The 144,179-nt window shown below is 39.4% G+C and overlaps 6 protein-coding genes and 16 non-coding genes across 22 annotated transcripts; 9 read left to right on the top strand and 13 right to left on the bottom strand.

The window, feature by feature from the left end:
* Positions 1–22,291: 22,291 nt before the first annotated feature.
* Trnap-ugg (transfer RNA proline (anticodon UGG)) lies at positions 22,292–22,363 on the bottom strand. The gene has a single exon. It is a non-coding gene; the product is annotated as a tRNA-Pro (tRNA).
* Positions 22,364–30,686: 8,323 nt separating this feature from the next.
* Trnaa-agc (transfer RNA alanine (anticodon AGC)) lies at positions 30,687–30,759 on the top strand. The gene has a single exon. It is a non-coding gene; the product is annotated as a tRNA-Ala (tRNA).
* A 6,603-nt stretch (positions 30,760–37,362) lies between these two features.
* Trnav-aac (transfer RNA valine (anticodon AAC)) lies at positions 37,363–37,435 on the bottom strand. The gene has a single exon. It is a non-coding gene; the product is annotated as a tRNA-Val (tRNA).
* Positions 37,436–43,582: 6,147 nt separating this feature from the next.
* On the top strand, positions 43,583–44,297 carry LOC106082495 (attacin-A). The gene is made up of 2 exons (XM_013245044.2): positions 43,583–43,764; positions 43,824–44,297. Exons 1-2 carry the CDS (start codon positions 43,583–43,585, stop codon positions 44,221–44,223), a joined length of 582 nt encoding a protein of 193 aa, XP_013100498.2. The 3' UTR covers positions 44,224–44,297.
* A 3,447-nt stretch (positions 44,298–47,744) lies between these two features.
* On the top strand, positions 47,745–53,419 carry LOC106082492 (uncharacterized). The gene is made up of 6 exons (XM_013245040.2): positions 47,745–47,970; positions 48,086–48,505; positions 48,653–48,830; positions 52,653–52,849; positions 52,928–53,178; positions 53,240–53,419. Exons 1-6 carry the CDS (start codon positions 47,775–47,777, stop codon positions 53,372–53,374), a joined length of 1,377 nt encoding a protein of 458 aa, XP_013100494.2. The 5' UTR covers positions 47,745–47,774; the 3' UTR covers positions 53,375–53,419.
* Positions 53,420–63,554: 10,135 nt separating this feature from the next.
* LOC106082496 (attacin-A-like) lies at positions 63,555–64,352 on the bottom strand. Its single transcript, XM_013245045.2, has 2 exons — positions 64,138–64,352; positions 63,555–64,077 (listed from the first exon to the last, which is right to left on the bottom strand). The coding sequence occupies exons 1-2, from the start codon at positions 64,299–64,301 to the stop codon at positions 63,678–63,680; spliced, it is 564 nt and encodes a 187-aa protein (XP_013100499.2). The 5' UTR covers positions 64,302–64,352; the 3' UTR covers positions 63,555–63,677.
* Positions 64,353–68,540: 4,188 nt separating this feature from the next.
* Positions 68,541–68,614, bottom strand: Trnat-agu (transfer RNA threonine (anticodon AGU)). Its single transcript has one exon. It is a non-coding gene; the product is annotated as a tRNA-Thr (tRNA).
* A 560-nt stretch (positions 68,615–69,174) lies between these two features.
* LOC131995401 (U6 spliceosomal RNA) lies at positions 69,175–69,281 on the bottom strand. The gene has a single exon (XR_009397465.1). It is a non-coding gene; the product is annotated as a U6 spliceosomal RNA (small nuclear RNA).
* A 3,456-nt stretch (positions 69,282–72,737) lies between these two features.
* Positions 72,738–72,844, bottom strand: LOC131995400 (U6 spliceosomal RNA). Its single transcript, XR_009397464.1, has one exon. It is a non-coding gene; the product is annotated as a U6 spliceosomal RNA (small nuclear RNA).
* An 8,823-nt stretch (positions 72,845–81,667) lies between these two features.
* Trnaa-agc (transfer RNA alanine (anticodon AGC)) lies at positions 81,668–81,740 on the bottom strand. The gene has a single exon. It is a non-coding gene; the product is annotated as a tRNA-Ala (tRNA).
* Positions 81,741–81,953: 213 nt separating this feature from the next.
* Trnap-ugg (transfer RNA proline (anticodon UGG)) lies at positions 81,954–82,025 on the top strand. The gene has a single exon. It is a non-coding gene; the product is annotated as a tRNA-Pro (tRNA).
* Positions 82,026–82,392: 367 nt separating this feature from the next.
* On the bottom strand, positions 82,393–82,465 carry Trnaa-agc (transfer RNA alanine (anticodon AGC)). Its single transcript has one exon. It is a non-coding gene; the product is annotated as a tRNA-Ala (tRNA).
* Positions 82,466–85,487: 3,022 nt separating this feature from the next.
* On the bottom strand, positions 85,488–85,560 carry Trnaa-agc (transfer RNA alanine (anticodon AGC)). The gene has a single exon. It is a non-coding gene; the product is annotated as a tRNA-Ala (tRNA).
* A 434-nt stretch (positions 85,561–85,994) lies between these two features.
* Trnap-ugg (transfer RNA proline (anticodon UGG)) lies at positions 85,995–86,066 on the top strand. The gene has a single exon. It is a non-coding gene; the product is annotated as a tRNA-Pro (tRNA).
* Positions 86,067–86,245: 179 nt separating this feature from the next.
* Positions 86,246–86,317, top strand: Trnap-ugg (transfer RNA proline (anticodon UGG)). Its single transcript has one exon. It is a non-coding gene; the product is annotated as a tRNA-Pro (tRNA).
* Positions 86,318–96,395: 10,078 nt separating this feature from the next.
* Positions 96,396–96,467, bottom strand: Trnap-ugg (transfer RNA proline (anticodon UGG)). The gene has a single exon. It is a non-coding gene; the product is annotated as a tRNA-Pro (tRNA).
* Positions 96,468–99,182: 2,715 nt separating this feature from the next.
* Trnap-ugg (transfer RNA proline (anticodon UGG)) lies at positions 99,183–99,254 on the top strand. The gene has a single exon. It is a non-coding gene; the product is annotated as a tRNA-Pro (tRNA).
* A 132-nt stretch (positions 99,255–99,386) lies between these two features.
* Positions 99,387–99,459, bottom strand: Trnaa-agc (transfer RNA alanine (anticodon AGC)). Its single transcript has one exon. It is a non-coding gene; the product is annotated as a tRNA-Ala (tRNA).
* Positions 99,460–99,728: 269 nt separating this feature from the next.
* LOC131995399 (U6 spliceosomal RNA) lies at positions 99,729–99,835 on the top strand. The gene has a single exon (XR_009397463.1). It is a non-coding gene; the product is annotated as a U6 spliceosomal RNA (small nuclear RNA).
* A 23,564-nt stretch (positions 99,836–123,399) lies between these two features.
* On the top strand, positions 123,400–124,119 carry LOC106082478 (holotricin-3). Its single transcript, XM_013245021.2, has 2 exons — positions 123,400–123,489; positions 123,546–124,119. Exons 1-2 carry the CDS (start codon positions 123,478–123,480, stop codon positions 124,032–124,034), a joined length of 501 nt encoding a protein of 166 aa, XP_013100475.2. The 5' UTR covers positions 123,400–123,477; the 3' UTR covers positions 124,035–124,119.
* A 6,191-nt stretch (positions 124,120–130,310) lies between these two features.
* Positions 130,311–136,792, bottom strand: LOC106082475 (RNA-binding protein FUS). The gene is made up of 2 exons (XM_013245017.2): positions 135,650–136,792; positions 130,311–130,433 (listed from the first exon to the last, which is right to left on the bottom strand). The coding sequence occupies exons 1-2, from the start codon at positions 136,790–136,792 to the stop codon at positions 130,311–130,313; spliced, it is 1,266 nt and encodes a 421-aa protein (XP_013100471.2).
* Positions 136,793–141,086: 4,294 nt separating this feature from the next.
* Positions 141,087–142,376, bottom strand: LOC106082476 (ATP synthase subunit O, mitochondrial). The gene is made up of 3 exons (XM_013245018.2): positions 142,266–142,376; positions 141,572–142,009; positions 141,087–141,493 (listed from the first exon to the last, which is right to left on the bottom strand). The coding sequence occupies exons 1-3, from the start codon at positions 142,293–142,295 to the stop codon at positions 141,338–141,340; spliced, it is 624 nt and encodes a 207-aa protein (XP_013100472.1). The 5' UTR covers positions 142,296–142,376; the 3' UTR covers positions 141,087–141,337.
* Between the last annotated feature and the right edge of the window lie 1,803 nt (positions 142,377–144,179).

The following is a 144,179-nucleotide window of genomic DNA, read 5'->3' as shown; positions in this document are numbered from 1 at the left end:
AAAACAAAAAAAAAAACAAGAAAAAGCACAGAGATAAAAACGAACAAATCGTTAACACCATGTTTTTCCAAAGAGACTAAAATCACCAGTCACATTATAGAGGCTTGGGAAGGAAGAGACTATTTGGGCTATAACTAAATATGTATGGCAGGTACATAATAGGGTGGCCATAAACAAATTGGGGTTTCAAGAGAAGATTTTCCCGGCAGATCTAGAGTCCGGAAGTAGGCTTTGAATGTACTCCAAAGACCCAACAGCTGCGGTGATGGTATCAGGCCGTGTTGTCTGCTACTGAAACCTCGACTGGTGGACCGGTAGCTCCATTAGCCGACAGACGAATGGTCAGCAGGGGCTTTTGACGAAGACACCTGGTTCTAGTCTTAAGGACAAGACCGAACCTATTCTATCTTCGCAAGCATATATTGGTTGCCCAAAAAGTAATTGCGGATTTTTCATATATTCGGCGTTGACAAATTTTTTCACAGATTGTGCCTCTGTAATTGCATTCTTTCTTCTGTCAGTTATCAGCTGTTAGTTTTAGCTTGCTTTAGAAAAAAAGTGTAAAAAAGGTATATTTGATTGAAGTTCATTCTAAGTTTTATTAAAAATGCATTTACTTTCTTTTAAAAAATCCGCAATTACTTTTTGGGCAACCCAATAATTTGCCTAGGCCATCGGCCTTCCCCGGCAAACCAACACGCCCTTTAAGAGGTTGGAATAATAGAAGGGGCATCGCTCTCAGGTTTATTGAGAGGCTTGCTGCAAATGATACTAAGACTCTCACTAATAGAGAGAGAGAGACTCCTTAAATTGGGCTCGAGGATTCGCTGCACAGGCTACCCCAAAGATTACACGTCTAAGAAACTGCCACGCAATCAGCCAAAAGGCTGCGATCACCTGGAGGGCATCCCATGCCTAAAAGAACTAGGGCAAACCATAGCAAGTTGAGTCCAAGAACCTTTGCTCATGTCGCTAGGAACAGTTTGGTGATGACAGTTGTCAAGGGAAAAGAGCAAGGCTGCATACCCAGGAATAATTGGAGTGGGGTATTCAATAGACTGTCATTAGTATACTCCGATGTTCTTGCGGAATTTCCCAGGTCTGCTCCGGTTTGTGACGATGCTGGCTGGTATCGGTACCGATCCAGACTAATTGCCTTCGGGGATCAACGCTGTATTGAAATGTATGTACCGGCAAACCAACAAGCTCTTTAAGAGGTTGTAATAATAGAAGACGCATCGCTCTTAGCTTCATTGAGAGGCTTGGTGCAAATGATCTTAAGCCTCTCACTAAATTGGGCTCGGGGATTCGCTGCACAGGCTACCCTAAAGACTACACGCCTAGAAAGCTGCACCGTAGTCAGCCAAAAGGCAGTGGTCACCTGGAGGGCATTCCATGCCTAAAAGAACTAGGGCAAACCATAGTAAGATGAGTCCAAGAACCTTTGCTAATGTCTCTAGGGACAGTTTGGTGATGGCAGTTGTCCACAACCTTTGCTAATGTCTCCAGAGACAGTTTGGTGATGGCATTTGTCGACAAGGGAGAAGAACAGGGCTGCATACCCAGAAATAATTGGAGTGGGATATTCAATAGACTGTCATCAGTATACTGCGATGTTCTTGCGGAATTTCCCGGGTCTCCTCCGGTTTGTGGCGATGCTGGCTGGTATCGGGACCGATACAGACTGATTGCCTTCGGGGATTAACGCTCAATTGAAATGTATTGTGTGCACTAAAAAAGATTGGTGAGATCTGGCCGGATGCAGCACTAGATTTAGTCAAGAAGGATGATGTTCCTTCTTGACCAATGGCGCATGCTTGGATATCAAGGAATCCCTCAGATTTTGAATCCACATTTGGAAGACTAAGGGAATGTAATCCCAATCATTCATCCACCGACTGGAAGGTTGGTAGATTGGATGTGGCTGAAGGTGACCAAAGACATGCAGTACTCGTACTAAACTCCGCAGACTTCAACAAGTCTCGTCTCGCAGACCTCAACAAGTCTGAAGGAGTTGTATCCTACAGATTCAACAAGTTGAGACTGAAGGTCTATAGAAGCGGTGGGGTTGGGAAATCAGGGGCGAGGTAGCAGTTGTTGCTGAACACTTTGCATTCTTTCTTCTGTCAGTTATCAGCTGTTAGTTTTAGCTTGCTTTAGAAAAAAAGTGTAAAAAAGGTATATTTGATTGAAGTTCATTCTAAGTTTTATTAAAAATGCATTTACTTTCTTTTAAAAAATCCGCAATTACTTTTTGGGCAACCCAATAATTTGCCTAGGCCATCGGCCTTCCCCGGCAAACCAACACGCCCTTTAAGAGGTTGGAATAATAGAAGGGGCATCGCTCCCAGGTTTATTGAGAGGCTTGCTGCAAATAATGCTAAGACTCTCACTAATAGAGAGAGAGAGAGAGAATCCCTAAATTGGGATTAGGAATTCGCTCCACAGGCTACCCCAAAGATTACACGTCTAAGAAACTGCCACGCAATCAGCCAAAAGGCTGCGATCACCTGGAGGGCATCCCATGCCTAAAAGAACTAGGGCAAACCATAGCAAGTTGAGTCCAAGAACCTGTGCTCATGTCGCTAGGAACAGTTTGGTGATGACAGTTGTCGTCAAGGGAAAAGAGCAAGGCTGCATACCCAGGAATAATTGGAGTGGGGTATTCAATCGACTGTCATTAGTATACTCCGATGTTCTTGCGGAATTTCCCAGGTCTGCTCCGGTTTGTGACGATGCTGGCTGGTATCGGTACCGATCCAGACTAATTGCCTTCGGGGATCAACGCTGTATTGAAATGTATGTACCGGCAAACCAACAAGCTCTTTAAGAGGTTGTAATAATAGAAGACGCATCGCTCTTAGCTTCATTGAGAGGCTTGGTGCAAATGATCTTAAGCCTCTCACTAAATTGGGCTCGGGGATTCGCTGCACAGGCTACCCCAAAGACTACACGCCTAGAAAGCTGCACCGCAGTCAGCCAAAAGGCAGTGGTCACCTGAAGGGCATTCCATGCCTAAAAGAACTAGACCAAACCATAGGAAGATGAGTCCAAGAACCTTTGGTAATGTCTCTAGGGACAGTTTGGTGATGGCAGTTGTCGACAACCTTTGCTAATGTCTCTAGGGACAGTGTGGTGATGGCAGTTGTCGACAAGGGAGAAGAGCAGGGCTGCATACCCAGGAATAATTGAAGTGGGATATTCAATAGACTGTCATCAGTATACTGCGATGTTCCTGCGGTATTTCCTGGGTGTCCTCCAGTTTGTGACGATGCAGGCTGGTATCGAGGCCGATACAGACTAATTGCCTTCGGGGATCAACGCTCAATTGAAATGTATCGTTCTGCACTAAAAAAGATTGGTGAGATCTGGCCGGATGCAGCAATGACCAGCAATGACCAATGGCGCATGCTTGGATACCAAGGATTCCATCAGATCCTGAATCCATACTTAGAAGACTAAGTCAATATAATATTTATATTTTAACCACCGACTGGTACATATGTAGATTGGATAAAGCTGATGGTGACTAGAGACATGGAGTATTCCTACTAAACTCCAGATCTCTCGCAGACCTCAACAAGTATGAAGGGGTTGTATCCTACGGATTTTACAAGTTGAAACTGAAGGGCTATAGAAGCGGTGGGGTTCAATCAGGAAATCAGGAGACGAGTCAGCAGTTGTTGCTGAACACTTGCCGGAAGAACTATCGACCATATCGCTAAGGTCTGGCGGATTGCAGGAGACTGTAAATCCCCCTGCCATAATCGAGACAGGAGGGTAAGGCATTCGAACGGAACCCAAGCCCTGTGTGGATTGGTGGGTTGGACTGGGCTTAAGGTGAGCGCCAGCGGGGAAGGACGAAACTCAAAAAGTATTTCGACAGCAGCAGCTAGTAAAGCATCTAAGAAGGAATCGTCCACACCGCAAGTGGCCAATGTCTTGAGGAAGAGTGGTTCCACTGCTTTCTCACCTGCCCCAGGTTGCGTACGAAAGCTCATAATGACAAGATCTAACCAATCTTGTGACAATGAACACCTAGCAGAATCAGAAGACGAGGCTAAGGCAAAAGTGGTGGAAGTTCTGAATCCTGATTATTGTCCTGGTTCTGCAGATAAATCTCCACCATTGTAAGGCCGCTTCGACGGCACTAAAGGTCCTTCTGATGGCATGGGAATTTGACCGAATTCTTATCCATGAACCATGGGTGTGTGGAGGAATGGTTTGTGAACTAAGAATTCCGGGATTTAAACTACTCAAGGGTATGGGGAGTGGGAGACACAGAGCCTGTATTCTTGCAAAGGGTAGTCTAAATGTTTTTCTTCTTCCGTCGCTAAGCGTTGAAGATTCAGTTGTAGCCAGCCTTGAAATAACTAAGTCTCATTACTGACTGGCTTCCCTTTATATGACACTCGATTCAGAGATGCCGCCATCAAACCTTAAGTTCAGCCAAATCAGATAAAATATGCGACTTGTAAGGGCTTAAGAAGTCAAATCGGGAGTTCGGTTTATATGGGAGTTACATTTTAATCTGAACCAATATGGCCCATTTGCAAACTCCAACGACCTACATCAATATTAATTACATGTGCAAAATTTCAAGCGGCTAGCTTTACGCGTTCGACCGCTATCTTGATTTCGACATACGGACGGATATGGCTAGATTGACTCAAAACGTCGTGACGATTAAGAATATATATACTTTATAGGGCCTTAGACAAGGTGTTACAAACGGAATGACTGAATTAGTGTACCCCCATCCTATGGTGGTGGGTTTTAAAATGTTGTCAACCTGCGGGGATAGTTTTGTAAACTCACGTTGTTGATATCATGCACCGACCGTTTAACATCATCTCTGCACAGTGTGTATGTACACCAACCTTTAGTTGCAATGTAGTGCTATGTAGTAAGTCGTTTGTAAACACATAATTATGGCATAGATAGAACACAGGTTTGATTTTCAGCATCATACAAAGATTTTGCAATCTTAAAAAAAAAAATTGTACACTAGAAGTTGTCAGAATGTGAATGGATGTGGACAGTTTAGAGTGTTTCGTTCACACATTGTCGTTGTTGATATATGAACATTTGTAGTTGATTTAATAACGTCTGTGTTGATTCACTTTTATGAACCAACGTGGTCAATTTGACAATGTCATTATTGATATTTTTATACCTACCACTATAGGAAGGAGGTATACTAATCTAGTCATTCCGTTTGTAACACCTCGAAATATGCGTCCAAGAAACCATAAAATATATATATTCTTGATCGTCTCGTCGTTCTGAACTGATCTAGCCTTGTCCGTCCGTCGACCGTCCGCCCGTCTGCCGAATTCACGATAGAGGCCGAACGAGTAAAAATACTTAATATCGATGTACTTAGATCGTTGGGGATTGCAAATAGGCCATATTGGTTCAGATTTAGATATATCTCCCATGTAAACCGATCTCCAGATTTGATTTCTTGAGCCACTGGAAGCCGCAATTTTTGTGCGATTTGGCTGAAATTTTGCATGTAGCGTTCCGTTATGAACTCCAACAACTATGTAGACTACCGTCCAAATCGTTATATAACCTGATAAAGCTTCCATATAAACCAATCTCACGATTTGACTTATTGAGCCCCGGGAAGCCGCAATATTTGTCCGATTTGGCTGAAATATTGCATGTGGTGTTCGGTTGTGACTTCTAATAACTGTGTCAAGTACGGTCCAAATCAGTTTATAACATGATATGCTCCCATATAAACCGATGTCCCGATTTGATTCTTGAGAACACATAGTATTCTGCTATGACTTTCAACAACTGTGCCAAGTACGGCCAAAATCAGTCTATAACCTGATATAGCTCCCATGTAAACCAGTCTCTCGAATATCCTTGTTCGGTTCCTAGAAGCTTAGATTTTTGCTGGTTTGACAGAAGTTTGGTATGTAGAATAAAATTATGCCCTACAATTTAATTTATTTTATTCCCAATATTCGGCCCGGCCGAACTTAGCACCCTTTTACTTGTTTTTTTTTTTTTTTTTTTTGGGTCTGGATGGGAAAATGCTTTACGCATGTGATGAGTACGTCTCTCGCCTTATGCCGGACTACGTTATCAACGGTACCGGCTTAAAACCCACACTGTGTCACAACTGGGGATTAATTCCACTTTGGAACCGCTTTCGCATTACTTCGAGGTGGACCCCATATCTGGTGATTATCCATATCATCGTCATTGTGGCCAGACCACCGCATTCATACTCTATGTCGCTGCGTCTACTTTCTTCTTGCGCAGCATTTGTTCGGCGTATTTCATCACCACTTCTCACTCCCTCACGTCTTCCAGCATCCTCTGGACTGTCTCAGGCAAAAAGCTGTTTCCAATTCCCTGCGTCTTTCAACAACCCAACGTTCGCAGTGGAAGAATGTGTATTCCACATGGTCTGCAATTTCTAGCTCCTCATAAATGCACCTGCTTGAGTAGCATTTGTCCATACTATGCAGGTATATCCGGAAATAACCATGGCCTGTCAACAGCTTGCTGACGTAATAGTCGATTTCGCCGTGCTTACTATCTCTCCACATCCGTATATCGAGTATTAATCGTCGCGTCCACCTGGCCTGATTCTCATTTGTCTCCTTTTGTTGCCATTTCTCGATATTCTCCTCTCGTATGACCCATATATTATCCATTTGAATCTCACCCTTTTCTCTCTGGGTGTTGCACTTCGCGATGTAGAGCCTGGCTCACTCCATTGCGTATAGGTCTATCGAAACCATTCCGGCTATTACAAGAGCTGCGGGCTTCGCCACTGTCCGGTGGGATGATAAGACCCTAAGAGCGGCCTTCCTCTGAACCGAGAGCAGGAATTTGGCTCGGCATGCTGTCTACAGTGTCTGGCCCCATATTTCACTTCTCTAATGGAGACATGCAATAGTATCCTTCTTTATGAGAGAGGCCTACCTATATTTGCCATCAGTCAGCTGAGTTGCGCCGTTATCCTCGCGGCCTTTGTTGAAGAGAGTGCAGAATTTGCTCTGCATAGGTCAGCTTTGTAATTGGTCGGATCCCTAAATATTTGACCAATCTCTTGGTCTTCACCAATATATCGTCTATGTGCATATTCACATCCACTGGGTAATTTTTCTCGTTAGGAGTAAGTACTCCATCTTCTGCATGGCCAGTTGCAAGCCGTGGGAGTCCAGCCAGTCTGTTGCGCTCTGCAACTTCAGTGTCTCTTGATGACTGCAGCGATGTCGTCAGCATATCCTACTATTGGGTTGCCCAAAAAGTAATTGCGGATTTGTCATATAGTCGGCGTTGACAAATTTTTTCACAGCTTGTGACTCTGTAATTGCATTCTTTCTTCTATCAGTTATCAGCTGTTACTTTTAGCTTGCTATAGAAAAAAAGTGTAAACAAAGTATATTTGATTAAAGTTCATTCTAAGTTTTATTAAAAATGCATTTACTTTCTCTTAATAAATCCGCAATTACTTTTTGGGCAACCCAATAGAAAGGTTCAGTCTGGCATTTCTGTTCGATGTATTCTGGTATTCCAAAGATCCGGTCCAAGTACGTGTCATTGCTCCGCTCCTCATGTAACCTCATATTCACTCGTTCCATCCTGAGAGTTATAGATAAGTACCCTGTCACGCAAGTATTTTCTCATTATTCTCATATAAAAGTCATCTCTGAGCGTTTGGAGCATCGTGTTTAATATAACCTTTGCCAACAATCGCCTTTATATCGAATTAGAAATAGGATGGTATTATAAGATTATCACTCCACCCCAATATCGCTCCAACTGACCAGCATTTATAAGTGAAAACAAGTGAAAATGTTTGAAATTCCATCGTTCCCCAAAGACGGGTTAAGGCTAATAAAATGGTTAGCTTGGTTGGTTGCTCTGCGGGTATCCCTCTCTTTACTTAATTTTTTTTTTGGTCATTCTTGGCCCAAGAATGTGTTGTGTATCATTATCAGCGTAATCATCGTTTTATTTTTCATTTAACTGCTTTCGGTTTTGTCCTTTTCCTCTGGCTCATGTGGCATATCAACGCTGCGAAATTGCCCCTCGGCAAATAAGCGAAAACCCAAAGTGTCTGTTTATCCACATGGTAGCGTATCATACATACGCGATGTTGTGGGTGGCTGAGGGTATTTTATGTGGTGAAAGGATATGCCTGCTGCATGTGTTTTTGGTGGGCCAAAGAACAGCGCGTGTGGGTTTATTGTGTTAACGCAGTTTATTATTTGCGTTTATGTTTGTATTATTGGATTTCTTGTTACTTTTGTTTTTGGGCTCGGCCGTCGGAGAGGTCCTGAGGGGTTGAGTGGAGCTTTTGGTTCGGTTCTTTAGGTATTTTTATTGCAATGAAATGAAATATTCAAAGATTTGGGTGATTTGTTGTGTGCACTGCGGCTTGGAATCTGTGGGCTATCGGTCAGCGTTACTTTATCCTGTAGCTTTAGCCAGAGCTAATCATTTTACATGCTTGAATTAAACACAAAGATAATGGTGGATGAGAGGTCATGTACATACATTAGCTTCGCATTAATGTATGGTTAGAGATTTATACATAATTTGAAAATATTAAAATGGTTAATTTTGCTTAAATGGTTGGATAAAACATTGAAAATGGGTTTAAAGCTCTTCGGAATATTAAAAATATCAAGAAATTATGAGTTAAAAATTTTAAAAACACACACTTTGGAACAAGTATCCCAAGAATAATAAGATATCCAGCTCTGATTTCTCGTTACAGCAAAACGGATTAAACAGTGCCCTTCGTTAACCATCGTCAAGCAAACCAGTACTGGTTCTAGCCTCCATGTACCAACCGTATGGTGCAACACCAAGGTGCACTACCTTATGTTTGGTAGGCGATACTAACGCAACTACAGTCTATCGGATGGTACTGATACAAACAACAGAGGTGAGTCACTTTTTCATTTCATTTTGTCCGCTTTTTTACTTACTTACTTACTTTACTTTAACTGGCTATGACAGAATATTTCTTCCACTAGCCGAACGTAGAATAGCGTTCCAAGCGCCTCGATCTTCTGCGGTCATTCTAAAATCTCTGACACCAAGTTTCGAGGTGTCTCCCACAACTTGATCTTTCCATCGGGCTTTTGGTCTTCCCGGTTTGCTTGTACCACAGTGTTTGCCTTCAAAAGACTTCTTTGCTGGAGCTTCTTCATCCATTCTGACAACATGACCTAGCCAACGCAGCCGTTGTATATTGATGCGTGTAACTATGATATCGTCGTCATACAGCTCATACAGCTCGTGGTTCATACGTCGCCTATATTCTCCGTCAACGCAAACTGGTCCATATATTTTACGAAGAATCTTTCTCTTAAATACTCCAAGTACTGCCTCATCTGCTTCCACAAGTACCCATGCTTCAGAACCATATAACAGCACGGGTAATATCAGCGTCTTGTAAAGTGTAGTCTTCGTCTGTCGAGAGGTGGCCTTGTTTCTAAACTGCGTACTTAGTCCAAAGTAGCATCTGTTTGCCAGTATTATTCTTCGCTTTATCTCAAAACTGGTGTCATTCGTTTCGGTTACGGCGGTGCCGAGGTAGATAAAGTTACTGACGTTGTTGTGGTTCCCAACTTTCTCCATGTTCTTGATCTGCTCGGTTGTACAAGGCTTTTTGGGAGTGCAGACCATCCATTTCGTCTTATCTCCATTTACTGCCAGATCCATTTTCACTGACTCTCTGTCGATTCTTTCAAAGGCTGCAGTTACTACTTCGGGTGACCGACCTATGATATCGATATCGTCGTCATAGGCAAGTAGTATGTGCTCTCTTGTGATTAGTGTGCCATATCTATTCACTTCTGCATCTCGTATAATCTTCTCCAGCAGGATATTAAAGAGATCACACGATAGGCTGTCTCCTTGTCTGAAACCTCGTTTGGTATTAAATGGTTCGGAGAGATTCTTTGCTATTCTTACTGAGGAACGCGTATCAGCAAGTGTCATCCTGCAGAGTCCTATCAATTTTGCAGGGATACCAAACTCAGGCATGGCTTGAAATACCTTTGAACGTAAAGGAGTATCGAAGGCGGCTTTGTAGTCAACAAAGAGGTGGTAGGTGTTGATTTGTCCTTCTCGGGTCTTTTCCAGGATTTGGCGCAGTGTGAATATCTGGTCTAGGGTGGATTTACCAGGTCTAAAGCCGCATTGATAGGGCCCAATTATCTCATTGGCTCTAGGTTTAAATCTTTCACACAGTACGCTCGAGAGTATCTTGTATGCGATGGGGAGGAGACTTATTCCTCTGTAGTTGGCACATTCCGTCTTGTCTCCTTTCTTGTGTACGGGACATAGTATGCTGAGGTTCCAATCATCGGGTATGCGTTCTTCTAGCCAGATTGCGCAGATAAGCTGATGCATAAGCCTTATCAGCGTGTCGCCTCCGGTCTTAAATAGTTCAGCGGGTAACCCGTCGGCTCCTGCTGCCTAGTTGTTCTTTAGTCGGGTTACTGCTATTTGGACCTCATTCTGACTAGGGACCTCATTCTCTCTATATGCCGCATTCTTGGCTTCAGTAGCATCTTGATATTTTGTCCACTTACTTGGTTATATGCAAAAGGGGATGCCCGAACGCCAACTTTCTACAACCGGTTTAGGGAACAATTTATAGATATAACGCTAGTGATGAACAGTGCTATAAATTATGTATAAAATTTACTACACACATAAAAGTAGAAAGTTTGGGAAATTTTTAAGGCAAACAAAATACTGTTATTACGAAGTTTTATCTTTTACTATAACCGTGTTATGTTTCGCATGAGCATATCAAACGTTAGTCATAAACGTATTATTATTGCATATAACTTACTTTGTTTATTGTACATCCTTAAGCAGCTTCATCTACGATAAAAGGACCTTCTGTTTGTTGTTAAACCAAAAATTCTTAAATTGCAAAAGTGCTTTGAAAGCCACAAACGATTATTCATGTACTGGACCAATAATTATTTTCTTGTGTCTATCCTACAAACGTGAAAGGTTAAGTATTGGGTTGCCCAAAAAGTAATTGCGGATTTTTTAAAAGAAAGTAAATGCATTTTTAAATTAGGATGAACTTTAATCAAATATACTTTTTTACACTTTTTTTTCTAAAGCAAGCTAAAAGTAACAGCTGATAACTGACAGAAGAAAGAATGCAATTACAGAATCACAAGCTGTGAAAAAATTTGTCAACGCCGACTATATGAAAAATCCGCAATTACTTTTTGGGCAACCCAATACTTGAGCGTATATACCAGTGGTTGGCATAAATACTCACTCTATTGCACATTACTTTGTACTTGCACAAGAAAATAATCTCAAGCAGACCCATAGGCTTGCAAATAATTGCAATTGTGTGCTCGTCACTGGTATAGACATATTCTCACACACAAAATTGTTTCCTTTTTTGTTTTGACCGAGCAAAGAGCAGTTAGTATACTAAGCAGCTCGAGCAAGTGCGGAGTGTAAACTCGGAAAGTGAAAATTTTAACGTTTCGGTACAAAAATGCTGGCAAATGCCAAAAATCATTAGAGTAACAAACAAACGGCTGCCAGATACAAGAAAATGCAAAAATTCATCTCGGGACACTCAGCCCACCCCAGAGGCCTTTCTACACTAACATTTAACATTTAATAAATTTTAACACTATAAAGACAGAGTCGATACTCGCCTTCGTGGAATGCACCAAAATATCTCTCGGCGAAAGAATAATTTGCAATGTGGCAGGATTATTAATGCGGACTTTGGAAATAGTGTGATCAGTAGGCGGGTGACACGGGAAACCACTCTCGGAGGATTGTTTCTCACCCGATTTTCTAAAACCTCATTATAAAGAAGTCCTATTCGATCTCCACAGGGATTGCGCGAAATTAATCACAAATGTGGACGATATCCTGCTGCTGCTCCGAGGCAATTTGTTGTCGATGATCCTTGAGATTATGGAAAGATCATTGAAAAGACTATCGAAATGGAGATATAAGAAACAGGACTTTGACTGCCGTCTCCCTCTGCAGATTTCGAAGGAGGTGAAATGCCTAAAACTAGTCCTCGATTCGAAACTGTACTGCAACAGGCATTAAGAGAAAAGAAGCCGAATGGCACTGTGTGCCTTCAACTCCTGCAGGAGGATATCCGCTACAGAGTCATGCAATTCAAATGCAAATTTTGCCCATGAACATTCCACTAAGGAACAGGGGCAAACTACAGAGTCAAAAAAACTTATTACTGCGTGTACACTAAGGTGGGTTCGTTATTATTTCTTACCGAATTTTTATACCCACCACCTTCCGTTTCTAACACTCCGAAAAATTTACCTAAAATCCTACAAAAAAAATATATATATATATTCTTGATCGTCTCGACATTCTGATTCTATCCAGCCATGTCCGTCCGGCTAGATAGACTCTGCCGAAATCACGATAGCGGTCGAACGCGTAAAGCTAGCCGTTTAAAATTTTGCACAGACAGTCAATATTGATGTAGGTCGTTGGGGATTGCAAATATGCCATATCGGTTCAAATTTGGATAGAGCTCCCATCTAAACCGATCTCCCGATTTAACTTCTTGATCCCCTGGAAGTCGTAATTTTAGCTAAAACTTTGCACATAGTATTCTGTAATGACTTCCAACAACTGTACCAAGTACGGTCCAAATCGGATCAAAACCTGATATAGCTCCCATATAAACCCATCTCCCGATTTGATTTCTTGAGCCTCTGGGAGCCGCAATTTTTGTCCGATTTGGCTAAAATTTTGCATATAGTATTCTGTAATGACTTTCAACAACTGTGCCAAGTAAGTTCCAAATCTGTCTATAACCTGAAGTTGCTCCCATATAAACCGATCTCCCGATTTGACTTCTTCAGCCTCTGGAAGCCGGCGTTTTTGTCCGATTTGGCTAAAATTTTGCATGTAGTGTTCTGTTATGACTTCCAAAAACTGTACCAAGTAAGGTCCAAATCTGTATATAACCTGAAGTCGCTCCCATATAAACCAATCCCCCTATTTGACTTCTTCAGCCTCCGGAAGCGGCCTTTTTAGTCCGACATAATTATTCGGGTTCACTTTTTTATGTTTTTCATTCATGAATTTTTGGATTTTTATAAATGCGCTGTAATTAATATTTCATCCCAAAAATAAGCAACTTGGATGTAATTAATTTTCAAAAAAAAGAAAAATAATGTTTGCCTTTACGCCAATTCATACTAACTTTAAAACTTTCTTAATACAAATGCCAAAATGCCATATAGCCATTCTATGGAGTCTTTGCTCTGCGATTGCAACTGAGTAAGTACCATGTTTTGGCCGTACATCATAATTTTTTGATCCCACTTGACGCATGGGGTTTACTTAACTTTTCTGCATTTATTAGGTAAAAGAAAATAAGGGAACGGGGAATAAATTGTCTTATTCAAGGGCGTGGTTATAAAGGGGCATGATGGGGATAATTTTTTATTTATCATTGTTGGGCAAAAGGTAGGAAATTGCTTTACACATCTAAAGATGGCCTTCGCTTCTGGCTGTTTGTCGTGCTCGATCTCTACCGACTCAAACCCCACCTTTACTCTGGGAATATGTAAACCACCTCGTCACAGCTCTTCGCATAACTTCCAGGAAGATCCTCTTGTGGCACTTACGCCTTACGTCTCAGTGTTCCTGTGTCCAGGTATCCTCTCCATAAAGCAGTTGCTATATCATTTATGTCGCGTCAAGGTATATTTTCTTTGACCTGAGCATTTCCTTGATAAAAGTTGTCACAGCTCTCCAGCTATCCTCTCTTGATATTGTTGATGATGTTTGTTCGATCTGCTCTTCTAGTCTAGGCCGGCTGTCGTGCAAGCGGTGACAGCGTAAGACCTCGTGCTCTGCATTACCCACCACCTCTTTTTCTTCTTAGATGCAGAATGGTGAGCTCCATTTTCTCATTTTTGCCATGAACATTCCATTAAGGAACAGGGGCAATCTTCTCACATATCAATGAGTGCTGTCCGATTCAAGTTTAGTCTCAATGAAAAGGGGCCTCCTTTTTATAGTTGAGTCAAAACGGCGTGCCGCAGTGCGACACCTCTTTGGCGAGAAGTTTTTACATGGCATAATAATGCTGAACTGCTGAAAATAGTTTCGTGATGTTCTGGCCAGGATTCGAAACCAGGCATTCAGCATCTTTGCGCTACGGTGGGGTCAGTGTAGGTACTTGCAGAAATATCCGTGTCCAGTAATGCCTGCGTCACATAGAAATTTACTTCGCCTTTCTACCGGTCCGTTGTCGTATATCGGAGATGAACTTAAAGGTCCATTCTCCTGGCGTGTCATTATTCCATCTTGAGTGCCTCAGCGTGTCTTATCGAATATCTTCCAATGCGGACTCCTGATGGGATTCAGTTTGACTTCATATATTTACATCCACTTTAGGGTATGTAGGTCTATTGGCAGCATACCAGCAATGATGCAAACTGCGTTTTCTGACAGTGTTTGGTAAGATGATGTAACTTTTAGATCGGCCGTCCTCTGTGCCGAAAGCAGCGCCTTAGCCCTGCATCTTTTTGTAGAGATTTTACTCCATATCTTGCTTCCATATCAAAATAATGCTATTGCGGGTTTCTAGCATTAGCTTTTGCCTGTGTGGTAGACATCCTCCGATATTCGCCATTAATCGCCCTTATCCTGGGCTATTATCTTCCTCGCTCTTGTTGCCGCGTAACTGTTTCTGAGCTGTAAACGTCAATTTAATGTTGAGTCGTTGCCCTAGGTATTTCACTTGCCTTCTGGTGGGTTTGATGGCGTTCTCGATCCGCACGAGAAGCTCAGTCTTTTGCATTGGCAGTTGGAATCCCTTGGGATTCCAACCAATGTCTAATTCTAATCATGACCTGCTGTAGTCTTCGTTGCGCCTCATCCGTATTTCTTACTATTGTATTATGACAGCCGCAATTTGACTGTTTATGCGACCAGAAATGTTTTTACTGACATCTCCATCCTTAGAATTTCGTCGTAGCTGTTGTTTTAGAGGTCGGGCTCAAGTATGAAACCTATGCAGCGCCCAATGTAGCTTCAAACCTCCTCATACCCTCGTTGGATGTGTAGAAAAGCCCCCCGGGATCTCAGATAGCAGCTCATGATCCTTCATCAGATACTTCGGTATTTTGAAGTCCATCTTGATGGCCTGCAATACATCCACCCACCTGAGGCTGTTAAAGGCGTTCTTGACGTCGAGCGTTGCCAATTGAATGATGGGTATGGTACGAGGGTTCAGCCGTTGGCTTTCTTCCGCAACCTCAACTACATCCTTTAGGGACCCTATTATCGACTTCTCTGGGCGGAATGTTTTTACTGACATCTCCATCCTTAGAATTTCGTCGTAGCTGTTGTTTTAGAGGTCGGACTCAAGTATGGAACCTATGCAGCGCCCTATGTAGCTTCAAACCTCCTCATTCCCTCGGTGGATGTGTAGAAAAGCGCCCCGGGATCTCAGATAGCTGCTCATGATCCTTCATCAGATACCTCGGTATTTTGAAGTCCATCTTCATGGCCCCCAATACATCCACCCACCTGAGGCTGTTAAAGGCGTTCTTGACGTCGACCGTTGCCAATTGAATGATGGGTATGCTACGAGAGTTCAGCCGTTGGCTTTCTTCCGCAACCTCAATCACATCCTTTAGGGCCTCTATTATCGACTTCTCTGGGCGGAAACTATGTTGCCGCCTCGAGAATCCAAAGTCTACATTTTAGTTAATTTTCACAAAAATGCATTATATGAACTAAAACCTTTCAACAATACGAATCAGTGCTCGTGTTCCATAATAAATATTTGAGCCATATGGACTAGCCTAGATAGATGGTCGATGATGATCTGTGATATGTATAAACGGAAGTAGAACAAACACTGAAGAAATGTTTTCCAATTATTTTATAAAACGATTCTTTGGGTAAATGATTTTTTACTTGATTTTAGGAATTTTTACTTAAATGTATAAGTTCCTTAGAGATCATACGCTACATTTTAGTTAATTTTCGCAAAAATGCATCATATGAAGTAAAACCTTTCAACAATACGAATCAGTGATCGTGTTCCATAATAAATATTTGAGACATATGGAGTAGCCTAGATAGATAGTCGATGATGATCTGTGATATGTATAAACGGAAGTAGAACAAACATTGAAGAAATTTTAAATTTTTCAATTCTTTTATGAAACAATTCTTTGGGTAAATGATTTTTTACTTTATATTAAATAAATTGTACTAAATTTTAGTTTAATATATGGTCACCCCGGTAGCTGAGCTGCCACTTACCTAGTTTAATATACCTTACCTAGTTTAATATACCCAAAACTATGCCAATTATTAGCAAAAAACAAAAATCTTTTAATGCGAGTCAAAATATCGTTGAAGATAAGGAAATTGACTTTGGGACAAGGACAACGTTGTATCTTAGTTAAGGGACACTTAAAGGCCCTACAAATAATCGAAATAAAATATCTTGTTTTTATCTCCGATCCTGGACAATATCCTGGCTACGCCCTTTGCACCTGCAAAGATATTTTTCAAGGTTTATAATTTTATATGTTGCGGTATGGTAATTGCGGTTGTTATTTTGAATATTCGCCTATGTCTACACAGACGCATAAATCAAACATTAAGTACTGCTCCCTCGCTTTATTATGACTATGACTATGATTATTATTATTATTTGCACTTTCTTTCGTTGGTTTTTATGTAAACTTTTGCAAAAAGCATTGTGTTTATTGAATAAGAAGTACACACTCGAATGCATACCGCCTGGAGATCGTATGGAATGATGGTCCACCGTTAGGGAAAAGGGAAACTGAAGGTATCTATTCATCAGAGTGGAGTGCTTTGATAGCATATAGAACTTTGAAGTGTATTGAAGCCAGTCATTCAGTGAAGTCAAAAAGAGAACAGTGCTTCAAATTGAAATATAAACTCCAAAAATTAAAAATGCGGCCTTGGCGCATATGTGGGTATTGCGATATTTTGATCGTCGACCTCTCCCTGGACGCCTAGAAAATCCGTCTCCATCTGAAGTTCCATCATATCCTGACCGCTCTAGGTGTAAGCTGTTAGGATCCTTTGAGAGCACTTTGCACAACTTAGATGCCTCACTTGTGCTTTCAAATTCTCCACGGGATTTCGCCCAGGAACTTCTCTTCTCCTTCTTCTTGAACTTGCCAAGGTCCTCACAACATTCGTCCCAGCCCTCTTCCGTGTTCGATCTCTCTCACTCTCTCTTAGCCTTTTTAAATAGCCTTCTATTTCGTTGATATTAGTTTTAAATTTCTGGATGTCATAGTCAGGTGGAAAGACATTGGCAGGAAAACTATTCCACTTTTTTTCACGTAACCAACACGCCGAAAAACACTTACATAGAGCAAGTGCCATTACACCATTCGGGCCCGGGGATTTACTTACATCGAGATTCGCAAGGACCCTTTTGACTCGATACATTCCTGATTACAGGGAGAGGACGAGAGCTAACCAGCGTGGAAGAATTTCCAGCGAACACTTCAGCCAGCAGGTAAGCCTTATCAACCGAGTCAGTGAATATTAGGTAATTTTTAACAAGAGTTGGGTTAGCCCACGAGTAGCCCTTCACTCTTTTAACAAATGACCAGAAGCTCTTGTTTCCCTTGGAGAAGCAATAACTTTGGCACGTAGACGGTGTTCGTTGAGAAACTTTTCGCGCCTAAATACCTTGGCGCACGAAGTTCTTGCCTGTTTACGCAGACGTTGAGAATTGGGGTTTTAGTCTAAATGCTAATTTCCCGAAAGCCTCCTCATTCGATCTGACAGCATCTGTGGTGTGCATTAGCGTCGCCCCCTAGGCCAAGCCCCTTGTCCTCGCACCTGCTGATTTGGACCCGGGCTTTGTCTGTAGGGAGGTTGTTTTCATCGTGTGGTAGGTCCATGGAGGACAGGACCAGTAATGGTTTATGGAGCCTCTCCAAACCTTCCTGAACGAGGGCCACATCCGTGTTATCTCTACCTATAGTTCTCAGCAGCTCGTCTGTGGCCGCCTGCATTAACATCAGGCAACTAACTAACGCCCCCTAGCTCCATTAGTGACGTCGACATCATCGGAAGGCGGGACCATTTGTATCTGGTTTAAGCCGAACTGAACGAGGGCCACATCAGTGCCGTCTCTCCCTATAGTTCTCAGCAGCTCGTCTGTAGCTGCATGCATAAATTTCAGACAACCCCCGTCCCCTAGCTTCTTGGGTGGAGCCGTCATCATCGAAAGGCTTTACCATTTCGACCTGGTTTAAGCCCAACTTGATTTCTCTAAGCGAGAACTTCAGGAGCGTCAAGGAACTGAATCTCTCAAAGCGAGGACTTCAGGAGTAACATGGATTCTGAACGAGGGCCACATCAGTGCCGTCTCTTTCCATAGTTCTCAGGAGCTCGTCTGTAGGTGCCTGCAAAAACTTCAGGCAACCCACGCTTCCTAGCTCCTTGGGTGGCGCCGTCATCATCGAAAGGCTTTACCATTTCGACCTGGTTTAAGCCGAACTTGATTTCTCTAAGCGAGGACTTCAGGAGCGTTAAGGATTTTAAACCAACCCTGAATCAGAGATCTTTGTCATTACCTTTATCCCTCGCTCGTCCCCTTAAAATCGTCCAGTCCTCAGCTGGAAAATGTTTGTTCTGCCCTTTAAGCAACCTAAATATGGCTTCATACTCCAATGCAGTAGGAGGATTCGTACGCGCAACGTTGTCCAGCGGTGGATTTGATCCATCCAGCTCAATATTTATGCCAGGCCAAAGAGGGTCAAAACCGCTGATGCTGATCGAAAGAATATCCAATGCTTTCTCTTTTCCCCATCCAATGACATTGACGCCCTTCTGCCACTTGGCTTTAACGCAAGCCGTGAAGGAGTCGTCCTTTACTTTTCCAATAGCTTTCGATAGAGCCCGAAGAATCTTTTCTTACTGCGGTCCAGGATAGCCACATATAGTTCAGGTGTCGCCTGCGCCTGCCTATCGCCTGATCGCTTCTCCTCATTCTCCGGATTATTTGAGTGAGATACCTTTGCCGGTCACTTTTCTCCCTGGCTTTGGCGGCAGGATCAATGAAAGGCCTTGACTTAATAGTTATGTCCCTTTAAAAGCCTGGTGTTACGCGCGGCCTCGGCTTATGTAGCGTTTGTACCAGTTTTCCTTGTTGTGTTAGCATTGGTGCCTGTACTGGTATCGTCTGATGTACCAGAGGGCTGCATACGTTGCACGACAGTAGTGTTCATAATAGACTCATACTTTCTAACGTGGAATCTATGTTTGCGCATCAAAAGTTTGTCGGGGTGAATAACTCAGGACCCTCCATCTTCTTCAGATACCTTAACGAGCACTTGTAGCCTTTTTCGTGTTTCTGCTCGTTCGTCTTCTGTACTTTCCGCTTATTACCTTGCGAGGTACCCGCCTCTCAACCTAGGTTCAGGTTCCAGCTACTGTGGAGTCTGAGTAGACCGTTTGGATGTCCTCCTCAACCGTTTCGTAATGCTAGATTGCTCAAACTCCGAGATTCCCACACTGGTATCTGCCACAGGGGACAAATCAATATTGTCCTAGCGGACCAGTGTATTGTTTGTAGAGTTCAAACTTCGTATTTGTGGTGTGTAAAATGAGGTTGGTACCCGGAGATATTATGTACTTGCCGACCCGGCACGGGATAGCTGTGGACACCACATAGGCTGGAACTTTAAGGTCCGATCTGAGTGGCGTTTACTGCTATCACGAGAAGCTTAGCTGCGAGCTACCGGGCGCGTCCACAGGTTGCGTATAGTGGGATGCTCCATAGTAGCTGCAACGGCAGTCGCAGACAATCAGCGGTATCGGAGAGTCTCAGTGAGAAGCCGGGCGGCACCGGCTCAAATACTGAGTGTCTATGATGCTCGATACGACAAGGCGAGTTATTGCCACCCTGTTCTTGTGGCGATGGGTCCTTTGGACCGGAACAAGTTTGCTCACCTACAGGAGCTTGACGAGGATCACCACCTCCACATGAAAATGTGGCTACAACAACAACAACGTCCCTGCCGAACCTGATGGTTTGGGTTGATTCACGGTGCTGGACTGTGGAAACCTAGGCGCCCTGAGGCAGAATGATTTCCTATGCTGGCAGATATTACGTCCCTGCCGAAAATGCCGGTTCGGGTGAATTCCTGTGCTGGACCACTGGCCACCTGCAAAGTTACTTTCTGTAATTTTTATACCCACCACCGATGGATGAGGGTATATTCATTTTATCATTCCGTTTACAACACATGGAAATATCCATTTCCGACCCTATGAAGTATATATATTCTTGATGGTCGTAAAAATCTAAGACGATCTAGCCATGTCCGTCCGTCTGTCTGTTGAAATCACGCTAAAGTTTATAAAAATAGAGATATTGCGCTGAAACTTTGCATAGATTCTTTTTTTTTTTGTCCATAGGCTGCTTAAGTTCGAAGATGGGCTATATTGGACAATATCTTGATATAGCCCCCAAATAGACTGATCCGCCAATTTAAGGCCTTAGGTCTATAAAGGCCACATTTATTATCTGATTTGCTTGATTGCTGAAATTTGGGACAGTGGGTTGTGTTAGGCCACTCGATATCCTTCTTCAATTTGGCCCTGATCGGACCAGGTTTTGATATAGCTACCATATAGACTGATCTCTCGATTTAACATTTTAGGCCTATTAAAGTCGCATTTATTGTCCGATTTTGCCAAAATTTGGGGCAGTGAGTTGTGTTAGGCCACTCGACATACTTTTTCAATTTGGCTCAGATTTGCATATAGCTGCCATATAGACCGATCTCTCGATTTAAGGTTTTGGGCCCATAAAAGGCGCATTTATTGTCCGATGTCGCCGAAATTTGGGACAGTGAGTTGTGTTAGGCTCTTCGACATTTTTCTGCAATTTGAGCCAGCTTGGTCTAGATTTGGATATAGCTGCCATATAGACCGATCTCTCGATTTAAGATTTTGGGCCTATAAAGGCGCATTTATTGTCCGATGTTGCCGAAATTTGGGACAGTGAGTTGTGTAAGGCTCCTCGACATTTTTCTGCAATTTGGGCCAGCTTGGTCCAGATTTGGATATAGCTGCCATATAGACGGATCTCTCGATTTAAGATCTTGGGCCCATAAAAGGCGCATTTATTATCCGATGTCGCAGAAATTTTGGACAGTGAGTTGTGTAAGGGCCTTCGACATCCTTTTTCAATTTGGCTCAGATGGGTCCAGACTTGAATATAGCTGTCAAATACTCATTTTTACTCATGTTTTGTATTTCTTGGGATAACTTTTCGTTCAGGTTGGACCCGAAGTCACTGCATTCACATAAAAAACCTAGGCGGATTGATTTACAATGCGCATGCATTGACCCTTTGCTTAAACCTTTAAGCCTGCATATCGCGACCTGATTGTTACCCCTTGAAGATTGAAATAAATAAAAATAAAAAATCAATTCCAAAGTTTAAAGTTTCAGTCATATAGAATTCTGTCATTCAGATGGTCAAAAAGTTTTTAATATGGAACCATTTAGACCATATTTGTCATAATCAAATTAAAACTCATGATTTGACATGCTCTCCACGTGCTTATGACGTAAGATAATTATCGTAGAGAAAAATTCAAATGTTTACTGACGGATTTTTTTTTTTTATTTTTAATAAAAAGATGCTGTCCGAAAAAATACTGTGCTTTGTAGCAAAACTTCCTTGGTATATTTCCAAAAATGCAAGTATTCCAATTTCTGTCTACCTCACACAACGCTTTGGAGCGCTTTGGGTGAATTGAGCAATTTAATTTGCATAAAATTGACGTTAAAGGTTACACATTATGAAATGCCAACATTTATTTTAAACTACATGCCATACTGCTTCAATGGATTTTCTAAAACACGAGTATCTATCATTGAATACATGACGGGTAATATTCGAAATGAATATAAAAATACACAAACATTTTGAAAAAAAAAAATGTTGTACCGGTATTCACAAAACTTGATGTAGATTTGAAAGAGGTTGATTTGACAGATTTTCTTTATAGAAATGTCTAATAAACCCATTTTGAGGCTTCTTTAAGTTTTGTGAATAAGGCCGTTAATGTTTTATGAGAGACAAATTTTTTGTAACAGGCGCAAAACATAATATGTTTTAAGGGATAATGCCGACAATCTCTCATCAATTATTTAATAAAAAAATAAAATACTTACTCTCTCTTTTCAAAAAACTCTAACTATAAATCTCCCAAAAATAAAAAGAAATGGGCTCAACCGGGATTTGAACCCGGGACCTCTCGCACCCAAAGCGAGAATCATACCCCTAGACCATTGAGCCGCTTAGAGACTTCTCTTTGAATACATCTCATTTTCAAAATTGCCTTGTTCAAAATATGATTTTTTATCTTTCTTATCTTTGATCTAAATATTTATCAATATTTGGTTTCAAACATCTTGTGTGCTGAGAATGAGAATGTGGTCAACAATCTTTGAGGAAAACATTTATGTTCAAAAAGATGCATTCACCATTACATCTTGCATTTACATGCTTTGAAGATGAAATACTTTGGAAATACAATATTTAAACTTAAAATGCTTGTATATCCTTAATTCAGTATTAAATTAAACAAGTAAAAGCGTGCTAAGTTCAGCCGGGCCGAATCTTATATACCCTCCACCATGGGTCGCAATTGTCGAATTCTTTTTCCGGCATTTCTTCTTAGGCAAAAAAGGATATAAGAAAAGATTTGCTCTTCTATTAGAGCGATATCAAGATATGGTCCGGTTTGGACCACAACTTAATTATATGAGTAAAATTTCAGCCAATTCGAATAAGAATTGAGCCCTTTGGGGTCTCAAGAAGTAAAATATAGAGATCGATTTATATGGGAGCTGTATCAGACTATAGACCGATTCAGACCATAATAAACACGTATGTTGGTGGTCATGAGAGGAACCGTCGTACAAAATTCCAGGCAAATCAGATAATAATTGCGACCTCTAGAGGCTCAAGAAGTCCAGATCCCAGATCGGTTTACTTGGCAGCTATATCGGGTTATGAACCGATTTAAACCATACTTGGCACAGTTGTTGGATATCATATCAAAACACGTCGTGCGAAATTTCGTTCCAATAGGATAAGAATTGCGCACCTTAGAGGCTCAAGAAGTCAATACCCAGGATCGCTTTATATGGCAGCTATATCAGATTATGGACCGATTTGAACCGTACTTGACACAGTTGTTGGATATCATAAAAAAACACATCGTGCAAAATTTTATTCCAATCGGAAAAGAATTACGCACTCTAGAGGCTCAAGAAGTCAAGACCCAAGATCGGTTTATATGGCAGCTATATCAGGTTATGGACCGATTTGAACCATACTTGGCACAGTTGTTGGATATCATAACCAATTACGTCGTGCAAAATTTCATTCCAATCGGATAAGAATTGCCCACTCTACAGGCTCAAGAAGTCAAGACCCAAGATCGGTTTATATGGCAGCTATATCAAAACATGGACCGATATGGCCCATTTACAATACCAACCGACCTACACTAATAAGAAGTATTTGTGCAAAATTTTAAGCGGCTAGCTTTACTCCTTCAGAAGTTAGCGTGCTTTCGACAGACAGACGGACGGACGGACATGGCTAGATCGACATAAAATGTCACGACGATCAAGAATATATATACTTTATGGGGTCTCAGACGAATATTTCGAGTAGTTACAAACAGAATGACGAAATTAGTATACCCCCCATCCTATGGTGGAGGGTATAAAAACTTTCTTCATGGTAATGTTACAAAAATGTAATCGAAATGGGAATATTAAACCTTCCAAATGGGAATATTAAAACTTTAAATATCTGTATCTGCTTAACTTAGGTTCTCTCAAGATATCTTAACTTAACCTTTTCTTCATAGTAACGTTCTTTCCATACTTAGCAACTCTCATACGAAAAGCAAACGGTCAATTTCAGTTAGGGCTATGTCTGTAATGGTAAACAAATTCTATAGCTAAAAGAATCCGGAATATACATGTAGCTCAAATACCAAAGCTAACATGATGCTGTGACATGTTTTATTGGATTGGGTTAGATTAGGTTGAAAAGATAGTGCAGATATTAATCAACCACATGCCACTCCTGGCCAGACCATCAAAAAAAATTTTCATCGGTGGTTTTCCCCTCCTAATGCTGGCAACATTTGTGAGGTACTATGCCATGTAAAACTTCTCTCCAAAGAGGTGTCGCACTACGGCACGCCGTTCGGACTCGGCTATAAAAAGGAGGCCCCTTATCATTGAGCTTAAATTTAAATCGGACTGCACTCATTGATATGTGTGTTCCTGAGCGGAATGTTCATGGGCAAAATTTGCATTTTGAATGCCACTATGAACATACACCTAAGCCAGTAATCGGCTTGTTGTGCGCCCTAAAAACAAAAAAGTAACCTCGAAAAAGAAAATTTTAAGTTAGGAATTCCGTGCTACTTGCAAAATCCCTAATTGTTTTCCATACCACTCCCCTAAGATGGTTCATGTCTGGTATCGTGTTCCCACCTAAGTACCGGTGTCTGTTAGCCCCGAAGCCGGGCAATGACATAGGAAATGCTCCAACGTCTCATCATCTTCCCCACATGCCCTACACACACTATCGCCGCACCGATTTCGCATAAGTGAGCTCGTAGTCTTATGTGTCCCGTTATGATACCAATAGCTATACTGAGCTCCTTCTTACTTCCTTTCAGTAATAGCCTCGTCCTCTCACGATCCGGGTCACTCCAAAGGATTTTCGCCGCCCTACCGACTGTTTCGCTGTTCCACAGTGTTCGTTGTTCCAAAGCGTTCTTGGTCTATTGCGTCGACCCGAAAGGCTTCGGGAAGTTCTCTGGCCTTCATCGCCAAATCGCCTGCCCTTTCATTGCCCCTTACTCCGTTATGGCCCGGCACCCATACGATGCGGATTTTCCCATCCTCAGAGAAGTCGTTAGTCTCCTTCTTACACTGCAAGATTGTGCGTGACCTTACCCTCCTGGCTGTTATTGCCCTTATGGCCATTTTACTGTCCGTAAAGATGTTCACACTCGACGTCCTCGCGTTAGCACCACACCAACTCACGCATTGCGTGATCGAGCGGATCTCCGCCTGCAGTACCGTATTATGGTCAGGCAGTCTAAAATAGATCCCAATCCCTGGGTTCTCAATGTAGACCCTAGGCCCACTCTGTCCTCTAGCTTTGATCCATCCGTGTAACATGATCTCAAGACGGCATTGCTAGGGTTCCATCAATCCATGACTTTGCCGTTGGCAACAGTGCCTCGCCTCAAGTGTCGTTTCAGGTATCCGATTGGAAACCTCTTCCATTCCCTCCAGGTTTCCTATCGTTGCCTCGATTATACCGCGATGGTATGACCTGCTCCTATCCTCAATCCATTCTCACATCTCCTTAAGTCTCATAGCCGCATTTTCTGACTCTCTATATGTCAATGGGTCGGATGTCTATAATAGTCTCCCTGCCCTAGCGGGCGTGGTCTTCATCGCTCCGCCCATTCCAAGACAACATGTTCTCTGAACTAGTTGTATGGTCCTAACGTTGCACTTTTTCTCCATAGCAGTCCACCAAACTACTGAGGCGTAAGTATAAATAGGTCTTATCACGCTCCTGTAGAACCAGTGGACTCTCCTCGGTTTCAGGCCCCATTTCGAGCCTATGGCCCGTCTACATAGTGCCCAACATCTGTCAGCCTTCTCAGTAAGCTCTTGAATGTGACACTTTCAATTAAGTTTCAAGATCACTTCTAAGTATTTGACCTTGTCAGATATCGAAATCGTTTTATTGAGGAAACGTGGTGTGTCAAATTGACACACCATCTACCTCGTGAACAGGCATATTTCAGTCTTCTGTGGGTTAACATTGAGACCTCTGAGTCTAGCCCAGTCATATGCCATATGCAAAACCCTTTCATCCTTCCCCTAAAAAGTATTATAACATTGTCTGCATGGTAGACGGGTTAAAATCCCTCCTCAGTCAGCATCCTTAATAGGTCCTTATGGTGGTCAGCCAAGTGAGTGGCGATAAAATGCCCCCCTGTGGTGTGCCCTGTGCCACTTTCTCCCTTTTATTTATGTCATGGGACCCGCAATTTATGCACCTGTTCCTTAGCATAAGGTTTATCCAGTCTCTAAGGACCAGGTCCACCCATTACTGGTCTAAGGATTGGATCAATGTGTCGGTCCGCACATTGTTAAACGCCCCCTCGATGTCAATGCAAACCGCCAATGTGTACGTCTTGGCAACGAAGAATTCTTCTATTTTATGGACAATATCGCGCAAGGGCCAGTCTTCGCCGACATTCCCTTGATATAGCAAGCTGTTTGTATTTAAGCAGTTTGCTGGAGGTCCTACCCTTTATCCTGGTATCCACAATACGTTCCATGGTTTTGAGTAGAAAGGACATAAGGCTTATAGGCCTGTAAGCCTTTGTTGTCGCATAACTTGCCTTGTCGGGCTTCGGTATAAACATCACCCTTGCCTTCTGCCAGGCTTTCGGAGTATATCCAAGTCCTAAACACGCTTTAAAAATAGTGGCATGATGAGGTGTCAGATAGTCAGCCCCCTTTTGAAATAACGCCAGAACTATTCTATCAGGTCCGGTTGACTTAAATGGTTTGAAGCTCCTCAAGGCTCCTCCTTGACCATAAATTCCGTTATGATAAACCTTCGATCAACTTTATTATTCCAAGATTCCGATGTCGTCTCCGAGAGTCTCATCGTATCCTGTGGAAAATGCGTTTTCATCAAAAACCTCATCATGTTCGCCGTTTTTTCTGCTCTTACTCCCATGTCGTCTACTAACGTTTCAGTTTGGAAATGGTTTTTTAAGAAAGGCCATTAACGCTATGGATCTGTTCACAGAAAAGCTTACAGGAGGCTCGTTTTACCGCTCTGATAATGTTATTGTATTCCTTGAGCCGTGTGTAGTACACATCCCAATATACCTCCGCCTTTTACGACGTGCTCTGTTAAAAAGTCTGTGGAGCTCTTTCCCAATGTCGCGAATCCCTAGGGTTTTTATTGGGCTGATTTCCTTTTTCGAAGAGGACAACTATCTTCGAAAAACTCTACTAATGCAGTCGTAATCCTGTTTACATTGTCGTCAATGTATGTATGCTTGGACAATCTAAATTATCTTATCTTCTTCTGAGTAGTCTTCCGAATTTGGCCAGCTGGTTTTCAATTTATTACGGAAGCTTATCGGGTACGGCGCTGGCTGTGCTATTTCAAACCTTATGTAGCGATGGTCTGAGAAGGAATGCTCCATGAAGACTCTCCATTCCTGATGTGATTAGATTTTCCGCACATATTGAGACACTTAAAACCTCCTCCCTAATCCTATTAACAAAGGTAGCGGTTTTACCAATATTTAGTGTTAATAGGTCATTAGTATTCAAAAATTCTGCCCGAGCTTGGCCCCGCCAGAATGTGGTGAGAGTTCGTCTCGCACCCTATTAGTGCCTCATTTCCTGTTTTATTTTCCTCATCAACCGTTGCAGCTCCGACGTAGGTGGCGATGTCGAAGAGTCGAAAGGCAGATAAAGTGATGCCAGGTATGCTCCACCGTATCCCTTTCTCATCCGACATTGACAACTCTGGGGAAAATACATAATTTAAATTTTTATGACAAATAACGCAGGTCCTCGACCGATTACCAGTGTTAGCATAGAATAATTGGCAGTTGATATGGTTCAGTTCAGAAACTTTGATGTACACCGTCCATGCCTCCTGAATTAAGGAAAAATATGAATCTTGCAAAAATTCTCAATTTTTTGCCCATGAACATTCCGCTAAGGAACAGGGACAAACTTCTCACATATCAATGAGTGCAGTCCGATTTCAGTTTAAGCTCAATGAGATCCGAAGGGCGTGCCGCAGTGCGACACCTCTTTGGAGAGAAATTTTACATGGCATGTTACCTCACAAATGTTGCCAGCATTAGGAGGGTAAAACCACCGCTGAACATTTTTTTTTCTGATGGTCTCGCCAGTATTCTAACCCAGGCATTCAGCGTCATAGACGGACATGCTAACCTCTGCGCTACAGTGGCCTCCTTGCGCTTGATGATTTTCTTCATCAGAGCGTGAGTAGCTGTCTCGCCCCGCCGGAGGGTTGTCTAGATGACCTCAATTATTGGTTCTCCATTAGATAGGCTTCTTGGGAGTGGGTGTTGGTCTCATGGTCTGCTCCCTGTTCTTTAGACCGCATTGGCTTTCCCGTTACTACACTGCCTGATGTTTTAATATTGGGGTCTTTGCATATCCTAGTCTTCCGAATCTTGAGAAAGTCGGTAATGGTTCCATCATCGGGTCCCTGTTCGTTAGGCTGTATTAAGTCTACCGTCCCTGCACAGCTTGCTGTTCCAATATTAGTATCTCTGCCTATACTAGTCTTCCAAATCTTGAGTAAATGGGCAAGTTTTATTAAACCATCTTATTTTTAAGGCAATTTAATTCACATGTTATGATAAATATACCAATTTCTACAAAAATAGTCATGGCTAAACAATGAAGCCAATTTCATTGTCAGAATAGCCACATGCTTATCAACTCCCTTAACTCATATTTACTTGTAAGAAAACCAGTATGTACAGAAGTAGTTACATATATGAGATTTCATGCTCTTTGTGATGATTTAGTACTTTTCATTTTGACCATGTTTAGTTGGTTTCCTTTCGGTCTACCAGTTTATTTTTTTTATAATAAAATTCCTTTTTGTGTGTAATAAAATAAAGTTATTGTTTCAGTTAGTTAAGCTTATGTGGTTATCAAGAGTTAGCAAACACTTTGCTGTACCCATTCAACGACTCCCATACCCGTATATTATACGACAGGAAAATATGGAATATGAGTCACATATTTTTAAAATGGAAGTTTTTTTAAAATCCGCTTAAATGCCATAGTAACTTTATTTGCCTCGTTATGATTGTCCAGTTTACTTTGGGTCCTTAGAAGCTTTTCGGCAATCATGGGCGAAGGTAAAGGAAAATGTGTGGACAACTGATAAAGTAAACAATGATGATATATTTTTATTAGAAAACCAAATAAAATTTCATTTAAATATATGAGGCAAAGGTTTAAACGGCTTTATTTAAGCATGGTTGGAGCTTAAGAACTGCTTTGTTGTGGTGTAAGTAAAACTAAATTGTTTATGTGCAAATATAACTAAATTGTTATTGTAAACTACAATATTTTGAGTACACTGGCATGGCGTTTAGAAAACTATTGTAAAGGGTGATTTTTTTGAGATTAGGATTTTCATGCATTAGTATTTGACAGATCACGTGGGATTTCAGACATGGTGTCAAAGAGAAAGATGCTCAGTATGCTTTGACATTTCATCATGAATAGACTTACTAACGAGCAACGCTTGCAAATCATTGAATTTTATTACCAAAATCAGTGTTCGGTTCGAAATGTGTTCAAATTTTGACAAATTTTGTTCAGCGATGAGGCTCATTTCTGGTTGAATGGCTACGTAAATAAGCAAAATTGCCGCATTTGGAGTGAAGAGCAACCAGAAGCCGTTCAAGAACTGCCCATGCATCCCGAAAAATGCACTGTTTGGTGTGGTTTGTACGCTGGTGGAATCATTGGACCGTATTTTTTCAAAGATGCTGTTGGACGCAACGTTACGGTGAATGAACACATTTCGAACCGAACACTGATTTTGGTAATAAAATTCAATGATTTGCAAGCGTTGCTCGTTAGTAAGTCTATTCATGATGAAATGTCAAAGCATACTGAGCATCTTTCTCTTTGACACCATGTCTGAAATCCCACGTGATCTGTCAAATACTAATGCATGAAAATCCTAACCTCAAAAAAATCACCCTTTAGAATACAAATTCATTACCGCCCAGCCTAACTTAACACACGTTTAATTCTGTATATTATGGCCCTTCAGCTGCTTGCTTGTAACTCCTGCAAGAAGAGGAATTAAAGACAACAAATACGACCTGTACATTGATTACAAGAATACATGGACTCACAGACGGTAATCAAAAAGTGATTCCGAGTCGATCGGTATACTTATCAATGGGTCTAGCTCTTCTCCTGCACAAACTTATGATACCCTGTACCACAGTGGTGGTGTAGGGTATAAAAATGAACCAAACAAATCATTCCACGGACACGCCATACAGAAATCGTTACGATTTCGTTTTTAAATGTCGGGAAAGATACAATAAATTCCCTCTGACTTTTCGAACCGATTTCTTTCCGGATTCGGTACAAATTGTCATATGTTTCGTCCGACTATGTGGGGACATGTCGGACATCAGACAAAGTCGGATCATATTGTTAGCTGGGTAACCGCTTGTCGTTGATTGTGGTTTTATTAATGTCTTAGATACTATAGACATAGTTCGTACTACTTGGAGAAATCATGTTAATGGGTTTGAATATTTGTTAAAACTATCACAACATACCAAATACTTCAACTGCATTTATTTGAGTACAAAAACAAGTCTTCAACATAATTAATATGCCAAAGGCATATTATTAACTATTGGATTTAAATTGGGAATCATATGTAAGAAATCACTGCACAGCGTACGGCCCGACCCGGTGGATGGCAATATTACCTCCAGCGAAATTTATAAGGGGATGTAGCTCAGATGGTAGAGCGCTCGCTTAGCATGTGAGAGGTACGGGGATCGATGCCCCGCATCTCCAACTCGAATAATTTTTTCATAAAATTTTTTCTTTCACTACCATTGTGATTTATTGATTTTTAATCATTTTAATGGCCTTTGTTTTCCGACAGTTGTTAATTTAATTTTTAAACTTTTTCGACAGTTTTCTTTTAACCCTATGTTTGTACATTCCATAAAATGCCATAGATGAAATTAATATAATAAAGATAATAAACTTTTGAAGATATTTTATAACCTCTAACAGGCGTCATGGTGTCTATGTTCCGTTTTTTTCTGGGTCTCAACCCCTCAAAAGTAAAATGAACAAATTCAACAATTAACAAGGATTTCATTTTCCACAGCTGACCAAAGACCCATTTCAAACTGAGCGGGGTATAATGATAATAAAAACAAGTAAGAGCGTGCTAAGTTCGGCCGGGCCGAATCTTATATACCCTCCACCATGGATCGCATTTGTCGAGTTCTATGCGCGGTATCTCTTTTTAGGCAAACAAAGAATATTGAATAAGAACTGTTATGCTATTGGAGCTATATCAAGTTATAGTCCGATTCGGACCACAAATGTATGCTGAACATTGCAGAAGTCATTGTGTAATATTTCAGTTCATTCGGATAAGAATTGTGCCTTGTAGGGGCTCAAGAAGAAGGTTTATATGGGAGCTGTATCAAGCTATTGATCGATTCAGACCATACTAGACACGTATGTTGAAGGTCATTAGAGAAGCCGTTGTACAAAATTTCAGCCAAATCGGATGAGAATTGCGCCCTCTAGAGGTTCAAGAAGTCAAGATCCCAGATCAGTTTATATGGCAGCTATATCAGGTTCTATACCGATTTACGCCATACTTAGCACAGTTATTGGAAGTCATAACAAAACATCTCATGCAAAATTTCAGCCAAATCGGATGAGAATTGCGCGCTCTATTGGCTTAAGGAGTCAAGATCCAAGATCGGTTTATATGACAGCTATACCAGATTATGAACCGATTTGAATCATACTTAGCACATATGTTGGAAGTACTACCAATAAAATCGGACGAGAATTGCGCCCTCTATAGACTCAAGAAGTCAAGACCCAAGATCGGTTTATACGGCAGCTATATCAAAACATGGACCGATGTAAACCATACTTAGCGTAGTTGTTGGAATTGATACCAAAACACTACGTGAAAATTGCAGCCAAATCGGATAAGAATTGCGCCTTCTAGAGGCTTAAGAAATTAAGACCCAAGATCGGTTTAAATGGCAGCTATATCAAAACATGAACCGATTTGGCCCATTTACAATACCAACCGACCTACACCAATAAAAAGTATTTGTGCAAAATTTCAAGCGGCTAGCTTTACTCCTTCGAAAGTTAGCGTGCTTTCGACAGACAGACAGACGGGCGGACGGACATGCCTAGATCAACTTAAAATGTCATGAAGATCAAAAATATTGGGTTGCCCAAAAAGTAATTGCGGATTTTTCATATAGTCGGCATTGACAAATTTTTTCACAACTTGTGACTCTGTAATTGCATTCTTTCTTCTGTCAGTTATCAGCTGTTACTTTTAGCTTGCTTTAGAAAAAAAGTGTAAAAAAAGTATATTTGATTAAAGTTCATTCTAAGTTTTATTAAAAATGCATTTACTTTCTTTAAAAAAATCCGCAATTACTTTTTGGGCAACCCAATATATACACTTTATGGGGTCTTAGACGCATATTTCGAAGTGTTACAAACAGAATGACGAAATAAGTATACCCCCTTCCTATGGTGGAGGGTATAAAAAGAAAAATCTTAGCCTTTTTCGCTTGCATAGTAAGAAAATGAATGGGGAGGAGCCAACCAAATACAATTATCTTAAATTCATTGAATTAATTGGAGATTTGTTTTGCCTCGTCAGCGAAAAGTCGCACAAACAAATCATAAATAAATGGAAAAGTTTTACGAATTTTGCTGTTCTTTCTTTGGGTTTCAACTTAAACAGCATGAAATATTTTTTACTGTTTTGCTCAAATCGAATTTTGGAGCTTGAAACAATGAAATAAGTACCCCAAAATGTCAATTATTCAAATGAATTATCCCAAGACACACACAGCCAGCGAAGCAGACAGACAAACAGACAGCTCGCCAAGCAGGATATAAAGAATAACAGACAACCGACTAAAGAGAACAAAGGTTGAACAACTTTTATGCGGGAGGGAGAAAACAAAGTTAATTTTTAGCAAAATGTTTGTGAAATATTTAAACGCGCCACCATTATAAATCAAAAGTATTCGTTAAACCATACATGATTTATGTGGTGCTAAATATAAAACTTTTGTCACCCCACCTGCCATTTCTTTTTTGTTAGATGCATGTATCATTCGTGTCTCTTACATCTACTTTAGTGTCCTGGCAGATAAATATTTGGCAAAGGGGAAGGATGGTTAGATTTTTTGTCAAGTGGTTTTTTGTTCAAGTTCGAAAACAACTAAACACATTTTACCAAAATTTTTAAGTGTTAATAGGTAACACAAAAACGACGGTTTTTATTTTTTACTAATTATTCATGTTATAATATAGAAGGAGCGCTTTATTCTTCTTAAACGTCTTAAATTGCACAGCCCTACCTAAGGCACTTCATTTTTGGCTGCTTAATCTTTGATCTGCTGCCTTATATAGGGTTGCCTAAAATGTAATTGCGGATTTTTTAAAAGAAAGTAGCCTCATCATGCCGAAAGTTTTACCATTTAAGGAGTTCTGCAAAGATCGAAATAAATGGTAGTCTGATGGTGCAAGGTCAGGGCTATATGGTGGATGCATCAAAAGTTCCCAGCCAAGCTCACTCAGTTTTTGGCGAGTGACCAAAGATGTGTGCGGTCTAGCGTTGTCCTGGTGGAATATGACACCTTTACGATTGACCAATTCTGGTCGCTTCTCCTTGATGGCTGTATTCAATTTGTCCAATTGTTGACAGTAAACATCCGTATTAATCGTTTGGTTCCTTGGAAGCAGCTCAAAATATACCACACCCTTCCAATCCCACCAAACAGACGGCATAACTTTCTTTTGGTGGATATCAGCCTTTGAAGTGGTATGAGCTGGTTCACCATGCTTGGACCATGATCGTTTTCGACTAACGTTGTTGTAAACAATCCATTGTTCATCTCCAGTTATGATTCGTTTTAAAAACGGATCGAATTCATTGCGTTTAAGGTGCATATCACAAGCGTTGATTCGGTTTGTTAAATGAATTTCTTTCAATACATGTGGTACCCATATTAAAATTGACGCCAAACAAACAAATGTAAACAAAATTTCGCGCACTTTTTTTCTAAAGCAAGCTAAAAGTAACAGCTGATAACTGACAGAAGAAAGAATGCAATTACAGAGTCACAAGCCGTTGAAAAAATTTGTCAACGCCGACTATATTACTACTATATTACCGACAATTACTTTTTGGGCAACCCAATAGAATAAAATAATGGTCTACAACTAAATTTATTTCGTATAAATTTTTCGCAGAATCCATGGTGGTGGGTTCCCAAGATTCCGCCCGGCCGAACTTAGCACGCTTTTACTTGTTATTTATCAGTTTGATTTCTCGTATTTTCCATTTGAATCAATGTACAACTAATTGTTAGAGCATTGGAAGGGAAGAAAATTTCTTCCGGGTGACCACATTGTACCACTTCCCATAAATTAAAATTTTTGGTTATAAGTTCAATTGAAAAAGAAATGGATTTTTTCAAATCCATTTGGATTTTTTTTGTTCTAACCACTTTACTTATCCATTCCACAAACGAAGGTATACCTGATCCTTGCTTCATTCATTTGGTCATCCATTTTCACATATACTTCTCATATTAAATGTAGTGTTGAGTCAAATATCCTCTTGATGGCAGAAAGGCTAACAAAATACTCCAAAAAAAAGTCCTAAATAAACACACGAAAAATACAAAAATAATACACTAACAACAAAAAAATTGTATATGTATTCGTATGCATGTAAGCACATTTGTATGTGTGTTAGCAGACAGAAAAACAATTTGATTTTAATTGAAAAATAGCATAAATATGCGAAATAAGTGAGGAGCAGAACAAAAAAACAACCCAGCAAAACAGCATTCAAGTTATCAAAGCATTTCAGGGAATTTAATGGCCTTCTTAATCATACTACTGAGCATTCGTCGTGTTGTTTATCACAATTTTTTATACCAATATTTCTTTAAAAACAAAAACTTGGTTAAAATCCTAATTTTTTTATCAACATGGCAACCCCTAACTATTGTATATGAGTATTGTTTTTTAATTATTTATTAAAAAAATAAATAAAAATTATATGTTATAATAAAACTAGCTGACCCGGGCCCGCTGCGCTGCGCCTTCTCTTACTTTATATGGAACAAAAGTTTCCTTGTAATATTTATTTTCGACAATTAAAGATCTTTTAGTGAAATACCATGCTACGACAATAGTATATCGCTTGACTAACAGTTTAACAATATAAGGGCCTTTATGTGAATCCCATATGATCTTTATTGGTCTACGAATTTAAGTTTGGATGTAAGGTGATGTCTGATTTAGTGGTGTTTTCGGGGGAGAGGTGGTCCCCCAGATACTTGGCCCTGAAAAAATATCAGAATCATGCTCTTGTCTCAAATACCATTTAATTAAACCCCATATTAGCATTGTCTGAAGAGGAGTTTACAGGATGAGGCTTCCCCCAAACACATGGCCCCAAAATAGGTTATCAAATTCGTTTTCTAATCTCAAAAACCTTTCATTTGAGCCACATATTGGTATGGTCGAAAAAATTTTTTCCCTTTGGGGATGTTTTGGGAAAGGGGTGATGCCCTAAATACATGGTCCTACATTTGGATATCAAATTCGTATTCTACTTCCAAATACCTTTATTTGAGCCCCATATTGCGATGGTCAGTAAAAAATCGCTGATTGTGGGGTATTTTGGGAAAGGGGTAGACCCCCAGAAAATTGGTCCCGAAAGTGGGTATCAATTCTTGCTCTACCCCCCAATACCTTTCATTTAAGCCCCACATTGTCATGGTCGGTAAATAGGCCCGATTTAGGGTTGTTTTGGGGAGTGGGGTGGTCCCCCAAACACTAAGCCCCGAAAATATATTAGCAACGTGCTCTATTCTCATATATCTATATATCATTTATTTGAACCCCATATTGCCATTGCCCTCAAAATTGGATATCAAATTCGTTTTCTAATCTCATTTAAACTCCTTATTGCAAAAGTCAGCAAATATGTCCGGTTTGGGGTATTGGACCTAAAACCTATGAATATTAAGTTCCACTCTCTTTAAGACCCAAATTGTCTTGGTGAGCAAAGACGTCCTATTTGGGTGGTGGTGTTTATGGCGGTGGGACGTCCGCTAGACAGTTGGCCCATAATGTTCATATCAGATACGTGGGCTACTTCCACATATCCTTAATTTGAGCCCCATATTTCCATAGTCGGCAAACATGACCGGCTTGAGGGGGGTGTTTTGAGGGATGGGCGCCCACTCAGTGAGTTGGCCTGTAAAATTTTTTATCGGTTTCGTGTTCTACTCTAAAAACCCTCTTATTTGAGCCTCATATTGCAATAGTCAGCAAATAATTCCTAGTTGAGTGGTGTGGGGGGGGGGGGGGGGGGGTGGCCCCATAAACACTTTTCCCGAGTATTGTTATCAGATTCGTGCTTTACTTCCAAAGACCTTTCATTTGAGCCCCATATTGCTATGATCGTAGATTTGACCCCATTGGGGAATGTTTTTGGGGAGGTCCCTATTTAGATATCAGATTCGAATTCTACACTCAAATACCTTTTATTTAAGCCCCATATTACCATGGTCAGTAAATAAGTCCTGTTTGGGCGGTGTTTTGTGGAGGGGTGGACCCCCAGAAACGTGGTCCCACATTTGGATATCAGATTCGTATTCTACTCGTAAATACCTTCAATTTGAGTCCCATATTGCTATGGTCGGTAAATACGTCCGATTTAGGGGTGTTTTGGGGCTTGGGGTGGTCCCCCTACCACTTGGATATCATATACGTTTTCTTATCCTAAATACCTTTCATTTGAGTCCCATATTGTCGTGATTGGTGTAAATATATGTTTGGTAGATTTTAGGGTGGGGCAGCCCCCCTAGGTACCCCATCCGAAATTTGGATACCAAATTTTTATTTTTAGGATACTTTATGAGAGCACACAAATTTTCGCTTAAGTCGCAACACCCATCTCCGAGATCTGGCGTTTCTGAAAATTAGGATAAGGGGGAGGGTCCGTCCCCCCTTCAGATATCAATATCAATGTAGTACCCTATTTTCACCACGGAGTCAATATGTACCATCTGTGAAAATTTCAAGAAAATTTGTTCAGCCGTTTCTGAGTCTATACACAAACAAACACAAATTGATTTTTATATATTGGGTTGCCCAAAAAGTAATTGCGGATTTTTCATATAGTCGGCATTGACAAATTTTTTCACAGCTTGTGACTCTGTAATTGCATTCTTTCTTCTGTCAGTTATCAGCTGTTACTTTTAGCTTGCTTTAGAAAAAAAGTGTAAAAGTGTACTTTTTGGGCAACCCAATATAAGATAAGAGAGACTAAATTTTGAAAAAAATTAAAGAAAAAATTTAATCTGTTTCCGCCCGGGATCGAACCGGGGGCCTTCCGCGTGTTAGGCGGATGTGATAACCACTACACCACGGAAACACATGTGTTGCCATCTACTCAAAACTAAGCTAAACATTCAAAACAACAATCAATGGCAATCAAATATCATATCTCATAAATAGAGTGTAAAACTAGTTGTGTGTATAAAATGAAAATTAAAACTAAAAATAAATTAAAAAAACTGCATTATTTTTTTGTACGTTGTTGTTTAATTTGATTTTTCTCTGACAAAGATTACCTTTGGATTTGTAGAACAAAAACTCTGTTACTCAGTATGCAAAATGAGAAAAACAATTTGTCTTTTGGTTAGGGCAACGGGTCTTCTAAACAAATTTAATGCTCATATTTTAGTGTAATTAGATTGGTGGCGATTGTTTTGGGCATTTAACCCTCTTAAAACCCATTAGTCCCCGGAGAAAACAACACAAACTGCTGCCGACACACTTCTACTTATATTAGAGTACTTCTTGTTTTTGTTTCAAACCATTCACTTTCCCCTCAAACCCTCACCTTAAATAGGAAGCATCACAAAAAAATCACCACAACCAAATTCATTGGAACAGTGGGGGTAATTGTTTTGTATATGCAATAAAGATAAGGTTCACAAGAAAAATTGTCCAATATTCCAATAAATATTGCTGTAGGGACAGACACTCAAAACAATAATGATCGGTTTATATGGGATCTTTATCAGTGTATGAATTGAATCATAATATTGAATGATATGAATCATAATAGAACTAAACAGGCTACATTTTAACCGAATCGGTTAAGATGCAGTTGCGCTACATCGGATCAACATGCAGTTGCGCTAGATGATAATCGTTGGATCAATTTAGCTATTTAATGTTTTTGACCAATTTTACTTATATAGAACAATTAAGAGCGTGGTAAGTTCGGCCGGGCCGAATCTTGGGAACCCACCTCTATGGATTATGCTAAAAATTCAAAAAAAATAAATTTAGTTGAAGGGCATAATTTTATTCTGCATACCAATCTTCTATCAAACCAGCAAAAATTTGAACTTTTAGGAACCGAATGATGGAGAGACCAGTTTATATGGGAGCAATATCAGGTTAAAGACTAATTTGGACCGTATTTTGCACAGTTATTGGAAGTCGTAACGGAACACCGCATGCAAAATTTCAGCCTAATCGGACATAATTGCCGTTTATAAGTGCTCAAGAAGTCAAAAAGGGGGGAAAAATTGGAGCTATATGAAGTTTTAGACGGATTTGAACCATACTTGCCACAGTAGTTGAATAACAAAACACCACATGACAAATCGGACAAACATGTAGGCTTGTAAGGGCTCAAGGAGTTTAATCGGGAGATCGGTTTATATGGGAGCTATAACAGGTTATAGACCGATTTAGACCGTACTTTAGACAGTTGTTGAAAATCATAACAGAACACCACATGCTAAATTTCAGCCAAATCGGACAAAAATTGGGCTTGTTAGGGCCAAAGAAGTCAAATCGGGAGATCGGTTTATATGGGAGCTATATCAGATACTTGAAAGTGGTAACAGAACACAACATGACAAATTCCAGCCAAATCAGACAAAAATTGCGGCTTCCAGGAGCTCAAGAAATCAAATCGGCATATCGGTTATATGGGAGCTTTACAAGGTTATAGACCGATTTAGACTGTACTTGGCACAGATGTTGGAAGTCGTATCAGAGCGCTACATGCAAAATTTCAGCCAAATCGGACAAAGATTGCTGCTTGTAAGGGCTCAGGAAGTCAAATCGGGAGATCGGTTTATAAGGGAGCTATGTCTAGATCTGCACCGATATGGCCAATTTTAAATCCTCTACTACCTACATCAATATTGAGTATCTGTGTAAAATTGCATTATGCGTTCGACCGCTATCGTGATTTCGACAGACGAATGGACGGACATGGTTAGATCGACTCAGGACGTCGATACGATCAATAATATAAATACTTTATATATTGTCTTAGACGAATATTTCGAGGTGTTGCAAACGGAATGACTAGATAAGTATACCCCCATCCTATGGTGGTGAGTATAAAAAGATCTGAACCGGTGTTATAATAATATTCACAGTTTTGGCCGATTTGACTGAAATTTGGAACAAGGACTTTAGTTATGACTTCCAACATCCATGCCAAGTATGTTCCAAATCGGTATACAAACAGATATAGCCCCCATATAAACCGAGCCCCGGTTTTGTGTTCTTGAACCCTTAGAAGCCTCAATTTTCATATACAAGAGACACATGAGCATAAATATTTACGTCATTTACCCCGGGAGTCGCTTCGTTTGCATGACACATACAAATAACCACCAGAGAACAGCAGCAAACCACATTAAAAATGAGTCCACACCATAGACATGAAGCTGATGGCACGCTCACACCTTATACCAGCAATCGTTGTTGACGCTTACGAATCTCAACGACCAAAACATAAATTATTCCTTTAAATTCGTTAAGCTATTGTAAGTGTATTTGCCGATGACATAAAATGATTGTTAATCATATTTACATTTTAAGCGATGGCTCACTTTGCGCTTAATCTGAATAGAAGACACACACACTCCGCTACCTTTCAAAGTTATGAGATTATTATGAGATAATTAATTTGGGTCCTTAATAATGGCTTGGGTAAAGAAAAAAGTGTCACTGATAAAAGCAATTCTCATCCAAAAATTAAAATGTAAGTGCAAAAAACAACAGAGTATATCTATGCCGCTTAACAAAACTTGATAACCTATTCCTCTGATTGCTTTGGCTTCATATGCCACTCATCTGAGTAGTGTTCCTTTGTTAACAACACACGATGTCCGTCAACCACATCCGCTGAACGATTACTAAAACGTTTGCGCATCTCTCACTCTATGCTATAAGCGCAGGTGTTTCTAACTAACTTTGTTTTTAGGTGGCATGCGATACAGACAATTGCTTTAGCCAAAGTGACTATTAAGTGCCCAATTTTGCACCACCGCTTGTGTTGTTTGTTACATGCCATTTGTGTTAAATATAGCTGAAAGGTTTCGTAAGTTGCGTTGATCCAAAAAGACAAATATTTATGCGGTGCACCTCAAATGTGAGGTGCACCGCTGCAGGTCTTTGGTTGATACCATCCACTTTGTCTTATCTCCATTTAAAGCCAGACCCACTTTCACTGACTTTCTTTAGATCTTTTTAACGACTGCAGTTACTGCTTCCGATGATCGACCCCGTAATATCTATGTCGCCTTTAGTGGAAAAATTTATTTTAATAAATTTCGAATCTTTCTTCCCCAAAATACTCCCCACTGTACCATGGTCCTCAGAAGGCGTTAGAAAAACAAATACAAAATAACAACAATCAACCCAGAGAAGTGTGTTGCCAACAAAAACAAAAAACCGAAAAGCACTAAAAAAGTTTTCTCCAACGAAAGTGCTTAGGCAGCAGATTTTCCCTCTTGACTCTTTCGCACTCGAACACACACACCCACATACGCACTTTAAGGTCTGCTTACACTTCTTAGATTCCCAGGAGTTTTGGCATAGCTCTTGTTGAGTTTATAGATACCATTAAAAAGGATACTTGAGCCAATGTTTTCTCAACATTTTTTTTGATTCTCCTTCGTGTTGGGCTAAGAAGTCTCCTCTGAAAGGATAATGAAAATGATGGCTGTAGGGATTTTAAAGTTTTGCATTTTATTTTTGATTTGTTTGTTTTTGCTTTATTCTAACTTTTCGTGGGCAAGCAGATTTTTTGTTGTTAATTGCAAATACTTTATTGACATATGGTTCAAGAAAATTGTCCTTAGAAATTTTTGTTGGAAGACAATGTAATAATTAATAAGCAAATCCTGGCGCAAGAGGGTTAAATTTTTTTGGGGCTTAGGTTTGATAAACTGCGTTTTTTTTTTTGGTTAAACACTATTTCTTACAACAATGAAACATAGTCTTTGGAACCAAGGGAACTGTGTCATAAGACATATTAATCTTCTTTTATATAAAAAATTTTCGTTCTTTATTTGTTTGTTTGTCTGTTCCGTATTGAATCAAAAACGGTTGAGTTTGAGTCCCCGGTGAAAAAAGGGTACTACATTTTTTAATATCCGAAGGGGGCGGACCCTCCCCCTAACACCCATTTTAAAAAACATTATATCTAGAAGATGGGTACACCGATTTAAGCGAAATTTTTGTATGCCACCGTATCGTACCCCAAAAATACGAAATTGGTATAAAATTTTGGGGGAAAGCCCCATCCCAAAACCCACCCGAACGGACATTAAAATTTCACACTTAGTGTCGGGGGCATTATAAAGTCGGCAACGCCCGACTTTTGTCTTTCCTTACTGGTTAGCTTAGGTAAAAGCCAATCTCTATCAATTTTTAGCTTATGTATGTAATTTTTATACCCACCACCGAAAGATGGGGGTATATTCATTTTGTCATTCCGTTTGCAATACATCGACCCTATAAAGTATATAAATTCTGTCCGTCTGTCTGTTGAAATCACGCTATAGTCTTCAAAAATAGAGATATTGAGCTGAAACTTTGCACAGATTCTTTTTTTGTCTATAAGCAGGTTAAGTTCGAAGATGGGCTAAATAGGACTATATCTTGATATAGTCCCCATGTAGACCGATCCGCCTATTTAGGGTCTTAGGCACATAAAAGCCACATTTATTATCAGATTTTGCTGAAATTTGGGTGTTGTTAGGCCCTCCGATATTCTTCGTCAATTTGGCCCAGATCGGTCAAGATTTGGATATAGCTGCCATGTAGACCGATCTTCCGATTTAGGGTATTAGGCCCAAAAGAGCCACATTTAGTATTCGATTTTGATGAAATTTGGGACAGTAAGTTGTGTTAGGCCCTTCGACATTCTTCGTCAATTTGGTCTAGATCGGTCCTGATTTGGATAAAGCTGCCATATAGACCGATCCTCCGATTTAGGGTCTTTGGCCCATATAAGCCACATTTATTATCCGATTTTGCTGCAATTTGGGACAGTGAGTTGTGTTAGGTCCTCCGACATTCTTCGTCAATTTGGTCCAGATCGGTCCAGATTTGGATATAGCTGCCATATAGAGCGATCCTCCGATTTAGGGTCTTAGGCCCATAAAAGCCACATTTATTATCCGATTTTGCTGAAATTTGGAACGGTGAATTGTGTTAGGCCCTTCGACATTCTTCGTCAATTTGGTCCAGATCGGTCAAGATTTGGATATAGCTGCCATATAGAGCGATCCTCCGATTTAGGGTCTTAGGCCCATAAAAGCCACATTTATTATCCGATTTTGCTGAAATTTGGAACGGTGAATTGTGTTAGGCCCTTCGACACTCTTCGTCAATTTGGCTCAGATCGGTTTAGATTTGAATATAGCTGCCATATAGACCGATCCTCCGGTTTAGTGTCTTAGGCCCATAAAAGCCATATTTATTATCCGATTTTGATGAAATTTGGGACAGTGAGTTGTGTAAAGCCCTTCGACTTCCTTCATAAATTTGGTCCAGATCGGCCGAGATTCAGAATGAAAGGTTGTTTACATATATACCCGAGGTGGTGGGTATCCAAAGTTCGGCCCGGCCGAACTTAACGCCTTTTTACTTGTTGAAGATTACAGTGTGATTTCAACAAACAGATGGACAAATAAACCGACAGACGGACGGACATATCCATATGTTCCGAAAAACTACATGAATGTGCCTCCTCTTCCTATATGCTTGTGTAAAAAAATATATCTATGAAGTTATTTCAAAACATTTATTTGGGATTTTTCTCTAAAATTAGATCATTGTGAGTTCGCCGTGATGTTTCCCTTATAGTATATATGATTTATCTTTAGGTTAGTACGTATGTGTCTTAATATTTTGTCTGCAATTTCATCAAGGGAAATCACCATCAGACAACCTACACATACGATACTAATTTTTATATTCTTGTGAGGGGAAACACACAAACTCACATCAAATGTAAGTGGCACTCTTGCTGATCATAAAATGTCCCCCCTTTATTCAATAAGAACAAAGACTAAATATGAGTGGCCATATATCGTTATGGGGGGATTCACATTTTTAACAAAAAATGATAAGGGTTGCAAGTATAAATGGTTTGAGCAAAGCAACTAGAGACACAGTTTTTCATAGACCTTTGAAGACTTACAAACCAATTTACTTAGACCCAAAAAAAACTTCAAATCCACAATCTTTAAAAATGTCCTTAAACATCGGTGGAACTGCAACAGACAATGCCAAAGGAGGTCATGACATTAATGTCAAGGCCATGGGTCAAGTTGGTGATTGGGAAGAAAAATTGGGAGCAACCGCTGGTGTCTTTGCCCAAGGCAATAATAAAAAGGGTCCCGCTACAACGGGAGCCTTTGCAGAATTGAGTTCGTAAGTTAACAAAACCAGAAATAAAGAAATTTTTTAGTAACCCTTTGTTTTCCCCCCAGCAACGGCCATGGTTTGGGTATACAACACAGCAATACCCATGGCGTTAGTAAATCAATGGGTGAAAATTTGCGCATTAATGCTTTTAAAAACGATCAACACTCGGTGGATCTTAATGCCTTTCATAATCGTACACAAATGCAGAATGGTTTGAAATTTGATTCGGTGGGAGCGAATGCTGGCTGGTCACATGCCCAGGGTCATTCGGCTACGGTGGGTGTAACACAAATTCCCAAATTTGGTGTTACCACCATGGGTGCCACTGGCACCGCCAACTTATGGACTTCTCCCAATCAGGCATCATCCCTTAATATGAATGCCTTTGGCAATCAACATTTGAGTGGACCATTCCAAGGAAAACGTGATTTTGGTGGTGGTTTGGGTTTTACACATAAATTTTAAACATTTCATATCGGATTTCTATATTTTATTATAACTATAAGCGGGTTTCTCTTAGGTAATGTGAATATCGAATAAATTATAAGATATTTAAACAAAAAAATAAATAAAATTAACAAACTGTTATAGTAAACAAACATACAAACAAATGTCATATACTTTGGTTTAGGTGACAAATTGAGAGGCATCAGTGTGCAGGGTAGCTAACACGAAGTGTTGCCAAATTCTCACTGGTATACCAGCCAGCTACATGATTTTTGTTTTGTTAATGAGCTGCATTATGTTGTTTGCAAGCCATCAATAACATTCGTTGATAATGGAGTTCAAGTGTTATAGTGTGACTGCGTTATATTTGGCTAGAATGAGCTAGAATTTTCCAACCAAATGCAACGAAATCACATAATTAGCTATTGTTGGCGAACTCAAACACCTCAAAGTGAACAGAGCGAATATCGTATTCTCTGACAAGAAAAAATATCTCAATGGAGCAATTCTTAAAAGCCCAAAATGATCGAGCGCACGTAAGAGAATTTGCCGAGCCCTAGCAAGCGAACATTTCGGTCGTAGACCACAATGAACGTATCAACAAGACTCGAAAATGTCACATGAAGCACTTGTAAACTAAGAATGATTAAAAAATCATGTTCAGCACACCAATTCGTCTACACTGTGGCTATGCCTTTTCGCCATATGACAATTCGATAGTCATTTTAGACCAATATAGGGACTTAACAAATAAAAACACCTAAGTTGGGACGTGCCGAACTTTGGATACCTTCCGCCATTGTTATATTATAGTTAGCTCAAATTGTTTAAGTATTGAGAGCCTAATACAATCCAATTTTGCCCATGAACATTCCATTTAGGAACGTCAAACTTCTCAAATATTAATGAGTGCAGTCCGATTCAAGTTAAAGCTCAATGATAACGGAACCTCATTTTTATAACCAGGTTCGAACGGCGTGTGGCAGTGGGACTCCTGTTTGTTGAGAAGTTTTTGCATGGCCGCCACACCAGATGTCACCAGCGTAAGAAGGGGATAACCACCACTAAATACTTATATACCCTACACCACTACTGTGGTACAGGGTATTATAACTTAGTATTTGTAACACCCAGAAGGAAGAGTGAGGTAGAGCAATTGATAAGAATCACTTTCTGATTCGATTTAGCTATACTTGTCTGTCTGTTCATATTAATTTGTGAACAAAGTACAGGTCGCAATTTTCATCCAATCATCTTTAAATTTGGCAAGAGATGTACCCAATTGAAATTGGAAAAAATCGGTCTAGATTTCGATATAGCTCCCATATATATGTTCGTCCAATTTGGACTAATATAGATATAATGTGGTCATTTGTTAACCAACTCTCTCGAAATTTAGAAGGAAGGATTCTCTTATGATTCTCAATACTTCTGATAAATTTCATATAAATCGGTTCAGATTTGGATAAAGCTCCCATATATATGTATCGCCCGATTTTCACTTCTAGAGCCACTCAAGCGCATTTATTGACTAATCTTCCCAAAATTGTGCACAACGCTTTTCTAGACAAATCCGAAAATATCTAAGAGGTTTGGTTGAAATCGGTTCAAGTTTAGATATAGCTCTCATATATATGTTCGTCCGATTCGGACTAATATTGCAATAATGTGATCATTTGTTAACCATTTCTCTCGAAATCTGGGAGGAAGAATTTTCTCTTGACTCTCGACATTACTGGTGAATTTCATATAGATCGGTTCAGATTTGGATATAGCTCCCATATATAAAGGGTGATTTTTTTGAGAATAGGATTTTCATGCATTAGTATTTGACAGATCACGTGGGATTTCAGACATGGTGTCAAAGAGAAAGATGCTCAGTATGCTTTGACATTTCATCATGAATAGACTTACTAACGAGCAACGCTTGCAAATCATTGAATTTTATTACCAAAATCAGTGTTCGGTTCGAAATGTGTTCATTCACCGTTCAGCGATGAGGCTCATTTCTGGTTGAATGGCTACGTAAATAAGCAAAATTGCCGCATTTGGAGTGAAGAGCAACCAGAAGCCGTTCAAGAACTGCCCATGCATCCCGAAAAATGCACTGTTTGGTGTGGTTTGTACGCTGGTGGAATCATTGGACCGTATTTTTTCAAAGATGCTGTTGGACGCAACGTTACGGTGAATGAACACATTTCGAACCGAACACTGATTTTGGTAAAAAATTCAATGATTTGCAAGCGTTGCTCGTTAGTAAGTGTATTCATGATGAAATGTCAAAGCATACTGAGCATCTTTCTCTTTGACACCATGTCTGAAATCCCACGTGATCTGTCAAATACTAATGCATGAAAATCCTAACCTCAAAAAAATCACCCTTTACATATCGCCCGATTTTCACTTCTAGAGCCTTTCACTTTCACTTCCCAAAATTTTGTACAACTCTTTCCTCGAAAACTACCACACTATTTAAGAAGTTTTGTCGTAATCGGTTCAGTTTTAGATTTAGCTCTCATATATATGTTGGTCTGATTTTGAGCAAAATTGCAATAATGTGGGCATTTGTTGAACGATTTCCTCAAAATTTGACATGAGGGATGACTGTGGACATTACTGTTGAGTTTCAGATTTGGATGCAGCTCACATAAGTATACATCGCCCAATGTTCAAAATTTTGTCCTTGATCTAAGGAATTTGGTAATGATTGGTAAAGATGCTGTCTTTAAATTTAATTCGCTATGTACTAACGGTTACAATTTTCCTATTCGAATTTCGATCGCTGACTTTTTCATGATCCATCCACGAAAATTCCCGTATTTTATAGCCTCAGTCACGCTGTGAGTACATCATACCTTCTCTGTCTGTCTACACAATCTTCCATATATTTAAGGGCCTCAATCATGTACAACATGCATCACGCCACAGTCAGAGTTTTGTTCGATCTCCCATAAAGCCACTGAAACATTCTTCGCCGTATCTTTCTGTCCGTCTTCACAAACCTCTCGATATACTAGTGCCGCAATCACGCCGTGAATAAATTAGATATTTTTACCAAAAACAACCCGTTTTCCCCGCCATTCAGACACAGTCGTCACAAAGTCATTGTTTGTGCATACTTTCCGTCTACACAAACATTACAGTATCTCAGTGCGTAGAATATAGAAGAAGAGGATTTGTGTACCTCCATGACGTGAATGAGTGTCAAGTCTCCGAATAAAAGCCATCGTTTTGCCCGGCAGATAACGGAAACACCTACTAAGGGACCTTGGCGCCCGCTAAATAATACGTCTCGGCTATCGTCAAGTCACCAGCTTACATATTGTCCAGTGTTAGATATACTCGGAGCCACCGCCTGCTCCAGCCCACGCTACCGAGCGTCTGGCCAACTTACTAAATATATCTTCAATTTGGTTTTATGATAACAGGGTGACATTGTCGAGGGCATAAAGTGTTGTTCTTTGGCAACTATTGCCTTAGCAACTTGTTGTTGATAAACAAATATGTGTTTGCTCCAAAGCCTCGCACCCACCCTACTTCAAACAGTAGTCAATATTCCTTAAACAGTCATGGATTTTACCCAAGTTGAATTTCCCATTTCCGTAGAATTAAATACTCTTAAAACATATTTTGATTTGACACTATGTAAATTGCCCAAAATTCATGGCAAATCATTGCCTATTGGCGATGATGTGGAAACCGAAACAAATCAACCCAAAAGCCTAAGGCATTTGGTATTGGATTGTCTGCTGGAAAATTGGTGTGGTATGTTGTTGGAGGTTTTACATGGAGTGACTGCGACAATAAGACAAATGCCAACAATTATTTATTTCTTGTTTATGTTTATTTTTGCAATGCTCGCTTCATTTCCGGCCCCCAGACAATCCCGTCTTTAAGGAAATACCCCGTCAAAAGGACCGTAACTACATTCTAAGCAACTTGGATGTAAATCTTCCTCTCAAGATTTTAAGCACCCACATTCAGGATGATTTCTTTTGGCGCAAAAGTTATCAGCATCGCTGGAAAACCCTTTACTATATGACATACACATATCCACCCTATCCGCCAGTGGCTTCACCATCGCCCAGCCTTAGTGATCCAGTGCCGCAGAGGGAGAAAAAAGTAACAAAGCCATGGATTAACATTTACATGGAACGTCATCTGCAAGAGTTTATTGAAAATCTAACAACGCTGGACTATGAGGAGGAAGGTATACAGGCGACAATATTGGACATTTGTGCAGCGTATATAAATCAATTGGAGATAAACTACCTTCAGCCTAGCATGGATGGTCTGAATGGTAATGTCAAGAAAAGGGAAAGTGTCTGTCCCTTCTTTGAAATGTCATTCAAACATAGGACAGACACCTTGTTTTTGGGGAAATCTTAGAACTTCTTCTTTTGCCTTTGAGTTACTAACTCTATGTTGTATTCCATTTCTCTTGTAGATCACATTCCACTTGATTTCATTTTGAGTAATCTACCGGAATTGCGTACATTACGTGTGACATATTGTACTAAAACTATTGGGACACAATTCTATTTGGGTTGCAATACCTTATCGCAAAAGGATGCAAATATCCTGGCCAGAGGTTTGGCTCAGTGTCATGAATTGGTGAATTTTTGGTAAATAGCAAAATAAAATTTAATGATAAGTTAATAAGTAGACCATGGAAACTATGGAACGTAGTGTAGATACCATGATAAAGAGTAGGACATCCAGCGAACTGCTCAAATACAAGCTGAATGCCAAGTTAAGGTCGCGGGAGACTTCGCTGCACCAGAGTGTGTATAAAATAGAAGAATCCTTCGGTGCCAAGACATACACATTGACGGTATGCATTGACACCGAGGGGGGCTTTAACAATGTACGAACCGACACACTGATCCATCCTTAGAGCTGTAGTGGGTGGATCGGGTCCTTAGAAACGGGATAAACCATATGCTAAGGAACAGGTGGATAAATTGTGTGTCCCACGGCATAAATATAAGGGAGAAAGTAGCACAAGGCACACCACAGGGGGCATTTTATCGCCACTCCTATAGGTGACCACCATAAATGACCTATTACGGACGCTGACTGAGGAGGGATTTGAACCCTTCTGCTACGCAGACAATGTTATAACACTTCTAAGGGGAAGTATCTGAACCAGCTATGCAGAAGGGCCGAAAGGGTCTTGCATATGGCATATGACTGGTCTACACCCAGTGAGGTCTCAATGTTAACCCAGAGAAGACGGAAATATGCCTGTTCACGAGGAAGACGAAGGTGGGCCAATTTAACGCACCACGTTTCCTCAATTTCGATATCTGACAAGGTCAAATACTTGGGAGTGATCTTGGATAGAAAACTGAATTGGAAGTGTTATATTCAGGAGGGTACCGAAAAAGCTAACAGATGTTGGACAATATACAGATGGGCCGTAGGCTCGAAATAGGGCCTGGTTCGGAGGATAGTCCTCTGGCTCTACAGGAGCGTGACAAGACCAATACTTACTTACGCTTGAGTAGTTTGCTGGACTGCGAAGGAGAAAAAGTTTAACGTGAGGATAATACAATTGGTTTAGAGTACAGATTACCTTGGCATAGGCGGAGCGATGAGAACCACGCTAAGGCATTGTAGATATACTAGATATCCTACCCATAGATAAACAGATTACGTGTGAGACAGCTACTGCGGCTATGAGACTTAAGGCGATGGGAAAATAGATTGAGGATAGGAGCAACTCATACCATAACAGTATAATCGAGGCGACTATAGGAAACCTGGAAAGACTCGAAGAGATTTCTGATCGGACACCTGAGACGACACTTGAGGTCGATTGCGAAGCACTGCTGCCTGCGGCACAGTCTTGGATTGACGATCTCTGGTATTTCCATCTGGCAGATCATGCTACACAGATGGATCAAAGCTAGAGGACAGACTAGGCCTGGGGATCTAATACATTGAGAACTCAGAGACTGAGATCTCTTTTCGACTGTCTTATCATAATACGGTCATGCAGGCGGGAGGGCGATCATGGAATACGTGAGATGGTGTCGTGTTAACGCGAGGACGTCGAGTGTGAACATCTCTGAAGATGCAAATTTACCCACGAACATTCCATTAAAGAACAGGGGCAACTTCTCACATATCAATGAATGCTGTCCAATTCAAATTTAAGTTCAACGATGAAGGAACCTCCTTTTTATAGCCAAGTTCGAGCGGCGTGCCGCAGTGCGAAACCTCTACAAGGAAAAGCTTATACATGGCATACTACCTTACAAATGACGCCAGCATTAGTAGGGACAACCACCGCTGATAACAACCAGGAAGGAGTGTAAAAAGAGATTAATGCCTTCTCTGAGGCATCCTTCGCATCCTTTGGTTGCAAGGGGGAATGAAAGAGCAGACGATTTGGCAGTGAAGGCCAGAGGACTGCCTTCAATGAACTCGGTTAACCCGACATCTTTCGAGTCGACGCAGTCCGAATTAAGGGCTTGGGCGAAAAACGCATATAACACAGTTTGGAGTGCCTCATCGTTTGGGTGCCAGGCCACAGAAGAGTAAGAGGTAATGAAGGAGCAGACGATTTGGTAGTGAAGGCCAGGGGAATGCCGTCAATCAATTTGGTTAACCCGAAGCCTCTCGAGTAGACGCAGTCCGAGTTAAGGGCCTGGGCGACAAACCGCGAAACGGTCGGTAGGACGACGAAAATCCTATGGGACGATCCGGATCGTGAGAAAACGAGGCTTTACTGAAAGGAAGTAAGAAGGAGATCAGTATAGCTTTCGGTAGCATAAGAATAAGGGATTTTGTTAGTAGTACGAAATTCCTGACTTTCTTTTTCGAGGTTTCAAAATGCAAATTTGTCCATTAACATTCCGTTAAGGAATATAACTTCCCATATATCAACGAGTGCTGTCCGATTGAAGTTTAAGCTCAATGATAGGGGCCTCCATTTTATAGCCGAGCCCCAATGGCATGTCGAAGTTTTACACCTCTTTGGGGAGAAGTTTTCACATGACAAAGTATCTCACAAATGTTCACAACATTAGGAGGGGATAACCACAGCAGAAATTTTTCTGATGTTCTTATCAGGAGTCAAACCCAGGCGTTCAGCGTCATAGGTCTTTTTCGAGGTAACTTTTTGACAACAAGCCGATGCCACTATGGCATTAATTTCTCTACTCGTGGTTACAGTAGAACTACTTTTGGTTACACTAAAACTTTTTTGCTTCCACTAGCACTACACGTAGTCACATTAGAACTACTCGTGGTTACGTTGCAGCTAATTGTGGTTAAACTAGAACTAAACGTGGTAGCACTAGAATTTCTTTTGATTGAAGAAGAACTACTCTTGGTGACACTAGAACTAATCGTGGTTACGCTAGAACTACTTGTGGTTACTCTGGAACTAATCGTGGTTACTTTGGAACTACTCGCGGTTACTCTTGAACTACTTGTGGTTAGTCTAGAACTTCTACTGGTTACACTAGAACTACTCTTGGTTACTCTAGAAGTACTCGTGGCTACTCTGGAACTACTCGTGGTTACTCTATAACTATTTGTAGTTACCCTAGAACTACTCGTGGTTACTTTTTAACTACTTGTGGTTAGTCTAGAACTACTAGTGGGTACTTTAGAACTACTGGTTGTTACTCTGGAACTACTCGTGGTTACTCTAGAACTATTCCTGCTTACTCTGGAACTACTCGTGGTTACTTTTTAACTACTTGTAGTTAGTCTGGAACAACTCATGGTTACTCTAGAACTCTCGTAGTTACTCTGGAACTATTCGTAATTACTCTAGAACTACTCGTGGTTACTCTAGAACTATTGGCAGTTACTCTTAAACTACTCGTGGTTAGTCTAGAACTACTTGTGGTTACTCTAGAACTTCTCGCGGTTACACTTAAACTACTCGTGATTACACTAGATTCACTCTAGGTTACTCTATAACTACCTGTAGTTTCTCTAGAACTAATCGTGGTTACACATGGTTTCACCAGAACTATTCGTAATTACTTTAGAACTACTCGTGGTTACCATTCTTGGTTACTCTAGAATCACTCTTGTTTACTCTAGAACTACTTGTGGTTTTTCTATAAGCACTCTTGGTTACTCTAGAACCACTCTTGTTTACTCTAGAACTAATCGTGATTACTCTAGAACTACTTGTGGTTACTCTAGAACCACTGATGGTTACTCTAGAACCACTGGTGGTTACTCTAGAACCACTGGTGGTTACTCTATAACCAGTGGTGTTTACTCTAGAACTACTCGTGGTTTCACAATCGAACAGTGCGTTTTCGGAAGGTTGTCTCGTTCCCGGGAGAATTGTTAGAAAATTGTGTCGGGAGTCAAGAACTCTTTGGGTTATTTTTTTTAATAAAATTAAATGTTTCATCCAATTTAGATTGCCTTTTTTTGCTTTTCTCTGTTTTTGTTTGTTTGTGTATGTAAAGTTTACACAACACCTCCCTGCAGCCATATCAACTAGGATTATTTGCACATAGTTTGGACAAGGGTTGTCATCACCTCACAGCTCTATCTCTGGAGCATTGTAGTTTGGGTGATGAAGGTATCGCCGAGTTTATGGGAGCTTTAAACAAGGAGTCCTTTGGAACATTAAAGTATTTGGACTTGACTAACAATAAAATAAGTAAGAATTTTCAAACCATAACTTCTAGTTACATTGCTATTTGAAATTTTCGATCACATTGCTGCTACTCCACCTCAGCCTCAGAGGGAGCTCACACTTTGGCATGTTTGATAAAAAGCCTTAATCTGGAGAAAATAAGTTTGCGTTTAAATCCCATTGGGGATGAAGGAGCCTCAGCTATTATTGGAGTATTGGACTATATACCCATTAGAAATCTGGACATTTCTGGTTGTTCCCTCACCAGCAATATTACAAATATGTTTATGCAACTTATAACACAAAGCGAGACTTTATGGTACATTGATGTTACCAATAATGATTTGGGAGTGGTAAGAATTCCATCTTAAAAATGTTATATGAGGAATTTGAAAATGATAAACTTTTTATTAGATCTTTGGCAGACACTTATTAGATGTCATTGTTAACAACAAGATTTTGAAAGCTGTGGATCTAAGGAATACAGGATTGTCATTGAATATGTGTAATGAGATAAAGGACATTTTAAAGGAAAATTTTAATAACTAATAAATAGTGGTTCAAAGAACTGCATAATTCTTAGTAAACAATGAACTAATGGATTTCATTAACAATTTCCTGTAATTTTATTTATGTTTAGGATGCATTGAAAGCCTATTATAAAGGTTGTACTGAGGGTGCGGATGTTAATGCGCCCCACCCTGTACTACCCTAGCGATAAAAACTAAGTAGGTGGGAATGCAAAAAGTTGTGAGTAACCATATCAGTTTCAGATGGAAGATAATAAGATAAGATATAAAAGAAGAGAGTACGAAGAGAGCGACCTACCTATGAGCACCGGTTCATGCCCACCTAATTTTCTACTCGGTGAGTGCCAACGCGTCCACGTATAAATGACCCAATATAGATTATCTTCGAATCCCCTTTCGGAACCATCCCGCCTGGTGCACGTGTTTGATTGGTGACCTGGCAAAGATACTTTAACAATATCACAAAGATTGGAAAAAAGGTATCCGAAAAATCAAAGCTTGAGCTCCTTTAGTCTCTAATATGAACAAAGCAAGTGCTCTCTCAATCAATACAGGTCTCTATCAGTACAACTTCTACATAAAGTAATCATTATGTCGGAATTCCATGTGCGCAACTAAGTGCCTATTACCCGTTTAACCCGAAGCCTGTGGAACAGCGAAACGGTCGGTAGAATGGAGAAAATCCTATGGAGAGATCCGGATCGGGAGAAGACGATTCTATTACCAAAAGAAAGTAAGAAGGAGGTCAGTATAGCTTTCGGTATCATAACGGGACACATAGTACTACGAGCGCCCTTATGCAAAATCGGTGCGGCACGTGATAGCATGTGGGGAAGATGAAGAGACATTGGAGTATTTCCTATCCCATTGCCCGGCTTTTGTGGCTAACAGATACCGGTACTACCGGTACTTAGGTGAAGACACAATACCAGACATGAACCAAGAACGTGGTATGAAAAACAATTATGGAATTTTTAAGTAGCACGGAATTCTTTAGATTTTCTTTCTCGATGTTACTTTTTATTTTAATAGAGTAGGTCGGTTGGGTTTGTAAATGGGCCAAATCGGTCCATGTTTTGATACATCTTTCATATAAATCGATCTTGGGTCTTGACTTCTTGAGCCTCGACAGGGCGCAATTCTCGTCCGATATTTTGCATGTGGTGTTTTTCTATGATTTTCAACAACTGTGCCAATTTTGGGTCAAATCGGTTCATAACCTGATATAGCTGCCATATAAACCGATCTTGGATCTTGACTTCTTGACCTTTTAAAGGACGCAATTTTTTCCGATTTGGCTATAATTTTGAACGTGGTGTTTTGGCATCTTTTCCAACAACTGTGCTAAATGTGGTTCAAATCGGTGCATAACCTGGTATAGTTGCCATATAAACCGATCTGGGATCTTGACTTCTTGAGCTTCTAGAGAGCGCAATTCTCATCCGATTGGGCAGAAATTTTGTATAACAGCTTCTTCCACGACCTTCAACATCATATCCAATATGGTCTAAATCGATCTTTAGCTTGATACAGCTCCCATATAAACCGATCTCCAGATTTTGCTTGGGCACAAATTTTAATGACACTCTCTACTCAACAATGTCTATCATTGGATCCCCCATTGTTATGTAATGTGTCAAATAACCTATTGGAGGCGATTTTAGGAGGTAAAGCACCACCTTCCGATAACAACAAATTATAAAGCCTATTCTTACTTCCTGACCATATTCGAAATCTACTCTCGAATACCTATCATTAGAGTCCCATATTGTCCTGATCGTCCAATAAGACAAATTAAGGGAGTTTTGGGTTAAGGCGACGGATGGACGAACATGGCTAGGTCGACTTAGAGCGTCGAGACGATCAAGAATATATATACTTTAAGGGGTTTCAGACGAATATTTCGAGGTGTTACAAATGGAATGGCTAGATAAGTATACCCCTATTCTATGGTGGTGGGTATAAAAATGTAGTACCCTTTTTTTTCATTGAGGGATCAAACTCTAACATCTGTGAAAATTTCATGGAACAGACAAATAAACAAACAAACAAAGCGCAATAATTTCATTTTTATACCCAGCATCATAGGATGGAGGTATACTAATCTAGTCATTCCGTTTGTAACCTCGAAATATTGATCTGGGACCCCATAAAAAACCCCCGGATCGTCTCGACATTCTGTTTATCCGTCTGTCGAACGCGTAAAGCAAGCCGCTTGAAATTTTGCACAGATACTTAACATTGATGTAGATCGTTGGGGATTGCATATGGGCCATATCGGTTCTGATTAAGATATAGCTCCCACATAAACCGATCTCCCCATTTGACTTCTTGCGCCCCTTGAAGCCTCAATTTTCATCTGATTTGGCTGAAATTTTGCATGTGGTATTCCATTATGACTTTCAACAACTGGGCCAAAAATGGTCCAAATCGGTCTATAACCTGATAAAGCTCCCATATAAACCGGTGCCTTGGTTATCCTTGTTCGGTTCCTAGAAGCTTTAATTTTGCTGGTTTTACAGAAGTTTGGTATGTAGAATAATATGATGCCCTTTACGTAAATTTAGTTTGTGTAAATTTTTAACAGGTGAGTTCCTAAGATTCAGCCTTTGAAACTTAGTTCGCTTTAACTTGTAATACAATAGATTTCTTCGAAATTTTTTCTATAGAAAATGTTGTTGATTTAAGAAAAAAATAGGCTTAATATTTTTTTTTTTTTCAAATATTTTAGAACTTCGTAAAATTTTTTTTTGGAAAATTTCGTCAAAATTTTAATTAAATTTTTTCAAAATTTCGTTCTTATTGAAAATTTCCTCGAAATTTAATTTCTATAGAATAATTTGTCGAAGTTTTGCCAATTTTTTCACAAAATTCTCTCAAAATTATATTTTTTAGAATCTCAAGTTGAATTTTAAACTCTTAAATGAAAGAAAAATGGGGAAAAAAGACAAATTCACCCCACAAACAAAGTGTTTCCTTAATTGACATCTAGTACAACATCCTTCCGTTTCCTGTAATAAAAACAACATTCATAATAATTTCCCCCGTTTTGTGAATTTCCCTGTGTTTTGAACAATTTTTAGATCCATAAAAATTGGAAATTGTCAATGTAACCTTTTATGGTTGTATCATTCATTAAAAGTCAAGAAACGAGAATGGTGGCTAAATAGCTGCCAACATAATTCTGGACCAAATGGTTGTGAATATAATAAAAATAATTCAAAATAAATTGCTTTGCATCCACCTACAACATATAAAAGCTTAAAAAATAGATACGCAACCACATTCCTTGAGCTTCCCCCCCCCACAATGAGGTAAAGCATACGAAACATGCTTCAATTGGGAATTGGAAGGAATTGTAGCTGGTGGATGGGCAATGTACTGCAACGTTTTATAAGGTGTATAATTTGGTCATAATAATGCTTGTCATGAAATTTGAGTATGGTTATTAATTTTTCTTAACCAAACAATTTCCCCTTCCTTAGCCAAAGAGTGTTCAGGTCCTTCGCCAAGACAGTAGCAGAAGCCGGGGAGCAGAAACTCAAAATTTAAGCACAATTTTCTATAAAATCTTTGCAAACCCTTACTCCCCGAAACCACCACAGATAAAGGTATCTTCTATCTAAAGTTGAGGGTGACGACGCCTGAAAGTAAAGAAAGAACAACTTAATCATGCTACTCCAACAAAGTCATGTCAGCTGCCATAATCTCAACTTAATCCCAGATAAATTTGCCAATGCCAACAAACACCTTTTCTTTATTCTGAAAAACCATAATCTGACTGACTGACTGCCTGGCTAAGTTGCTGGGTGGCTGTTTAGTTGACTGTATCACATATTAAGGGTAAGGAGAATCAAGGATTCGCCAGAAAAGTTGTTCATTTTAGGTCTTTCATCGAAAAGCGTTGTATAAATATTCACATAAAGTCGTGAATAAATCCAAAGAAAGGTAGAAATTGTAAACAAATTTCCTGTGGTTTGTGTGGCAAAGTCAATATTCTTGTCTTAGCCTTTTTGCCAATGTGAACGAGACGGAATTCTTGATTGGTGGCTGGAAAATGAATTGATTTGAATATCATCAATACTAAGGAGGATATATGTATAGACAAATAAGAGTTACAGAGAGAATTATGTAGGAAATGAAATGTGAGTTTCCAATGATTGTGACAAAAGTTGATGAAAATGAAATTTTTCAAGAATTTTTAAATAAATTAAAAAATCAGATCTTGCAATCTGCCTCTCATCTCTGCAAAGAATCTGCAGAAGGTAGAATTAGAAGCTGTATCGTAGCCAGTAGCGCCTCCATTATCTACCGATAACTAAAAAAACCCTCGACAGACATTACCCGGGCCCTGATCAATGCAAATTTGGCAAAGTTTTCACACATAAATGAGTGTTGTTCAATTCAATTTTAAGCTCAGTGATAATGAGCCTCCTTTTTACAGCCGAGTCCGAATGGCGTTTCCCTGTGCGACACCTCTTTGGAGAGAAATTTTTACATGGCTAGTACCTCAGAAGTGTTGTCATCATTTTCTGATGTTCTCAGCAAGATAGTACCTCAGAAATGTTGTCCGCATTTTCTGATGTTCTCGCCAAGATTCGAACCCAGGCGTTCGGCAACATAGGCGGACATGCTAATTTCTGTGCTACGGTGGCCTGATCAGAAGGTGCGAAAACTAAGGATACAAATTTGCAATTGGGGCGACACTATCACAACCACAGTCTATCGGGGAGCAAATTTAAAATTTTACCCATGAACATTCCACTAAGGAACAGGGGCAAAGTTCTCACATATCAAATGCAAATTTTGCCCATGAACATTTCTCTAGGAAACAGGGGCAAACTTCTCACATATCAATGAGTGCAGTCCGATTCAAGTTTAAACTCAATGATAAGGGACCTTCTTTTTATAGCCGGGTCCGAACGGCGTGCCGCAGTGCGACACCTCTTTGGAGAGAAGTTTTACATGGCATAGTACCTCACAAATGTTGCCAGCACTAGGAGGGGAAAACCATCGCTAAAAATTTTTTCTAATGGTCTCGCCAGGATTCGAACCCAGGCGTTCAGCGCCATAGGCGGACATGCTAACCTCTGCGCTACGGTGGCCTCCCGGTTCTCACATATCAATGAGTGCAATTCGACTCAATAATAAGAGCCCTCCTTTTTAAAGCCGAGGCCGAACGTCGTACCGCAGTGCGACCCTTTTTGGAGCGAAGTTTTTACATGGCACAAATATCGCCAGCATTAGAAAGAGAAAACCAATGCTGAAAATGTTTTTTTTGCTGATGGTCTCGCGAGCATTCGAACTTAGGCGTACAGCGTTATAGGCGGACATGCTAACTTCTGAGGGGTTAGCACTGATACAAACAAAGAAGAAGAGTCACATTTTGATTACATTTTGTCCCCGGCTTGCTTAGCTGAAAATGTTTTTTTTTTCTGATGGTCTCGCGAACATTCGAACCCTGGCGTACAGCGTCATAGGTGCTAACCTCTCAGAGGTTAGAACTGATACAAACAAAGAAGAAGAGTCACATTTTGATTACATTTTGTCCCCGGCTTCAACCGGATCAGGGTACAAGTTATAGATATAACACTTGTGACGAACATTGACTTAAATTGGCAAGTGTAGGGATGATGCAATTTACACTGGGAGCAACCAGGAGAGAGAGTACGGCAGAGGGTTTGAATGAATATCTTATAGCCACGAGCAGGTAAAAGAATGGGAGGTGAAGACGAGGTCCTGATCGAAATTTCAGTTATTGAACAGAGGGTACTCAACAAGAAAAGTGGCAGGTTTTTTAATGAGACAGAGAACACGCCAGAGAACTGGGACGAATATTGTAAAACCTTGGGCAGGTTCAAGTAGTAGATTAGAAAAGCGAATAGGAGTTTCTGGTCGAAATTCTGTAGAGAACATGCCAGAGAACTGGGACGAATATCATGAAATCTTGGGAAGGTTCACGTAGTAGATTAGAAAAGCGAATAGGAGTTTCTGGTCGAAATTCTATAGAGAATCGGAATGCACTTTAGGTCAGTCATCGTTATACTGGAAGGACTGATAGACCTTAAAGTGAAAGCCGAAAGTGGTAGGCTTTTTAATGAGGCAAATAGAATGAGAGAGAGAGAGAGAGAGAACATGCCACAGAACTGGAACAAATAGACTAGAAAAGCGAAGAGAAGTTCCAAGTGGAAATACTCTTGAGTATCGAAATGCACTTTAGGTCAGTCATCGTTTTTACTGGCACTTTATCCCTGTGGGGGATAGCTATGAACACCTCATAGACTGGAACTTTGAGGTGCGATCTGTATGGTGCTCAAAGCTTAGCTGCGAGCTATCGGGCGTGTTTACAGGTTTCGGATAGTGGAATGTTCCATACGGAGTAGCCGCAAGCTGCAACGACAATCGCGGACAATCAACGGTACGGAGTGGAGAGACTCAGTGATTGGACGGGCGGCACCGGCTCTTGCATAAATGCTGAGTGCCTATGATCCTCGATATGACAAGGCGCCTTTAAATAACCAATGGCCACTATGTTCCTGCGGCGATCGGTCCCTGGACCTGTACAAGCTTTTTCACCCACAGGAGTTTGACGAGGATCGCCATCTCCACATGCAAATGTGGCTATAACAACAACAACAACTGGAAAGAGTGACAGACCAAAAAGTGGGGGAGGGGAATAAAGCGGGAGAACTTCAGTCGAGCACAATGTGAGTTGGGTGGGTGGGTGCAGACGGCCCTCTACGAAGTGAAACAAGGTCGAGACGTCTTTGTGACCAAAGGATTAAACTACGTGGAGATAAGATCGATTATCGCCAGCCTGAACGGAGGGTGGAATAATATGCTACATAGTAGGATACTAAATTCAATCATGGTATATGGTGGTGTCCGAAGGCACTTCACAAGGAAGAATGCCTCAAGAAGTCGTGTTCCAGCCAACCCTCATCAGGGTTCTCCTTCACCTCACCTTCTCGAATACGGCCACGAGGTTGCGCTGCTGATCCGAGGCAAGTTTCTGCTGACAATCTCTAGATTAGGTTTGGTTAAAAAGAGAGTGCTGATATTAATCCACCCCATGCCACTATGGGCACACACCTAAGCCAGTAATCGGCTTGTTGTACGCTCAAAATACTAAAAAGTCACCTCGAAAAAAAAGTAAGTCAGGAATTTCCTGCTGCTTACAAAATCCGTAATAGTTTTCCATAGCACGCCCATTAGTTGGTTTATATCTGGTATTGTGTCCCCACCTAAGTGCCAGTGTCTGTTGACCGCTAAAGCCGGGCAATGACATAGGAAATGCTCCAACGTCTCATCAACTTCCCCGCATGCCCTACACATGCTATCACTTCTCTCACCGATTTTGCATAAGTGAGATCGTAGTCTTATGTGTCCTGTTATGATACCAAGAGCTATACTGACCTACTCCTTGTTTCCTTTCAGTAATAGCCTCGCCTTCTCACAATCTGGATCTCTCCACAGGATGTTCGTCGTCCTGCAGACCGTTTTGCTGTTCCACAGAGTTCGTAGCCCACGCTCATAACTCAGACTGCGTCGACTAGAAAGGCTTTGGGTTAACCAAGTTTGTTGACGCCAGGTTGTTATTGCCCGTATGGCCAGTTTACTGTCCGTCAAGATGTTCACACTCGACGTCCTCACGTTAGCACCATACCACCTCACGCATTCTGTGATCTCCCGGATCTCCGCCTGCATGACCGTATTATGGTCAGGCAGTCGAAAATAGATCTCAGTCCCTGGGCTGTCAATTTAGAACCTCCATTCTCCCATCGCTTTAAGTCTCATAGCCCCAATTGCTGCCTCACACTTAACATGTAGGTCTATGGTTTGGATATCTAGAAGAGAGAGGGCGTGGTCCTCATTGCCCCGACTATGCCAAGACAACATGTTCTCTGAACCTAAGAATCTGAATTTAAGAATTGGTCTAATCACGCTTCTGTAGAACCATTATCCTGGGATTCAGGCCCCATTTTGAGCCTACGGCCCGTCTACATAGTGCTCAACATCTGACAATCAGTGGCATCATGGAAAAATCAGTGAAAAAACTGTCGAAATGGTCAAGCCTCAATAGAGATGGTACAACCCCCTCGAATATGGCAACGATATCGCGCTGCTGATACGAGGCAAATGTCTGCTGACAATCAGCGAGATCATGATAAAGTCATAGACAAAACTGCCGAAAGAGGTTTCTAGCAATGGATAGAGGATATTTCTCGGAGATATAAGATAACGGATTTTAGACTCCCGTCTTTGCACGGGTACTCTCTACATTTACAAAATATCTAGGCCTAGTCCTCGATTCAAAATTGTCCTGGCAAAGGTACACGAGGGAATGAAGCCGAAAGGTACTGTGCGCCCTCTACCACTGCAGCAGGATGCTCCGTTGGGAGTGAATTGTCAATCCAAAGACTGCACCGTTCTTTTATGTCCTTTTCATACCCAACACCATAGGTTGGGGGTATACTTATCTAGTCATTTCGTTCGTAACAAATATTGATCTGCGACCCCATAAAGTATATATATTGTGGATCGTCTCGACATTTTGAGTCTATCTAGGTCTATCTGTCCGGCTAGATAGACTCTGTCGAAAACACGAAAGCGATCGAACGCGTAAAGCTAGCCGCTTGAAAATTTGCACAGATACTTCTTATTAATGTAGGTCGTTGAGGGTTGCAAATGGGCCATATCGGTTCAGATTTGGATATAGCCCCCATATAAACCGCTCCCACGATTTGACTTCTTGAGCCCCTAAAAGGCTCAATTTTCATCCGATTTGTTTCAAATTTGGAACAATGACTTGAGTTATGACTTCCAACATACGTGCCAAGTATGATCCCAATCGGTCGATAAACAGATATAGCCCCCATATAAACCGATCCCCGATTTGACTTTTTGAACCCTTAAAAGCCTCAATTTTCATCCGATTTGGCTGAAATTTGATACAAAGGCTTGAGTCATGACTTCCAACATCCATGTCAAGTATGATCCGAATAAGTCGATAAACAGATATAGCCCCCATATAAACCACTCCCCGAATTTGACTTCTTGAGCCCTTAGAAGCCTCAATCTTCATCCGATTTGGCTGAAATTTGGAACAAAGACTTGAGTCATGACTTCCAACATCTCTTCCAAGTATGTTCTGAATCGGTCGATAAACAGATATAGCCCCCATATAAACCGATCCCCCGATTTGACTTTTTGAACCCTTAAAAGCCTCAATTTTCATCCGATTTGAATGAGATTTGGAACAAAGACTTGAGTTATGACTTCGAACATCCATGTCAAGTATGATCCGAATCAGTCGACAAACAGATATAGCCCCCATATAAACCGATCCCCGAATTTTACTTCTTGAGCCCTTAGAAGCCTCAATTTTTATCCGATTTGGCTGAAATTTGGAACAAAGACTTGAGTCATGACTTCCAACATCTCTTCCAAGTATGTTCTGAATCGGTCGATAAACAGATATAGGCCCCATATAAACCGATCCCCGGATTTGAATACTTGAGCCCTTAGAAGCCTCAATTTTCAACCGATTTAGCTGAAATTTGGAACAAAGACTTACGTTATGGCTCCCAACATCCATGCCAAGTATGATCCAAATCGGTAAATAAACAGATATAGCCCCCATATAAACCGATTCCCGAATTTGACTTCTTGAGCCCGTAGAAGCCTCAATTTTCATCCGATATGGCTGAAATTTGGTTCAAAGTCCTATCTTATGACTAACAATATCAGTGCCAAGTTTTACGCGAATCGTTCAATATGGGGATATAACCCCTTAAGTACCGATATCCCGATATGACTTCTTGAGATCAAAATGATTCAAATACAAACTCAGTTAATTAGGGTACATTTTTAGCGGAATTCATGGTGGTGGGGTCCCAAGATTCGGCCAGGCCGAACTTAGAACGCTTTTACTTGTCTTGCATCTTAGCCTAATTCAATAACTCACACCTTTTTACTTTCTCTCTAACATTGATTTTCTCAACTCAATGGGAAGGTTTGGGCTGCCGCGTTATTATTTGAACATTTTATGCAAATTTCTAAGATAATCACAGCTTTAGTCATGTCATTTTCGGTCATAATCATTTTGTAATAAACACAAGACCAAGAACACTTCATCTCCAAAGAATGCTGTAAAAAAGTGAACCTTTTTATAGCTCAAGAAAAAAAACGACAAACCATTTTTAAATCCCAAACTGCGTTAAAGCATTTATTATGACTGTGTAGATTGCTTTTATATGATAATCTAAAAAATCCTTGCAATGTTGAACCATGTATGCAATGTGAAACCCAGAAACACTCACTTAAAGAGCAAAAGATATTGTAAGTGAAGCCATTACATCCTGATGACCTTCCAAAGGACCTCGAATGAAATGTATTAAATTGCTGTTGAGATCTAAGCTGCAGTTGCCCTTTTCCGATTTCCATAGATTCAACTTAAATATGGCTTCCATAGCTGTGGTATTGAGTGCAGTGCTTTGCGAAAACCCAAAACCTATTGAGTGACCAGCAAAGTAAGTCCAAGACAAATTACCTCCAAAACGTCTAAATCCAAATGAGTTATTGAATCTTGTCTCATTGTGGAACATTTTTAAATCGATGGACTCGTATGGATCCCTGAAGATATTCAAACGTAAATAATTTTGCATATTTATGCCATTATAGGCCACATGAGCATAGGATATACCCAAGGAGTTGCCAGAGCTACAAAGGCGAAATGAAGAATACGAGTATTATTTTTACACTCATGTGCTAGAAACTTACAATTGAATTTCACCAAATACACCTCGAAAAAAAGGAGCTCCCTCCAAACTCATATTAGCAAATAGGCCCGCCAATGTTTTGAATTTCTCATCTCCCACAGTTTGTGAGATGGAAACATTGAGGTTGCTCACTCCATGTGTATTGGTTGTCAAAGTTAATCCCATGATCAAATAAAACCTAAATGTATAATTTTGAAAAATATAATGGATTTTAGAATGCAAGTGTCAAAATAGTAACAAACGAAAGGCCTTCAGAAATTCCTTAAAATTTATTCTTTACATCAATTACTCCATCTAAACTAAGTTTTTCAGTATGAGAGCACCCTATTAATTGATTGCAATTTTCAGCTCACAAGTTATTCTCATCCTGTTGCACTTCACTCTGTTGCATTCAACACGAACTGCAACAGTTGCAATTGTTTGTGAATTCATTTGTTAATTTCATAAGCAAATTTTGCCCATGGCACATACTCCATGTTTGCCAACAACAGAAGTGTTTACACAACTGTAGTATGTATGTCCCCAATTGTAAATTGCTGTCATCATATGCAGATACAGCAGTTACAGAAGCGATACATCATATCCTCGTAGTATGTTGAAGGCATAGGTAAATCTGTGCCGATGGTATCATATTCAGTTATGTGCCATTGTTATTCCTGAATATAGCAAGGGAAAGGGTTATGGCCTATTTGCATTTTCCCATTGTCCATACCTTGCCTGTATGACAGGCAGACAATAAACAACAGGTGGTATTTCATAAGGGTAATATTCACTGTCTGTCCATATATCTATGCTGAACTGGTTTTCAAGTGGAGTAACTTTAAAGTTTATTTAAGATAGAAAAAGTTATTATAGGATCGACATCAAATGAGCTCTTAAATTATTCAAAAAGACATAAAAGCCTATAAATGAGAACAGGTACTGATTTTTGAATAAATTTTTAATAAAAATTTATATTGTAGCCACATTTCTATGTTGAGGTAGCGGTCCTTTTCAAGCTCCATAAGTGAACAAGCTCTCCACAGGGCCCTTTTTATGGTCATTGATTAGTTAAAGACGCCAATAACACGCCTTGTCGTATCGAGTATCAAAAGTTTCCAATATTTGAGCAAGAGCCGGCGCCGCCTGACCTCTCACTGCGCCTCCACTCGATACCGCTGTTTGTCCGCGACTGCAGTTGGAGCTACTCCGTTTGTGGAGCATCCCACTATGGGCAACTTATTGGTAGCTTCCCTTACAAGCCAGTGTTCCCTCGGAGCTCAGAGTTCCAACCCGAGTGTTGCTCATAGTAATTCGCTGCCGGAACCAATCCAAGCAGCTGTGATTACGCTAGATGTTAATATACAAAGCGTACGAAAGAAGTACGATCGAGTGTGGCAACTTTAGTGTATTTGACTGTACATCCTATTAACGGTAATACCTACACTCAACGAAATTTGTTATTCAAAATAGCAAAATATTGGGTTGCCCAAAAAGTAATTGCGGATTTTTCATATAGTCGGCGTTGACATTTTTTCACAGTTTGTGATTCTGTAATTGCATTCTTTCTTCCGTCAGTTATCAGCTGTTACTTTTAGCTTGCTTTAGAAAAAAAGTGTAAAAAAGTATAGTTGATTAAAGTTCATTCTAAGTTCTATTAAAAATGCATTTACTTTCTTTTAAAAAATCCGCAATTACTTTTTGGGCAACCCAATAGTTTGCTAAAACAACAGTTTTTGTCTGCTGAATATGGAAAAGCAGATATGATTGCTATTTCAGCAAACAAAGAGCTGCTGTTTTAGCAAATATTTCCGTCTGCTGCTTGGAGGCCACCGTAGCGCAGAGGTTAGCATGTCCGTCTATGACGCTAAACGCCTGGATTTGAATCCTAGCGAAAATATCAGAAACAATTTTAAGCGGTGTTTTTCCCCTCCTAATGCTGGCAACATTTGTGAGGTACCATGCCATGTAAAAACTTTTCCCCAAAAGAGGTATAGCTCTGCGGTACGCTGTTCGGACATGGCTATAAGAATTTTAAATTGAATTTTGATTTCCCTCTGCTATTTTGACTACCAAAATCTGCTGTTTTAACCAAAAAGTCTGCTAAAATATTGAACACGTACTACTGTTGAACAGGCAAACAATTTTGAAACAGTATTTATTTCTATGGAATTCCGCATATACACTCAACCAAATTTGTTATTCAAAACAGCAAAAATGTTTGCTAAAACATCAGTTTTTGTTTGCTGAAAATGGAATAGCAGACATTGCTGCTGTTTTAGCAAACATAGGGCTGCTGTATTAGGAAACATTTTGGGTCAGCTAAATCAGCAAACAAAATCGGCTGATTTAAGCACAAAAATCTGGAGAAAAAAATGTTATGCTTTTTTTATGCCCACCATCATAGGATGGGGATATACTAACTTAGTCATTCCGTTACAACCCCATAAAGAATGTATATTCTTGATCGTCTCGACGTTCTGAACCAATCTAGCCATGTCCGTCCGTCCGTCTGTCGAAATAACGATAGAGATGGAACGCATAAAGCTAGCCGCTTGAAGTTTTGTACAGATACTTAGTATCGATGTAGGTCGTAAGGGATTGCAAATGGGCCATATCGGTTCAGATTTAGATATAGCTCCCATATAAACCCATCTCCCGATTTGACTTCTTGAGCTCCTGGGGCCCGAAATTTTTTATCCGAATTGGCCGAAATTTTGCACATAGTATTCTGTTACGACTTCCAACAACTTTGTCAACTACGGTGCGGTCGGTCTATAACCTGATATAACTCCCATATAAACCGATCTCCGATATGATTTCGTGAGCCCTTGGAAGTCGCAATTTTTGTCCGATTTTGCATGTTGTGTTCTGTTATGACTTTCAACAATTGTGCGAAGTGCGGTCCAAATCGGGCTTTAACCTGATATAGCTCCCATATAAACCGATCTCAGGATTCAATTTCTTGAGCCCTTACAAGCCGAAATTTTTGTTCGATTTGGCTGAAATGTTGCATGTGGTGTTCCATTATAGCTTCCAATAACTGTTCCAAATACGGTCCAAAGCGATCTTAAACCTGATATAGCTCCCATATAAGTTGATCTTCCCATTTGACTAATTGAACCCCTGGATGCTGCAATTTTTGTCCGATTTGGTTGATATTTAGCATGTGGTGTTCCGTTATGACTTCCAACAACTGTACCAAGTACGGTCTAAATAGGTCTATGACCTGATATAGCCCCCAGTTAACCGATCTCCCAATTTGACTTCTTGAGCCCATGGAAGCCGCAGTTTTTGTGCGAATTGGCTGAAATTTTGCATGTTGTGTTCTGTTATGACTTTCAACAACTGTGTCAAATACGGTTCAAATCGGTTTATAACATAATATAGCTCCCATATAAACAGATCTCACGATTTGACTTCATGAGCCCCGGAAGCCACAATTTTTTTACCGATTTGGGTGAAATTTAGCATGTAGTGTTCTGTTATGACTTTCAGCAGCTGTGCCACGTATGGTCTAAATCGGTCTATGACCTGATATAGCTCCAATATAAACAGATCTCACGATTTGACTTCATGAGCCCTTGGAAGCTCCAATTTTTGTCCGATTTTGCTGAAATTTTACATGTGGTGTTCCGTTATGACTTCCAACAAGTGTACCAAGTACGGTCTAAATAGGTCTATAACCTGATATAGCCCCCATTTAACCGATCTCCCAATTTGACTTCTTGAGCCCATGGAAGCCGCATTTTTTTTGCGAATTGGCTGAAATTTTGCATGTAGTGTTCTCTTATGACTTCCAACAACTGTGCCGGTCCAAATCGGTCTATAATCTGATATAGCTCCCATATAAGCCGATCGCCCGAAGCCTCAATTTTCATTCGATTTAGCTAAAATTTTGCACATAGTGTTCTGCTATGGCTTCCAACAACTGTGCGAAGTACGGTCCAAATCGGTCAATAAAATGCTATAGCTCCCATTTTTTAGTAGAATCCATGATGGCGGGTTCCCAAGATTTGGCCCGGCCGAATTTAGCACACTTTTACTTGTTTATGCTCAAATCGTTAAAAGTTTCGTATATGTATGATTTCTTCTTGGTTCTATCCGCATTCCATATCATAAAAAAGAGTTTCGCCATATTGCTATTGCTTTGTGGATTTAGCATTATCTCAAATGTATTGCAAACAAATACAATATCAATTATTTTATTTTAATTTTTGTATTTGTTATGCAATAATTATAATAATTAAACTATTTCTAGAGCTAAATGCACAGAACATAGTTGTATTTAATTCATATGACCATAATATCACCAATCAGGTTTCCGCTTCCACATTTTTTATTTAAATAGAAATTTAAACGTTTTTCATATTTTTTAATAAAAAAAAAATATTTAAAATAAAAAAATTTAATTTATTCATCACCAGGCCCCGACGAGATTCGAACTCGTGATCTCCTGTTTACTAGACAGGCGCTTTAACCAACTAAGCCACGGCGCCCTGTTGAGGGTCGAGATCAATTTTTGCGTTTTTATAGTTGCTATGAATTTTCTTCAAATTTTAACAAATTTATCTTAATATAACAAAGAAATATTTTAAGATACCTAAAGATATTGAATTTTTTTTATTTGTTTAGTTCGTTGCCACACTTATGTGCGGGATGACATTGTTTGGCTACTGAAATATATTTAATGTGAGGTATCACACAAAAACACCACATAATGCAGATGTTTACATGGTTACTTTAATTGGCTTTTATGGTTTATGAGAAAGAGAAGACTTTCAGTATGATCTTATAAGATTTCAACTTAGGTAGTTAATAATACGTCTTTGGAATAATAAGTGACTCTTTTCTAAGTTAAGTTAGCTGGTATCCTCAGAAAATATAATGAATTGAAGTTTTTAATGGTTTCTATATTAAAAAAAAAACTCATTTATGACGATGGGCCTTTATGGGTGAAGACCTTTCGGCTTAGGAGATACAAGCATTTTAAATAATTTTTATCAAATAAATAAAAGAATTTTAATCCTACACTTTTCCCATAACTTCTTTGATTAAAAAAAATGTGGAACGCTTCACGATTTTGCGTGTCATCCTTGCGCAGGGGCCATGCTAATCTTCTCTGTATCGTTCCAATTTTAGTATATGTTCTGCCGAAGCAAGAACGAAGGTAACACCATCAACCAAGTACTTATACTTAGAATAAAAGAAAAAAACCATATGCGAATTATTTCTTTGCATTATTCTCTAATTTTGAAGAACATGAAATCAATAGCAATTGGAATACAAATTTCTCGAATAGTAAGCAACCCTCTTTCCTACTTAACTATGTAGCTAAATTTGCACCCTTAAAAAATCTTTATGATTTTCTTTAAGACCTAAACGGTGGTGGAAACTTCAAGGCGGATTAAATGCGTCCCTTCTTCCTTGATATAATTGTATTGGTGTGTAAAGTCTGCCTTTAATATGCAAGTGCCCAAATTTGGGTAATCAAGGCTGGTTTACCCAAATCTCTTGGGAGAGGCCAATACAATTTTTTATAGATATATATTTCTTTATTATACAAAATTTGTCTTTAGAGAAAATTTCATTGACATTTTGTCTTTAGAGAAAATTTCATTGAAATTTTTTCCTTAAAAAATTTCATTGAAATTTTTTCTTTAAAAAATTTTATTGAAATTTTTTTTTTAGAAATTTCATTAAAATTTTGTCTTTAGAGAAAACTTCATTGAAATTTTTATCTTTAGAGAAAATTGTATTGAAATTTTGTCTTAAGGAAAGTTTTATTGAAATTTTGTATTTAGAAAAAATTTTATTATAATTTCATCTTTAGAGAAAATTTTATTAAAAGTTTGTCTTTAGAGAAAACTTCTTTGAAATTTTTATCTTTAGAGAAAATTGTATTGAAATTTTGTCTTAAGGAAAATTTTATTGAAATTTTGTATTTAGAGAAAATTTCATTAAAATTTCGTTTTTAGAGAAAATTTTATTAAAAGTTTGTCTTTGGAGAAAAATTCATTGAAATTTTTGGCTTTGGAGAAAAATTTTGTGATATTTTGTCTTTAGAGAAAATTTCATAGAAATTTTGTCTTTATAGAAAATGTCATTGAGATTTTGGTTTTAGAAAAAATTTGAATGAATTTTGTGTTTAAAGAAAATTTCAATAAAATTTGGGTTTACAGAAAATTTTAATGCCATTTTGTCTTAAAGAAAATTTCATTAAAATACTGAGTGCGAATCATACTCGACTTTAATACTGAGTGTCAATCATACTCGACTTTAATACTGAGTGCCAATCATACTCGAAATGACAAGGCGATTTATTGTCGTCCGTAAAAAACCAACGGCCAACATCAGCGTCTGTTCCCAGGTTATAGGTGTTTGGAAGTGGGCGTCAGATCTTGAAGCAAGGGGCTCGCGACATCGAGGGATGCGTGTGCAACTCCAAATAAGTCATGCGGTTTGGGCGCTGGGCCACTCGGAAAACTACAAAAAAATTACCCTCAGTAACGAAAGAATGATAAAACCGGACTCCCTTAACGTTGACGACCCGTGCAAACGAAAAACGGACCATGATCAGCGGATCTGCACTTAAATGTTCGGATTCTTCATACATTAGGTGCAGTATATGCACTGGCGGATGTATTGAACAAGTAAAAGGCAGATATTACACGAAGTGCGATAGATCGGGATGATACTAAAAACATTCTGGGAGATTTTAATGCGAGAAAAAGAGAAACGTCTATCCCGCAGAAAGAAACGAAAAAACGTGAGTGTGAGCGAGTTGAGATGTATAGTAGTTAAAATGAATTCGGGACATTTTACCAAAAAATCAAACATCTGAAGAGACAAAGAAGGAAACTTGAAAACTGACTCAAATAGTGTGCTTGGGATATGGATAGAAATTTTTTTTCAGCTGCTAGTGTCCAACAATGGCGGTAAAGAGGAAACCGCAGAACCAATCCCTGATAATGGTATAGAATGTTTATCTCTTTCTCTAAGTAACAGTGACCCGATTGAAGAACAAAAAGACATGAACTATTTAAGACTGATTAGGCGTATGTATTAGCTATGTCTTCGCAATCTGGCTAGAAGAACGCGAACCGTATGGTTGGAACCTCAGCAAGATATTCTCCGTACACAAGAATTGAGACAAGACAGCAACAGGGACCGGTAAATCCACCAAAGACCAGATATTCACATTGAATCAAATTATGGAAAAGACCTGAGAAGGACAAGTCCACACTTACCATCCCTTTGTTGACTACAAAGCTACATTCGACAACCCTATATGTTAAGAGGTATTTCAAGCCATGTCTGAGCTTGGTATACCTGTAAAATTAATAAGACATTGTAGGATGACGCTTGCTGATACACGTTTTCAGTTAGAATAGAATAGAATCTCTGAACCATTTAATACCAAATGAGGTTTCATACAGAGAGACAGTTCACCGTGAGATCTCTTTAATGTCAAACAAGTAAAAGCGTGCTAGGTTCGGCCAGGCCGAATCTTATATACCATCCACCATGGACCGCATTTGTCGAATTCTTTTCCCGGTATCTCTTTTTAGGTAAACAAAGGAAAAAAGAAAAGAATTGTTATGCAATTGGAGCTGTATCAAATTGAATTGAATGCTGGAGACCAAAATAGATGTCATCATGTAAAATCTCAGCCAATTCGAATATGTGTTGCGCGCTTTAGAGGCTCAAAGAGACAATATCCCAGATCGGTTTATATGCAAGCTATATCAGGTTATGAACCGATACTTAGCACAGTTGTTGGAAGCCATAGCGAAACACGCCATGGAAATTTTCAGCCAAATCGTTTAAGAATTACGGCCTCTATTGGCTCAAGAAGTCAAGACCCCAGATCGGTTTATTTGGCAGCTTCATCAGGTTATGGAATGATTTGAACCATACTTAGCACAGTCGTCATAAGTCATAACTAAACACGTCATGCAAATTTTCAGCCAAATCGGATAAAAATTGCGGCCTCTAGTGGCTCAAGAAGTCAATATCGGTTTATATGGCAGCTATATCAAAACATGGACCGATATGGCGCATTAACAATTCCAACCGACCTACCCTAATAAGAAGTATTTGTGCAAAATTTCAAGCAGCTTTCGACAGATAAACGGGCGGACATTGATAGATCGACTTAAAATGTCATGACGATCAAGAATATATATACTTATGGGGTCTTAAGCGAATATTTCGAGGAGTTACAAACAGAATGACGAAATTAGTGTACTCCTATGCTATGGTGGAGGGTATAAAAGTTATGAATGAATCATGGTGAAATGTTATAAAATTAATTACTCACTCTAATTTATTTTTTTAATTATTATTAATTAAAAACATAGTCTATTCTTTAGTAAAAACACTCTATATACAACAGAGACTTTATGTCATTGTTGATATTATGTAAAACGTATTTTATTAAAAGTTCTTTAAAAAAATACTACAACTACTACCAGAGGAGTTGTCATTAAATATTTGCCTTTAGAAAATCTTTCATTGAAATTTTGTCTTTAGAGAAAATCTCATTGAAATTTTTCCTTGGAATAAATTTTTATGAAATTTTGTCCTTTGGGAAAATTTCATTTTATTTCTGCATGTCCAAAAAATGTGGAACGCTTCACGATTTTGCGTGTCATCCTTGCGCAGGGGCCATGCTAATCTTCTCTGTATCGTTCCAATTTTAGTATATGTTCTGCCGAAGCAAGAACGAAGTTGACACATAAGTTGTTCTACTTAAACGAACATTTAAAGGAAAAGAAATATGCGAAGTCCTTAAGGCACTGAGAAAGATATGTGTTGCCATTGAAAAATAAATTTTAACTATTATCCCATATTCCCTTTATGTATATAACTGAAATACACATCCTTAACCCAAAAAAATGGCCCTAGGAAAAATAGAAAATTAGGGATGGTTGTGTAGGCTAAGGGATTATTTTAGGACAACCATATTGATCCCTTTGTTAGGTACACAAGAACAAAAGAACAATTCACAAAGTACCATACCCAAAGTACCATACCCTTAGTTAGGCATACAAAAATAAAACAAAAATTTTAAAACCCTACAACACAAAACATTTTGGCAGGTAAAATTCAAATTTAAAATTGATATACAATAAGAAAAGAATACAATTTGAAAATTTTCTAGGTACAAGACAATTTTTTGAAACACTGAAAATTTCATAAGGAATCGCTGAAAATTTCATTAGGATTCATAAATGTAATTATTTTTATACACAGTCTTAGATACACACAGAAAATTGAAATTTGAAATTTAATTGAATTTACGATCGCGACTTTAATTTTGGTAATTTTCAATTAAAAAAATTAATTGATTCAATCTTTTTTTTTAATTGAATCGGTATTTTTGATATTTTCAATTAAAAAAATTAATGGATTACATCATTTTTATGCCCTCCACCATAGGATGGGGTATACTAATTTCGTCATACTGTTTGTAACACCTCGAAATATGCATCTGAGATCCCATAAAGTATTGGGTTGCCCAAAAGTAATTGCGGATTTTTAAAAGAAAGTAAATGCATTTTTAATAAAACTAAGAATGAACTTTAATCAAATATACTTTTTACACTTTTTTTCTAAAGCAAGCTAAAAGTTACAGCTGATAACTGACAGAAGAAAGAATGCAATTACAGAGTCACAAGCTGTAAAAAAATTTGTCAACGCCGACTATATGAAAAATCTACAATTACCTTTTGGGCAACCCAATATATATATTCGTGATCGTCATGTCATTTTAAGTCGATCTAGCTATGTCCGTCCGTCTGTCCGTCCGTCCGTCTCCAGAGGGCGCAATTCTCGTCAGATTTGACTGCAATTTTGCACGTTGTTTTTTGGTATCACTTCCAACAACTGTGTTATGTATGATTCAATGTGGGTCATAATCTGGTGCAGCTGTCATATAAACCGATCTGGGATCTTGACTTCTTGAGCCTCTAAAGGGCGCAATTCTCATCAGATTTGGCAGAAATTTTGTATAACGGCTTCTCTCATGACTTTCAACATATGTGTCTAATATGGTCTGAATCGATGAATAGCTTGATATAGCTCTCACATAAACCTATTTCCCGATTTTGTTTCTTGAACCCCTAAAAGGTGCAATGCTTATCCGAATGAACTGAAATATTACAAAATGACATTTATGATCCGAATGGGACTATAACTTCATATAGCTCCAATAGCATAACAGTTTTATTAAATATTTTTTGTTTGCTAAAAAGAGATACCGCGCATAGAACTCGACATATGCGATCCATGGTGGAGGGTATATAAGATTCGGCCCGGCTAAACTTCGCACGCTCTTGCTTCTTTTAAATTGAATTTGAACTTATTTTTTCAATTGCGATCGTAATTAAATTTTTGAAATTTTCAATTAAAAAATGATTGAACCAAATAATTTTTAATTGAAAATTTTAAAAATTTATTATATAACATTGTTATTTTGGGTTGCCCAAAAAGTAATTGCGGATTTTTTAAAAGAAAGTAAATGCATTTTTAATAAAACTTAGAAAGAACTTTAATCAAATATACTTTTTTTGCACTTTTTTTCTAAAGCAAGCTAAAAGTAACAGCTGATAACTGACAGAAGAAAAAATGCAATTGCAGAGTCACAAGCTGTGAAAAAATTTGTCAACGCCGACTATATGAAAAATCCGCAATTACTTTTTGGGCAACCCAATATATAAAATGTGATTGAAAATTACATCTTTTTCAGTTAAACAATAGCGGCCAAGACCACAAACTTTTTTTCTTTTTGTCACTCAAATTGTTCGCCAATTTATTAAAAACAGCTGACTTTATAGAGGGAAAACAACTGTCTTCATTGAACAGGCGAACGAATCGACTGTCAAAAAGAAAAGAAATGTTAGTTGTCTAGGCAGTAAGTTCTTTCAATAATGTTTTAATGGCATCAGGAACTTTTTTAGTCCTAACAGCTCATTAAAGCTGTGCGCTTTTGAAAACATCTAGCGCTCACATGTTGATAAATACTCTTTATATATAGAAGATAAATCTTCCCCACAAACAGTACTTCGACTATCTTAACGGCATACCGGCTTCTTTAGCATCGATCTAATTTATTTTATTTGTTTTTTTCAAGTTACTGCCTCGCTATTCTTCCTTTCATAATTCGAAAAACAATATTTTCCGTTTCAATTTTGGAAAAACCCCCAGAGGTGTTTTGTTTCTTAGGAGTGATCATGGACCCAAACATAAACCTCAAATTTGTGTTCCAGGAGCTTTACATAAATTTACATTTCATTTCGCAAAAGCTTTAACATAACTTTTGATTATTTTCAATTACAATTGATCCAATTAAAAAATTAATTGGATATTTCGAAAATTTGAATCATATTTTTAATAGGATCAGTTAAAAAATTAATTAAAAATGTCAAAAAATGTTCAATCATTTTTTTAATTGAATATGCAAGTTTTTTAATTGAAAATTTTTTCAATCACCTTTTTCAAAAACTGGTGAAATGTTATAAAATTAATTACTCACTTTAATTTATTATTTTTTTAAATTATTATTAATTAAGAACATAGTCTATTTTTTAGTAAAACACTTTATATACAACACAGACTTTATGTCATTGTTGATATTATGTAAAACGTATTTTATTGAAAGTTATTTAAAAAAATTCTACTACTACTACCAGAGGTATTGTGATTAAATATTTGCCTTTAGAAAATCTCTCATTGGAATATTATTTTCCGTTTCAATTTTGGAAAAACCCTCAGAGGTGTTTTGTTTCTTAGGAGTGATCATGGACCCAAACATAAACCTCAATTTCGTGTTCCAGGAGCTTTACATATGCGAACCATGTTGCATTGAAATCGAGGGAGCGTCCTATACAGCGCGCTTCTCGCAAAAGTTTTAATATAACATTTGATTATTTTCAATTACAATTTTAATTGATCCAATTAAAAAATTAATTAATCATTTTTTTAATTGAATAATCATTTTTTTAATTGAATATGCAAGTTTTTTAATTGAAAATGTATTCAATCACCTTTTTCAAAAACTTTGATTGATAATATCATTTTCGTGATTGAAGCAGTTTCAATTAAAAAATTAATTGGATCAATTTGAAACCGATTTTTATTTTTTTTTTTCGGTGTAGTCTTAAATCGAAATTGAATGCCAGTTTATGTGCTCTCTAACCCCCTATTTCCTCATATCCTTCCTTCTGATAGCTGCCAATAAATTTGTTTTCCAATGAATTTTCTTTTATCTAAACCGTTTACTACATATATATTACATTTCTAATTTCCATTGACCAATTGTCGGACTACAGCAACTGTTGTGGTGCTCTAGAACATTAACAAAACAGCAAAATGGGAAAAAGACAAAACGATTTTTATGCGTTTTTCCATTGGTTTTATAGTTAAGATAAGTTTTTGGCTGACACAGCGTATAAAGGAACAATTTATACACAATAAGGCGTAGACACAAAAGTCCTTTACAAGCATTTTTGGTTAAACAGCTACCATTGCAGGCATATGTCCAGACATTTTAACAATAGAGTGATAAATACAAGAACATAAAAGGGAAAACATACTTTTCCTCTGACAGGACAATGGTCAGTGAATGCATTTTGGTTGCTTAATAACATAAAGTCCAATTTTGGTCTTTAATTTCTGACATCAACTCATTCTCTTATCTGAAGGATGTTGGAGTTGTCAACATTACTTCCATTTGCATTTAATAGTGGACAGCACCAATCCAACAACTAGTATGTAGATTTAAAAAAACAATGAAGTCCTTTTTATTTCATTAGAAATTTAGATACATATTCTGCATGGGCGTTTGTTATAATGAAAAATTTAATAAATCTTATTTGTAGACGACTATTATCCTTTTTATTGATAGAGAGAAAACGAAACGCATGCAGTCAGGAGGAAAAGTGTGTCCAACAATGACAAGTGTATTAAAAACACTTCCATTTTTATATAGGTTAGGTAAAGTTTAAGTGGCAGTCTGCAAATAGACCCACTTAGACGTTTTCGTTCAACAGGAAAAGGAAAATCCCTTCTAGTTCCTACAGCTGAATCATCCAGATTGCTTTGAAAAGCCCAACGTCTTGCGAATGTTTACATCCGCTAATTTAGACAAGTCCTCAAAGGAATGGAACTAACACAGCAGATGTTCTATGGTCTCCTTAGTTTTGCGGAAGTCGTTACTTGCAATCTTAAACATTATATCTTATCCATTCCACCACTTCTTTAAGTGCAAGGATCTCCGCTTGATACACATTACAGTGGTCGATATGATCAATCTTAGTTCAAGTCTGAAACCATCCGTAAAGACCGCTTATTACCAAGAATATTGAAGCTCTATTCTATCAGTACTTTTTATCAAATATCGGCTCAGGCAATATGTAATCCACACTGTCTGGAACATCAAATATTATTTAAGGATAACAAATTTTCCGAAGCTGCCACATGACTGAAGACAATCTTAGGCTCACAGCAGTGGTCGCAGCAATTTGTCTACCCAAAATGTCCAGAGACATTAGATGGTGTTATCCTCAGTGTGGCTGTGGTGCACAAACAAGTCATCTTTTGAATGCAACAGAATATTAAACATTAGTTGAACTTGTGAAGCGCCGTCCACCATTTCACAATACCATATAGAATAATACGAGTAGGTCTGACAAATGCAGTATACTATGTAGTGGTGGATTCGGAACTGCCCTGGAAGAAGAATACGAAGGCACTGTGTGCATTCTACTCCTGCAGGAAGATGTTCGGTAAGAAATGTAGAGTTGGCCCAAGAATGATCTATTGGAAGAACAAAGAAGACTTAAGCCACCAAGTTTGCGCCCAACTTAAAAGATTGGACGGATGCTGTGTTTCAGCACGATTTTTTTTTCGGGAGTTTTGAGAAGCTTCGGAGATTGGCTTGCCTGGGTCTATATCAGAGGCTGGATTTTAGGTGTTGTAGAATGTGCAGACATTTTAATGCATGTTTTCAAACTGTGCCGCCAAGTTTGCACAAAGGCTTAGGGAACTTGGCATACTTTAAGACGACAGAAAACGACTGATGGCCAAGAAAACTGCCTGGCAGTGACATCAGTTAACGATAGGATCTTCGTTCCCAACAAGGTCGATTGGGCTCCGATACTGTGCTCGAGACAATGAGGTAAGCAGCGCTCAAGCACGTGAAATTTTGGACGATGTAGTCTAAGTTTCATGTGGAAATGTAGTGAAACCATGAGGGAACTCCGAACAAATGGCATAATGCTGATACCTAGACATTAGAGGTGTAGAGGCACGTAACTTGTCGTGTGACGCGTGAGTGATATTTGAATCCAATAACGTGATCGTGAGTGACCGTGATTGAATTAAAATGTGTTTTTTTCGATATTTTTTAACGGTTAGTCGTGATTTTCTCGTAAGTCTCGTAGTGTCTGGGGAGTCTTGAGTGTCTCGTGAATTTCTTCTGAGTGTCTCGTGAGTGAGTAAAATGTTTGTCTCATGATCGTTCGTGAACGTGAGTAGACATAAAAAGTCGTGCGTGAGTGAAAATTCACTCACGTGCACATCTCTACTAAACACGACAAATTGGGTTTATCCCTGATAACGATTATATTATGGTGAGGCAAAATTTGGATGTACTTGTACCAGAAATCGAGTACACGACTAGGGTCGTCAAACTGTCTCTGATAATTCCCGATGTCTCCGCCTAAAAAAGATTCCGCTAAAGAAGAATCGTACAGACTTTTTCCGACTACCAGCAGTAGCTAAGATGCCTGAAGCACAAGTTTCACGAGTATTGTTGGAGAATTTCCAAGTGCCTGCTTATAAGGCACATATAAGTAGAGGTTTCTACCACACTCAAAAATAATATTCTTACTTTACTCTAATTGCCTATGACAGAACATTTGTCCCAACAGCCGAACGTAGAATAGCGTTCCAGCGCCTCATTATCTGCGCTCCTTTTATAATCTCTGACACCAAGTTTCGAGGTGTCTCTCACCACTTAATCTTTCCATATGGCTCTTGATCGTCCCGGTTTGCATGTACCATCGTGATCGCTTCCAAAAGACTTCTTCGCTGCAGCTTCTTCATTTATTCTGACAACATGACTTAGCCAACGCAACCGTTGTATTTTGATGCGTTTAACTATCCTAACGTCGACATACAGCTCATACAGTTCGTGGATCATACGATGCTGATGCTCTTCATCAATGCAAACTTGTTCATAAATTTGACGAAGAATCTTTCTCTCAAACACTCCAAGCACTGCCAAGTACCCATGCCTCGGAACCATATACCGCTAAAAGTGTCCACATCTGACCATTCAGCTAAAAGATATACAAATTGAAAGACAACAAATTTGAAAAAAAGAATATTTCTTGGTCAAAAAAAGTATTTACCTTTAACTTTCCTTGGCAAACCAAAGTAGTTCTGACACAAGTTGATTCCGCAAACATTATTTCGCGGATGTTGGGGTCAGTTTATAAAGCAATATTATTTGATACTTTCCTCGACATTGTCTAACTATTCATAAATCTAAAACTTTAGCTAAACGAGTAAAAGGCCGGACAAAATCTTAGGAACCCTCCCACCATGGATTCTGCTGAAAATTTAAACAAACTAAATTTAGTTGAAGTTCATAGGATAACCGAGAGGCCGGTTTAAATGGGAGCTATATCAGGTTATAGACTGATTTGGACCGTATTCGGCACAGATGTTGGAAGTCGTAACAGAACACCACATGCAACATTTCAGCCAAATCGAACAAAAATTGTGGCTTTCAGGGGCTGAAGAAGTCAAATCGGGAGATCGGTTTAATGGGAGCTATAACAGGTTATAGACCGATTCGCACTGTACTTGCCACAGTTGTTGGAAATATAAATGGAGCATTATATTAAAAATTTCAGCCAAATCGGACAAAAATTGCGGCTTGTAAAGCCTCAAGAAGTCAAATCGGGAGATCGGTTTATATGAGAGCTATATCAGGTTATATACCTATTTGAACCGTACATGGCACAATTGTTGGAAATGTAAACATACCACGATTTTAAAAAATTTCAGCCAAATCGGACAAAAATGGCTGCTTGTTAGGACTCAAGAAGTCAAATCGGGAGATCGGTTTATATGAGAGCTATATCAGGTTATGTTGGAAATGTAAATGGAACACGATATTAAAAATTTCAGCCAAATCGGACAAAAATTACGGCTTGTAAGGGCTCAAGAAGTCAAATCGGGAGATCGGTTTATATGGGAACTATGTCCGGTTATAGACCGATTTGGACCATACTTAACACAGTTATTGGAAGTCGTCACATAACACTATTTCCCAAATTTCAGCCAAATAGGACAAAAATTTTAGCTTCCAGGGGGTCAAGGAGTCAAATCGGGATATCGGTTTATATGGAAGCTATATCCAAATCTAAACCGATATAACCGATTTGCAATACCCAACGAACTACTCCAATAATAAGTATCTGTGCAAAATTTCAAGCGGCTAGCTTTATACGTTCGACCGCTACCGTGATTTCGACAGACAGACGGTCATGGCTATATCGACTCAGAATGGGGTCGCAGATCAATATTTCAAGGTGTTACAAATGAAATGACAACATTAATATACCCCCATCCTATGGTGGTGGGTATAAAAAACTACTCTGAATCTGAAAATATTCCAAGTCCCCTCTTTTAAATAAACTATGTTGCATTGATTACATCAACAAGAAATCTCTGTTTTTTTTTCATTTAAGGGCACCTCTGTTTCAGTTGTTTAATTCAATGGTTTTTTTTTTAGGAAAACAAATAAATCAAATTAATGTTAAATATATGCAGACGCGTCTGATGATTCGCTTACCAACACGAAAATGTATGCAAATCACGTTTATTATGCGTTCATTTTTGGTTTAAAATTTATGATGGTCCTCTTTGTTTAATGTACCAATCATTTTTCAAGATTTCAACTGCTATGGCTGCAATCACCTCAGACAAAACTCCCAAAAGAGGTCTGGTACCAACTACACCTTGGGCCCAAAACATCATATAGTATTTGCGTATGTATGTATTTAGGGCCCATATCTTTATGCCTCATTATTATCATTGTGACACTTTGCGTACGTTTTTTAAATTATGCTACGAAGCACCATTCTCCAGCAAGAATACCAAAGTGAAACGTGCAAAAATTTATTGGCACGTTTTTTCGCACTAAAATACCGGAAGGATGTCAACGACGACTAAGACAACGACATAACACAGCAACAATGCGGGTGAAGCAAAAAACGCCCACAAAGAAGGAAACAGCAGCCAACAAACAACGGGGAATGTTAAACATTCTTTCAATCCAGGTGGTTTGTTTTTTGGTATCTGATTTTTCTCACCTCACCTATGGGTGTGTTTACAGCCAACCACATAATTCATGACCCAAAAGAAGGGAAATGACGTTAAAGGATTTAAAGGAGATATTTTTTAAGTATATGGTTGAAGGAAATGGACAATGTTAAAAATATTTAATTTATTTAATAAATTAAAATATTTGATCTTGGAGATGCGGGGCATCGATCCCCGTACCTCTCACATGCTAAGCGAGCGCTCTACCATCTGAGCTACATCCCCTGATAGCGGTACTTGGTCTAAAGAGGGTTTTCTTCAACATAGCCATGATCTTATCACAATGTCTTGTGTTTTTAACAAGGCCAAGAGAAAAAAATAGCCATAAAAAAAATAAATCAGTTTGATTTATTTATAATGCTTGTTTGCAGTGTGGAGAACTAGTTTATTTCTGTAGGCTATGATTTGTGTTTTAATCAAAATACCGTTATTGCAGGCGGCTCAATGGTCTAGGGGTATGATTCTCGCTTTGGGTGCGAGAGGTCCCGGGTTCAAATCCCGGTTGAGCCCGGAATATTTTTGTATCAGTGTTAAGATAATAGTGGTGTTATGATCATCTATGAGAATAAATGTGAAAGGGGGGCTAAAAGGGGTAATCAGATGTGGGGTGTCAAGGTCTAATGTTTGTGTAATGCCATAATAGTTGAGCAACTTATCTGGAAAGCAGCATGTCACTTAAACGATACACAACTAGCCATTTAAAGAAATCTCAGTATAAACTTAAAAATTGCTACACAGTTGCCAAATCTGTCACAAAGATTGATCGATCGATCTTACTGTGATACAGTTTGGTTGTGTTTTATGATGCGGCTCATTTGTATCTGGTAGCATTTTTTTTAAATAATAACATAAGTACAATAAAAAAAAAACTTTATTTTGGAGATGCGGGGCATCGATCCCCGTACCTCTCACATGCTAAGCGAGCGCTCTACCATCTGAGCTACATCCCCATATAATAATAAGAAAACAAGCAAGAGCGTGCTAAGTTCGGCCAGGCCGAATCTTATATACCCTCCACCATGGATCGCATTTGTCGAGTTCTATGCGCGGTATCTCTTTTTAAGCAAAGAATATTAAATATGAACTGCTATTGGAGCTATATTAATATATAGTCCGATTCGGAAATGAATGCTGAACATTGTAGAAGTCATTGTGTAATATTTCAGTTCATTCGAATAAAAAATTGCGCCTTGTAGGGGCTCAAAAGCAAAATCGGGAGATAGGTTTATTTGGGAGCTGTACCAAGCTATTGATCGATTCAGACCATATTGGACAAGTATGTTGAAAGTCGTGAGAGAATCCGTTGTACAAAATTTCTTTCAAATCTGATAAGAACTGCGCCCTCTTGAGGCTCAAGAAATCAAGACCCAAAATCGGTTTATATGGCAGCTATATCAAAACATGGACCGATTTGGCCCATTTACAATCCCAACCGACCTGCACTAATAAAAAGTATTTGTGCAAAATTTCAAGCGGCTAGCTTTACTCCTTTGCGAATTAGCGTGCTTTTGGCAGACAGACGGACGGACATGGCTAGATCGACTTAAAATGACATGACGATCAAGAATATATATACTTTATGGGGTCTCAGACGCATATTTCGAGGTGTTACAAACAGAATGACAACTAGTAAGGAAAAGCAAAAGTCGTGCCGAGCCTACTATATACCACCCTACACCACCGAGTGTACGTACTACTTTCGAATTGAATCGAATTGAACCTTGCAAGAGATTTTCTTACGAATTGTGGCTACTATAGCCTTAAAAGGCCATACCCGATGGTCGATGGGAGCTATATCTATATCTGAACCGATTTTTATTAAATTTTCCATACATGTTGGGACGTCAAATAAAAGACCCCATGCTAAATTTTGTAAAGATCGGACCAAAGTTGTGGCTTCTACAGCCATAAAAAGCTATATAGGATGAAAGATACATAGGAGAGCTATATCTAAATCTGGACCGATATTTATGAAACTTTGAACACATGTTGTGACAACAAATGAAACACCTCACGCAAAATATTGTAAAGATTAGAACAAAATTGTGGCTTCTACATCCTCAAAAGACTATATCGGATGAAAGATATATATGAGAACTATATATAAATCTAAACCGATTTTGGGATGTCGAATAAAACACCTCACGCTAAATTTTGTCACGATAGGACCAAAATTGTAGCTTCTACAGCCTCAAAAGTTCATATCGGATGAAAGATATATATGGGGGCTATATCTTAAATTTAATTGATTTTGATAAAATTTTGCACACATGCTAAAACGTCAAATGAAGCACCTAACGCTAAATTTTCTAAAGATCGGACCACAAATGTGGGAGCTATATTCAAATCTGAACCGATCTTGATGAAACTTTGCACACATGCTGGGAGGTTAAATGAAACAGCTCACTCAAAATTTTGTAACGATTAAAAGCCTACATCGGATGAAAGATACAATGGGTGATTTTTAATGACCTGTAGGAAAGTTCAAAAAATACATGAAATATTCATTTGAATCGATAGTATGGTCAATATCATTTAATGTTTGAAGATTATTCCATACAAATGTTTACCGTGACTGCTCCTCAAATGGTTGATCTGCTTAGTCCAATTTTAGCATACTCTTTCCAGCATTTCGGCCGGTATCTCACGAATAAATGCTTCAATGTTGTCTTCCAATGCGTCAATTGAAGCGGGCTTGTCTGTATAGACATGAGCTTTAACATAGCCCCACAAAAAATAGTCTAAAGGCGTTAAATCGCACGATCTAGGCGGCCAATTGACCGGTCCTGAACGTGAAATAAAATGTTCACCGAACTCGCCTCTTAATAAATCCATAGTTACGAGTGCTGTGTGGCATGTGACACCGTCTTGTTGAAAGCATATGTCATGCAAGTCAAGCTCCTGCAATTTGGGGAAAAAAACGTTGGATATCATCTCATGATAGCGCTCACCATTCACAGTTACGTTACGATTCGCATCATCTTTGAAGAAGTACGGTCCAATGATGGCATCAGCCCATAAACCGCACCAAACTGTGACTTTTTATATTGGATTGCCCAAAAAGAAATTGCGGATTTTTTAAAAGAAAGTAAATGCATTTTTAATACAACTTAGAATGAACTTTAATCAAATATACTTTTTTTACACTTTTTTTCTAAAGCAAGCTAAAAGTAACAGCTGATAACTGACAGAAGAAAGAATGCAATTACAGAGTCACAAGCTGTGAAAAAATTTGTCAACGCCGACTATATGAAAAATCCGCAATTACTTTTTGGGCAACCCAATTGGTAGCTCTTGCAATGCTTCTGGCTGATTTTCACTCCAAAATCGATAATTCTGCTTATTTATGCACCCATTGAGCCAAAAATGAGCTGCGTAGCTGAACATAAGAAGCACGCGATGAACTTTCTTAACAGAGCACGCATTTTGATAATAAAATTCAACAATATGCCTGCGTTGTTCGTTTGTAAGACGCTTCACTGTTTGATAGTGAAACGAAACGCGAATCGTGCGTGAGCTTTTAAACCAGTGTTGCCAAAAAGATTACTAAAAATCACCCGTCCACCAGTCCACAGCGCCATATGGCATTATGGTTCCGGTAACTGCAACATTTAGCCAGCGCAATAATCTACTAATATCTCTTAAATTTCCAACGATTGGCAATAATCCTCTTGCTGGTGTATAGAGCAGTAGTTACCTTATTGGCCCATTTCAAAATGTTGGATTTTAATTTTCAGTCTAGCATTGTTCCTTGGGCAAAATTTACAATAACACCCAAGTATTTTGCGTTCTCATTAAACGGCGTTTTTTTTCCAAAAGACAGGTGGCAATGTGGCTACTATATATTATCCTGAAAATTTTTAAAATGATGGTTATTTTTCGATCAGACCTCGTATTTCCTCTTAAAAAAATACGAATAAAAATTCCAAAAAGTCATAAAAACTAGTTAGGTTAGGTTACAAAAACTTTCGTTGGAGATGCGGGGCATCGATCCCCGTACCTCTCACATGCTAAGCGAGCGCTCTACCATCTGAGCTACATCCCCATGTGAGTCATTTGCGATCCAAATTGAAATCACACTGGCATACAAATTATCTCAAATCTTGAGCCAATGTTTACTTGACTAAACGACAACTTATGGCCAATCTGATTTTGAAATGTTAGATATTAATTTATATTCATGAATTCCTTGATTAATTTCGTCATTAACCTCTATACGATTCAAAAATCTAGTTTCGATGTGTCTTTCTTCACTTAGACTTTTTACCGGAGTTTAGGTCTTCACATGAAGAACTAATAGAAGAAAAGATACTTCTCCAGTTATGAAACACACTGTTGTCTTATCAATATTTTATAACGGATATAAGCACTTGAACTGAACTTAAAAACATTTCTAATCACTTAAAACAAGTTGTTAATTTTAATAATAAAATAAACAATAAAAAAATATTTATTAAAACAGAGAAAGGGTTGCCATGCGGCTCAATGGTCTAGGGGTATGATTCTCGCTTTGGGTGCGAGAGGTCCCGGGTTCAAATCCCGGTTGAGCCCATTGTTTTTTATTGTGTGCTCAGAAGAAGGTCGTAAATGAAATTCGTAAGATACAAAATCGTAACGTAATTTTATATGTTAAAAAGTTTACGTAATATTTTTGCAGTGTAGTATTTAATTTAATTAAAATTAATTAATAATTGAATTTGTATGCATTCTTAAGAAAAGGGTTGCCAGGTGGCTCAATGGTCTAGGGGTATGATTCTCGCTTTGGGTGCGAGAGGTCCCGGGTTCAAATCCCGGTTGAGCCCATTGTATTTATATTGCTCCACCAGCCAATGCATAAACAGTTCACAAAATATTTGAAAACATTTTCAGAGATGCATATTTCAAAAAAGACTGGCAGGAAAAGTGATACTTCTCTCACATCAATCAGTGCTGTCCGTTTGAAGCTTAAACATAATGATATTTAATGGAAAGCCTCTAGAGTTACCATTTGTGGAGCGAACGTGTTTTTCATTTCACTCGTCAAAGAAAAATATCTGTATCTCGAAGTATTACCTATTACGCAAAAATTTAAAAGCCTTTCAGAAGTAGGCTCAAAATGGACTCCGAAGATCCAATAGCTGCATTGGTGGAATCAGACCGTATCTTATTGTCCGCCCCTCCTATAGGTCTGGGTGCCTTGGCACCTTTAGTCGACAGTAATGCTTCAGGCGCACAACCATTCGTCATACTAATAAATGAGGAAGAGACGGATAAATCAAAGGGATGCGCAGTTCGTCCTCAGCCTATAAGTAAAGGTGATGTTTCCGATTCAGAATCAGACAGTGTCAATGAAACATTTATCGGAGCCGAATCGAAAGATGAGGGCAGCAGGATGACGACATTGCTAAGCTCGGAAGTAGACCGAGAAAGCAATCGGGGCCACGACGAAGGATGCTGAGGGGTATGCACTGGCAGCTGGAAAGAGAATCAGATCTCCCGAAGAGCATAACACTGCTTAAACCCAGAGAAGAAAATCAGTTCCCCTCTTCCAAGTACTCTGGAAGACCAAGCTAGTCCTCCCGCAATGGAGACAAGTGGTAAACGAACGGGCTTTCGATCATGTGTTGAAATCTGAAGGTGGTCCACACATACGGATTATGAGCTGCGAGTATAGAGGAAACATCTTAAGGCTGCACTTTGCGTCAGCGGAATGTATTAATAACTTGATTGATAAAGCACTTCTACTGAAGCTGGAAAGAAAGTCAGATCTCCCGAAGAGCATAACACTGCTAAAACACTGAAAAAATAGCTCCCCAAATTCAAATACTCTGGGAAGGCCAAGCCAGCACTCCCGCAATGAAGGCTCCAGATAGATATAAAAGGAGATAAAGCCAAAACAAAAACGAAGAAAGCGCGCATGGCCCCTGGGTCTTCATGGAGGACGCTGACTACCAAAAGGACGCCACAGCCATCACGGAAGATGAATATGGTCGCTGAAAAAGGCAAGGAGCCGCCCTCTTACGCCAGAGTGGCAAGGAACCACAACAGAGATGAGCTTACTTATGCAGACATTGATATGGGCAGTGTATTAGGTAGGATTACACCAGATCATCAGTCTCAAGTGGAGGACCTGGTTAAAGAGCGGATTTTCGAACATGTGTGGAAGTCTAAAGAGGGTCCACCCATAACAAAATGATGAGCTCCAAATATGGAGGGGACATCTTTGCACTCCGCTTTGCATCAGCAGAATGTATTGACACCGTCAAAAAGCTCGTTGGAAGTATCCACACACCCTGGGCGGCCAGCTCACAAATAATGGAAGTCTTAAACAAACAAAACCAAGATTTGCTCGTGGAGAAATGGTGGGTCTACCACAGGGAGGAGCAGGAGGAAGGAACTCTCCTTGTGGTGGGCATTGATCAAGTCTCCGTGACAAGTTTGGCATGGCGTACTACGGGACCAAGGCCGTCATTTTCAAGATTGGTAAGACTAGGATAGGATATATCCTTATAAGCTGGTCGGAAGTATCCATAATCCCTGTGGTACAAAGCTCGACCTGGTGAGAAAGATGGACATACCCCAGCTCACAAAGGCGACGGTTTTCACCAAACGATGGGGCAGCAAATTCGCGACGGAACGAATTTTGGGATACTTACACAATCAATGGCTATGTTTGGTCGCGAAGAAATGGGAGGAGAAGGAGGAAGGAACTCTCCTTGTGGTGGACATTAATCAAGCCCCGTACATTTGGCTAAGATTAAAGGCGTAGCGTTCTACGGGGACAATGTTGTCTTTTTCAAGAAGAGAAAGACTAGGATAGGCAAAGATCCTCATATTGAGACATTAAGCCGTGCAGTGGCAGGTAACTCAATACCCCCTTACGAACAGGGGGCCGAAGGCAAGATCATCTCCGACTTTCTCTATATTGGGAAGACTATGATAAGCAAAGTTCCTAATGTTGGAACATCAGGCATTGCAGGGATGGGAGACTCAATACAGTCTAACAAACCAGGACCTGACGATCGAATCATCACCAACTTCAAGCTGTGGAAGACTAGGATAGGCAAAGATCCCAGCATTGAAACACCAGGCAGTGCGGTGATAAGAAACTCAATGCAGCCTAACGAACAGGGAATGGACGATGAGACCATCGCCCACTCCCAAGAAGACCATTTACCCATGAATTGGAAGACTAGGATAGGCAAAGATCCTAATATTGAAACATCCGCCAGTGCAGGGATGGGAGACTCAATACAGCCGGGAACCGACGATGGAACCATCAACGAATCTCTCAGGATTCGGAAGACTAGGATAGGCAAAGATCATAATATTGGAGTATATGGCAGTGGAGTGACCGGAAACGCAATGCAACCTAAAGAACAGGGAGCCGACGAGGGAGACCATCGCCCACTCCCAAGAAGCCCATTTACTGGAGGACCCATGATTAAGGGCAAGGAGATAGGCATCCATCGGAGCGAGACAGCTGCACACGCTCTGATGGAGAAAATCATCAATCGGTTCAGATTTAGATATATATTTCATATATATAAATATATATATTGCCCGATTTTCCCTCATAGAGCTAATGCAAGCATATTTGTTGACCAATTTTCCCAAATTTTTTTACAACGCTTTCCTCGATGACTGCCAAAATATCTGTAGAGTTTGGTCGAAATCGATTCACATGTAGATGGAGCTCCCATATATATGTTCGTCCGATTTTGAGAAGTATTGCAATAAAGTGCTTGGCTAACCGATTCTCTTGAAATTTGGCAGGATGGATTTTCTTATGACTCTTAATACTTTTGGTGAATTTCATAGAAATCGATCGAGATTTAGGTATAGCTGCCATATATGTAATCCAATTTTGACAACATTTTCCACAACTCTTTCCTCGACGACTAGATATAGGTACCACTTTGTACTTAAAGGGTAGGTGTACGATATTATACAGTCGGCGCCGCCCGACTTTTGCCTTTGAAAAATTATGAAAATTTATAAATTCTTCAAAAATTTTATTTTTAGATGGACGTCTGGTAAGCAACTACGAAATTTGGAAGGACGGATTTTCTCTTGACTCTGGACATTACTGGTGAGTTGCATAGAAATCGGTTCAGATTTAGATACAGCTTTTATATATATACATATATTGGGTTGCCCAAAAAGTAATTGCGGATTTTTCATATAGTCGGCGTTGACAATTTTTTCACAGCTTGTGACTCTGTAATTGCATTCTTTCTTCTGTCCTTTATCAGCTGTTACTTTTAGCTTGCTTTAGAAAAAAAGTGTATAAAAAGTATATTTGATTGAAGTTCATTCTAAGCTTTATTAAAAATGCATTTACTTTCTTTTAAAAAATCCGCAATTACTTTTTGGGCAACCCAATATATATATTTTTTTTTTCTTATTTATATATTGCCCGATTTTTACTCATAGAGCTACTGCAAGCGTATTTGTTGACCACTCTTTCCAAATTTTTTTACAACGCTTTCCTCGACGACTGCCACAATATCTGCAGAGTTTGGTCGAAATCGATTCACATGTAGATAGAGCTCCCATATATATGTATGTTCGTCCGATTTTGAGAAGTATTGCAATAAAGTGCTTTGCTAACCGATTCTCTCGAAATTTGACAGGATGGATTTTCTTATGGCTCTTAATACTATTGGTGAATTTCATAGAAATCGATCGAGATTTAGATATAGCTGCCATATATGTAATCCAATCTTGACAACATTTTCCACAACTCTTTCCTCCACGAGTAGATATAGCAACCACTTTGTACTTAAAGGGTAGGTGTAGGATGGCGCCGCCCGACATTTGCCTTTCAAAAATTATAAGGATTTATAAATTCTTCAAAAATTTTATTTTTATTGTAGATGGACGTCTGGTAAGCAACTATGAGGTCATCAATTCAATAATTTTGTTCATTGTGTTTTCTTTTTTATTGGTTATTGGTATTCGCTAGTAAAGAAGTTATAGCGTCCAAGAAAAAAATGGGCTTAATGTCTAAAAAAATATCCTTTTTGGGCGGTAATTATAAACCGATCCCCCTAATATCCCTTGAAGCCCACTCCTGGAGTATGGGCGTAAATTATCAAAAGAAGTTATTGGCCAAAATATTCCATCAAAGAAATATTTTCTTATCTCGGACAGAATTTACTTTTAAAACATTTTCTTCTAATGGACATTATCTCTACCAGCAGAAAATTTGAAATACACTTGAAAAACTTCCAACGGTTTCAAGGACAAGTTAAAAAGTATGCAAATTTTCAAATGGACCGACCGATAACAAATCCTTTGTACACCATATTCTAATGGACCATTAGTGAACTTAAGGACATATGAATGATGCAAGTAATAACTCCCTTACATATGGCCAGTTTCTTTCTATTTTCAAGTTTTTAAACAATTACATTCACTTTTCAAAAAAAATTCTGATGGTTGTTTGGTTGTCTGGCGATTTCATTGTTTGATTGTTAGTGTGAATGTTGCCAAAGTTCGTTATGCCCTTTTGATTCTGGTCATCATCATCATCATGAGCAGCAACATAAGCAGCGGCAGCATCATTTTCGCACTGGACCTAAATAAACAGTGCCTTCCATTATGGACGGAAGACAATAAGAAAACAATTCATTTTTAATTGAAAATGTTCCACCCAAACAAAAAAAAAACAACACCAAGGAAAACGAAAACACAACATTATCCAAATAAATCGACAAAATAAAAGTGAAGAGACACCAACCTCAACAACAAAGCCAACATATTGACCACATGACAGGATTTGATATGATTTCTCCAGTACTTTAGATGGATGACCATAACAGGGTAATGATAGTGTGCCGGTCACACATCATCATCATCATGGGAGTTCTTATTGATAGTTTCACTAGCGTTGAATATCTTCATTGCAATAATAAGACCTCACATGTTGAAAGTTCCAATATGAGGAGTAAGCATGAAGATAGGAAATGTACAGTAATGATCCAAAATATAGCAGCTTTCTCGTTCTTTTCCATTATGACGATATTATACATCACATCAATATTTCCAATTTTTAATAGTAATTAAAATTAAGAAAAATCATATTTGTTAATTTTTAGTGTAGGACTTCCAAAAAGCTAAGTAGTCATTGAGTTTATAAGATTATGAAGTTTTGTAATAATTGCGTATAAAGTTCCAGAAATATGTCCCCTTCTGTAAGGAAAGTACCAAATATTGGATTGTCCAAAAAGTAATTGCGGATTTTTCATATAGTCGGCGTTGACAAATTTTTTCACAGCTTGTGACTCTGTAATTGCATTCTGTCTTCTGTCAGTTATCAGCTGTTACTTTTAGCTTGCTTTAGAAAAAAAGTGTAAAAAGTATATTTGATTAAAGTTCATTCTAAGTTTTATTAAAAATGCATTTACTTTCTTTTAAAAAATCCGCAATTACTTTTTGGGCAACCCAATAGTATGAAGAATAATAATGCATTGGAAAAATCATTAAGTCGCCCAATATATATTGTCAAGGTATAAATGAATCCCAAATTTGGAAGTTTTGGGTTCATTCGTAAAGAAAGCATCACTTTGCATGTTTAGGTACCTAAATGTAAGATTTAAAAAAAAAAATCTTCTGCTCGCTTAAAATTTATAGTCAAGTCATAGTATAGTCATTTTTAGAGCTTAAGATCACTCTGTAAAGAAAGTAACATTTTGTATGTTCCAATATCCTAATTTTGAGTGTTTTAGCTAAATTCATAAGGAATGTATCATTTGTACGTTTTAGTATAAAGATCTGCTGATCAACCAAAATTTAAATTCAAGGTGTACTTGTATCTCAATTTTGAGTCCTTAGCTCGCACCATTTAGAAAGTACCATCTTGTACGTTTGAGTACCTAAATGTAGGAATAAGACATATCTTCTAGTTGCCAATATATTCATTCAATATATTTCGTACTATTTTGCACTTTTCGGTACCAAAATGTACCAATTTTTATACCCTCCACCATAAGATGGGGGTATACTAATTTCGTCATTCTGATTGTAACTACTCGAAATATTCGTCTGAGACCCCATAAAGTATATATATTCTTGATCGTCGTGAAATTTTAGGTCGATCTAGCCATGTCCGTCCGTCTGTCCGTCCGTCTGTCTGTCGAAAGCACGCTAACTTCCGAAGGAGTAAAGCTAGCCGCTTGAAATTGTGCACAAATACTTCTTATTAGTGTAGGTCGGTTGGTATTGTAAATGGGCCATATCGGTCCATGTTTTGATATAGCTGCCATATAAACCGATCTTGGGTCTTGACTTCTTGAGCCTCTAGAGTGCGCAATTCTTTTCCGATTGGGATGAAATTTTGCACGACGTGTTTTGTTATGATATCCAACAACTGTGCCAAGTATGGTTCAAATCGGTTTATAACCTGATATAGCTGCCATATAAACCGATCTTGGGTCTTGACTTCTTGATCCTCTAAAGTGCGCAATTCTTATCCGATTGGAATGAAATTTTGCACGATGTGTTTTGTTATTATATCCAACAACTGTGCCAAGTATGGTTCAAATTGGTTCATAACCTGATATAGCTGCCATATAAACCGATCTGGGGTCTTGATTCCTTGAGCCTCTAGAGTGCGCAATTCTTATCCGATTGGGATGAAATTTTGCACGACGTGTTTTGTTATGATATCCAACAACTGTGCCAAGTATTGTTCAAATCGGTCCATAACCTTATATAGCTGTCATATAAACCGATCTTGGGTCTGGACTTCTTGACCCTCTAGAGGGCGCAATTCTTATCCAATTTGAGTAAATTTTGGCACGTAGTATTTTGTTATGATATCCAACAACTGTGCAAATATGGTTCAAATCGGTTCATAACCTGATATAGCTGTCATATAAACAGATCTGGGGACTTGACTTCTTGAGCTTCTAGGGGGCTCAATTTCTATCCGATTTGGCTGAAATTTCGCAACACGTTTTTTATTGTTACATGAAAGTACAAGTCGGTTCATAACCTGATATAGCTGCCATATAAACCGATCTGGGATCTTGACTTTTTGAGCCTCTAGAGGTCGCAATTATTATCCGATTTGCCTGAAATTTTGTACGACGGATTCTCTCATGACCATTAACATACGTGTTTATTATGGTCTGAATTGGTCTATAGGCCGATACAGCTCCCATATAAATTGATCTCTCTATTTTACTTCTTGAGCCCACAAAGGGCGCAATTCTTATTCGAATTGGCTGACATTTTACACAGGTCTCCAACATATAATTTAATTGTGGTCCAAACCGGACCATATCTTGATATCGCTCTAATAGCAGAGCAAATCTTATCTTATATCCCGTTTTGCCTAAGAAGAGATGCCGGGAAAAGAACTCGACAAATGCGATCCATGGTGGAGGGTATATAAGATTCGGCCCGGCCGAACTTAGCACGCTTTTACTTGTTTAAAGATCATTTAGGCACCCACCAAATGGTACCAAAATGTACGAGTTGTGAATGGATTATTTGACCCAACATAATTTTTCTGGGGGCAGCGAAGCGAGGTGTTACTGTATCGCAATTTTAAGAGCTTTAACTCAAACCGTACCATTTTGTATGTTTTAGTACCGATATGTAAAAATTTCAAAAAAAAACTTCTAGTCGCCCTGTACATAGTGTCTAGATGTACCTGTATTTGAAATTTCAGAGCTGTAGCTCAATCCTTAAAGAAGGTACCATTTTGTACGTTTTAGTACCAAAATGTACGATTATCAACAAAATCTTCTAGTCGCCTGGTACATACTGCCAAAATGTACTTGTTTTCCAAATTTCAGAACTCTGGTCAAATCCGTATCATTTTGTACGTTTTAGTACCAAAATGTACGAATATCAAAAAAAAATCTTCTAGTCGCCCGGTACATACTGCCAAGATGTACCTATATCCCATATTTTAGAGCTGTAGCTAAGTCTGTAAATAAAGTACCATATTGTACGATTTAGTAGCGAAATGTACAAATTTCAAAAAAATCTTCTAGTCGCCCTGTACATACTGCCAATATGTACCTGTATTCCAAATTTCAGAGCTGTTGCTCAATCCGTTAAGAAGGTACCGTTTTCGTACCAAAATGTACGAATATCCACAAAATCTTCTAGTCGCCCGGTACATACTGCCAAGATGTACCTTTATTCCAAATTTCGGAGATGTATTTCAATCTATAAAGAAAGTACCAAATAGTACCAATTACAGCACTTCAGTATGTTTTCTCCCACACCTGTTAAGATTTCAGCATTTCGTATTTGGCACAACTTACCGTATTTTTGTCAAGACTACGATCATTTTTATCAAATTACTTAATTTAACCGTCTCCGAATACTGCAAAGGTAAATAAGCTATTTCGTACTATTTAGTACTTTTTAGTACCAAAATTAACGATTTGTGAGAAAAATCACTTAGTCAGCCAACATATAATTCCCAGTTGAACCTACATGTTAAATTTCAGTGCTCTAGTTCAATCCCTGAAGAAAGTAAAAATGGTACCCAATACGGTACTAAAAGGACGTTTTCCCCCTTTCCATTACTATTTTTCATATTTTTTCTATCCCCTTCATTTCGCAACAACAATCACTTAAGCAAAATTTCGAAGCTCTACCCGTTCGCCTTATGCAAAGTTCACCTATTTTGTACTCTATCTCAACTTACAAAAAAGATACATAAAAGTACCGATTGCGGTACTAAACGTTCTATTTCTCCCATTTCCGGTACGATTTTGGTTTTTGTCACCAAATCTTATTATTTTGAGACGCTCTTTAATTTGAGCCCAAGAACATCTTCCTAGCCCTATCTGTTCGCCCTGGGCAAATAGTACTCATTTTCGTACTTTTTGGTACTTTTTAGTACCAAAAAGTACGAATATCACCGAACCCAGCCCTAAATCGCGTCTACGACCAAAGACTAAAATTCCTGCAAAATTTCACGATTCTAGTTTCAGCCGTTTGGGCTGAGTAGTGATCAGTCAGTTAGTCAGTCATCAGTCAGCAATCCGTCAGTCGCGCAACTCTTATATATACATGTATAATTCAATCATAGGTGTTTTTTTCATGTCAATCCAATTATTGCCGTAGCTGAGAAAACTGAAATTTCTTTAAAGATTTTCTTATGAAATTCATATATTACAACTTAATTGTCGTCATTTTATTCAACACGTATGAAAGTAACCAATGTCCTTCACTGTTCATACCTACATATACATATGTATTGCTCACATGTATGTGCTCACATGTATGCTCTTAGTGGTGATGAATTATTCTCCAAGATGATTTTGTGGAATATGTAAATGTTTTGATTCCATCATAACTAAGAATAAACAGACCAACCAACCAACAAATACTCCGTATCATTGTCATATTATGAATGGTCCACATTCGAAAGGTAGTGGGGACAGTGTTGAAGAATAACATAAATAAGCATCCAGAGGCATGAGCACCCTCTCTTAGCAGTTAACAGCAGCAGCAATAAGAAACGTATGTACCTACCTACATACAACAATGGCTACATAAAATAAACATATCCTGAAGGATAATGGATGGACATCATTCACAACCACTTCCCACTACTCACGTTCAAAACAAAAACAACACATGGTGCAAATACTTATGGTGAAGATTTTATACTTCATCATCACCACACTTGTGTATCCTTCCATATTCTGCAGCTGAGTTACTTACAAGTTTAACACAAAATTATCTAAAGGAATTACAGACTGGCAGTTACAGCATTCATGCGTTTACTCATGAGTGCACATGCAAAACGGAAAACATTAAAGTATCCAGATGAAAAAAAATTACTGTATCATGTTTAAGAATGTAAATACAAACGTTTATTAATTAAAATTATAATAAATGCATGAAATAAATATAAAATAACACGGGCTCAACCGGGATTTGAACCCGGGACCTCTCGCACCCAAAGCGAGAATCATACCCCTAGACCATTGAGCCTCATGCTTGCTGCTTGTAATATATGCCTTATCAATGCGTTTACCCAACACACTGCTCGAAAGGCAAACAATGTATCAACATTGTGCTGTAAGAAAAAAACGCAAAAAAAGGTTACCAGTAGAGTTGCCATATTAGGAGTTTGACAGTAATACCACTAAGCAAAAATGCTTAAAATAATGTGTTCAAGGCAGAAAATTTAAAGTTCTCTTGATTTTTTTGGCCCGTAACGGATTATAAGGTTGTGTAGATAAATGCTACAAATGCTATCACCGATAGTAATTTTTAATGTAAAATTAACAAAATTGGAGAAACAGTATTATCATTGAAAATAAAAAACACGAGTAAAAACGTGCTAAGTTCGGCCGTGACGAAACTTCGGAATCCACCATAATGGATTCTGCTTTATTTGTGGAGAAAACAACTTAATTGAAGCGTATGTGTGTACCTTGTATACCACATCAGATAAAATTTTAACATTCTAAGGACCTGAGAAGACTAATGGGTGAAATCGGTTTATATAAAAGCGATATCAAGTTATAGACCCATTTTTACAATACTAATAATCATAGATGTAGGAGGTCATCGTAAAATACTGCATGTAAAATTTTATCCAAATCGGGTAACAATAGCGGGGGGCTTCCAGGGGCTTAAAATATCAAATTATAGATAGATCAGTTTAATGGGAGTTATATCAAGTTGTACACCAAAATGGACCATACTTAACATAGACCTATGGATTCAAAACACGGTTTATTATTGACAAATGGAGCGTCAGAACTCTCTCAGAATTATCGAGACTTTACCAAGTCTAGAAGAGATTTCAAACTATAACCTAGGAATCCTCGGTTTATGTGAAGTACGATGGCCGAAATCCGGAACTATGGATTTTCAAGATGGCTACTACTTTATCTTTTCAAGCAATGAAATCCACCGAACAAATGGGTTAAGTCGAGGGTCGAGCGAGCTGTTCTATCATACAATGTCATATCTGAGTGCAGCATGACGGCAAGATTAAATTTACAATGATATACGCCAACCGAACCCGACGACGACGAAACAAAGAATCAATTCTATTCCTAAAATTGACAGTGACATGTCCTCTATTAAAAGGGGACATTGCATTTGTTATGGGGTTACAACAGCAATAATCTACAATCAATCATGGAATGCAAGGACTTGGCGATACCAAGAATGACAATGGCGACAGATTGGTTGACTTTTGTGCACAAAATTCTCTCATAAAAAAAAACACAAAATTCCTCTATAAAAATATACAAAAATATACTTGGGAATCACCTGATGGAAACATCCGTGATCAAATCCACCCCGCACTTATCGGTAAACTCTTTCTGGGCTCGCTGAAACCGGGGTCTACCAGAACTCAGTGTGCCAAATTTCATCGAGTTCGGATGAAACATGACCAATTAATTGCCTCAAGACTTTTAGTCTGAAGATCGGTCTATAAAGCGGCTACATATAACTAAAATCCGATTTTATGAGATCAGAAGATCAGGTTGATATACAAAGAATACAAAATCATCAAAAATTGTTTGGAAAATATTTTTATACCCAAGATATCTGCAAAATTATAAATACCCAGCTTTTAGGTATAAATGGGTAAATATCCAGATATTGACCCAATTTAACCATTTTACCGGGTAAATACCTTTTGGTTTTAACTTATTCTAACTATAAATCTTAACCGGCAGATAGGTGCCGGTTAGCGACTTATCGTAGAATTACTACATTTCCATGTTCACAAACATTTCACAAAATATCGATAATTTTTCAACATTTTCTCAAACACATATCTTTAAAAATATTCATATTTGCTGTTTACATTATTTAATTTTAAAATAGGTTTATGGCGATTTCAGTTCTGAAAAAGAATTGTTACATCAATGTTGCACTTATACAGGAAAACAAGTAGCCCCAACCCTCTCAACCCACTTTTCCATTTTCAATCGAACATGTTCATATACTTATATGTAATCATTTCCACCAAATAATAGTATAAATCGTATCCTCGTCTTCGGATGAAGAACTTTCACGCAATGCATCTAATATACAGTTAGGTAAACAAAACGCGTTCACTTTTTCCATTTTTATATATTTATTTTCAATATTATGCCGCTTTTTTCCTAACATTCAACGAATTTTGTCTTCTTTTGTTCAAACAAAATTTGCTAGAATGATAGTCGTTGATTTTAAGTGCAACATTCTCCACCGTAAACTTGGCACGGCGTAGAATTCCACTCCAATCTTTGTAGACAACTCCATTACAAACGAACACTACACCCTGTGGTGGGGTTACTTTTTTTTGGACAAACGAACACAAAATGTCGATTTCAGTGCAACATTTCGAAAAAATTTTCACTTTTTTGCACAATCGAAATCATCATTAGTTTTTGTTTAGAGTATGCCTAAATTTATTAAAATATATACCTTACTTTCGTCGTTCTTACATGTCTTATTTTTCATTTTATATAAATATATCCATTCTACTTTCTACAAACATTTATTTGTTTCAACATTTTGATTACTACCTATCTTATTATGTATAGGTCCCACAAAGGTCGCTCTATTGTGAATAGCATTATTAAATTTCAATTCACCCCAACTGTGGTGTATTTATATGGCATGTGGCAGCTGTTTATACTAGCATGCCATTAAATACTATATTATTGTGAATCATTTAACATTTAAATGGCATGAGGCTCAATGGTCTAGGGGTATGATTCTCGCTTTGGGTGCGAGAGGTCCCGGGTTCAAATCCCGGTTGAGCCCAGTTGTCTTTTTGAAAATCAAAAAAGTTAAAATACATTATAAGTTAATAAGTTTTAATTGTTGCTGCTACCGTAATGTTAAAACTATTTATTAATTTTATTAAGTCATATTAGTTATTAACAAAATGTTTACTGGAGATGCGGGGCATCGATCCCCGTACCTCTCACATGCTAAGCGAGCGCTCTACCATCTGAGCTACATCCCCTGTGTAAACATGGCTGCCTTACATTGAATTGCTTTCCCTTTTCAAGTATTTTATGGCCACATGTGGTTTGCCCACACTACAGATCGTCACACATTGAGTTTTAAGAAAGCAACCCTTGTGGTATGTTGTCTTTCGTTGCTTAGGTAGTGAAAATGCTATTAGACCTAGCCAAGCAATGTTTACAATGCTTTACTAATTTATAAAAAGTATTCCCATATTCGTTTTTGCTTTAATGTACGCTTAAGTAGTAACTTAATAATGCGTTACTTGTTCTTGCTTCGGCAGAACATATACTAAAATTGGAACGATACAGAGAAGATTAGCATGGCCCCTGCGCAAGGATGACACGCAAAATCGTGAAGCGTTCCACATTTTTTTGTGCAATTTATGAAATATGTGGTTTAGTTTGGTTTTTATACCCACCACCGAAGGATGGGGGTATATTCATTTTGTCATTCCGTTTGCAACGCATCGAAATATCCGTTTCCGACCCTATATAATATACATATTCTTGATCAGCGTAAAAATCTAAGACGATAGTCCGTCTGTATGTCTGTTGAAATCACGCTACAGACTTTGAAAATTGAGGTATTGAGCTGAAACTTTGCACAGATTCTTTTTTTTTTTGTCCATAAGCAGGTTGAGTTCAAAGATGGGCTATATCGGAATATATCTTGATATAGCCCCCATATAGACCAGATTTGGATATAGCTGTCGTAGAGACCGATCTCTCGATTTAAGGTTTTGGGCCCACAAAGAGCGCATTTATTGTCCGACATCGCCGAAATTTGGGCCAGTGAGTTGTATTAGGCTCTTCGACAACTTTCTGCATTTTGGCCCAGATCGGTCCAGATTTGGATATAGCTGCCATATAGACCGATCTCTTGATATAAGGTCTTGGGCCCGTAAAAGGCGCATTTATTGTCCGATTTCGCCGAAATTTGGGATTGTGAGTTGTTCGACAACTTTCTGCATTTTGGCCCAGATCGGTCCAGATTTGGATATAGCTGCCATTTAGACCTATCTCTCAATATAAGTTTTGGGCCCATAAAAGGCGCATTTATTATCCGATTTCGCCGAAATTTGGGACAGTGAGTTGTGATAGGCTCTTCGACAACTTTCTGCATTTTGGCCCAGATCGGTCCAGATTTGTATATAACTGCCGTAGAGACCGATCTCTCGATTTAATGTTTTGGGCCCATAAAGGGCGCATTTATTGTCCGACATCTCCGAAATTTTGGACAGTGAGCTGTGTTAGCGCCTTTGACATCCTTCTTAAATTTGGCCCAGATCGGTCCAGATTTGGATATAGCTGCCATAGAGACCGATCTCTCAATTTAAGGTTTTGGGCCCATAAAAGGCGCATTTATTATCCGATTTCGCCGAAATTTGGGACAGTGAGTTGTGATAGGCTTTTCGACAACTTTCTGCATTTTGGCCCAGATCGGTTCAGATTTGCATATAGCTGCCATAGAGACCGATCTCAAGATATGAGGTTTTGGGCCTATAAAAGGCGCATTTATTGTCCGATTTTACCGTAATTTGGGACAGTGAGCTGTGTTAGCGCCCTAGACATCCTTCTTAAATTTGGCCCAGATCGGTTCAGATTTGGATATAGCTGCCATATAGACCGATCTATCGATTTAAAGTCTTGGCCCCATAAAAGACACATTTATAATCCGAATTCGCTCAAATTTGGCACAGTGACTTATGTTAGGCTTTTCGGCATCCATGTCGTATATGGTTCAGATCGATCTATATATGGATATGGCTACCAAAAAGACCATTATTTTGTTCTGCAAGATTGAACAATGACTTGTACTTATTAGACTACTCAATATCCATGTCGAATTTGGTCCAAATTGGACCATATTTCGATAAAGCTGCTATGGGGGCATAAATAATGCATTTTCACCTGATTCTGACGAAAGGTGGTTTATATAAATACCCGAGGTGGTGAATATCCAAAGTTCTGCCCGGCCGAACTTAACGCCTTTTTACTCGTTTTTCTTCCAAAGGAGGTCAACCTAGTGACCATGCGAATTTTGTTAGGGAGAAAGATGTGATTATTAGAAATTTAATGAAAAGAGATTGGTCAACAGATTCTGGTTGAAAACAAAATTGGGATTTCTTTAAAAAAAAATTTTAACTGAATAAAAAAAACAAAAAAAAAAACACAAACAACAAAAGTAAGAATAGGTATAAAAACAACAAAAAAAAAATAATACAAAACATTTTTAAATAATTTTTTAATTAAAAATGTTTTAACAAAAAATCTCTTTGCTTAATAAAGGACACGAGGACACTTTCTAATCTGAATGAATAACATTTTTATTTTGAAATTTCAATAATGTAATGCTTAAATAGTTTATGGATTTCTAACAATAATATCATATGAAATGTGTAATGGATTCATGACAACTTAAAGTCTATGGAGTTATAACATTTTGGTATTTTGGCTTTTTAAATAAAATTAACTAAAAACAATATAAGAGAATAAAACGAAAGCAAAAAAATTCATTTTTTGCTTTTAAGGGATATTTATTTTCCCCACCAACCTCCACCAAAGCCACCATGATGAGATGTATGGTATTCATGATGCTCATAGCCACTGTGAAAACCTCCGCCATGACCCAATCCTCCGAATCCATGACCGAATCCACCTAGGCCATGTCCTAGACCTAGGTGATGTTTTAAGCCCAACAATTTTGGTTTGCGATATTTAAGGCCCACAAATCCGCCAAAGGGTCCCTTTGCGGCGACAAGTTTAAATTTCCCACCGGCAACGGAAGTACAGCCAAGCACCAATAAAAGGGCCGCCACAACACAGCATTTCTATAAGTCGTAACACAAAAAAATTCAATTAAATTAAATAAACGTCACACTTATAGTTTTTGTTTTCTTTAAAGCTCTAATTGCTAACATAACACATTTTACTCACAATTAAATTCATGACTTGTGTTTTTTTTTGTTATATTTTTTCAAAAACTAACTCCACTTGAATGATTTCACACTTAACGAGTGTTGCGTGAATTTTCAATTAAGTTCTCCAATCCTATGTGGTATGATCAAATTTGGTAGTGGTCTTGTAAAAAACTGAAACCGATGTTGTGAAGCCGGTTACTTTTATGTGTTTCCCTAGTAGAGAACCCTTCGATGAACCAGTCCCCCACAGGCCATAATCAACAAGCATCGAGCATCCATCTGATTGGATGCACATGTAGGGATGACAGTGCACGATAACAATTATGTAAATGTGGGATTCATTTTATACCCACCACCAGAGGTTGGGGTTATACTAATTCCGTTTGTAACACCTCGAAAGATTCGTTTAAGACCCCATAAAGTATATATATTCTTGATCGTCTCGACGTTCTGAGTCGATTTAGCCATGTCCGTCCGTCCGCCTGTCGAAATCACGATAGCGCTCGAACGCGTAAAGCTAGCCGCTTAAAATTTTGCACAGATACTTAATATTGATGTAGGTCATTGTAGGGATGACTGTGCACGATAACAATTATGTAAATGTGGGATTCTTTTTATACCCTGCATCATGGGATGGGAGTATACGATACTAATATCGTCATTCCGTTTGTAACACCGCGAAATATTGGTCAAAGTCCTTAGAATATACACATATTCTTGATGGGAATGACATTTTAAGTCTATCCAGTTATCTAGTAATGTCCGTCCGTCTGTCTGTCTATCGAAAGCATGCTTACTTTTGAAGGAATAAAGCTAGAAGCCTTAAATTTTGTACATATACCTTCTATGAGTGAAGGTTGGGTGGGATTGCAAATGGATGGGCCATCGGTCCATGTTTTGATATAGCTGCCATATAAACCGATCTTACCATTATACTTTTAGAGCCTGTAGAGAGCGCAATTCTTATTCGATTTAGCGGAAATTATGTTCTATGACGTTTTTTATGTCATTCAACAGATGTGCCAAGTATGGTCCCAATCGGTTCAAAACCTGATATAGCTCTCATGTAAACCGATCTCCCGATTATATTTCGTTAAATTGTAGGGGGTGCAATTCTTACTAGATTCTGCTGAAATATTGCAAATTGACTTCCACTATTGTTTTCAACCTTTAACCTAGGGGGATGCCCCATCCTAAAACCCAATCAAATGGATATGTTTATCGGTTGGAACGATATATCAGTTGGAACGATCAAATGAAAGATATATGAAAGTAGACACGAACCTGTTATAAAATATTGGCCCCAAGTGTCCGAAAGCCACTCCACTCCCAAAAAATCCCCCAAAATGGACATGTCGTGACATGAAGCGGTCGGGCCAATATGAAACCGAAACAAGTAAAAAAAATTCGGCCGGGCCGAATCTTGGTAACCTACCACCATGGATTCTGCTAAAAATGTTTACAAAATAAAAATACTAAACTTCTGTCAAACCAGCAAACATTAAAGCTTCTAGGAGCCGAACAAGGATGATCGAAAGACTGGTTTACATGGAAGGTATATCAGGTTAAAGATTGATTTTGCGGTATTTGTTAGTTGTTGGAAGTCGTAACAGAACAACGCATGCAAAATTTCAGCCTAATCGGACAAAAATTGAGGCTTGTAAGAACTCAAGAAGTCAAATTGGCATATCGGTTTATATGGGAGCTATATCAGGTTATAGACCGATTTGGGCCTTATTTAGCATAGTGTTTGGAAGTCATAAGAGAACACTATGTTCAGCCAAATCGGACAAAAATTGTGGCTTCCAAGGAGTCAAATCGGGAGATCGATTTATATGGAAGCTATGTCCAAATCTAAACCGATATAACCGGTTTGCAATACCCAACGATCTACATCAATAGTAAGTATCTGTGCAAAATTTCATGAGGTTAGCTTTACGCGTTCGACTTCTATCGTGATTTCGACAAATGGACGGATGGACATAACTAGATCGAATCAGAATGTCCAGAATATATATACTTTATGGAGTCGCAGATCAATATTTCGAGGTGCTACAAACGGAATGACTAGGATAGTACACCCCCATCCTATGGTAGTGGGTATAAAAATGTTTGTTTTTAAGTAAGATAAGGGTAGATTGTATTAAAAAGACAGTTCGGACTTTAATACACCCAATCCCACTACGGACATCAATCAAAGCCTGTTATCAGTTTGTTGTGTTGGTCTATTGGATTAGAGTAAGAAACTTATATTCAATATTAATATAAATTTCTGGGGCCCTCCGTTGTTGTACAGAAAAGCGGATCGGGACAAAATAGGAATCCAATGTATCTTGCATCTTAAGTTGTAGTATACTTGACCTGGGATGGTAAAATACATACAAATTCTTTATTCATACCCCCACGACGGCTTTAGTCCGGTATCGTATCTGCACCCCGGAGTCTGTTAGTTGCGAAAACTGAATATTGACATAAGAACTGTTCCAACGTCTCGTGGTCTTCCCGTGGCGCAAGGTAACAGAAACTACCTAAAAATTAAACTATTTTAAGTTAGGTTAGGTTAAAAAAGAGGTTGCGGACCATAATCCGCCCCAAGTCGCTGCGGGCATACACCTAAGCCAGTAATCGGCTTCTTGTGCCCTCAAAAATGCGTAAAGTAACCCCCGAAAGACATACGCCAGAAATTCTATGCTCTTCACAAAATCCTATCGTATCTGCACCTAGGTGCCGGAGTCTGTCTGTTACGAAAACTGGGCATTGACATAGGAAATGTTCCAACGTCTAGTCGTCTTCCACACATGGCCCACATACGCTGCCATTGCCGAACCAATATTGCACAGGTGCGCTTAGTTCTATATGACTCGTCATAATGACTAAAGCCATACTGACCTACTTCCTTTACTCTCTCATCTCCCCCAAAAGGGTCCTCTTCGACCTACCGAGCGCTTCACTGCTCCACAGTGTTACGTTCATCGCCCACAACCTTTTCTCGTACTGCGTCACCCCGAATTGCTTCGCATTGACCAAGATTACCGATGGCATCCCTCCAACCAACTTGTCTGTCCTCTCATTCCCACTTACTCCGCTGTGGCCAGGCAGCCAAACGATGCGTATCGTCTATACTCAGAAAACGGGGAGGACATCCTATAAGATACAATGCGCCTATAGAGGGCGTAGTTTTCATATGATTGGGCTAAAAATTTGTACTATGATTTCTCTCATGACTTCCAATTGACTTCATTAAATTTGTTTAAAAAAAACGATTTCCCGAATTTTACTTCTCATTTTCGTTGGAAATATAGGTGATGGGAAATTAACGATACTATAGATATTATCGATATTTATTAATCAAAATATTAAAAATATTGAATTTTGCGATTATCGATAGTTTGCCAGCTCTAGTCCTTATGTTGCAGAAATGAAAATAACGCACAAGACAAAACGTAGAACAAAAAGAAACTTTCGCTGGTGAGAGAATGGTCCAGTCAGCCAATTTTAGCCTATAATGAACTCGAGAACGACGAAACGACTCGGTGCTTGGAGGGAATCTTTGCTAGGTAAGAGGTGTTCGCCCATTACCCCGTGTCCTTTCCTTGCAATTGCGGGGCAGTCCCACAAAAGCCCCAGGTTAAGTGACGTTCTGTTCTGCAAAATACTCGACCATAGCATCTAAGCCAACCGTTAACCCACCGTCATCTCGAGGTCATTGTAGAAGGCGTCCACTATGCTAAGAAGACGTCAAGGACCTGACGTTGCAATGACTAGTCAGGGTTCTTATCAGCATTCCGAAGCCATCGCGCGGTTATCGTAGTATGCGTACATCATACTAAAAAGCTGACACAGGGGAGGGCTCACTGATTCTGTAGCATGAATCACAGATCCAGTCCTGGCTAAATCGCTGGCCACTTCGTTCCCCGCTATTGCTTGATGGCCGGGGACCCAACAGTCTTTATCATGGTTCGTAGAAGCTGTTTGCATTTTCTAACCAGCATCCACTTCGACCTCGCATGACCCAAGGCCAGAGTCTTCAGCGCCCCTTAACTGTCCACGTTTATTCCGACCAACTTATCGAGGCACCTCTCCCGCATCAGCATCGCTGCAACCGTCTATAATCCAATGTGATTCCCTGATTCCGAGGAATTCAGTGAAAACCTCAACGAGCCCATTTAATTTAGACACATCCTTGTTTACAAAAGCTCCCGAGAAGGGTCGGAGATCTCTTCTTGGGAAAGCAATGTCCATAATGTCGAGTCACATATGGCATACCGCCAAGCCGCACCCGCTTTTCACAAAAGAGCAGAGGAATGCACAAAGTTTAAGTGTCAGGTACCGGACTCCCCCAGTCTTTAGCTGCTATTACACGATAAGACTTGTCATATGTAATTTCAAAAAAAGCAACTCTGAAAGTTGTGCACCTCGAGTGATATGTACGTAAAGAGAATATGACAAATGGATTTTGGAGTTAAATCGAGCTCCTTTTTTCACAGAACATACATGTAAACACATGTCTAAGAAAAGTACAATACATATGAGAATACATGCCGATTAAGCCGCTATTACACGGCATGTAGTTGTCTTATGACATGCCACTTTTTGTATAAACATGCAATATAAAATGTTTGTCAAAATTGTCAATTTACATACGATATCACACCTGCATATTATTTTCATATAACATAACCTAAAAATGTGAGCCAATCTGATTTTTTTATGCATAAAAATTGTTAAAGTCGACAACCCTAACGCGCAAATTCATTCCTCAAGAGGTGCGCATGCGCATGGTCACATACTTACATACCTACAAACAAACATTTGCTGAAAATCGAAAATACCGATAAGTAGGTTTAGTTTAATGTTTGCTTATGCGGGCCCAAACAAAAGCAGCTTACACTTTATTGAAGTCCGTTGTAGTTTTATTTACATTGTTTTATTTCTCTCTTTCCATTTTGATTTGTGGTGTGCCCCTGAAAAGAACCGGTTTTTATATTCGGCGACGACATGAGATGAAGTGCAAGTTGAACTATTGGGTTCCCCCCCAAAAAAATAGAAAAAAAAAATAAACGCGTTTATCAATCAAAAAATACCATCAATGGTTTGGGAATAAATGCACGTGAATTGACAGAGGTGGAAGTCGTAGTCGTAGCCATAGCTGTTTATGAGATTTGCCTCGTAATTTCCAGATCAGATATGAATCATCTCTACCTGGGTGCCGTTGATGCTGCTGTCCAACCGCTTCAGACCTCATAGTGGCGTTTTTTTTTTGTTTTCTCGAATTCGGGCATTTCTATTATAAGAGTATTGACCTCCAACGGAATAATTTGCATATGATGTTGGGGTGTACGATTTAAGGTGCTTTATTTTTATAGTTTACCTATTGACCTTTTGTCAAATCACTCATTATAGTCATCAAAACAAACGTTTTGCCTTTAGGTCTACGCGTGGGAATGGGAAGGGACTGGCATTGTAATTAATGTCATCATTGTCGAAATCAATAAAAACATATTGGGCTAATAGGTTTTTTAGTGGTGCATTTCCGTTGCAACGTCTTTGTCGTTCCTCAAGTCGGATTGCGTGTCGTTTCCAACCTCAAAAAACGTATCTGGCCAACCTTCGGTTCCTGCTCTGTTATTATTCTTTAACTAGGTAACAGCTTTGTTTATTTCTCGCTTTAAATAGAGGATCAAAAATCGAAACGGCCTTGAGGAGAGGGTTTAAAGGTTACCGTTAAACACCTCCCTAAGACAGATAATCTCCTGCTCACCCTCATCTGGACGGTCAGTAGTCGCTGACGTTTGGCCATGTGAGATCGAAATGGTTAGAGAATGCACAGAGCTTCGTCAACCCTGCTCAAAATGTGCTGTTAGGCTCTGTTGGGTCCAGGGCCACTAAGGTGAACGGGGAACGTTGCGGTCGTTGAGATAGCCAGGAATGGATCGTTTATTACTGCAGATCGAGCTACGGAATCAGTCAGACCTCCACTATGGGAGCTTCTTGGTATGGCAGACGCCTTCTGAAGGCTCTGACGTCGGGCCATGTGAGATTGAAACTGGTTAGAGAATGCAAAGAGCTTCTTCAAACCATGTACTATCAGGCTCTGTTGGGTCCCGGGCTATCAAGGTGGGCGGCGAACGTCGTTCGGCTAGCCGGAAATGGATCGCAGATTTCTGCAGATCGATCTACGGCATCAGTGAGCCCTCCACTGTGGGAGCTTCGAATGAGGCGAGAGCTGATTCTGGGGCTGAGGAAGCATGACATGGAACTGCTGATAGGAATTCTGAGTGGTCAGTGCAACGTTAGGTCTTTGACATCGCGCTGGACGCAAGGAGACGCAGATTTCTGCAGAATGTCAGATGTAGAATAAGCGTTCGAGCATCTTTTGTGTCATTACTCAGCAATTGCGAGAAGAAGGCGCAGAATAATGAGTGAAGACCTCTTTTCGTGTCTAGATTCCCTCCAGACACTTGGTGGTCTTGCCATTCTGGAGTTCTGTAGGCGCCTGAGTTGACTGGCTGGATCAGACTCTCGCCGGTGAGAGTTTCTTCATCTTGGCTTTTGCGTTGGTTTCTTTTTTCTGCCTTTTTGCTGTGTTGTACTGTGCTGTGTTGTACATTTATCTGGTTTTCTCCATCTTCTCTTCCTTCCACCTCTTTTAGGGCGAACAAAATGGACGTAAGGTCTCCAAGTGAAGCGATTAGTAATAGAGGTTGCTAATCGAGTGAAAAATAACCTAACCTTGATCTCGGCAATACTCGATAGAACGTAAGCGGCACGAAATTGTGGCATATGTAATTGATTTCATGCCATCCCTGTTGTCATGTAGTTCCAACGAATCAGCGAGAACAATCTTCCTTGAAGCGAGTTGGCCTCTTACTTCATACTTCTGATATCCTATTTGGCTTCTATGACCTTCAACATACTTGCTAAAAATGGTCTGAATCGGTCCATAACCTTATATAGCTCCCATATAAACAGCTCTCCCGATTTTACTTCTTTAGCCACTATAGATCGCAATTCTTATCCAATTTGGTTGACATTTTGGACAATAACTTCAACTTTGGTCTCCAACGGCCAAACCAAGCATGGTCCCAATAGGTTCAAAACTTGGTATAGCTCAAATGGCATAACAATTCTTATCCATTATCTTTTGTTTGGTTATAAAGAGATATTGGACAAAGAACTTGACAAATACGATCATGGTGGAGGGTATATAAGATTTGGTCAGGTCGAACCTAGCAAGCTTTTACTCGTTTTTGTAGATGTCCTCGCCAGGAATCAAACCCTGGCGTTCAGGAGTCATAGGCGAAGATGCTAACCTCTACGCTACGGTGGCCTCTTGTTACCTGGCTTCTGATCTCATCATCTCCCAAGTTTACATTAATAATTGCGAGATTACTTCTCTCGTTACTATTAACAATTGCGGGATATCATCTCTCATGCCAATAAGTGCCATCCTATTCCAGTTATGAGCTGAAAGATCGGGGACTTTCTTTTCATATCCCACTCCGACATTCTAAGAGTTAAAAGCGGATATGTTAACATCGGAATCATTTTTGCCTTCTGATTTATAGCATATCATTGGTCCACCGGGAGATATTTGGGTCTACCCCGAGTCCAAGGCAAGAACTATGGACCCTATAACCACTTTGTTGAATGCCCCCTCGATATCCAGGAACCCCCACATGGCGTACTTCTTCAGATCGAGAGACGTCTCTCGAACTCTGGGACAACACGTGCTTTAGTCAGAGAGACGTGTCTCAAACTCTGGTAACATTTCATGGAGGACCGTCTCCACCAACCCACCCTTGGGTAGGTTTTGTGGTTAACGGAAGATCTCCTTGCCTTTTGGGTCAATCAGTTTTCCCAAGGTTAAGTTGGGTGGGTTGGGTGGAACCCACCAAAGGTGAGTTCACTCGGAGGCCTGTTCAGAAGAAACGGCTGCCAAGAAAGGAGAGCCTATGTCTCTGTAGACCCGGACATGAACACAGCAAGTGCTTAATAGTCTCATCCTCATTGCGGCAACTCCTGCAGAAGCCATTATGCGGTATTCCCATGCTCGCCGCCATGCGGCCAATGACACAGTGTCCGGTTAAGGGGTCATAACGAAAGCCAGCCCACTCCCTCGTCCCCCTCCGGTCGATGACAGGCCATAGCGCCTTTGCAGTCCGCCAACCATCCACCGAGTCCCATCTGGCCACCGACGCCGCCCTGGCCATCCCCTCTACTGTGTTCAGTACTTCAACAAATAGCACGTAGGTAAGACCGGTGGCTGGTCCGCCTGGCACAGACGAACCACTCCTGGCGCACTCGTCTGCCCTCTCATTTCTTGGAATCCTTTCATGTTCAGGAACCCATGTCAGCGTCATATCGTAGACCCTGTCCACATAAATCCTGAGTTTTGAGGGCGAGAAATCCCTTACCAGATTATCTCTTGCGGCTACTGTAATGGCACAGACCTCTGCCTGACATACCGATATTGAGTGCGTCGGAGTAGTCCCCCAATCCAGTCCCTGACTTCATCTTGGAGCCATCAGTATAGACCGAGGTTTCGTTCTCCTCAAGTACAGCATTCGCTCTCCACTCATCCCGAATCGTGAACGACCTCACCTCAGTCGGCACTGGTGCCAGCTAGTCGAAGATTCTCCTCTGCCTACCGTCCGCATCCATAACAGCCAGAATAGAACTATGGCCACAACCGTCCTCCTGTCGAGCTCCCTCTGCCTAAGCGCGACCCTGGAGGAGCAGTTCCGAATATATAGGCCTCAATAGGTTGCATATCCAGCATCGCTTCCAGGCCTGCCTCCGGTGTGGATCTCAGTGCCCCTGTGACCCCTACACAGGCCAGTCCCTGGAACTTCTCGAACACCCTCGCACGTGTTCTCTATTCCACGGCCTTCCACCATACCAGTGCCCCATAGGTTAGTACTGGTCTCACGATGGTCCTATTCATCCAATAAATCATCTCGTTGGTTACCGCCTACTTCCTTTCGAACATCTTCTTTCAGGAGGAGTAAAAAGCGCACAGTGCCTTACGGATTCTTTCCTCGATATTCCTCTTCAAGAGCAGTTTCAAATTGAGGACTACGCCAAAGTACTTTGCCTCTTTCGACAGCTGCAGGGTGACCCCGTCCAAGGACGGGGGTCTGAACTTCGGTATCTTATATCTGCGCGTGAAGAGCACCAGCTACGTCGTTCTTGGGTTGGCCCTCAACCTATTTTCGGCAGCCCATCGCGACAATCTCTTCAGTGACCCTTCAATGACCACGCTGGTCGTCGTTCTGCTTCGGATCAGCAGTATGAGCCGCAGGGTGACTCCGTCCAAGGACGGGAGTCTGAACTTCGGTATCTTATATCTGCGCGTGAAGAGCACCAGCTACGTCGTTCTTGGGTTGGCCCTTAACCAATTTTCGGCAGCCCATCGCGACAATCTCTTCAGTGACCCTTCAATGACCACGCTGGTCGTCGTCCTGCTTCGGATCAGCAGTATGACGTCGTCCGCATAAGCGATTATGCTCGTGCCAACCCCACCGAGATCCAACAGAATGTCATTAATCACGAAAGTTCTGATTAAAAAATATGACAGACTTATAGGCCCAAAACCCTTTGTCGTGCTGTAGTCAATTCTCCCCGTCTCGAGGATAAAGACCATCCTGATCTCTCCTGATGTCCTCGGTATGTAGAACCATGCCAGTTTTGGTGTGGAAATCTTTTCTAGCCCTGGCAGGGTAATTCCAAATGAATTCTACGGTACTGCCGATTTAAATGGCTTGACAGTGCAAGCCGTCCACACAAGATTTTTCTCGTCGACAATATCACCGATGGTTTTATCCTTAGATGTGGCACCTCTGGGTATTGCGATATTTCGATCGTCGTCCTCCTCCTGGCTGCCGGGAATGCATCTCCATCGAAAGTTGCTATGTCAAAGGGAGTTAGTCGTTCCAAGATCCTTAAAGAGCATTACGCGCAACTAAGAAAGACCTCGTTCAGCAACTCCGCAACAAGATCATGGATTTCACTTCCGTTAGTTCGGATATATTGGGTTGCCCAAAAAGTAATTGCGGATTTTTTAAAAGAAAGTAAATGCATTTTTAATAAAACTTGGAATGAACTTTAATCAAATATACTTTTTTTACACTTTTTTCTAAAGCAAGCTAAAAGTAACAGCTGATAACTGACAGAAGAAAGAATGCAATTACAGAGTCACAAGCTGTGAAAAAATTTGTCAACGCCGACTATATGAAAAATCCGCAATTAATTTTTGGGCAACCCAATAGTATGTATGGTACAAACCTTAGAAAGTATTTTGAGCAACTTTAGTAGCTCACTAATGCCTTTCAATTCTTCTCTCTTTCGAGGTGGCAGCACTGGTTGAACTTTGTAGAATAGGGAGAAACCCAGTATTAAACATCAGGGTGGCAGCACCAATTAATGTACCTGCGTTCTACAATCTCGACTTCTGACTCTTTTCCTAATTAGCCTTTAATTACCACATCTGAATAAAACCCGAATCTTCTCATTCATCCTCTACCAGAAGATACCAATGTAAGTACTCCATTGAGTGGAACAGTTGCCAGGGTGGACCTACATAAGTAAACAGTAAAGATTTTATACCTCAAAAAAATACCGTAGTTCCCATCTTGTTTTCCCATGTACAAAATGGAGCCTAAGTTCCTTCCCTGGACTTGAGACCATCAAAGAAACTTAGTTCCGCACCAATACCTCATAACATTACGCTGGTCAAAGATGTTTTCTGCGCTGGGAAACTCAAAAGGTTTGGAATCTTGCAAGATACCTACCTACTCTTATCGCGATCTCATCTAAATAACATAACAAATATTACATGATTTCTGCAGACATCACCTAATTCCCCATATTCTTTATAATGAACTTAACATTGAAAACGTACATTGTCTTCTCGGCGAAAAATTAATAGCAAACAAAAACGAAAATGAAAACAAAAGTAAACAAGCCATTATGTCCATTATGTATCATACGCTTGAGTTACTTTTACGTTGCTTTAAGCTGCACAAACTTAAATTGGTGGAGGAATGAATGAATAAACAAAAGTGGAAAACGTCAAGATTCTTCTTTGGTAACCCGTTTTTGTTTTGGCGATATTTGGTTGTTGTGACATAGTTTCTTAGCACGCATTACACAACATTGCAAGGAAATTAAGCATAACTGACGGATTTTTTCCCAATGAAGACATAAATCATATTCGTGCTTTTATGCCGGTACACTTGGAGTGCTGAAAGCATACGTAGTAGGAGATTTACACTCTGAGAAATTATTGCAATGGTGAGTGTTCTCTTGATTAAATCTATAGTAAGGAGATAAGGGTCCTGGTTTTTTAAACCCCAGTCCAAACGCCGTACCACAGGGCGGCACCGCCACACAGTATTTGTCCATTAGGCCAGTGGACTTTTTCTATTAAGGCTATTTCAGAGAGCAGGGTAAGGATTAAACAAGTAAGAGCGTGCTAAGTTCGGTCGGGCCGAATCTTATATACCCTCCACCATGGATCGCATTTGTCGAGTTCTATGCGCGGTATCTCTTTTAGGCCAACAAAGAATATTGAATAAAAACTGTTATGCTAATGGAACTATTGGGTTGCCCAAAAAGTAATTGCGGATTTTTTAAAAGAAAGTAAATGCATTTTTAATAAAACTTAGAATGAACTTTAATCAAATATACCTTTTTTACACTTTTTTTCTGAAGCAAGCTAAAAGTAACAGCTGATAACTGACAGAAGAAAGAATCACAAGCTGTGAAAAATTTGTCAACGCCGACTATATGAAAAATCCGCAATTGCTTTTTGGGCAACCCAATATATCAAGTTATAGTCCGATTCGGACCATAAATTAATGCTGATCATTGTAGAAGTCATTGTGTAATACTTCAGTTCTTTCGGATAAGAATTGCGCCTTGTAGGGGCTCAAGAAGCAAAATCGGGAGATAGGTTTAAATGGGAGCTGTACCAAACTATTGATCGATTCAGACCATATAAGACTCGTATGTTGAAGGTCATGAGAGAAGCCGTTGTACAAAATTTCAGCCAAATCGTATGAGAATTGCGCCCCCTAGAGGCTCAAGAAGTCAAGACCCCAGATCGGTTTATATGGCAGCTATATCAGGTTATGTACCGATTTGCGCCATACTAAGCACATTTATTGGAAGTCATAACAAAACACTTCATGCAAAATTTCCGTCAAATCGGTCGAGAATTGCGCCCTCTAGAGGCTCAAGAAGTCAAGACCCAAGATCGGTTATCGGCAGCTATATCAAAACATTTAGTGATAGCCGCCGTAAAAAACCTATCTCACAATAAGACTTTTTGTGCTTCTAGGGGGCGATGTTTTACTCAGTTTGCCTGAATTTTTCGAGGTGATATTTTTCTATGGCTTGTACGACATGAAAAGTACGGTCCATATCGGTCAATAACTTGATACAGCTCATACATATATATTTGAAAAATAATTCAAAGAACTTGCGCCATACTAAGCACAGTTATTGGAGGTCACAACAAAACACTTTATGCAAAATTTCAGTAAAATCGGACGAGAATTGCGCCCTATAGAGGCTCAAGAAGTCAAGACCCAAGATCGGTTTATATGGCAGCTATATCAAAAACATTTACCGATTTCAACCATACTTAGCGCAGTTGTTGGAAGTAATACCAAAACACCACGTGCAAAATTACAGCCAAATCGGATAATAATTGCGCCCTCTAAAAGCTGAAGAAGTCAAGACCCATGATCAGGGTCTATGAACAGCTATATCAGGTTATGAACCTATTTAAACCATACTTAGCGCAGTTGTTGGAAGTGATACCAAAACACCACGTGCAAATTTTCAGTCAAATCAGACGAGAATTGCGCCCTATAGAGGCTCAAGAAGTCAAGACCCAAGACCGGTTTATCTGGCAGCTATATCAAAACATGTACCGATTTGGCCCATTTAAACCATACTTAGCGCAGTTGTCGGAAGTGATACCAAAACACCACGTGAAAAATTTTAGTCAAATCGGACGAGATTTACGCCCTCTAGAGGCTCAAGAAGTCAAGACCCAAGATCGGTTTTTATGGCAGCTATATCAAAATTTGGCACATTTGCAATCTCCAACCGACCTACACTAATAAAAAGTATTTGTGCAAAATTTCAAGCAGCTAGCTTTCCTCCTTCGAAAGTTATCGTGCTTTCGACAGACAGGCGGACGGACGGACATGGCTAGATCGACTTAAAATGACATGACGATCAAGAATATATAAACTTTATGGGGTCTCAGAAGCATATTTCGAGGTGTTACAAACAGAATGACGAAATTAGTATACCCCCATCCCATGGTGGGGGGGTATAAAAATATGCCAGTTTAGATGACAGATTACATTCGGGAAACTTGCAACTCGTTGTTTTGCCGACTCAGAGAAATGGTCAAAAGAAAAGGAATTCTGAAAGATTACTACCTCTCATTGTTTTTGTCATTTTAGCCAATACAAATATTTTCACACAAAAAAATGTGGTCCTATAAATTTGTAACATTTCGTGTCAGCTACCCTGTAGGGTTTTTATTGAGCCCGCCAATACCCTTCCTGGTGAAAAACCCCCAATGATAAAGTTTCAAATAAAAGTAAATAGGTACACATTCTTTATTCAAAAGTTTATCGAACCGCATCTTCCTGCCTTCAAAAAAACATTTATTGAGCAATACATTCTACCTTAACCAAATATTTAAATAACATAACAACCGAATCAATTACCACCATCAATGTAGAGGGGGTTATTCCACTTAAGCCATTGCTATCTGACACATCTTTATTAGCCTCACAACTAATGGAATGGAATGGAATATGTACTACCACCATCATCTTGTCAGCTTTTGGAATCCCCGGCCCGATTATTCATAATAACAAGTGCAAAATGGTTATGAAAATGTTAACTTTAGATGCTATGCCAGACACGTCTCTGCATATTCTGTTCTTTATTGTGTTAATCGACTCGTCGAGGGAGGAGTTCAAAACTGTGTTGTTTGTGGATGTTGTTGGTTTTTTTTCCAAATTTAACTTACCTGCGGATACCAATATTTTTTTATGTGTCTATTTAGTTTTGTTCTGAGTGTACTTACTTACGGCTGTTGTGATTTCTTTTAATTAGTGCTCTTTGGCGGTCATTTCCGAAATCTGGGAGTTCCCCACAAAAATTCGCTCTGTTTTCAGTTCGTCATCATTATCATTATCACGTTATATGATGAGTTTAAAGAATAATTTAATGTTTACATACAGATTTTTGGTAAGCCTCGCAAAATGCGCAAAAGAAAAGCTTTGAATATTCTAAACATCGCCCTTTGCTAAATGTCTCTATTTAAATTTCCTAGCTTAATCATATTTAAAAATTTTACAACAGAAATTTATAGAAAATTTGTTTCAAAATAGATTTTTATAAAAAGGAATAATTTTATTTTTCCCTTAAAAGTATTCAACTACAATCGCTGTAGTTCTCTATATCTCACTTAGTAGTGTGTCGCCTCTGTTACTAAAAAGCTCAACTGGTAACCTTTGGTTTCCTTCTGCCTTTACCATGGTTGCAAATTTGCCCTTGAACATTTCATTTAGAAACAGGGGCAAACTTCTCACATATCAATGAGTGCTGTCCGATTGAAAATAATGGGCCTCCTGGGCCTGATAAGGAGCCTTCTGGGCCTGATAAGAGGCCTTCTGGGCCTGATAAGGGGCCTTCTGGGCCTTATAAAGGGCCTTCTGGGCCTTATAAAGGGCCTTCTGGGCCTTATAAAGGGCCTTCTGGGCCTTCTGGGCCTGATAAGAATTTTATGGTCTCACAACCTTAAATTGAGAACCGATCTGGGCCAATTTGAAGTAGGATGTCGAAGGGCCTAACACAACTCATTGTCTCAAATTTCGGCGAAATCGGACAATAAATGCGTCTTTTATGGGTCCAATACCTTATATCGAGAGATAGGTCTATATGGCAGCTATATCCAAATCTGGACCGATCTGAGCCAAATTGAATAGGGATGTCGAAGGGCCTAACACAACTCATTGTCTCAACTATTGGCGCTATATCTATATCTGCACCGATTTTGATGAAATTTTCCACACATATGACGTCAAATCAAACACCTCGTGCTAAATTTTGCAAAGATCGGAACAAAATTGTGGCTTCTACAGCCTTAAAAGGCCATATCGGATGAAAGATATATATGTGAGCTATATCTAAATCTGAACCGATTTTTTCAATAGCGTTCATCCTTGGGCGAAAGAAGTGACATGTGCAACATTTCATGATAATCGGACAATAAATGCGGCCTGTACCTTGATCACAAGAATGCATGGACAGACAGACAGACGGACATAGCTAAATTGAATCAGGAAGTGATTCTAAGCCGATCGGCATACTTAACAATGGGTCTAGCTCTTCTCCTTTTTGGTGTTGCAAAAAAATGCACAAACTTTTAATACCCTGTACAGCGGTGGTGTAGGGTATAAAAACGATTTTCGCTCGATTTAAATGAAGTTCAAAGGAGAATTTGAACACGTCATTTGTGTAGATTGTGGGTGTTTTTTTTATAGACCCACCACTATGGGGGTATACTAATCTAGTCATACCGTTTGTAACACCTACATAAAAGTATTCGTCTAAAATTCCATAAAGTACTATGCGCTTGAAATTTTGCACAAATTCTTCTTATTGGTATAGATCGGTTGGAATTGTAAATGGGCCAAATCGGCCCATGTTTGATATCTCTGTCATATAAACCGATCTTGGGTCTTGATTTCTTGAGCTTCGAGAAGGCTTTGTTATGACCAACTACTGTACTAAGTAAGGTCTAAATCAGTCTATATCTTGATATAGCTGCAATATAAACCGATCTACCGATTAGACTTCTTGAGCCTTAGAGAGCGCATTTGTTATCTAATTACGTCGACATTTTGCACATGTCGTTTTGGTATGAGTTCCAACAACTGTGCCAAGTATGGTCTAAATCTGTCTGTAACTTGATATTGCCGCCGTATAAACCGATCTCCCGATTAGGCTTCTTGAGATTCTAAGGGGCGCAGTTCTTTTCCGACATGGTTGAAAATTTGCGTGAGATATTTTTTTTACTTCCTATAACTGTGCTAAGTATGGTCTAAATCACTCCATAACCTGATACAGCTGCCATACAAACCGATCTTGGGTGGGTGCACATAGTGTTTTGGTACGACTTCCAACAACTTCGCCAAGTAAGGTCTAAATCTGTGTATATATAGCCGCCGTATAAAACGATCTCCCGATTAGACTTCTTGAGCGTCTTATCCGATATGACTGAAATTTTGGGTGAGATATTTTGTTTTGACTTCCTAAAACTGCCATATAAACCGATCTTGGGTCTTAACTTCTTAAGCTTCTTTAGGGCGAAATTCTTATCCGATTCCAACAACTATGCCAATTATGGTCTAAATCTGTGTATAACCTGATATAGCCGCCGTAAAAAACCGATCTTCCAATTAGACTTTTTGAGCTTCTAGGAGGCGATGTATTACTCAATTTGCCTGAATTTTTCGAGGTGATATTTTTCTATGACTTGTACGACATGACAAGTACGGTCCACATCGGTCAATAACTTGATATAGCTCATATATATTTGAAAAATAATTCAAAGAATTTGACAAATGCGACACCTAAGCCAGTAATCGACTTGTTGTGCGCTCTAAATACTAAAAAAAAAACTTCGAAAAAGAAAGTCTGACTTAGGGATTCCGTGCCACAGCACTAGTCCACGCCCATTTGCGCGATGATCGTAAAAAGCGTCTACTCTATCAATGAGCTCGCATAAGGGAGAATTCACTAATTCAGTAGCACTTAGCAGCTTAACATTGCTAGCCAGCTCTACAGTCGCCTTATACCCAGTCACCCTTTGATAGCCCGGAAACCAGCGTCACCCTATGATGCCATTTGCATCTCTTCTTCAACCTCAACCTTAAGGTGCCATTTGCATCTCCTATTCAGCTTCAACCTTACAAGGAGCGCTTTCAGTGCCACTGCACTGTCCATGTATATGGTAATAGTCTGACCAAGCAGCCGCCCTTTAAAAAGAATTACCTCTTGAACCTTTAAGACCGCGAGAACATCCGCGAAAAGATAAAAGTCCCTACATGACGCTATTTATTTGACCTCCTAATTTCTAAGAACTCAATGAAGACTTCTGACTCGGTGCCCCCAAATCTGAGCCCTTTCAAAGTAACCCCCAGCCCAGATTTCTCTCCGGGAATACTACCTTCAATCCGTCAGCATGGAGGGACCCCATCTGGTGCAAAGTCCGTAGTGACCCCAAATCTGAATCCCTTCGATGTATACCGAAGATAAAGGAAAAGGCGGGAAACCTCCAGCTGAGATTTCTCTCAGGGAAAACTACCTTCAATCCGTTAACAAGGAAGGACCTCATGTGGTACCCTGCGGCCACGCCTCATCACCATTCCCAACAGAACGAAAATATGCTAATTTTTCTAGGAAGGATTTCTCTCAGGGAAAACTATCTTCCATCCGTTAACAAGGAAGGGCCCCATTTGGTGCAAAGCCTGTTGTGCCCCCAAATCTGAGCCCTTTCAATGTATACATAAGATACAGGAAAAGTCAGAACTAAAATATGCTCAAATTTCTAGGAAGGATTTCTCTCAGGGAAAACTATCTTTAATCCGTCAACAAGGAAGGACCCCATTTGGTGAAAATTCCGTTGTGCCCCCAAATCTGAACCCCTTGCAAGTGTAAATAAGATACAGGAAAAGGCGGGGTAACCTCTATCCCAGATTTCATTCAGGCAAAACTACGTTCAATCCATCAACAAGGAAGGACCACATGTGGCACAAAGTTCGAGGAGCCCCATATACCCTGCGGTCATGCCTCATCACCAGTTCCCAAACAGCACGAAAATTTTTCCAAATTTTTGGGAAGGGTAGGTTGCCGACTACCTTCTTCTTAGGAAGATTTTCATTGCCACACTCGCAACAATTGGATTGGAACGAGTTTGCCATTCAGCGCCCACCTCGAAAAGCGTCTCCTTGAACCGGAGGTCAGTACCATTGAGGTACGATACCTTCTCAATAATTCTGTGGAGGGTACATCTACCCTCAAAAACTTATGGCAACCCAGGCATCAATAGTTGCAAATCCGCGCAACCACAGACACAAACAATCAGTTTACCGTCTTCGGCCTGAGCACCTAACTCCTACCTATTCCCGCATTCTGCTCTCAACAGAAGTGAAGAGTTCCCAAATTTCTAGGAATTCCTGTTTCCTGATTCCCTCTGGCAAAGGGCAATCTTTGTTGCCGCAGACCCAACATATAGATGCAAAGGCAGTAGATGGAGTCACTTAGCTCGGGGCGTTTCTTCTTGATCCCGGGATCAGCAACTTAGACACAGCTGCCTGGTATCTTCCCCATCCAACCTGACAAAATCGGTTAGGATTAAAATAAAGCTCCGATATATGTGCAGCGCCCGATTTTTTGCAATTAAAAACAGTTGTCAATTTCCACTTGTAGGATAGGTGTAGGGTTATATATACAATATATAGCCGTCACCGCCCAACTTTTGCCTATCCCTACTTGTTATACCCACCACTATAGGATGAGGGTATACTAACCTAGTCATTCCGTTTGTAACACCTCGAAATATTAATCTTCGACCCCATAGAGTATATATATATTCTGGATCGTCTCAACATTCTGATTCGATCGAGCCATGTCCGTCCGCTCATCCGTCTGTCGAAATGACGATAGCGGTCAAACGTGTAAAGTTAGCCGCTTGAAATTTTGCACTGATACTTAATTTTGATGTAGGCCGTTGGGGATTGGATATGAGCCATATCGATTTAGATTTAGATATAGCTCCCATATAAACCGATATCCCAGTTTGACTTCTTAAGCCCCTGGAAGCCGCAATTTTAATCCGATTTTGCATGTGGTGCTTCGTTAGGACTTTCAACAACTGGGCCAAGTACGGTCCAAATCCGTCTATAACCTGATAAAGCTTCCATATAAACCGATCTCCCGATTTGACTTCTTGAGCCCCTGGAAGTCACAAATTCCGTCCGATTTGGCTAAAATTTTGCAAAAAGTATTCTGTTATGACTTCCAACATCTGTGTCAGGTACGGTCCAGATCGGACTTTAACCATATAAGCCGATCTCCCGATTTGACTTCTTGAGCCCACAAATTTCGTCTGATTTGGCTGAAATTTTGCATTTAGTGTTCTCTTATGTCTTCCACCAACTGATTCAAATACGGTCCAAATCGGTATACAACCTGATATAGCTCCCATATAAACCGATCTCCCGATTTGACTTCTTGAGCCCCTGGAAGCAACAAATTTTGTCCGATTTGGCTAAAATTTTGCACATAGTGTTCTCTAATCACTTATAACAATTATTTCAAATACGGTTCAAATCGGTCGATAACCTGATATAGCACCCATATAAACCGATCTCCCGATTTGACTTCTTGAGCCTGTGGAAGCCGCAATTTTTGTCCGATTTGGCTAAAATTTTGCACATAGTGTTCTCTAATCACTTATAATAATTGTTTGAAATGACTTCTTGAGCCCCTGGAAGCAACAAATTTTGTCCGATTTGGCTAAAATTTTGCACATAGTGTTCTCTAATCACTTATAACAATTATTTCAAATACGGTTCAAATCGGTCGATAACCTGATATAGCACCCATATAAACCGATCTCCCGATTTGACTTCTTGAGCCCCTGGAAGCCACAAATTTTGTCCGATTTGGCTAAAATTTTGCACTTTGTGTTCTCTTAAGGCTGTGTCAAGTACGGTTCAAATCGGTCTATAACGTGATATAGCTCTCATATAAACCGAGCTCCCGGTTTTACTTCTTGAGCACCTGGAAGCCACAAATTTCCTCCGATTTGGCTAAAATGGTGCACATAGTATTCTCAACAGCTGTGTCAATTACGGTTTAAATCGGTTTATAACCTGATATAGCTCCCATATAACCGATCTCCCGGTTTTACTACTTGAGCCCTTACTAGCCGCATTTTTTGTCCTATTTGGCTGAAATTTTGCATGCGGTGTTCTGTGACGACTTCCAACAACTGTGCCAAGTACGGTCCAAATCAGTTTATAACATGATATAGCTCCCATATAAACCGAACTTCCGATTTGACTTCTTGATCCCCTGGAAACCACAAATTTCTTCCGATTTGGCTGAAATTTTGCACATAGTATTCTCAACAGCTGTGTCAAATACTGTTCAGATCGGTCTATAACCTGATATATTGTAGCTCCCATATAACCGATCTCCCGGTTTTACTACTTGAGCATTTACTAGCTGCAATTTTTGTCCGATTTGGCTGAAATTTTGCATGCGGTGTTCTGTGACGACTTCCAACAACTGTGCCTCGTACAGTCCAAATCAGTCTATAACTTGATAGATATAGCTTCCATAGAAACCGGTCTCTCGATTATCCATGTTCGGTTCCTAGAGCAACCGATTTTCTATTTGCTATCCATCTTTCAGCAAGCCAGTAAGGCAGTTCAATTGATATATTCTTACACAAAGATTCAAGTAACCATGTAAACGTTTCAGTTGGTATTCGTAAAGGTATTTTTATTGCCCTTTCTTTTCTGATAATTAGCGAATAATTTTTTGCAGCCTACCAACCCGTAACTGATTCGCTCATTCAACAATTTAGTCATTGCTTTAATATGCGATTTCGTTGAAGTCTTTTGATAGTTCATACAATCTTGTTATGTCACTGCCAACATAAAAAGCCTTGATGGGGTTATCAATCATAGTTTGCGAGTGTTACCTGTCCCGCTTGCTGCGTGTTATGTGCGACCGAGTAATTGTTCTTTTATGCTCATTGGGAGGCAGGTAAATCCAAGTTGCAGGTGAATACTGATACTGAGATTTCATAGATCTCCAATTAACTTTTAGCGCTCTCTTGAGGGCAGAGAACACAAGTTCAACATACAATTTTTACTCCCCCCTATATATAAATGGAAGTAGAACAAAGGAGCAGTAGTTTAGTCTAAGCGAATCAGAACTTAAGCACAGACGGCGAGCAAAAGTGCACAGACTTTAAGCATGAAGCAAATAGTAGGCATTTCAATATTTGTGGCGAAGCAAGTAAATCAATTAAATTTTCTTTAAAGGCATTACTCAGTACATTCACTTTGGCTTTGGTATGCTGTACCTTGGCAGCCCCAGCTGCAGCTCCCGAACCAGTTAAGGCAGAGGGCCGCACTCTGGGATTTTTGGGTGGTGGTCTGGGTATAGGACTATCAGCAGGTGTAGGTCTCAGTAGCGGTTTGTATGGTGGCCATGGCCATGGTTATGGAGGCGGATATGGAGGTGGCTATGGAGGTGGCTATGGAGGCGGTTATGGTGGTGGTTTCGGTGCACCTGGATTTGGCTATCACAGGCCTGGTGGCTATTACGGAGGTTTTGGTGGACCCTATGGAGGATATGGCCATCACCGTCCGGGAGGCTTTCATGGCGGTTATGGAGGCTATCCCTTTGGCTATGGAGGCCATGGAGGTCATGGATATGGCGGCGGCAGTAACTACTATGGCGGCTACAATCATCATCATGAATCTGGCTACTATGGTGGCAGCAGTGGTGGTGGTGGTTTCTTTGGTTGAAAACCCAAGAAAAACAAAACTGTGATTTTTACTCTCTTCCTATACGCTCTGTAATGTCATAAACCCAGTCATGCATATGTTAAGTTTTTTTTACCCATACATACACAAAAATAAATGAATTGTTAAAAAAAAAGATTAAAATACCTACATAAATGTGTGCGTGTTAAATTTTTTGGCTATTTACTGTAAGCCATTCATTCGGTAATTTCAAGGATTTTTTCGGACACAATCAGTGTAATACAACTGAATGGTGTATATGCAGCAAGTAACATGTACGAGTACAAGCAGCAAATTCTGTTCAGTGAATTTTATCCGGTTTTGACTTTTACACGTGCGCACTGCTGTGTATTATTCTATACAACAAGTCCTTCAAGCCAGACCACAGCTCAATAACAGCTTATAAAACATAAAAATTGATATTATTATAAAAAAAAAACTACACATGATCATATTATTATCGCACATTGATTAATTGTGTCTTTCTACGTGTCTTTTTTTGTATAGAAGGCAAGTAATTGTACCATAAGTTCAGTGTACATTGCAATTTCGTAATTTATTGGTTGCCCAAAAAGTAATTGCGGATTTTTCATATAGTCGGCGTTGACAAATTTTTTCACAGCTTGTGACTCTGTAATTGCATTCTTTCCTCTGTCAGTTATCAGCTGTTACTTTTAGCTTGCTTTAGAAAAAAAGTGTAAAAAAAGTATATTTGATTAAAGTTCATTCTAAGTTTTATTAAAAATGCATTTACTTTCTTTTAAAAAATCCGCAATTACTTTTTGGGCAACCCAATAAATAACCATATGGATGATATAAATTTGATTGTCGATCTAAGGGAGCTCAACATGCTGAAGGATGATGGGTAAATTCACATTTCCCTTGTAGATACTATAGATGCAGAAGGAAGCCTGAGAAAAGTTCCAACTGCCGGCCACCGAGATTTATTCGAGATAGGGTCTTGAGGATTCGCAAACCTTACATATAGGATTAGGAGGCGGGAGCAGTGTTTAATAATGACGGACCTCGGTGTTCACTGATGTTTCGAAAATGGCGAATTGGGCGTCTACTTCACTGCACTGATAACAGCATGTCGCTGAAACTGCCATACGAGTATACGAATTTTCAGGCAGAGATCTGTACCACTACGATAGCTGCAATTGAAATTTTGAAGAGGGATCTACCGGCCTCCAATCTTAAAATACATGTACACTGATAGAAAAACGATAATTTGCCAATACCGGCTGGTATTATTTTATTCACGTTATTGACACAATCCCATGGAAGCTGATTGTACGCACCGTATTGACTCGATGGAATCCTTCATCGGCAAGGGCTGCCGTATCAGTGTACGTGTTCGTCGCAAAAGGACGAATTGGGCGTCTACTCCACTGCATTTGACAACAGCATGTCGCTGAAACTGCCATACGAGTATACGAGTTTTCAGGCAGAGATCTGTACCACTACGGTAGCTGCAATTGAAATTTTGAAGAGGGATTTACCGGCCTCCAATCTTAGAATACATGTACACTGATAAAAAAAACGATAATTTGCCAATACCGGCTGGTGTTATTTTATTCACGTTATTGACACAATCCCATAGCAGCTGGTTGTACGCACCGAATTGACTCGATGGAATCCTTCATCGGCAAGGGCTGCCGTATCAGTGTACGTGTTCGTCCTTTTCATACCCTGTTATTGTTGTTGTTGTAGCAGTTTATTGTGTTCTATCTTTCGTCTGCTTGATTCTGTTGAGTGTCAAGACCCAGGAACTCTGCGACTAAGATGGGGTGCGTTCACAGGTAAAATCTGCGTCTGAGTCGAGTGGGTCTGGCTGGGTAGTTAAACAGGTGAAGTGTATCGTGCGATCCCTGGTTACAATCGGGACATACATCTTGTACGTCGGCATCAATCCTTGCTCTGTAGGAGTTGAGGCGGCTGCATCTGCTGGAACCTAATTGAGCCAGAACTATTCTGGTTTGCCCAGGGAGGTCAATTTCTTCAGGTGCAATGGCAGGCGGTCGTTCTCTAAGGACTACATTCACCTGGTAGCCATTTACCGCATCTGCTACCGTGTCTGCATGCATGTTGTCTAGACCTGCTTGATATGCCGCCTGATCTCGAGGTACTCTCTTGTAGCGCTGAACCTCACGCTCTAGATTATGTAGATCTACCTTAAGGCTTTTGGGCGGTAGATATCTATCCAAAAGATGATGATTTGGATGGTCTCTGCGATAACAGCCCAAAAGGTATTGCTTAGACAGCATGTAGTTATGTCTTCGCACTGGTAGAATCTTTGTCTGCTTGTAGACAGCCCATCGCAGTTCGGAGGGCCGCATTATGACACATCTGAATATTATTCCACTGCGAGTCATAAAGTTGACGAGACTACTGCCTAACTTACCACAGTTCGGCCAATTGCTTTTTATACCCTACACCACTACTGCGGTACAGGGTATTAAAACCAGAAGGAAGAGAGATAGACCCATTGATAAGTGTACCGATCGACTCAGAATCACTTTCTGATTCGACTTAGTCAGTCCGACTTAGTCCGTCCGACTATGTCCGTTTGTCTGTCCATGTACACAAATTAAGTACAAACAACAGGTCGCAATTTTCATCCGATCGTCTTCAAATTTGGTATGGGCATGTTTTTCGGCCTAAAGACAAAGCCTATTGAAATTGGAAAAATTCGATTTGGATATAGCACCCATATATATGTTCGTCCGATTTGCAGTAATACTGCAATAAAATGGTCATTAGTTAACCGATTCTCTCGAAATTTGACAGGAAGGATTTTCTTATGACTCTTGATTTTACTAGTGAGTTTCATAAAAATCGGTTCAGATTTGGATATAGCTGCCATATACAAGTTCGTCCGATTTGCAATAATAATGCAGTAAAATGGTCATTTGTTAACCGATTCTCTTGAAATTTGTTAGGAAGGATTTTCTCTTGACTCTCGACATCACAGGTAAATTTCAAAGAAATCGGCTCAGATTTAGATATAGCTCTTATATATATATATCGCCCGATTTTTCCTCTTAGAGCCACTGCGAGCGCATTTATTGTCCAATCTTCCCAAAATTTTGTACAACGCTTTCCTCGACGACTTCCACATTATCTATAAGGTTCGGTCGAAATCGGTTCAGATTTAGATATAGCTCTCATATATATATATATATATATATATATATATATATATATATATATATATATATATATATATATATATATATATATATCGCCCGATTTTTCACTCTTAGAGCCACTTCAAGCGCATTTACTGACTAATCTTCTCAAAATTTTGTACAACGCTCTCCTCGACGACCTCCACGATATCCATAAAGTTTAGTCGAAATCGGTTCAGATTTAAATATAGCTTCTATGTATATGTTCGTCCGATTTTGAGAAATATTGCAATCAAGTGCTTATTTGTTAAGCGATTCTGGCAGAACGAATTTTCTTCTGACTCCTAATATTACTGGTGAATTTCATTGAAATCGGTTCAGATTTAGATATAGCTGCAATATTTATATATATCATCCGATTTTCATTCCTAGAACCACTGCAAGCGCCTTTATTAACCAAACTTGCCAAAACTTTGTACAACTCTTTCCTCGACGACTACCACAATATATGAGAAGTTTGGTCGAAATCGAGTCAGATTTAGATATAACTCCGATATATATGTTTGTCCGATTTTGAGAAATATTGCAATAAAGTGCTCCTTTGTTAACCGATTCTCTCGAAATTAAGCAGGAAGGATTTTCATATGACTCTCTACATTACTGATGAATTTCATAGATATCGGTTCAGATTTAGATATAGCTGCCATTTATGTATATGGCCCGATTTTCACTTCTAAAGCCGCAAGCGCATTAATTGACCAATGTTGTCAACATTGTGCACAACGCTTTCCTCGATGACTACCACAATATCTAAAAAGTTTGGTCAAAATCTATTTAGATTTAGATGTAGCTCCCATATATATGTTCATCAGATTTTGGGTAATTTGTTGTCATTTGTCAACCGTAGTTATAACCTTTTGAACATATTTGCTTTGCTCGAAATTTGGTACGGGGATTTTAATAGTCCATCTGAAAACATCCGCCCAGGTCCATCAAAATTGGTTCAGAATTATATATAGCTCCCACTTTGTATTTATAGGGTAGGTGTAGGGTATTTTAAAGTCGGCACCGCCCGACTTTTGTCTTTTTCTACTGGTTTCGTCATGGGAGAGGCACATCCTGGAGTGCCTTCCCCGCACGCTTCTGGTCCGTGCCGGCATTGAAAAGAACCCCGGAACCTGGTTCTGTTCGGTTTTCCAGTACCGCCCCCATCATCGGTCGGTGTCGGTGAGGTGTAATCGGTGCATGGAGTGGGTACATTTCCGATCTTGCTCTGGCCTTACATCACTACGGGAATTTAGTCATACTGACTATGTTGCAAGGTGCTATGCGAACTTAGACAGCAGTGGGTCACAAGCGTCGTCGTCGAAGCCTTCTGCGTCCTTGTCGTTGGACTATGTGACCCCCCGCAACATCAGCATCCCAGCCCCAATATTGCCAGGCCATTGCCGGGAAGTGTATCATTTTTGCAGTTGAATTCGCTGTGGCAAGATCGACGAGGTTGTGGATTTTTTGAATTGGAAGAACATATTGAGACGATCTAGGAGACAAAGCTGACCAGCACCTGCAGCTCACACAGTTGTCACGGATACAATATGGTAAGTAAGGATCGCTCGTAAGGAGGCCACCGTAGCGCCTATGACGCGGAACGCCTGTGTTCGAATCCTGGGGAGACCTTCAACAAAAATTTTCAGCGGTGGTTTTCCCCCTCCTAATGCTGGAAATATTTGTGAGGTACTATACCATGTACAACTTCTCTCCAAAGAGGTATCGCACTGCGGCACGCCGTTCGGACTCGGCTATAAAAAGGAGGCCCCTTATCATTGAGCTTAAACGTGAATCGGACTGCACTTATTGATATGTGAGAAGTTTGCCCCTGTTCCTTAGCGGAATGTTCATGGGCAAAATTTGCATTTGCATTTACGTCAGGATCGCTCAAGAAATGAAGGTGGGGGATTGGCCTTCGTGATACACCATTCCGAGCAATATAGACCCATCTCGCCAGCGTCTGGCGCTAGTGACCCTACATGGAGTGCATCGGGATAGCAGTCAGGTCTGGTATTGCCGAGATGGAGCTATACAACGTGTACATACCGCCGGTTGGTAGCTGTGTCCCAATTAATGGTCAAGCTTACAACCCCAACATAGGTGGGTTACTATATGCCCATAATCGTCTGGTTCATTTTATATTTCATCCATACCATACGGCATTGCCTTTTACCATACGGTGTTCCCGGTACGGGATAGCTGGGATCACCACAAAGGTTGGAAATTTAAGGTCCGATCTGTGTGGTGCTCATAGCTGTCAAGAGAAGCTTAGCTGCGAGCTACCGGGCGCGTCCACAGGTTGCGGTTAGTGGAATACCCCGTATGTAGCAGCTACAACTGCAGTCGCGAACAATCAGCTGTATCGAGCGGGGAGACTCAGTGAGAGGCCGGGCTGCACCGGCTCTTGCATACTGAGTGCCAATGATCCTCGATATGACAAGGCGAGTTATTGGCACATTCAATAACCAATGGACACCATGTTCCCGCGGAACGTGCTTGCTTACCTACAGCAGCTTGACGAGGATCGCCAACTCCAAATGCAAATTTGGCTACAATAACAACCATCATACGGTGTTGCTTTACTATCACTACCGTATCGTACTGAAATAAGCACGTTTGGCATCAACTTTTCTATACATTGATGCCGGATTGTAAGAACCTACTGGCCTACCTTACGATCTTGCCAACGTATCCCTGAGAGTTATGATTCCAACAGGAGAAGGAATAAGACCCTCCAAGCTGTTATGTTTTCTTGGATGCGAAGGGCCACTGGCACACACCGAGTGGACCCTAAGGTGGGTGTGGACCGATGCTCATTCGTGTGATGAACATTAGGGTGATTTAATTATTGCGGTTGTCCAAATCGTACACTACGATATATTCTAAGAAGTTTTGCCCTAAGAAACCATGGATCTAAAATTTAAATTATTATTGTCCTCCCTAAAATGATTAAATTTGAAACCAATTATTATTAGTTTTTTATTTCTTATTCGTAATTAACAATATTTTCGAAAATCGTACGTGTATAAGTAATAAAACAAAACTATCTTAGAAATAATTTAAACCTAATATCGAAAGTGGGTTTCAGTTCCTATGCAGTTTAGCCATAGGAACGTCTATAGGAAGACTGATAGACAGGTTGAACATTTCCAGTTAACTGTTGTATGATACCATTGACCGTTGTAGCCACTCCACCAACCAATTGTGCCGGTGTAATGGGAGACTGTAAAAAAAAACATTTTAGTATTTTTTTTTTTGAAATTAGTATGAATTTTCTAAAAGTTAGATTAAAAACAAAAAATATACAAAAATGTTTGAACCTAGAAACTTTTTTTAATTTTTATTATAGAAAATATTATGCAAATGCAAATTTTGCCCATAAACATTCCACTACGGAACAGGGGCAAACTTCTCACATATCAATGAGTGCAGTCTGATTCAAGTTTAAGCTCAATGATAAGGGGCCTCCTTTTTATAGCCGAGGCCTCAGTGCGACATCTCTTTGGAGAGAAGTTTTACATGGCATAGTACCTCACAAATGTTGCCAGCATTAAGAGGGGAAAACCACTGCTGAATTTTTTTCTGATGGTCTCGCCAGGATTCGAACCCAGGCGTTCAGCGTCATAGGCGGACATGCTAACTTCTGCACTACGGTGGAGGTTTATTTAGATTAGAGCTTTAAAACTAACATTAGGGAAAGTTCAAACAGGAGATTCTTGCCCAATAAGTTGAAACCCCTGGCCAGGCATAGGCTATCAACTGTAATTGTCAATTGATCTAAATAGGATTATGGTGTTGTGATCTGGTGAACGGCCATTCAAAATCTGTCCAATATTTAATCACATCTTAAGAATGGCATAAGAATTGACGGCAATGCAAAACCTGTCCAATATTTAGACGCAACTCAAAAATGGCTAGTCTAAGGACGACGCTCTAATTAGCCGCTTGTAACTAAATAGAAGGTACGAAGACTTCTATGCGGATTGTTCCAAACTTAATGGCCATATAAGCATTGGCGTATACTTCAAAGGGTATGTCGAGCAGGTAACTTGATACCTGTCGAGCGTATCAAGCAGAGATCATTAGAATGCGAGTAGATATGAAGTGGCTAAGTTAAAATGTTTTAACGACACACAGTGAGATGGGAAAAAATTAAGGGAAATAAGTCTGTAATTTTGGAACGGATAGAGATATATTCAAATTTTACATGGTTATAGCTGAGGTGTTATCCAGTCTATATAAAAAAATTCTGGGCTCTAGAAGTCCCATCGGCTCATTGGTGGGTCTTCAAAGTTGGTCACCCCGCCCTACAAAATTTTGTTTGGGCTGTCAAAAGCGTATTTAAGGTCCGATATCAAAAAACTTTTGCTGGAAAGTGCTTAAAAAGCTCCACAAAAACAGGCCCAAATGTGCGGAATATCTTTTATAGTGTCCAAGAAATTTTACTTAGAATTTTTTTTTTTGAAATTTTCGCAGAGGCTGGTCTTTTATTTTGTTGCTTGTGAAGGCATTTCTGAACCGATTTCAAAGTTTTTAACTGATTTGGAAAGCTAATAAAATTAACTAAATTTTCGCGATATATGCTAAGATCCGATTCTTTAGTCAAAAGTTACTTTACTTTAATTGGCTATGACAGAATATTTGTTCCACTAGCCGAACGTAGAATAGCGTTCCAAGCGCCTCGATCTTCTGCGCTCATTCTATTGGGTTGCCCAAAAAGTAATTGCGGATTTTTTAAAAGAAGGTAAATGCATTTTTAATAAAACTTAGAATGAACTTTAATCAAATATACTTTTTTTACACTTTTTTTCTAAAGCAAGCTAAAAGTAACAGCTGATAACTAACAGAAGAAAGAATGCAATTACGGAGTTACAAGCTGTGAAAAAATTTGTCAACGCCGACTATATGAAAAATCCGCATTTACTTTTTGGGCAATCTCTGACACCAAGGTTCGAGGTGTCTCTCACCACTTGATCTTTCCATCGGGATTTTGGTCTTCCCGGTTTGCGTGTAAAACCGTGTTTGCCTTTAAAAGACTTTTTTGCTGGAGCTTTTTCATCCATTCTGACAACATGACCTAGCCAACGCAGCCGTTGTAGTTTGATGTGTGTCGTCATACAGCTCGTGGTTCATACGCCGCCTATATTCTCCGTTAACGCAAACTGGTCCATACATTTTACGAAGAATCTTTCTCTCAAATACTCCAAGCACTGCCTCATCTGCTTTCACAATTACCCATGCTTCAGAACCATATAACAGCACGGGTAATATCAGTGTCTTGTATAGTGTAATCTTCGTCTGTCGAGAGGTGGCCTTGTTTCTAAACTGCTTACTTAGTCCAAAGTAGCATCAGTTTGCCAATATTATTCTTCGCTTAATCTCAAAACTGGTGTCATTCGTTTCGGTTACGGCGGTGCCAAGGTAGATAAAATTACTGACTGTCTCAAAGTTGTGGTTCCCAACTTTCTCCATTTTCTTTATCCGCTCGGTTGTTCAAGGCTTTTTTGGAAGTTGAAACCATCCATTTAGTCAAAAGTTATGCGAGTTAAAAATCAAAAAATTTAAAAAATTTCTATTTTTGGCATTTTTTCGTAAAAAAAAGTAATTTCATTGTTTCGTCTCTATATAGAAAACTAGACCCAGCACTATCAATTTTTCTTACTGTACTATAAGAAGACCTAATTTAGATGCGTTTTAAGTGCAATTTTTATAAATTGTGTTAACTCTAATAGGAGGTCTGTGAAGTAAAATATTGGCATTTTTTAACAAACAAAAACTGGAAAAACCCCTGGATTTCTCAAAACGCAAAGCTGAGACCCCCCAACTTTATAACATATTTTCATTGCCCCAAGTAATAACAAATTGCATGCAAACAATTTTTTTTGCCATCCAAGGATTGAGGTCTCTACGGAGATTTTTACTAAAAATGCCAATTTTGCAAACTTTTTTCCCCAGTGTGGGGATTTTGGGTGTTTTCACCAAGAAATGTGGCCAAAATTTGTACTCAGTTTTTTTAAAGATATTTTTCTACAAATTTGTGGAAAATTAAAACGATATGTTTAGTATTTTGAAAATCGGACCATAAATGCTCTTTTGACAGCGCGAACAAAATTTTATAGGGCCGAGGTGGCAACTTTGAAGGCCCACCAGTGGGCCCCTGGAACTTCTAGGGCCCCGAAATTTTGCTTATAAACTGGATAACGCCTCAGCTATAACCATGTAAAATTTCATGAAGATATCACTATCCGTTCCAAAATGGCAGACTTATTTTTTTGCCATCCCACTGTGAGACAGTGGGCATAAGTAGCCCACACAGCTACACGCAAAAAATAATTCATCAGCCACAAATAAAATTTTCGACAAATTAACTTCTTTTATGAAAAAGGTTTGGACTTTGTTTAAGAACTTGTTCATGGCGCATAATATTGCTAAACAATCTATGGGCTGTAGAAATTCAAGTTCCCCTCAAACTTGCGCCGAGGTTTTTTGTTTGCACTCTTTACACCTAAACTGAAATTTGAAAAATTTTCACTTTCCAAGTTTACATCCTCACACGATCGCAAACATTACAATACTGACTGCTGGGAGACTGAGTTAAATAGGACCTCAGGAAAGAGAATCCTATGATTTTTGATACCCACCACCATAGGATGGGGGTATACTAAACTAGTCACTCCGTTAGTAACACCTTGACCGATTTGGACCGTACTTGGCACAAATGTTAAAAGTCATAACAAAATCTCAACCAAATCGGACAAAAATTGCAGCGTCCAGGCGCTCAAGATGTCAAATCGAGAGATCGGTTGATATGGGAGCTATATCCAAATTTGAACCGATATGGCCCATTTGCAATCCCGAAAGGCCTATATTAATATTAAGTATCTGTGCAAAATTTCAAGCGGGTAGCTTTAGACGTTCGACCGCTATCGTGATTTCGACAGACGACCGTTCGTCCGTCTGGCTAGATCGAATCAGAATGTCGAGAGGATCCAGGATACTTTATGGAAGCATAGATCAATACTTTGAAGTGTTACAAACGGAATGACTAGATTAGTATACCCCCATCCTAAAGCGGTGGATATAAAAACAAATCCTGTCCGTTTACACTGTTTTTTTTTTGGGAATTTATGTGACATACACAAGCGCACATGCGTATACATGAATGTGCATATCACACACATCCATACGAAAACAGTTGCATATTTTGGTACTTTTATCGATTATTCAGCCATGAAATCGGATTGATTAAAACTCGAAAAAGCCATAGATCCGAATCCATGAGCCTTCAGAGAATGCAATTCTTATCCAAATTGGCTGAAATTTTAACTCAAAAAAGTATGGTCCCAATCGGTCCAAAATCTTATATCCGATCTCTCAAATATACTTCTAGAGCCTCTAAAGCCCGCAACTCTTATCCGATTTGACTGAAATTTTGCTGACTGACGATGACTTTTCCTACAACTTCCAACTAATATATCAAATATGTTTTCAACTGGTTCCAAAACTTGCCATATAAACCGATCTCCAGATTATAACGCATGAGCCTTTAGAGAGCGCAATTCTTATTCGATTTGGCTGAAATTTTGCACGAGGACTTTTGCTATGAAATCCAAAAGATATACCGAGAACGGTTACAATCGCTACAAAATCTGATGCAAATCCCGTTTATACTCCTCTTTAAATCCGGATTTAATGGTTCGGTCATCTGCTTTCCCTTTATAAAATCAGCTGACGAGAGCCTTAAATCCAGATTTAATGAGCAGTGTAAACGGGGTTTAAACCAGTCTCTCGAATATACCTTAGGAGCCTCTAGAAAGCGCAATACTTCTTCAAACATATAGAAAAAATCATCCATGGATGGGGATTTCTTGTTATGACCTCCCATTATCCTTTTCTAATTTCTGCCTATAAAGAGAAACCGTCCAAAGAACTTGACAAATACGAGAGGATCCAGGATACTTTATGGAATCATAGATCAATATTTCGAGGTGTTACAAACGGAATGACTAGATTAGTATACCCCCATCCTATGGCGGTGGGTGTAAAAACAAATCCTGTCCGTTTACACTGCTTTTTTGGGAATTTATGTGACATACACAAGCGCACATGCGTATACATGAATGTGCATATCACACACATCCATACACAATTCTTTAAAACAGTTGCATATTTTGGTACTTTTATCGATTATTCAACCATGAAATCGGATTGATTAAAACTCGAAAAAGCCATAGATCCGAATCCATGAGCCTTCATAGATTGCAATTCTTATCCAAATTGGCTGTAATAGGATTAAATATTTTTTTATTTGATTTTTATATCAACTTTGACCTTTGATAAAATTTTTAACGAAATAATTTTTTTTCTTATTTTTTGGAAATTAAAGCAAAAAGACTGCATGTAGAATTTTTTTTGGATAGAGAAAAAAAGGGTACTTACGGCTCCCGCAGAATCATAATAAACTCGATTCGGTCTCGGCCTACGAACAGGCGGTGGTGGACGATAATCGGGATCTACTTCAGGATCACTTTCATCCTCTTGTGTCGATGGTGAAGGAGCTGGATCGGCCAATGGTCTTGCGGTTACGGCTAAGGCATTCTGTAATATACCGGGAGCCCACAAGCCCAAAAAGTTGTTCAGACCTGAATTGGTGGGATATACAGGATCAGATAAAGGATCACTTAATAAGCCCCCACCTCCACCTCCTCCTCCCAATCCAGGAAAACCACCGCCCCCAAAACCCAAAGCATCGCCAAATAGTCCACCACCAGCACCGAAGCTACCTCCAAAGCTACCACCAAAACCGCCACAACCATTGCCTATGCCCACGGAGGTTTGTGGATAAACATTGTAGACATTAAGATCGAATAGGAAACGACCTTGCTCCTTGGGAGGAGGCGTGGCAGTTGATTTAATCGAAGAAGCATCTCGGCCATAGGGTAAACATCGATTGCCATAGGAGGAGGCTGCCAAGCGCCTTCTCAGCAGCTTCTTGCGTTTAAAATGCAAATTAGTTCTTGCTGATTCGTCTTCTTGCTCCTGATTGCTGGCACCAGCAAATTTGGCATTCTCTGCATCGGCTTTGCTAATAGGATCTGGGCTTTTATCCTTTGAGGGTTTATTGGCATTTGAAGAGGCTTTTGATTTGTAATCCCTATTATAGGTGTTTGTAAGGTAATCCTTTGTGGAGCCTTGGCTATAATAACGATTATTAGTGGAAGCAGGGGAAGTGCTATAACCTCTTACAGCACTAGGATAACCTCCAGTACCTGATGATCCAGAATAACCTCTAGTGGCATGATAAGAACTTGGTGTGCCATATCGATAGGCTGATGAAGATGGCTGATAATACGTTTTCGAAGGATACCTTGAACGATTGCTGCCCGAATAATAGCCCGAGTTGGCTTTGTTGTAGGTAGCTCCTGGCGTTGATGATACACTATTGTATGACAGCGGAGATGTATAAGAATATCCTGCTCTTCTTTGAGCAGCAGGATAATTATATGATGGCGTATACCTCTGGCCCGCACAAAATGTTAAAACACAAGCAAGGAAGAGTAAAAGTTTTTCAAATAAATGCATATCTTTTTTCTCATCAATTCGTTAAGGAACACAGTTTACAAGGCAGACTCAAAGGAGTTTCTGCAAAACGCTCGTTTTCGTTATGTTTTTTGCTTAAGCGGTCGTTGCGCGATATGTTGTAGGTTTAATTGGAAATGTTGCACTAAGCCTTGGAACTGTTTAGCACCCAAACTTATCATCTCCTTTTTTTTAAATGTACCATAAACAAGACCTAATTTTTGTTAATGCGAATTTTTTTGCAGAGCTCTTTTTTTCATATCGTCTTTTGTATGGGAAAAACAAAAAAACACAGTGTAGTTGTTGTTGTTTTCATATATCTAACATAGTTCCATCACATGCTATTTCCATTTGTAGTTTTTCCAAAAATGGCTGTGAATCTACAATAAATTATAAAACTAGATTGCATAACATGTCTGCATCATTTTAATACCACCATCATATCAAAATAAAAGTAAAGACTCATCGTTGCAGATACTGCGATACAGCGCCCTTTTTCAAGCATTCAATAGAAACACAGTGGGCGATAATCAGCCATAAAATGAGATCATTATGATGAGTAATTTCATTTTAAAACCCTGTTCAGAAGATAAGATTTTCATAGAAAATTGGAATTTTTCTAGAAAAATTTAAATGTTATAGAAAATTTTAAAAAACTCTAAGTCCGATATAGCCATGTCGACATCACGATAGCAGTTGAACGCGTAGAGCTAGCCGCAAGAAATTTTGCACAGTTACTTCCTATTGATGTAGGTCTTTGGGGATTGCAAAAGGGCCTCTAGAAGCCTCAATTATTATCCGATTTTTTGAAATGTTGCACATAGTGTTCAGTTACGACTTCCAACTCTCTTGCAAATTATGGTCGAAATCGCTCTATAACTTGATATAGCTCCCATTTCAAACGATCTTCCGATTTGACATCTTGAGCCCTTGGAAGCCGCAATTGTTCCCCGATTTGGTTGAAATTTTGCATTTAATGTTCTGTTATGACTCCCTACAGCCGTGTTAAGTGCGATCGAAATCGGTCAGTAACCTGATATAGCTCTCATATATACTGAAAACCCGATTTAACAACTTTAGCCTTTGGAAGCCCCAATTGTTGTTCAATCTGGCTGAAATTTTGCATGTAGTGTTCTGTTACGACTTCCAAATCTCATGCAAAGTATGGTCTATAATCTGATTGGCTCCCATATAAACCCATCTCCCGATTTGACAATTTAAGCCCCTGCCAGCCGCAATTGTTGTCCGATTGGCTAGAATTTAGCATGTTGTATTTTGTAATGACTTCCAAAAACTGTACCAAGTGCGATCCAAATCGGTCAATAACCTGATACAACTCTCATACATCCCAAGGTTTAGCCCGGCCGAACTTAGCACGATTTAGCCTTATCCCTCCGTCTGTCTGGCTAAAGCTACTAACTATACTAACTTACGAAGGAATAAAGCTAGGAGCTTAAAATTGTACACAAATCTACACAAACTTACTATTGAACCCGTTTACACTGCTCTTTAAATCCGGATCTAATGACTCGATCATCTATTTTTCCTTTATAAAATCAGCTGACGAGAGCCTTAAATCCGGATTTAATGAGCAGTGTAAACGAGGTTTTGGTGTAGATCGGTTGGCAGTGTAAATGGGCTATATCGGTCTATGTTGTGAGATAACTGCCATTTAAACCGATATTACATCTTGACTTCTTGAGCACAATTCTTTACAGATTTGGCCGAAATTTTGTTCGAGGTGTTTGCCATATAAACCGATCTCGCACATTGACATCTTGAGCCTCTAGAGTGCGCCATATTTTGCGATTTGCCGGAAATCTTGCATGATGTTTTGACTTCCAACAACTATGGGAAGAATGGTCTAAAACCATCCATAACCTGATATGGCTTCCATATAAACGGATCTCATGATTATACTCATATCTATTGTGCATCTAGAGGACTACAACTTCTCTTATGACCTTCAACGTACGTTCCAAATATGGTCCGTCTGTCCGTTTGTCTGTTGAAAGCACATGAACTTATTGATGTTTTTCGGTTGGGAATGTTAATGAACCAAATAGATCTAAGTTTTGATATCGTTGCCATATAAACCGATTTTGAATCTTAACTTTTTCAGCCTCTAGATGGCTCAATTCTCAACTGATAGGCTGAAGATGGCTGATAATATATTGGCTAAAATTTTGCATGATATGTTTAGTTATGACTTCCAACCACTGTCCTAAGTATGGCCCAAATCGGTTTAAAACAAGATATAGCTGTCATATAAACCGATTTCGGACCTTGAATCCTGGAACCTCTAAAATGCGCAATTATTAGGCGATTTGGCTGAAAATTGGCATGAAGTGTTTTGTTTGGACTTTCAACATACATGTTAAGTATGGTCTAAATCGGTCCATAACCTATTATAGCTCTCATACAAACCAACTTTAATTTTTGAGCGCCAATAGGACCCCATTCTTATCCGATTCGGCTGAAATTTTGCACAAAGGCTTCTACCAACATCCAAACCAAGTGCGGTCCGAATCGGTTCATAACCTGATATACCTCCAATAGCATAGAAATTTTTATCCAAATGCGATCCATGGTGGAGGGTATATAAGTTTCGGCCCGTCCGAACTTAGCACGCTTTTACTAGTTGCTTGTTTACGGTTTAGCTGAATTTATCTTCCTACACCCACCCCAAATCCCGCCTAGATAGGTGAATAAAAAGATACACCCCCATATAAACCGGACCGTTGATGTGATTTCTTGACCCCTGGAAACCTTACTTTTGTCCGATTTGTTTGGAATAGTTTGGTGTGTGATTTTCCGATTTGTCTGAATGTAGGCATTTGAAGCACGTTTATGCCTACCAGCACCATAGTCTCGACCACATAGGTCTATAAGTAAAAAAAGCCCCAATAGAAACCGAGCCTCGGATTTGATTTCTTGAACCTTTAGAAGACTAAATTTATGTTCGATTTTGTCCGGCTGAAATTTGGTTAAGTAAATATAGCCTATATAAACAGCTCCCAGGCCTCAGATAGAGACTCAACTATACCCTTCAATTTTTACCCAATTTAAATGAAATTTGATATCGCCCCCATAAACATCAATAGCCTCATACATCTTCCTGAGGGTCTAGAAGTGTCAACAATAACCTAATTTAATTTTTTCAAACTAGTCCACATGCTATCTTGTTCCATACGCAATTTTTTAGTTTTTTTTTGAGTTCAGAAAACTTAACGTATTTCATTTAGTTTTCGATAAATTAAAGTGTAAATATGCTTAATAAGGCATGTTTGAATGAGTTTTGTAAACTTCATGCGTTTATCTCAAAGACGAAGGTGGCGTATGGAACAAGATAGCATACAACGACGTACGTAATTTTTTGCAGAATCCATGGTGGTTGTTACCCAAGATTTGATCCGGCCAAATTTTGACGTTTTTACTTGCTTTACCAAGTAAGTTCAAAGATGGGGCTTGTTAGGGTATATCTTGACATAGCCTTCAGACAAACGATCTGCCTGAAATTTGAAACAGTGAATATAGCTTCTATATAAACCGATTTTCCGATTGCAAGTCTTTAGCCCAATTCGCGCAAGACGTATTTCTTACCCGATTTTGGTGGAGTGAGTTGCATTAGACCCCTACACATCAGTTTCGAATATGGTGCAGATCAGAGCATATTCGGATATGCTTGGACAGATTTCGCTACAATTTGACATAGTAAGCTCCGTTGCTCGATATCAGTTTGGCTCAGATTGGACCGTATTTGGATATAGATGATATATAGACCGATCATCCGATTGGCCATCAAAGTCTTTATCCGATATTGCTGCAATTTTATATAGTGAGTTGCGTTAAACGCCGATACATCCCTCTTGAGTATGGTTCAGATAGGATAAAATTTGGATGTAGCCGTCTTTTAGACCAATTAATGGTCTTGGACCCATAAAAAGCCCATTTATTTTACAAAGTAATTTAATCCCATTCCAAGTTTAAAAAATCCATTATTTACGAAAATTCGTCCACTGTTTGGCTTTTTTTTGCTGCTGGTTGCCGTTACACCCACTCACCTGAACATTTACGCAGGCGTGCAAGCAGCCTAGTTTTTTCATTCAGTGTGTTATATGCCATTATCTGCTAGTTAACCATTTTATTTATTCAAATTTTAAAAATCTACCGCTTCATAGCATTGTTCAAAAAAAATAGGTCATGTCATTCGGTAGATTAAAAGACCAAAGCCAAAATGGGAATTGCATGGTGTAAAATTCCTCAGAATAATATACCATTAAAATATTGCAAGCTGTTCGTTGACTTGTTTTACAACTTCCATCATTTTATTGTTTTTGTTTGTTGATGTTTGTAACACATTTCATCCAAGAGTCTGTTTTGTTGTTGTTGTTATGAAAACTATGACGTTTTAGGGCATTTAGAACGCATTTAAAATTATACAATTCGGAAAGTTAAAATTAAAGGTAGTATGTATTTTTTAACTAATAAATGAAAAAGAACCTAAGAGAATTTTAGGATTTAAGCCTGGATCGCTTCATAGAGCGCTTAAGCGGCAGAGGAGATGACATCAGTGTACATCTTGACCTTGCTGGCAATGCTCATGTCTACGTATTTATCACCAATAGATACAATAAGTCCACCAATAATGCTGGGATCAACACGGGAGGTAATCTTCAAGCTTTGGTTGCTCTTCAAGAAAGACTGCAAAAGAAACATTGCAAACAAACACATTAATCATTTTCATTTGTTTTACGCAAGCCGGCTAGTATATGTACTTACCTTCAAAGCACCTTCCAATTGTTTGCTTTGAGCTGAATCCAAGGGTTTGGCAGAAACGACTTCGCAAACAACTTCACCACGATGGGCAGCCATAATGACGCTGAAAGCATTGATGACACCATCCAAAGCACTCAAGCGACCATTGTTGGCCATGAGGTCCAACAAATTACCGGTGGCTTGGGACCAACGCAATTTGCTGGCACTTTCCTTCAAGGCAGTACCCATAACTTTCTTGTTAACGATGGGACTGACTACGGATTCGCGCAATTTTTTATCCTGCTTGAGGGTTGCTTGGAAAGCAAGCAAATCCTTTTCTACTTGGTCCAATTGCTTCATTTTGGTGGCAGCAGAATACAAGGCGGTGGCATAACGGCCCTCCAAACCGAAAACTTGGATTGGTGGCTTGACGGCTTGGGCACCAGTGCACATAGCACGGCTCTGGAAGAAGGAAATGCATTAAACTTTTGGATAATTTTTTTAACAATGTTGCTAAAACAGAACCCTGCTCTAATCCCTACAACTTTTTTGGATTCTGTGCGTGACATTACATAACCAAAAAAAATTGTTGGGTAATTTTTCCAGATAACATTTTCACCTGTCACTAGATCAGATTGCCCTTAGAGTGGCCACACTCTCATTTTATGATTGGTTTAATTAAAAACTGCCAATTTCATTACATTATAATTTTACTTACCAAAATGGATAATTTATTAACGGCGGCCATCGTATTTTTGCCTTGTACAAGATTGCAGAAAACCAATTCACGAATACCTCACTGGTTGACAGCTGTCAAACAATTATGGACGATTTTTCCATCCATTTATCGAGTTCGACATAATCGATATAGAAAAAGTTGACATTTGCATCAGTTATCGAAATAGGGTAATTTTAACAGTTTATGAGTTTATGGGAAATTCAAAGCAGCAGCAGTCAGGAAAATAAATTCAAAAATTAAAACAAGTGATGTGAAATGTAAGTGGTGCTTTGTTTAACGGTTCTCCTGCGCTGGTTGTTAAATGAGTGATTTTATTCTTGTAAAAGTGCCGTCGGTCTTCATTTGCTTGCTGGGTTGTTTAAATATCCAGATATAGAAACTCTGGTGGTGTACATCCTGAGAGATCGATCTGATAAGTAAGTCGATATAGTGCTAAACCCCTTGTTTGAAATACTGGGAACATCAGAAAAAAATGTCAGTGTTGTCTCCTAACGCTGGCGACATTTGTGAGGAACTATGCCATTTAAAAAAATGGTATAGGAGCAATGTGAAAACTGTTCCCCAAAGTGGTGTTGCACTGCGGCACGCCTTTCGGATTTAGCTATAAAAAGGAGGCCCCTTATCGGACTGCAATCATTGATATGGGAGAAGTTTGCCCCTGTTCCTTACTAGGATATTCATGGGCAAATTTGTAAGATATCTGGGCAGAGGAACAGGTGATGCGTGATCACAGGTTACGCTTGGGAAAAACGACTAGCATGATGGCAATAATCCTAGTCTGATTGCAGTTGTTGTTGTTGTAGCAGTGTGTTGTATTCTATCTATCGTTGCTGTTGTTGTAGCAGTCTGTTGTATTCTATCTTTCGTTGTTGTTGTTGTGGCAGTGTGTTGTATTCTATCTTTCGTTGTTGTTGTGTAGCAGTGTGTTGTACACTGAGGCGGCAGCCCTTGACGGTGAAGGAATCCATCAGATCAATCCAGTACGTACAACCGGCTGCTATGGGATTGTTGTTGTTATAGCAGTGTATTGTCTTCTATCTTTTGTCTGGTTGATTCTGTTTAGTGTCCAGTTCCAGGAACTCTGCGTTTAAGATGGGGTGCGTCCAGAGGGATTTTGGTTTGAGACGAGTGCTCCTGGCTGGGCAATTAAACTGGTAACGTGTATTGCGTATCCCTGGTCACAGTCGGGACATACATACTGCACGTTGGCATATATCCTTAAACTGTAGGAATTCAGGCGGCTGCATTTACCGGACCGTAATTGAGCCTCTGTTTGGTTCGGTTGAATATCCATATCACGGAACTCTTATTGATAAACATCCGGCACTCAGAGTTTATAAATTCGGGTGGTCTGCCGATGGTGAGTATCATCGTCCGATCTCAAAGAAATGGCGTCTTGCCAGGAAACGTCACTCAGTATATTAGTGGACGTAATGGAAATGACTGGCGATCTGCTGCACCTTCTCGTCCAGAGAAGGTAGGCAGGGGCATCCTCATTCACCGTGGAGAACGAGGTACCTTCAATCTGCTCTGCCAAAGCCATGTCGCTCTGGTCGTTACCTAAAGGAAAATGCCATAAAACGTGAGTTTAGCCGGCATCGGTATGATCATGTTGTATAGTTTCATCTCGACAGTACCGGACTTGACTGCTATTCCAATACATTCCATGTAGAGGTTACTGGCGCCAGGCACAGGTGAGATTGGTCTATACTGCACAGAATGGTTAATCGCGAAGCCCTATCCCCCATCTCCACTCCTTATGCGATCGTTGCGTAGCACATTGTAACCGTTACAACTGTGTAGGCTACAGGTGTTGGTCAGCCTTGTTGTCGCCACCTCCACATTTGCATGTGGAGGTGGCGATCCTCGTCAAGCTCATTCCGGTCCAAAGGG

The sequence above is a fragment of the Stomoxys calcitrans genome, chromosome 2 (genome assembly GCF_963082655.1).
Source record: "Stomoxys calcitrans chromosome 2, idStoCalc2.1, whole genome shotgun sequence".
NCBI lineage: Eukaryota > Metazoa > Arthropoda > Insecta > Diptera > Muscidae > Stomoxys > Stomoxys calcitrans.
This window is presented reverse-complemented; position numbering and strand designations above follow the sequence as displayed.

Excerpts from the sequence above, each read along its gene's own strand:
- LOC106082496 (XM_013245045.2), bottom strand. The coding sequence starts at position 64,301 with ATGGGATTAACTTTGACAACCAATACACATGGAGTGAGCAACCTCAAT. Across the intron at positions 64,078-64,137 it reads GTATTTGGTGAAATTCAATT|CTCTGGCAACTCCTTGGGTA; the intron begins GTAAGTTTCTAG and ends TCGCCTTTGTAG.
- LOC106082475 (XM_013245017.2), bottom strand. The coding sequence starts at position 136,792 with ATGCATTTATTTGAAAAACTTTTACTCTTCCTTGCTTGTGTTTTAACA. Across the intron at positions 130,434-135,649 it reads ATTATGATTCTGCGGGAGCC|TCTCCCATTACACCGGCACA; the intron begins GTAAGTACCCTT and ends TTTTTTTTACAG.
- LOC106082476 (XM_013245018.2), bottom strand. The coding sequence starts at position 142,295 with ATGGCCGCCGTTAATAAATTATCCATTTTG. Across the intron at positions 142,010-142,265 it reads TTAATAAATTATCCATTTTG|AGCCGTGCTATGTGCACTGG; the intron begins GTAAGTAAAATT and ends TCCTTCTTCCAG. Across the intron at positions 141,494-141,571 it reads AATTGGAAGGTGCTTTGAAG|TCTTTCTTGAAGAGCAACCA; the intron begins GTAAGTACATAT and ends TTTCTTTTGCAG.
- LOC106082492 (XM_013245040.2), top strand. The coding sequence starts at position 47,775 with ATGGATTTTACCCAAGTTGAATTTCCCATTTCCGTAGAATTAAATACT. Across the intron at positions 52,850-52,927 it reads CTTGACTAACAATAAAATAA|CCTCAGAGGGAGCTCACACT; the intron begins GTAAGAATTTTC and ends ACTCCACCTCAG. Across the intron at positions 53,179-53,239 it reads CCAATAATGATTTGGGAGTG|ATCTTTGGCAGACACTTATT; the intron begins GTAAGAATTCCA and ends ACTTTTTATTAG.
- LOC106082495 (XM_013245044.2), top strand. The coding sequence starts at position 43,583 with ATGTCCTTAAACATCGGTGGAACTGCAACAGACAATGCCAAAGGAGGT. Across the intron at positions 43,765-43,823 it reads GCCTTTGCAGAATTGAGTTC|CAACGGCCATGGTTTGGGTA; the intron begins GTAAGTTAACAA and ends TTTTCCCCCCAG.